Consider the following 144,179-nt stretch of genomic DNA (forward strand, 5'->3'; position numbering starts at 1 on the left):
GCACGCACGCACGCACACACACACACACACACACACACACACACACACACACACACACACACACACACACACACACACACACACACACACACACACACACACACACACAAGTGAGTAGAACGTATTTGGCTAAAGTGGAAGTTAAACTTACCAGTGTTTTTTGAATTATACTGGTACGTACATTTGGCATGATATCGTTGCAATGTCAACTTATTTCTGAGGATTGATTTCTCTCCTTGCTACTGCTGTCTGCTGCTACTTATTATTGTTCTTGGTCATTGTTAGTATTGCTGCTATTCCTCTTTATCATTATGATTTATTTGTTGTTGTTATACAATTGCTGCTACAAGGCTGTACGAGGAACCAACACATCTTATTATAGAAGTACAACAAGAACAACAAAGAAAAATAAATAATCTTGAATCTTGAATGATGATTTGTTTACTTTTCTATCTCGAGAGTGCTGTTATGGCTTGGAGGCCAATGCGATGGAAGATTGTGTTCACCACCAGACTCAGGCTGACCTCACAGAACACAGGGTAAAAGAATACAGTGGAACCGTGCATGCTGAAGATACTGCTGTGCTATGTACACATCTAGTCAGGCAATTACCGTAAAAATGGCAGATGTCTGCCCTGACCTACAGCTCCAGGGGCCTTCAGAGGCTGGCAATGGCAAAGTCTGATATTGACCTACCAGGACATGTTTAGCGCACGCACGCACGTGTGTGTTGTACAGTATATGTGTAGAAGATATATATATATATATATATATATATATATATATATACATACAGTATATATATACAGGTGATGTACCAAGTTGGTACATCACCTGGATCTCCATGTGTGGAGCTGACTATCATCACCTGAATCTCCAAATATGAAGATCACGACACTGACCTCATAGCCATACATGGTTTGACATACTAGATCTGCATAATATGGAGCCGGCCAGCAACTCTACATCTGACCTCACTGACACCAGATCCTGCTTCTCAACTGTGCCGTATTAAGAAGCTCTGTTGTTTCAGCGCGACCTCGCCCTTTTAGGCGTCTTACTGGTTTATCTGTTTCTATATATTTCCACCTCTGTCCTCTCTCTTCTCACATTACTACAAGTAAGACGCGCAAACGCGTGAAGCGAACGCAGCTCGTGTGTGTGTGTGTGTGTGTGTGTGTGTGTGTGTGTGTGTGTGTGCTACAGCTGCGCCCTGTGTGTGTGTGTGTGTGTGTGCTACAGCTGCGCCCTCTGGTGGCGGGCGGGTGGTGTAACAGCGGGACAGACACACAGACAGACACACACACACACACACAGACATTCAGCCCTTGCTGTCATAGTAAGTGGCTCACTGCGTTCGCAACAAAATAATGGAGCATGCACAACAATCTGTCTGTTCACATGACAGGCCAATTAACTGAATCCGCCACTTACATGTTTAATCTTTCATTGCAGAGGTTAGCAGCAATTTTAAGCAACCCTGTCATTTGTCTTGTAAAATGTCACTTTCTCTGCTCAAATCCGAGCAATGGAAATGGGTCATTGCTGTTGTTGGATGGCCACTGTGATGGCAAGGTCTAGTGCCCCGGGAGAAAGGAGTAAGGATTCTTAAATGTTCTTGGCAGAGGTCCGAACAGTAATGGGAGTGAAATAGTCTTGCTCCCTTGGTTGAGAGAGAGACACTAATGTGTGATGAAGTGTGATTTAAAACCTACTCCTGTTATTCCTACAAATTCTATTTTTAATCATTTGTGACAATGGATTTGCCTATACTTTATATGCATTTTAAAAAACAAAACGCACTCACGCACGCACGCACGCACGCACGCACGCACGCACGCACGCACGCACGCACACACACACACACACACACACACACACACACACACACACACACACACACACAACATAGATCAATAGTAAATGGCTTGCTATGTAAGAGCAAACCTTGCATGAGGATGCATTATATAACTTTAAATAAATCTCTTGGAAAGTCTTTGTATACCGACATGCAGCACAGAACAGGACATTTTCTGTTCAGATGCCTTTCTTTCAAATTTAAAGGCTGAATGATGAGTTAGAACCCATTTGATATTAGGCTATATATCTGTCTGTTGCTGTCGTGTGTGTGTGTGTGTGTGTGTGTGTGTGTGTGTGTGTGTGTGTGTGTGTGTGTGTGTGTGTGTGTGTGTGTGTGTGTGTGTGTGTGTGCGTGTGTGTGTGTGTGTGTGTGTGTGTGTGTGCGTGCGTGCGTGCGTGCGTGTGTGTGTGTATGTGTGTGTGTGTGTCTGCCCACGGCGGGGCACTAGAATGGGTTGTGCTGAATATAAATCAGGTGACTGAACAGGCGGGGGCTTTCTTCCCAGACAAGCCCAGAGGATTGTGTCATGCCCACCCCTACATTACAAATACATATTGTACACATACACTCTCTACTACATTTGGCACACAACAAGGACCGCTTTTACTAGTCTGCCTTCAGAGGGACAACCCGAGCTGACATCTACATCAAGGGGAAAACAGGGAATCAGTGACTGCTTGGATCTAAATGAACCTCACGATTTGGACGTGATCTAGAATTTCAGCACATCACAGGACCTTGTCATTGGATTAACAGGACTTCATCTTCCATCAAGGAAGCGTAAAATCAGACATTGCTCTGTTTCTACAGGACACTGATGTGTTGGACTCTGCTCCCAAAACACACTTGAGAGAATCATAGTTCCATTCTTCTGTGTGTTTGCCGAAACTGGTGGTGATCTTTAGAGAAGAGGAGAGGAGGAGAGGGGCGAGCCATGTGGATCCCGACGCCCAGCATGACTGTCTCCCAGCGTGTGGTCCTGTACGGGACGTGTGCAGTGGCCGTGTTGAACTCTGTGGGTCTCCTGGTGCTCCTGGTCCAGCAGAACCAGCAGTGGGCTCGGTTGGAGCGGGCAGAGGCAAAGCTGGACGAGGTGGAGCAGAGCTCTGTGGTGGAGTTTCTCCAGGAGCTGCCAAGAGCAGGAGCCGGTGCACAGGGAGGCTCAGGTGGACAGTACCAGTACCAGTATTCCGGCAGGAACAAGAGGAGCGGGGAGGCAGAGCCGGGGCAGGAGCCCACTAAGCCGACCAAGCCGACCCTAGGGGAGGCACTGGGGACGACACTGGGGACGACACTGGGGACGACACAGGGGCCGACCCTGGGCGTGGAGGAAGAGGAGATGAGGCATGAGATGAAGAAGCATAGACACAGTCACAGTCATGGTCATCACAAGACGGAGGTTCAGGATGACATGCTGATGATGATGACCTACTCAATGGTGCCGGTGAGGAAGAAGAGACAGAGGCAGAGAGACAGAGGCAGAGAGAAAGAGAGAGATTAAAATCTCTATTCTGGGGGCGAACAGCAGATCTACAGGCTCACAAGCTTATAGATTGGCTATTTTTGTCGAAGCAATTTGGTGCCCCAAGTATAGAAGCCTGGGGCACCCCAGTAAACGAAATACCCTACTGTATATACTGTATAGGGTTCAAGTGGTTGAATAATGTATAATGGATTTGTATGGGTGTTAGTGAATGTGTTGGTGCATCAACAGTTTTCTTAAAGGATCACTTCACCACTTTTCAACCTATCTTCATAATAGGTCGTCACTAATATTCATGAAAAAATTGCACGATTTTTTTCTACTCAGTCTGTGTCTCATAGGACGGCTGTGGGCAGATTAGAAACCGTCTTCCAGTGACATCATCATTAGGCAGACTTTTTTTTAAACAAGATTTTCTTTACAAAAACATTTAGATTTTCATTATCGTGAGAACGATGGCTTTGCATTGCAACTTTCCAGGACTAGAAAGCCTGCAGTTTTTATTAGCTTGTATTCCCCATCGATGATGTCACTGGAAGACGGTTTCTGAACTGCCCACAGCCCTCCTATGAGACACAGACCGAGTAGAAGTGGTCCTTTAATAGTAATTTGAATAATGTTTGTAATATCTGGCAATGTGATGGATTATGGAACATAGCATGAATCTAATTCATAATCTAATTCTGACTCTTTCTTTTCAGATCAAACTGCTAATTGACATTTGCAACAGCACTAAGGGAGTCTGCATTGCTGGTATGTCACAGTCATACATGTATCCTTTAAACCACTGTTAGCCAAACAGTGGGTCGGGACCCAACTGTGGGTCGCGAAAGCATTGTTATGGTTATGTTATTATTGTTATGGGTCCCCTAAGTTTTTGTTTCCTACATTTGGTTTTTAATTATTATTATTTCAAAACATAAAAAAAAAAAACAGAGCCCTACTGTGCTATTCTGGGTGGATATCAAGACCTGTCATTTCTATCTCATTACCAACATAAAGCTATACAATATGGCATGGTTATCGCAAAAAGGAATATTCTGACCCTATTTTAATGCATGGCTAGCAGAATTGACCAACCTGCTGCAAATGGAAAAGATAAGATATGACGTTTCTCTTAAAACGACAGTAGCTATTTGACAGAATGTGGCAACCATTTTTTTCTCACCTATCATTAACAGGCTGAAGTATGTATGCATATGCCCATGAGTATTTTATTTTCTAAAACTCTTAACTGTTCTAAGTGTATTATTCTTAGTTTTCTCCTTTTTCTTTCCTTTGAATGGGGGGCTGGGGTTTGGGGAGGGTTTGTGTGTATATGTGATGAAGAAATGAAAGAAAAATCTAAGAAATTCTATAAATTAGAACAAATATTTAACAAGTAGTGGAAATAGCCAGTCTACAAGCTCACCACGCGGCATGAAGCCACACGTTGTGAGCTTGTAGATAGGTCACAGGTTGAAAAGTTTGGGAACCACTGCTTTAAACTATAACCATGTGGAAGTCTTCATTCTTAACTAGCCTGTTTATTCTCTTTCAGGACCCCCAGGGCCCCCTGGTGAGTATAATTATAATTATAATTTTACTTTCAATCTGGCATCCAATGGCATGTCATTAAAGGTAAAGAAATGTCAAAATAGATTTAAACAAACCGACCAACATTGACTAAAATAGCAGATATACAAGTTAGCAACGGGTCACGTCGCGATGAGATGTGAGCTTGTAGATCAGCTATTTTCACTATTCATTGTACAATGAACCATATAGGCCTTACTGTAAGTTGTTATTAACGGAGTTAAATGAACACAAGAACTTGACTTGTTTCTTTAATTTGTGAGGAAGTGACCCATGTCTCCATGTTGAATGTGTTCTCCACTGCCCTTGGCTATGAGTTCTTTTTGTGTTATTAGGGTTGCCTGGTCTTGATGCTAAGCCTGGGTACAATGGCAATGATGGCAGCCCAGGACAGGATGGACAGCCTGGGGTCGACGGCAAACGAGGTAAAAAAGGTAACAAGGGCACGACGGTCGGATTCAAAAACGTCTTCCCTCACAGTGCCTGTGCCTTGGGCAAAATTGGCCTTTTTCGGTTTTCTTTCTTTCTTTCCTTTTCTTCTTCTTCTTCTTCTTCTCTTTTTTCCTTTTAAGCAAAGTGGTACAATGCAACAGTCAAAGGGTTGAGTATGACCATAGGGTCAATACACCAAATGCACGCACTCTCACACTCGCATGTGCCCATTCACGCACAGACCTTCAAAACTAACTCCAGATTATGCATGGATCATGGATCATAATGATGGCAGATTTCAGCAGTAGTGTACAGCAACAAAGTACAGTTTAATTGAGTACTGTAATTCATTTGAGTATCTGTACTTTACTTGAGTAATTGAATTGCATTAAAATGTTGCACTTTTGACTACGACGTTTCTAGGATGGGACAAAAAACATTATGAAATAATAACTAAATTAAAATGGCAGTAGTATACAGCCACAATGTGATGCACTGTGAGCTTGTTTCTGGAAAATCTTAGACTTTTTTGGGGGAAATGATAATACAGTATAGCAATTGATATAAAAAAGTAAAAAACAGAAGACAGAGTGACTTTCACATACGTATTCAAGTACTTTGGGATGTTTGTAGACTACTGGATTTCAGTGGGTGTTGCTTCCTGGAACTCGGTCATCATTAATGAACTGGAAAGAGGGGGTTGAAAGGTCTTTCTTTCCTACTCGGCTACTAGGCTAATGTTATTCATGATGACTGTGGTTTTGGGCATCAGCTGAATGAAGTGAAACTGCCTTTTCTGATCCGCTCTTCTCCCACATCCATTATGCTGCTCATGAGTGCATGGCATGTTTCACCAATCACTCAATGGAATGATTCATTGTTCTCACACCATGCTAATTTCACTGCATGTCTAAATGCACAAATACTCAAATAAAAATGGTGACCTCCTGCTCCGTCCCATCCCATCCTCCAGGTGAGAAAGGAGAACGAGGAGAGAAAGGAGATCCAGGACCTACAGGTGCTCAAGGAGAGAAAGCACAGCCATCCAATGATGTTATTCTGGAGGGCAAGTAGACCTATATGAATTAATTAATCCAAGAGTAAAAATTTACCTATAGACAAATTCAGAAACGGGTCTCATGGTCGCAGCTTACATATTTCCTGTAGGCGGACATAGCTGCGGGTTTAAACCCTCACCAGGCGCACCTCTTCTACTACAGTGAACGGTAGAGTGACTGATGTTAGTCTGCCTCAAACGTTACTCTTTTACCTGCTTTTTACTAACACTAACATTACAAAGATGCCCAGAACATCGAGATGAACCTGTGTAGTTTATGGCAGCTCCAACAGTAGTGGCAACATTCCAACAAAAATGCTGAGACCAGAGCCATTGAGTAATGGTTGAGACGAAGCAGTGAAAGGTCCTGAAAGATACATAACGTCAGTCTTACCCAATATCCAATCTTTCTGTTTTATGAACACAAGGCTGCCGTACTTTATACCTCATACTTTATGAGGTATAAAGTACGGCAGCCTGGTTTGTCCGACTACAGGAAATACGTAAGCTGCGACCATGAGACCCGTTTCTGAATTCGTCTATATACGGGTACATTTTTGACATTCTCACTCTCACGAGTTAAATTAACACTCTTCATTAAATTGTGATAACATGCCCTCTCATAGGAGAATCAGAACTGTGGCCACACAGATATGTGAAGTGTGAAATCATATTTCAGAATCCTACTGTATATAGTAGGAGTGCAGAGGGCTGCCCATTCTAACAAATGTTTTTGTCTTTTTCATACTGCTTTTGATGTTGATTTGTTGTCTGTTGTTTTTTAACCTGGCTCTGTGCAGCATTTGGGAACATTGGGAATATTTTGAAAGGTGCTATAAATCAAATTCATTATCATAAATAGAAATCTAAAACTAAAGGAGAATGTAGTTATCATTAGATCTTCTTTGCAGGTCCTCCGGGTCCTCCAGGTGCCCCTGGGTCCGCGGGCCCTCCTGGACCCCCTGGTCCACAGGGACCACCCAGGAACAGGAGCCACAAAGGTCATCTTCATGCTGCCCAGACCCTGGGTGAGACTCTATCATTAATTAGCTGTATAACACACAGGCCAGCGATTCTCAACGTGTGGGCCGCAAGTATAGTACAAGTGGCCGTGGGACCCCAAATAATTTGCTAAATCATACTCCCATACTACAATTCTAACAATGTCTGTCTGTCTGTCAGAAACACCGCATTATCTCCTCATTGCCTGCACCAATCGCTCCCACTTTTCACACAGGCATATGGAGGTCTTAACGGCGCCCTTTTTTCGATTTGACACATTAATTATTAATAATGAATTTATTAGTGAATTAAAAACGCACCGGTACCCCCTACGGCCACAAGGGGGGGGGGGGGAAATATCTCACAACGGGTAAGGCCTAGTACTAATAATGTATTGATAATACATCAATATAAAAACTTTTCATTGTGATAAATAACTTACAGACTTACAGTATATTCGCTGAAAATGCACATGGCCCACCCGTCCGTCAAACCACTTAACACGACGGAAATAGCTGCTGTATTAAGAGGCCAGATATAGTTAAGATTTTCAAGTGGGCCCGGATCCAGAAAAGGTTGTGAACCGCAGGCTACATTAGTTCAACATAGAGTATACACTTTATGGTTTTCAAATAGTGTTGGTTGGCCAGTCCATGAGTTATCACCCACACATCTCATGTTTCAGGGCCATCACACGCTATTCCAAACGATGGAACTTCATCTGGAAAGGAGCTTGGGAAGCTACGAGATAATCCAGCAAAGAAGAACGGTATGATTTTCCCCCTCACATCAAAAAAAGTTTGAGAATGTTTATGTAAAGCATTGTTTCTCAACGTGGAGTTTGGGGCCTGCCCATGCATTGCCACACTGAGTAGACCCATACAGGTTTAGACAGTTTAGAATGTAGCCTACAAATGGAAATGTTTGGTTCCATTTGTACGTTCTCAGAGTTACAGACCCACAAGGGCCCATTTGGACACCCTGGTGGTCTCTGGACCCGATGCTGACAACGAGTAATGTAAAGAACCAATGCTGGGCATGCTGTCTATCATCTGCTCCTCAGAGTGCCTCATCAAGTCCCTGATCAACCCCAGGAATGTGGCCAAGATGGAGAGCACGTTTGGCACGTGGATGAGAGACACTGCTTTGCTGAACGATGAGCATGTGTGGGTCGCGGAACACTTCTCTGGTACGTTGGTCACATCACATGATGTAGTTAAACAGTGTGCTACACCCAGTGGTGTAAAGTAACTACTTAAGAACAATCTTGATATATATATTTTTTACTTTACTGGAGTACTTTTGCTTGGTAAAAGATGCATTTATATAGGCCTAGTGATTTTATCCACAGCACTACTCTACTTTTGGTACCAATACTTTGGTACTTTTACTCAGGTGCATTTTTTATTCTGGACATGTACTTGTAACTACATTACAGTGTATTGAATTGATACTTTTACTTAAGTAAAACATGTGAGTACTTTTCCACCACTGCAATCTGTGACACTACACTACATTGTGTCAGTATATGACCGTGGGTCCAGGACCATAGTACAGTGCTGTTAATACAGTATACCTTCAGCCCTTGCTTGAACTTTGATAGTCACACACAGTCACCCCATCAGCTGAGCAGACCACTAACTGATTTCCTCTTTCGTCTGCAGGTCGTATTTTGAAAGAGTACAAAAGTCTTGCCTCCTTCCAGAACGGTAGCAGCAACCTTGTGGATGCAAGGAAGTTCTATCAGGGTTGCGGCCACACGGTTCACAATGGCTCTTTCTACTATCACATCGCTGGCACCTCCAATATTGCCAAGTAAGACATCATCACTTTAATGAAATGGGTAACAAAGACGGAATGCTGTGCTATAGTCGTAGCACCAGCAGCCTCAGCCTGTTACTCTGAACAATTCTCTGTTCTTTTCATCAGCACAAAGACAGCCTGAACATTCTGAGCATTTCTGTTTCCAGATTTGATCTGCAGTCCAGAAGGCTCAGCACCCTCTTCATAGACAATGCCTTGTACAGCAACCTCGCCTACCTGCTCCAGAACTCCAAGACCTACTTCAAACTGGCGGTGGATGAGAACGGCCTGTGGCTGATCTTTGCCTCCAACGTGGATGACAGCGTGATGGTGGCTCAGTTGGACCAGAAGACCTTCTCCGTCACGTCCTACATTAACACCACCTACCCCCGCACCAAGGCCGGCAACGCCTTCATTGCTTGCGGGGTTCTGTACATCACTGACACCAAGGACACCAGAGTAACCTTTGCTTTTGACCTCCTGAAGGACAAACCTGTCAATGTGACCTTTGACTTGAGGTCGCCTGGCGGAGTGTTGTCCATGCTTTCCTACAGCCCCAAGGACAGACTCCTGTATGTGTGGGACCACGGCTATGTCAAACTGTATGTAGTGCACTTCCACTCCGACGACTGAGCAGTCACTATTCAATGAGTGGACAGTACGCTTACTGACAGTGGCAATTTATTTTTGTTTTGCCCCGTGTCAGATTTAAGTCTCGACATCGAGCCGACATTCGTTCACAGAATTAGTATTTATGAAATTCCCTCTATATATCTTTCCTTTTTAAAGACTGAAAAGGTGGTATTTGCCTGCATATACAGTAGACCATTTTCATTGGCAGAAGACATAATCAATCAATACAGGCATATTGCAATATCATTTAATTATTAGTTCTCACCTCAAAAGGTAGCCATTAGTGCTGTATTTATTTCCTCTTCCCACTGTAGACAAGGGAATTACTACAGTAGGTTCAGAAGTTTTATCTGGCTGTTATCGTTTATAACGTATCTGAACTTACTCTTCCCGTCTCAAGGTCTCTTTATTAGCCATTGTATATTATGCTCTCATTCCCTGTAATTGCATGCCAATGTTTGATTTATTGCATGGATGTGAGATGTTTTAATCATTTAGAAAATCCCAACACCTGCTCAATACAGTATATGACGCCTGGTTTTCAGATGCAGCAGCAAGGCCATTGGTACATTGTACCCCGATGAAATAAAAATGTATTCTTTATAAATGTAAGACTCAGATTGTGGAGTCCTCTCCCACACCTCCAGACTCCGTTATATTTCCCCAATGAAGTTCGCTATTGCATTACAGACAGCAGGCACCAGTAAACTGTTCAAGTCTGTGTTACAAATGTGTAACCAAATGGAACCATAGGTTTACATTTGTACACCCTCTCAGTTACAATTGTATAAATATAACACTGAGGATGAGTACTGTGTAGGAGCACTGGTAAAACACTTGATACAGATAGTAAACATGGACAGAAATAGGGACAGAAACACAAATCTCTTTAATAAATACCATACATACACTTAACAAAAAAGGTACAACTAATCCAGCTGGTATGATACAAACCAAAAAATAAAGAAAATGCTTTTATGTTTGTACAAGCTGTTGTGGTATTTCATATATATATATTTATATACTTTATATATTAAAACTATTTCAGACTTTTTACTATGAGGCCAAATAAAGCCAGACATTCATTTGTATATAACAGTTTCTTCTTTGTCAGCCTATTCATTTGAAATAAACTTTTGTACTATAGTGTCTCCAGATTCTGAGTGCAAATATCTATTCCTTATGGATGAAAAGTCAAAACAACTAGTGAGGTAACACAAACATACAGTATAACATGTTGCACTATTCTCCCATTCAGATACAGTAAGACCCCTTACATTCCTAACGTAAAAGGCAATAAGTTAAAACATAAATATCAATCGTTTTACAAAGGAAACAACAACAAACATGTAAATAATTTAAATAATAATAAAAAAAAAAGAAAAAGGAGAACGAGAGAGAAAAAAAAAATATCTTGTGCAAAACCAGAAGTGTACCTTTGTGTTTCTGCTTGGGGGGTGGGAGGACTTTAGGGATTGGACCAGACAAATGGGAGACATTGAAACCACAGTCACAGGAGTAAACACATCATCTTCCAAACAGGAATGTTCTAGCAGTGAGTCTGCCTCACAAACAGGCATTTGAGGGCAGGTGGGCGGGCAGGCGTACAGATGGCAGAGACAGCAGAGTGAGAACACACACGCACGCACACAGAGGACCAGATCAGGCCAGCTCGAGCCGTACCAGGTTACAGGTCAGAGTGTTTGACAGGGCAGCCAGTGAAACAAGGGGTCACTACAGGAGCAATGCACCATCAACTCTTCCATAAGGGCAGAGACAAGCCAGGAGGCGTGTGTGGGACTGGGGGGACCCATTGAAACAAAATGCAGATTCCAACAACTCCATTCACACTGGAAACCACTGACTTAATAACAAACCACAGTGCTGGTTAAAAGTAGATGCTAAGAGATTTCAGCTGTGGGCACAAAATGACGACAGTTACACACTTTAAAATCTTTGCTTGAGCACTTTTACAGAGCACTATCAATAGACCTGTGATTGCACCGCGTAACGAGAACAGGACATGCATAGCTTCCCTATGGACACACTCTACGAGTAGAGATTTTAATCAATAAAATTACAATAAATCTAGCTTCCTTTTTTAAAAACCAAGTATGATACCTTTTGCTTGAGACCCATTGCTTTCAGGCTTTGGAAAATTAAAATATCTGCAACTCCCACCTGCCGCTCTGGCTACGGTTTGCGATTGAACGGTAAAAACGCGTTCGGGGCAAACCGTGCACGCTTTGAGAGGCTGTGGGAAAAAAGCACGGTTATCCCTCAACCAACCTTCCTTCCTTCCTTCCGCCCCTTCCAGTTAAAACCAATTCTTTATGTCTAGCAAATGTTACATAAATGCCTTCGTGTTCTCACTCTCCCTCATGTTATTATGACCCTTAGCATTGGAAGCACGCATTACAGGATGTCAAACAGGTGGCTGGGGAGGTTGTAGCGGTCGGGGAGGACGCGCATCTTCAGCGTGCCGTCCGCTCCGCAGGTGAAGATGCGGTTGCCAGGCCGAGTCTCCGCCTGCATGACTCCGGCACCGATGTTGCGAAATATCGACTGCTTGGCGTGTTCCGTGCTGAAGGAGTGCATGAGGCTCTGACCGGCCACCTTCCACACCTGGAGGGGAGAGATAATTGCGCATGAAAGCGGGAAAATTTTTGGTCTATCATCATACGATGGTGTCCTATGCCAGAATTAGCCGATATAAAAGTTTCCAACGTGTAATTTTGTGATGCTTTGTGATGCTTGTATATCGCCTCTTTCCAGCACGGGACACACAATGTTTGCATCTTTGGTTAATGTGTCTAGCGGTGAGCGACGAGCGGCTCGCAGGTCACCTTCATGTTGCCCTCGGCCGAGCCGGTGACGAAGAAGTCTTCGGAGGCGTCCAGGGCCATGGCCTTGATGGCGGAGTCGTGGGCCTGGAAGGTGTGGAGCAGCTGCCTCTGGCGGATGTCGAACACGCACACAAATCCCTTCCTGCCTCCAGTGATCAACAGCTGCTGTCTGGGAGCGTACTGCAGCACAGTGGCCCCGTTCTCATGGCAAGGGAAGGCTGACGGTACAACGGTACAATGTGAAACATGGTAGAATGTTGCTTAAATAATGATAGTAAAAATAAAATAGTACATGTGAAACATGGTTGAATGTTTCTTAAATGATGATAGGAAAATAAATGGTGTGCTGGGAAATTGGCCAGGGTCACTTTGATGCATTTTCTACTTTCTACTTGTGTTCACACATATTGTAAAACGCTAAATGCAGTTGTCAAAGTGCAATTCTGATTCCACTTTGACATTCAGTCAAATATTTCCATTGTTGTCTTTTGAGTAAAGTGAAGTGAGTGCCATGCGGTTTATTGGGTTGTGGGGGACAAGGAGGTGGTGGTAGCAGAGACATACAGAAAAATAAAATCAATAAATACATTTACACAATTACAACATACTGAGTATGAGGTTCGAGTTTCAGAACATGTGAACATGCGATTGAGACAAACTCATTTCTTACCGTGGACCATGCTGTTGCCGGGCGAAACAAGAGTATCCCACAGGCATACATTTCTGTGGAGGAAGCAAATCAACAAATTGTGTTAATTAATTAAACAATAATGCCAAGAGATGAAAACACAAACGCACAAGATGACCCCCTGAAACATAGCATCCCTATTGTGGGGGGAGCATTTGACAACATAGCACATTTACAAGCTCACAACAAGGCATGTTACAACTCATTGTGGTCTTGTAGATCCGGTATTTTCGGGTTAAAGAGATTTGGTATAGAGGGAAAAAGAGCCGATCAAGCAAGCACAGAGACATCATTGAAGTAATTAGTTTTACACACACACACACACACACACACACACACACACACACACACACACACACACACACACACACACACACACACACACACACACACACACACACACACACACACACACACACACACACACACACACACACACACACACACACACACACACACACAGTTCCTTTCCCCTTCATCAGGCGCCCCGGCTGGCCAGGGGGAGGTACCTGTGAGGGTACCTACCCTAGGGGACACGGGGAGAACATGCAAACTCCACACAGAAAAGCCCTTTCGCCAACCCCGCCTCGGGTATGGGCACTGTTCTGGAGGAGAGAAGAATCGAACCCAGGACCTTCTAGCTGTGAGGCGACAGCACTATCTGTGCCACTGTGCACCCCTAAATATAAAAGGTTGAAGTGGTTAATTCGCTGACCTGCTGTCATTGGACTGTCCGGCTGTGGCGATGAGGCTTGAAGACGTGATGAAGGCGAAGTCACCGCAGGTCTTAGTGTGGCACTGCCAACTCTGATGTCAGGGATGAGCGTGTAGAGGGGGAGAGCAGGTTAACGGATAAAACCACTGACAATGCCCTTTTATGGCACGCCTTCTTGTCAATGATTTTTAAATTCAAATGGATCTGGTCATTGTTAATTGAATCACTTTTATTTAAAATGTTCAGACAGACCCTTTTGAGTCCTCTTCCACTAGACAATTATCCTTGTGGGAATAGTGCCCATAGTGCCCAGTGTGGCAACATGCACAAGACCTCCTGATTTAATCATCCTCATACTGGCTAGAAGTTCAAGATCCAATAATATAATCACTTGTGTTTCCAGCCACGTGGGGTATATGTTTCAATGTCCTTGTGGTTTGACATAAATTGGCAATACTACTGGACAGCTAAAACAGCTCCATTCGTAGAGATTACTGTGACTATCCTAATTACCTTAAAGGACAACTTAAGTTTTCAACCAAGGTTCATGTTTTAGGTTCTTATTAGAGAAAGTAAAAGAAAGTAACATTTTTGACAGGCGGGCGTGGGCATTCGAACATGCGGTTAAATATGTATTTTCTTTTTACAAAATGTTATAGCGATTTTTTTCAATATAATTTACTACAGTCCTACTAGACCCCATAAAATTGCATCTGGCCACAAAAGATCACGGGATGTATTGAATGTGAAGGGGGAGGTGACAAAAAATTTCCTGGGCTCTAGTAGGACTCACTATAGTAAATAACAATAAAGAAATCGCTATAACATTTTGTAGATAAGTCAGCCAACCCAGAAGGCTCAAACAACACAAGGCATAACTGGATACTGTACACACTACAAACTCTTGATGATGAATTGCTGCTAAATGTAATGATATTTGTATTTCATTTTTTCCAAATAAACTACTTGCCTATTCATTGTTTATTTCCTTGTATTTATCTTATTTTGATTTGGCATGACATATATATATATTTATCCCTGTGTTATTGTTACCATTTTGTTATTTTCAATGATACATTAATGATCCACAGAGGCGCTGTTGTACTACACCTAAAGTCACATGACTATTGTCAGCACAGCTGTCTCCTGTTTATGATTATCACATGTCGTTTGATTGGTTGTCGACACCTTTCAAAATGTATTCAGTGATTTGTCAGACCGTCTTGAATTAAGCCTGAGGAAGGTTTCACGACTGAAACATTGCTCTCCTAAATACAAAGAATCTCTTGAACCAGCAAGTGGCTATTCCCTCCTACCTATATCACCTACACACCTGCTTGGAAACAAAATAGGTGTGGAAGTCTCTTCTTTACATTTAAAATGTTTTAAATTATACAATACTGTAGGGCGTAAGTGGCTAACTTTCGAGAGGACTTCTTACAGGAGAGTTACAGTACATGAACCCTCAGCATTATGACAGCATGTATGCTCTCACCAGATAAGGTTTTGGGTTGGAGGAGGTCTGGTTAACCTGCCATAGACTCAGGAATCCTTCTCCATCTGCAACTCCACACTGCAAGCAAGGATAAGAATAATAAAACTTTATTTGTATAACACCTTTCATGACATGAAATGCAGCTCAAAGTGCTTTACAGAGCAATGGAAAAATAAAGAAAAGCAAGGCAAAGACATTAAAAAACAAGCAGTAATGCAATACAGTGAGGACATGAATAACAAAAAATAAAAGATCAATTAAAAGCAATGTTGTAGAAGTGGGTCTTGAGCTGTGCTTTAAAAATGTCTACAGAGGCTGCCTGACGAAGGTACAGTGGGAGCTTGTTCCATGCCGTCGGCCCGTAGAAGCAAAAAGCTGCTTCCCCGTATTTTTTAGTTGCCATTTTTTTAGGCAAAGCGAGCAGGCCAGCAGTGGAAGACCTTAGGGGGCGGTTTGGGACATATTTAGGCAGGCAGTCATGTAGGTAGGAAGGTGTGAGACCATTGAGAGCTTTATACACAAGTAAAATAATTTTAAAATCAATCCTAAAAACAACCGGAAGCCAGTGCAGTGAAGCCAAAACTGGATAAGGAAGACAGAGAGAAGCATGCCGACAAGTTAGGACAGCCATGACGGATAGACAAAACATGGCTGGTGAGTGGTGCACATGCATCTTACAGTATGTACCTTATTGCCTTGGGAGTTGAAGTAGAGGCGGGTGACCCTGGCATTGCCCGCTTGTCTGAAGCAAATGAGCTGCTGCGGTCGGTTCCACTCGAACATCCTCACACTGCCGTCCTGAGCGCCAGTCATGTCTGACAGAGACACAGGCGAGACAGAGAAGCCCCGTTTAAACTCTCACATGCGTCACATCGTATCGTTTGACATGCACCTGTGCACTCACTGGGAGAAAAACTTCCGTCACTTACAATACTGATATATGGGGTGGGATGTCATTCTCTTCACATTATTGAGGTTCCTCTTCATGATCTGAAAAACAAAACAAAGAACATTAATTAATCTGAGAATTCTGATTGAAAACATATTCCAGCAGCCTAAGCCTTTTCAGAGCACTTTTCCATGCACAATCTTAAATTTCAAAGAAAGAAAAGAAAGATTATGCAGCAATTCTTAACATTGTATGTTTTATCTGTTATTTTGTAAGAGATTTGGGTGTATGTTGAACAAATTATGTCACGGCTCTCATTTTCTTATTTCCCCGTTTCTGGTGGTTGCAGCAATTTTCTAGCATGCTTATTTTCTTCTTATTATTTACAAAAAAAAAAAAAACATAATTATGCTCTATGCCAGGGGTGCCCAAAAGGTAGATCGCGATCTACCAGTAGATCACAAAGGCTGTGCAGGTAGATCACATGACATGCCCCTAAAGAATATTTAATTCGTTTTTTTTGGCATCTGCCACTTGAATTAATTAAGTTGACTTGATTGATTGACTGACATAAAAAAGTGCCTGTCAGCTCAAACCCCTTTGTTTTCAAGAGTGTTGTTGCGCACAAATGTCGGTATATTACAAATGAAATACAAAAAAACTCTACCTATTCCATTTCTCCCCTTGCTTTTGTCTTAAATATAATGCCAGCGCCGCGCTATTCCAAAGCCATTTTCAGCAATGGTATTATAATGTTTTCAGTGAGTAGATCTTGTTGAGCTGGTCATTTTGAAAGTAGCTCTCATGTCAAAAAAGAGTGGGCACCCCTGCTCTATGCTATATGCTCTGGTCTAGAAAGCACGGTGCTGACACCAGGGAGAGTGACACCATTTTTACATAATCGCCTAATTGCAATTATTAACCCATCTGCTGTCTCCTGGTGGACGCAGAGCCAACTGCAGACTGCCGAGCCGTTTGTACTGTAACACACGCTGGACTCACATCCTGTTTGGGCAGCCATCTTAGATGCTAAATAAATAGCGTCAATGCTAGAGAGCTAAAATGAAGCCATCCTTGCTCTAGAAAATGCCAATGTTCCCATCTAGACCACCGGATAATCAGCCAAGACCTCCGAACATTGTGCGTTTTATCCAAACCATGGAGAGCTCCGTAAATTTCGAGTTATTCAGCTTTTTAGTCAGCCTGTATAAAAGGGAGGTGAACGGCTGCACAATCCGGTCTAGGATCACTAAAGTCAAGGTCAAGCAAAATAAATAAATAAATAAATAAAATAAAAAAATCAGCGATCCAGTTTCATATCAATAATAAAGCTCGTCACGCCAGAAGCAGTTGCCGGTTGGATTCCAACTGGTGGAACCTTCCATCAGAAGCAGTACATTTGTTAAGGCCATAGGTTTTCATGTTGAAAAATGTTTTTTTTTTTTTTTTTTTCATTGTATATTATTAAAGTTATTTGCCATATCTGTCCTGTGCAATTCTTTATTACAACCGATTTTTTATTTATTCATACGTTCCAATGCCACACAGTTAAATCGTCATACGCAATTATTTATGTGACGGCAACTAAAATGTGTAACCGTGACAGCCCTACTAGAGACACGTTATCGCACCAATGTGTACATTATAAAACCATCCTTCTTCATTACAAACGGATGGATAATGACGTTATTGGAGATAATCCTCCAGGCTCAGATTCGTCGACAGTGGTTTGTGTGTGTAGTGCTCTGGGACAGGAAGAACTGTTTGTCTACCTTGGGGTTGCTGGCTATAGGAGACTATCAGTGTTTATGCAGCGCTATCTATTCAACACAAACACACTCCCAGTCTACACACATTCAGCTGAGAGGCTGTTTAGTCCTTGGCCCGAGGCAGATAGATGGCTATTAACCCATTTTGACGTGGGAACGATTCTATAAATGTCTTCTAAATCCTGACAGTTTTCTGAAAAAGCTATGTTTCTATGTCAGTCGTTATTCGATTTTTCAAAAATAGCAGACCTACAAGCTCGTAGCGCGCCACTCGGTGGCGCGCTATGAGCTTGTAGATCTGCTATTTTTCAATAGCTAAAGCATAACATAATGATGCAAGATGGCGGACGGGTGTGAGTAGGCTGTAGAGAGGCTCCTGCTCGGGAAATTGGGAAACCTTTGGTGTTTCTTGTGATATGCGAATTATAGTTCATGTTGCATTACTAAAAGAATCATGCTGACCTTTTACCAGATCATTGTTTGAACAAACAGACTATTCGCATGCCTTGAATGAAACGACTCCACGCAATGGCGGAGTAGGCCGTCTACCAAACAATTCTAACAATGACAACTGCACAAACCCGCAACCAAAAAGACAAAAAAGACCAAAAAGGCATGGAGCGACTACAAGAACTGATGGAGCAAGTGGCTGAATCAAATAAACATCTTGCGGAGCAGGTTGCTATACTATCGGTAAAGGTTGACAAAATAGACCTGCTTGCGGGAAAGATTGATACGATGGAGAAAAAGATTGGCTGCTTGGGCAATACAATGGAGAAGGCAGAGGCAGACCTGCACGACCAAGGCGTTGAACTCAACCATCATGACAAAAGAATTAAACACTTGGAATCTAAACTTGAAGACGCAATGAACGAGATTGATAGTTTAGAGAACCACTCGAGGCGCAACAACATTTTATTGTTTAATGTGCCAGAGAAAAGTGAAAACGCCAACATGATATCATATTTAGCAACCCTGCTCTCTGATAAACTCGAAATACATATTCAGGAGAGCGACTTCCAGGCAGCACACCGCGTTGGCGTAGAGAAGCAGACGGGCAAACCACGGAGGATCATCTTCAAAATGTTCACGTTCCAAAAGAAGTTGGATATACTGAAAGCAGCGAACTCAGCCGAAATCAAACTCGATGACCAGCTGCTGAAGCTCAAACCCGACAAGTCGGCAAGACTGAGACGCCGCGAACAAGAATACTGGCCTCTAAGACAACCGCTCCATGAGAAGGGATTCAAAACCAAAATGCGACATCCAGGAATTCTACAGGTGTCGATCGGCTCGGAAATGTTCACGTTCAGGGATCCAGACACAGCCAAGAGGGAAATGAAAAAGAAATTCCCAGACCTGAAAGTTGTATGACAGTAGTCTAAAGCCGTAACACTGCGTGCAAATTATTATATGGCACCGAGCGTTACACCGAAATCAACGCCTGACTGCTCCCAAGGTGGTAAGCCCATGTTTTCATTTTTTTTTTTTACTGTCTGATTAATAAACTATAAGCGAGTGGGCTTGCGACACAATTCATCCACCTGAGACTCTATGGATATCCCCGCGGCCCATATCCCCCCTCACACACATTATACACAAACACACACACACATCCATCTCATTCACTTCATTCGTCGCACTTGACTTGACGTTGTGTGTGCTCCATTTATGGATTAAAATGAGGATGGGAACATAATCCTAAAGAAAACACTTGACGACGGGTTATATAGACATCCACTAAACAACCTGCTATTAGCCCCTTGTTTTATTGCTTTCTTTTTTGTACTTTTCATCTAGCCGCTGTCTCTCTCTGAGACAGGCGGCGCACGTTGCGCGAATGCATGAACCCTTTACTTTAATTATAATTTATTTGTTTCGTTTTCGCCCATACGCAATTTAAAATGACCACAACAATTTAAAATTGAAGAGTTGTCTACCTATTTTCTACTCCTAATGGTGTTATTTTGTTTGTCTGTTTTTGTTTGCTGGTTTATAATTAGTTAGTTTGGTGCACTTATATCATGTCGATCAATGCAACGACGATTGCGCTAAGGATCGAGCAAATTATTTGATTTATCATGATCTATTATTTATTTGAATGATTCAAGCCTATACTTTCTAGCTAAACTGTTTGTTTTTCCCTTAGTCTTCTCTTTTCTTGCGCATAAGGCCTACGAGTTCAGCTATTCTCTCAAGCTGTGCGTTTTGGCCAGGGAGTGAGTGTAACCAAAATAATGGATCCGTTTGGATTTACATTACGCTTTCAGAGTTACATATAATTTAAATCAATACACCTGTGTGCAGAGTATATCGAAACTTATATTTGTGTCCCTCGATTTGACTTTCTTTCTTTTAAGGATAATTAAAAGTAATGTCCATCACTTTAAACCCACATGAGATGAGTAAATGCTACTTACCCTTTAGTCATTATTTCTCTCACTTGAGTGATCCTGGCTTGTTAATATTAAAAATGTTTAAAAAATAACGAGAGCTCTGGTATGTGAACAAACTAGAGCTCCAAAATGTGAACTTGGGAAAACTGAATTTAGGCCATATTTGATGGTGGCCCTGACGCCTGGTTTCATTATGTTTTGGGTTTACAGGCTACTTTTAAGTTCTACTTCTTTAATTATTTCGTATTTGCTTCTTAGTGTTGTGTCTAGCTAATATTAGAAGGAAGAAAAAAAAAAGAAAAAAGAATTGAATCAAATATAAAATTGATCTGCAACCACAGGCATATTAAGCACACCACCTGCCATAGGCACATTAGATATTAAGCTCAGGGTTTCTCTCCCCCTTCCCGGGTACTGAGGCATAGCCCCTTAGAATGATTAGTGTTATTATGGTGTTACTTGACATCATTAATTACTGTATGTCTGCGTGTCTATGTTGTGTAATTTGTTTAGTGTTTTTGTTTAGTGTTTTGTTTAGTTTTTTGTTTGCTATTACTCACTACCCCAATGTTGTCTTGTATTTAAATTCATTTAATTCAAAGTGGTATTCTGATAAAGATGAATGTAAATATCACAGTTGTGTGCATCCTCAGGTGGGCATTGACCCTTACACATCATATTTCACCAGAGGTAATCGTAATGACAGGCCCCATTTATTTAATGCAGCTGCAAGATTTAAGCTAAACCTACTCCAAGTACTATGTCTAAATTAAATATAATATCTTGGAATGTAAGAGGCTTGGGTCACCCTATTAAACGTAAAACAGTTCTAACACATCTTAAAAAACACAAAGCCTCTATAGCACTATTACAAGAAACTCATATGACTTCAATAGAGCACTTAAAACTCAAACACGGCTGGGTTGGGCAAGTTTTCTCCTCCTCTTTTAAGTCTAATAGTAGAGGAGTCGCCATCCTTATTGACAAGCAGATTCCTTTCATATTTGAAAACCAAATACTTGATTCAGAGGGAAGATATATTCTAATTACTGGTTCCGTGTGTGGTCAACATATGACACTATTAAACGTATATGCTCCTAATGAGGACTGTCCTGAGTTCATGGCTGAAATGATCACGCTGTTTAGCTATCATTGTAAAGGTGTGGGCCTAATTGCAGGAGATCTCAATCTCCTAATGGATCCGATGGTTGATAAGGCCCCACCTACACTGGTGAGATCAAGATCCTCTGCAGTCCTGAAGGGTCTGTGTGAGGAGGTTGGCCTCATTGATGTATGGAGGGAATTTAACCCCAACTCTAGAAATTATACCTTTTTTTCCAACCCACACAAATCCTATTCAAGATTAGATTACTTCTTGATCCCATGTGGCATGGCCCACTCGGTATCAAAATGTGATATAGGACAGATTGTCATCTCAGACCACGCCCCTATCTTTCTTGACATTACACTAACACAACCCAAGCCGGTGTCTAAGAGCTGGAAGTTTAATACCTCCCTCCTAACTGATAGCGAGTTTGATTCATACTTTAAAAAAGTCGTCTCCGACTTTTTTAATGAGAACAAGCATTCGGAAGTGACTGCAGCTATGTTATGGGACGCTGCAAAAGCTACTTTTCGTGGCTATATAATTTCATATGCTTCATTTAAAAAAAGGGAGTCCAAAAAGGCCAGAACCGAACTAGAGAACCAATTAAAACAGCTGGAAACAATTCATAGACATACACCTTCAGATCCAAACTGGAAGGCGCTATCAGCAGTCAAAGCTAAATTGGAGCTTGATTATGTCAATGACACCAAAAAACTATTATTATTTTCAAGACAAAAACACTATGAATTCAATAATAGAATTGGAAAATTGTTGTCATATCAACTTAAAAAAGAACATACAGAACGCCAAATTAAAGCAATTAGGACACAGAATCAGGAAATTTCATATGACCCAGAGGTGATTAATGACACATTTTTTACCTTCTTTAATAATCTATATCAAGCACATATCTCTCCAACTAGTGAAAGTATTGACTCCTTTTTACAAGCGGCTAAGCTACCTAAAGTATCTGCTGAGGATCGTACACAGTTAAATGCCCCAGTCACAACCGAAGAGACTCATGACACTATTAAGGCTATGTCTGTTGGGAAAAGTCCTGGCCTTGACGGATTTCCAGTTGAATTTTATTTACATTTCTGGTCCGAACTGCAACCACTTTTCATGCCTATGGTAAAAGATTTTGTTGACTGTAATATTATTCCTGGCTCCATGAAAGAGGCAGCTATTACCCTTATCAAAAAAAAAGATAAAGATATGCACGACTGTTCATCCTACAGGCCAATTTCACTTCTTAATACCGACTATAAAATTGTCGCCAAGCTGCTGGCTAAACGGTTGGATTCTGTTCTCCCATTATTGATAGAAAATGACCAGACAGGCTTCGTTAAAGGCCGGCATGGCGCAGACAACATACGCCGACTGGTAAATATAATTGATTATGCTGGTAAAAATGGAGACGAATCTGCAATTATATCGCTGGACGGAGAAAAGGCTTTTGATGTTGTAGATTGGAGCTTCCTCCTCTCCACCCTTGCGCATTTTGATCTTGGCTCTAAGTTCATTAGCTGTATAAAAACACTATATACCTCACCAACCGCACAAGTTTTTACAAACGGCCTGCTCTCAAAGAAAATTAATTTAGCAAGAGGAACGAGGCAAGGTTGTCCTTTATCTGGAGCTCTGTACGCGCTTGTAGCCGAATCCTTCGCCCAAACAATCCGGTTAAATCCTAATATTAAAGGCATACAAGCTGGCAACTTAGAACACAAGATCTCGCTATATGCCGATGATACTCTGCTATTTATATCTAACTTAGACCAATCAATTCCTAATTTAATGTCAGTAATTAACTTGTATGGCTCTCTTTCCGGTTATAAAATTAACCTAACCAAATCTACTCTCTGTCCACTTACTCAGATAGATGACGAAAAACTTAACACCTTATCCCCCTTTAAACAGACAAAAGAAGGATTTACTTATCTCGGTGTTTTCATCTCTCCCATACTGGACAATCTATATACCTGTAATTATACACCTCTAGTACAAAAGCTGAAAGATGACATGGACTTATGGACCAACCTACCTCTAACACTTATAGGTCGAATTAATGTAGTTAAAATGAACCTGTTGCCAAGATTAAATTATCTATTTCAGTCATTACCATGTCCAATTCCACCCTTATTCTTTGCTAATTTAAACACTAATATCTCTAGATTTCTCTGGAACCATAAAAAAGTACGAATCTCTCTGGCCACATTGTGTAAACCTTATAACGAAGGCGGTTTAGCTCTCCCAAATCTTGAATTATACTATTGGTCTGCTCAAATTAAACGAATGGCTGAATGGTTTCAGGAGTCTGATGATTCCCTGTGGAAAACAATAGAATCCCATCTCAGTCACCCAATTCCACTTAAATCTCTCCCTTTTATAAATGCGAGTCTGTCAGAGCTCAACAAATCTTTCGTTGTTAACGGCATCTTATCAATGTGGCCAAAGTGTAAGAAATACTGTAAAATTCAAAAGAGTTTATCTGTCCTTTCACCTGTTTCTCATAACCCAGATTTACCGGCGAGTCTAAGTGAGATTGGTTTGCAAAGGTGGACTAATAAAGGTGTTAACAATTTGGGCTGTCTACTCAGCAGTACAAACATTAAGTCCTTTTCGGAGCTGAAGGACGAATTCGGTCTACCTTCCACAAACTTATTCCAGTACTTACAAGTAAGACACTTTTTACAATCTTTGCTTAAGAAAAATATTTTTAGATCTCACATAGACGAGATAGAACAATGGATCATTAACACCCAATCTATGTTAAAATTCACTTCAAAGATTTATAAAACCCTTAATGGTAGAGTGACATCGTCCTTCCAGCCTCTGAAAAGGATATGGGAAACAGATTTAAATGTTGTAATTGATCAGGAAACATGGACAACAATATGTGCAAAAGTAAATCTATCTTCACTTACTCCTAGAATCCTAGAACATAATTACAAGTTTATTTTCAAAACATACTTAACCCCTGTTTGTCTAAACAAAATGTCTAGGGAGAACTCTCCCCTGTGTAATAGATGTAAACTGCATTTGGGTACCTACCCGCATATGTTCTGGTTTTGTCCAAAAATCAAACCATTTTGGCAAATACTTCATGATCAAATTGAAAAAATCCTTAAAGTAAAATTGAGAAAATCTCCCCTGTTATACCTGTTGGGGGCAGACCCAAATGTAAAGTTGAGATCTGCTCACAGGAAATTATTTGATCTATTTAGATTCTTGGCAAAGAAATGTATCTTAATTTTGTGGAAGACAGATGAAATACCCTCAGAACATATGTGGATGGCCCAAATAATGTCACTACTACCACTGGAGAGACTCAAGTATGAAACACAAAATAAGGCAGATGTATTTGTAGAGGTATGGACCCCCTTTTTGAATCATATTGAAGAGCGCATAAATCCTGTGTAGGATGGAACCCACCTTAACGTGCACACATGCAGTATACAACCCATGTACCACTTGGAAACTATTATTTATTATTTATTATTTTTTCTATTCTTTCTCTGTTTCTTCATTGTTGTTTTCATGTAAGTAACTGTCTTGTATGTAAGTCTACTGTGCTGTCCTTGTGTCCATGTAAAGAAAACCCTCAAAATAAATAATATAAAAAAAAAAGCATAACATAATGCCAACACCAAAAGGGGTTCCCGCCTAAAATGGGTTAAAATGCACACTTGCAACTGTGCAACTGGACGCATAAGAAAGTCCAAGTCTAGGGCTAACTGCTTTCTAATTGTAGATCAAAAACATGTCCTTATCGCCATACCTTTTTTATTATCCGAAATGAAATAAATGTAGACAGTATAATGCTAACCATGTTATATGCAGGATCAACCACAGAATACATAAGCATAGAACCATTTGTTATGGTTGTGTGGTCTCAAGGCTCACTACCAAAGCTCCCGTTCCCCCTGTTGGCAAATACTTGAAACTACCGGTACATGATTCTTATTGACACTGGGAACTAGCCGTCAGTATTGGAAAAAATTACTTTTTACTTCAGTAAAAGTATCAATACCGCAATATAAAAAATCTAAAAGATCTTGTAGATCGGCCATTTTTTTATGGTCTAATAGGGCTGAAGTGGGCAATGAATTGTTTTGCAATAATTAAAATCAATAAAGTAAGAAGTTTTCAAATAATTGTAGTGGAGTAAAAGTACAATATTTCCTTTTGATATGTAGTGGAGTAGAAGTATTGGAAATTGCAATTAGAAATACTCAAGTAAAGTACAAATGCCTCAAATTGTACTTACTGTAGGTACCATATTTAAGTAAATGTACTTTGTTACTTTCCACCACTGTGTATGACTGTACTACATACCACACTGGCTCCCATGCTGGTCTGCCCACTGCCCAGCCAGGGCATGGAGGAGGCGACGGGCATCTGTTGCTGGGCAAAGGCTGCAGGGTTACTAGCCTGGGCGATGTTGGTCTGAGACGAACGGTAATCTACATCATCAGAGCTGGAAAACACAACATGAAGATGGTCAACAGTCTTCTATCTACATCATCAGAGCTGTAAAACACAAGATGAAGATGGTCAACAGTCTTCCATCTACATCATCAGAGCTGTAAAACACAATATGAAGATGGTCAACAGTCTTCCCGAGTAGTTTAGGCATATAGATCGATGTCCGGCGGAAACCTTGTATCTCCATTATTCATCTTTTATGTTTTTTCATAAATTGAAAGTCCTATTTTATACTTTATGGCATCTTGGAATTTAGCTATTTCTGCAAGGTTTTAATACATTTCTTAGACTTTTCACCTGCAATGTCCAAAATAGGGATACCAAGATGAAAGTGGTTAAATATGTATGTTTTTTGTTATGTTTAACCAATGATAAGTATTAACAAAAGCTTGTGACTAATTAATAGCTATATTGGATGCTATGGAAGTAACACAGGTTCTTCCTTCTATTTCCTGAACAGCAGCGGTTTAGGACATAAAATAAGGTTCCGGCCCGACAGTGACAATAGCCCAGAATGTATGGAGGTTTTTCATGAGTCTGACCAGCGGGATTCCTTGTCAAAGTCCTCTCCTATCCAGGTGTAGGGCTGGGCGGCCACCAGCGTGGACACGTCCACCTCCTGGACGTCATGGGTGGATGCCAGCACGATCTCATTGGAGTTGGCCTAGTGAGAGAGAACCGAGGGAGACAGCGTGAAGTTAAGCATGGCGGTGACAGTTCTCATTGGAGTTGGCCTAGTGAGAAAGAACCGAGGGAGGGAGACAGCGTGAAGTTAAGCATGGACAGTTCCGCAGGCAGCAAAGGAAAAATAAAAAGTCATGCTGCGGCATCCTGGTAACAGTTTCCCAAACAGTGGATCGGGATCGATTTGTGGGTCACGGGCCATTTTTTATGGGTCACGACTAGAGTAAAATCTAATTTTATTTCCTTACATTTGAAAACAAATGTTTGTTTAATAAAAATAATAAAACAAACAAATCTAGGAAATTTCACAATTAAATAAAAATAATTTGTGACGCTTACCTTGTTAATGGCAAAGGCCATGATTATATCGGACTCCTTGTGGATGATTTTAGCCTTTCCTCCTGGGTAGCCCAGATCAGCCTCCACCTGGAAGACACATTATGACCAAATTGTTGCTCATATGCAAAATGTGACCACTGACATGATACAGTGCACAGTGAACACACAGCCCGCCAGCCTTCTACACAGCCCCAACACAGTGAAGCATGCAGGTTAGTAGGTCTATGTGCCACATGTCTGAGCGCAGATCACATTTACACGGTGGATTAGTGGATTTTGGCTCGAACATCTGGCCAGGAAAAAGTGAGTGAGAAACACAGCTGGTGCGTGAGACTGTTACTGAAGTGGAAGGGGCGAGGCCAGGTGAGCTGAAAAATCAAGTGCTTCAGTGATACACACCCCCCCCCCCTGATTAGATTTAAGAGATCTTAGTGATTGAGTTGAATTCTGCCAAACGGATGAGGCAGGTGAACAGTATGAATTGGAGCAGTCACTATCAGACCATACTGGAGAAAAAAACTTGAGACCAAACTTGTTGTACGACCATAACGCCGTTTTCTTTTTGTTATAAACAGGTCATATAAGACAAAAGTATACATTTGCCACTATACTGCCAATTTATACTAAACCAGACCTACACATCCACATACTGTATTTGACACATAATAAATATGTGCACAGAAAAAGAAAATCCATAAAGAATCTTAAATGGTCTCATTCATCCAAGATCGGCCGTGTAGTGACTCCTCCAGAGAGACAGAGAGACTGACAGACGGGCGCCCAGAGCCAGGGCCAGAACGGAGGATGAGGGATATTACCTTGTTCGGACAGAGCGCTCCTGCAAGCCTATTTGGCCTTAGATGGTCCATATGGATCTCTACAGACTACAGAACACACACAAAAGCAATGTGGACGCAGAACACAGGGACACAGCACGACACACATGCACAAAAACAAACACAAAACGGGGAACGAAAAGGAAAAAAATGACAAGGGTTGATAGGATCTTTGATGAACACACACACAAGTGGGGGTGTAAGGAAATGGCGATCTCTAGCATGGGGCTATTGTGGTGTGGGGTGCAGGGTGAATAGAACAGTAACCATTGGTTTTGCTACTGAACGTACTGTAGGTACTATAGATTTACAGATTGACAAATAGTTCTAAATTGTTGTAGACATTACATGCTAGCCATGAGATGTCTCATGGTAAATGATAATGATAAATGGCATAATTTGGGGGAGTTCAGGAAATAACAAAAATATATGGTACATGCATTTTGTTCTGATCAGATATGAATTCAGAACATGCAACAACCTCAATGTGAACTCAGGTTATTCCCCAGGGGCCTATACTTGGTCCCCAACCCCCCCCCCCCCCCCCCCCCCCCCTACACCAGATCGCTTTGCTAAAAATTAAGATTTTAACACGCAAACAAGCCATTGCATGAGCTTGTAGAGCTGCTGAAATGTTCTGTGCCTATTATTATGCCATGCCCAGGATTGGGATGCTAAGGGTTTGTGTGTTTAACATGATGTGTTGCGCTCAATGTTTAGAATGCAGGTTAGGGATTATATCTTTGAACATTGTCAATTTATGACATTATAGTGTCATGACACCGGACTGAGAAAACTCATTTCGGCCGATTGCATTCGCTACCTTATTCTTTCGGTCATAACCCACACTTCATGACAATAGGTCATAGCAAGAACGAATATTGCTTTGGAGACGGAGAGCTTTGCCTTCTGGCTCAACAGTGCGGTGCAGCGAGTGCAATACCGCCCCTGCTTCATCACGTGGCCAGACTGTTGCCTCCAACAATTTTCAAATGCTTCTGGTCATACAGCCTGGAGCATGGAAGCTCTGATCATGAACAAACAATAAAGCGGATGTGAAGCCTCCTCCCCACTTCTGTTTAGCAGAAATTGTTTTGTTTTTTTAAATTCAATGTAAAGATATTTTTAAATGAATTTTCGTCAACGGAAATGAACAGATGCCAGCTTCCGTGTTGGGATTTCAGGAGGGGTAGTTCCAAACTCTATAGCATTCTGAGATTGTGGAATAGTCTGCCTTCCCGAGACTATCATCAGGCCAAATCAATAATCAACATCATCATCCAGACAGGCCATCTGTCAGAAGAGATGCTCTCTCAGCTTGCTGACCTCACACTGCTTTCTTTTCTTGGTGAAGATGTAGCGAATCAGCGTCTCCTGAAGAATTTCCTGTTTCACCAAGAAATGCCAAAGACGTCGGGCTGGGAAGGAGAGGTGGTTCTTTGTTCTGGAATAGAACAAAAACAAATAAATACAAACCACAACAGGAACCCTAGAGCTGTTCCAAGACATTCCACAATAAAAATCCAAGTCATAGAAAAGAAGAAAACACACTTGAAAGGTGTGTTGTCGGGCTCCAGCATGGCCTTGTGTCGGAGTATGGCAGGCCCCCCTCCTGCACTCATGTCAGTGGGGTATGTGTTGATGTAGTTGGGCGGGGGTCCTTCAAACTTGTTCATCCTCTCCAGAAGCATCTGCTCCCAGTTCTCCAGAGTCTTCAGAACAGCATTGCACAGAGGAGAGGTCACTGGCAGCTCTGAAACACAGTGACCACAAGTCAATTCTAACCTAGGATTGGGCAACCGTTTCCATTTTCATATTGTCGCTGTTTCATATTGAATAGACGGGTGCTGTGGATCACATAGGAAAAGAAAGTTCAACACTACACAACTCTGGAAGCGGGTGAGCTCTGCCAAAGTACTCCTTGTGTTAAAAGTCCTTTAGGCTTTAGGAAAACATAACCTTTCAAAACATATCCAAAAGAATGTTAACTACTCATGTGGAGAGCAGAGCAACATTATGGTGAGCAAGCATATTATGAACAGAGATTCCAGGTGTCAGATCCAAAGGAGATGGTGAACTGGTCTGAAATGATCTCCGAAGGGTCAGTCAGAGATATTGAAATCATGCTGGTCACTCATGCTGTAAAACGGGACTCTGGGGCCAAACGCAGAGTAGGGTGTAAATTCTAGAGATGATATTTAGAAAAACTTAGTTCTGATAGTGAGTTAGTTAAAATCACCTTAATAATCGGTATAGAAAAATTATCAATTGGTAATCATCAATTAATATGGTGAAATACGATCTTATAACCTGTCTATTATTAGGTCTGTATAACAATAACAAATAGCAAAAGTTGTTTATGCAATATACTGTACAATGCCCAGACACGATGACAATTAAGGTAGGGCACAGAACACGGCAATGACCAATAATTACACATGTTAACTTAAGTCACCAAAAGAATGGGTGAATTCATAACAGGATTTGTGTGAATGAGTTTGACTTTGCATGCGAGTGTGTGTGAGTGTGAGTGTGAGTGTGTGTGTGTGTGTGTACCTGTGAAGTCGAGGCCGGTTGTTGGGAGAAAGTTCTTAACGTTGTGTAGAGCCATTTTGACCATGGCCAGTCGGATCAGAGACCAGCTGCATATCAACCACAGACCAAAATGTTAGCTTAGAATACACTAATGAACATGAATACACTACACAGCTCAGGGTTCAACCAGAACAACAGACCTGTAGGAGTTTGGGTCAGAGTGCTCTGTGATCTGGGTGTCAGAGAGGAAGGCGTCATCGTCGTCCTCATCATCCTCACCCCCGCTCTCATCCGAGTCATATAAAGCACCGCTGTCTGACAGAGGCAGGAAGGGCTGGGTGAGGGACACAGATGGACAGAGAGAGAGAGAGAGAAAGAAAGAGATCAGCATAGTTAAGATTCTAAAGTATGAATCACCTAGAGTCTAAGTAGTAGAATAGAATAACTTAGACCAGATACAATAACATTACATCAATACAGCAAATCTCATCTCATCAAAATTAAAACATACAGAACACAGTTTACAGCCTATATTTAATGCAGAAGAGTGCAATTAATGCACTTAATACACTTGCCACTCTGGCAAACAAAGAAGTTTCAAACTTTAATTATCGTTGCTGTTGTGAGGAAGCCACCCAACTCCATTTTTATTTTTTTATAAATCAATGCCATTAAACACCCTTTATGTCTGTGTGTAGGTTAAAAACATATTGGACCAATCAAAAGTAGTAAAAAGCGATTCAGACAAAACCTCTTAACTCCATTGGACCATCAAACTGTCTGCTAAAGCAACTAACTTCACCACCTCTCCCTCTCATGCAAGTAATTGACAATATATATAAAAGTCAAGTAATTGACAATATATAAAAGTCACACCACCAACTTTGATGAGGCATTATTGCTTTGTTTTCAAAACATACGGTTTTCTTCATTTCCTGAAAATGTTACATTTTGTCTGACATTAATACAGTAGGACCTAATTAAAAAGAGGTGAATCTGGCCCAGGCGGTGGAGTAACCGTCTGGGCACCCGACTGGTAATCCAGTCACAGTGTGCCGCAGGTTCGACTCCCGAGCCCGACACGGCCTTTACTGCATGTCTTCCCCCATCTCTCTCCCGTTTCCTGTCAGCCTACAGTCTGTCCCTTCAAAAAACCAATAAAAGGCGTAAGCCGCAAAAAAAATATCTTAAAAAAAAAAAAAAAAAAAAAAAAAAAAAAGTGGTGAATCAGTACAACGTGTCCCATACTTTGGCCACAAAGTAGTCCCACATGCTGAGCTCTGGGGGGATGAACTTCTCCCTGTAGGCGGGGCGCTCTACGGGCACCGGGGGCGGGGTGGCGGGGGTCTCCTTGACGGGACGCCCGGGAACCAGCATCCTCATGTTGAACCGCCGCCTCTGTCGGTCCACGTCCTCCGCCGGGGGTGGAGGAGGGGGCACCGCTAAGGGAGGGGGCAGAGGAAGGGATGTCTGGTAAAAATATGGTTTGAAATGTGAAACCACAACACACGCACGCACGCGACTGCTGCTGACATTTCCAAGAGTAGATGAGAGGAGCAGCTTCATCAAAAAGGCCAAAGAATGAGGAAAGAGGAGGAAGGTGAGAGACAGTGTGGTACGTACTGTACTTCATCTGTACCATTTCTGACCGCACTGTAAACTGACAGCACTGCATACGGCCTGTGTTCAAACTATACATTCCACATTCCATGTGAAGAATGAAATGTTCGTCTGAAATAGGACCAATCACATGAGTGTACGCACACAAGGAAAATAGAGTATATGGGACTGATTCAGATGCACAAAGAGACACATCGCAATACACACTGTAGGCTGCACACAAACCTGCACCACTATCCTGGGTCAATACCTCTGAGGTCCACCGCACACACAAAACAAGACAACAGATTAGACCATATTACAGTCCTGTTGTTAAGGCATCACAAACACAGACACAAAACTATACAGAGCACGGTTTCATTAGATACTGTACTGGATTTGACATGGGCTGTGACGCAAAAACACCCATACACAAAAGCATCCAAAACAATGGGAGATGGATTTCAAGTCATGATTGAAGCACTGCATTGTCAAGAGCTCAAAATATGGCCAAAATGTGTGTGTGTGTTTAGGTGTGCACATGTGCCTGCATTGCATCTGCAATGTTCAGATACGTTAACATTTGCATCCCTAGAACAAGGCTGGCATTTTACCACCTCCTTACACCTCCCTCTCGCCTTCAGAAGGCTTAGAATTAGAAGATAAACAGAATATATAAATAGCTCTCAGAGATGTGAGCTCTTAATGTCAGCCCGTTATCTACGGTACCTACTCCACAGATACCGTGCAAATACAGTGTGAACAAATGGAGCATTTCAGTCCGGAGCCTGGTGAAGATGGACGAGCATTGTTATAATATGGTATGAAACTAAAGTCTAGACTCAGCTCAGGCAATACAATTTCCTCTACACAGCAGCTCAAAACAGTCAGCACCAACATAAGCACACTAACCAGCTGAACACAGGTTGGCTTCTCCTGTTGCCAGCAGCATTATAATATTTTCTAAACAAAACAACTGTATTCATGCAAATTGTTGTGAATTGTGTGTGTACACAGTCTACATTAGCTGCTGCGCCCGCCACTGTACCTCTAAACTTGGTAACGGTTCGCTGCTCTGGCACTACCTGGTGCAGTACCTAATGGTCTATTTTCAGCTTTTGAGCGTGCTGCTTACAGTGAATTTGTGCTAATGGCTGCTTTCAGAAATTGTGTATAGCAAATAGCTTTGCCCGACTTTAGTATCAGGTTTGATTATAGATACTAAAGTGCGGTGGTACGAGTGGTGGTATTTTCTGCCTTCCTTCCTACATGAAGGAGAATTATGGCTAAACAAGTCCACACCAATCTAATCGTTAAAAGACTACGGTATACACATTTAGCAACATACCGTTGCTATTTTGAGTGCCTAAACAGAAATACGCAGGCACATCCATAACTCTGTTATTTCAGTTAGTCTAGCCACTCACAGAGTACCTGTTATAGTATCAGAGTCAGGGTCAGCGTTATTCTCAGAGAGCTGCTCAGCCTTGGTCACTGAAATCTGCTCGCTAGTCTTAGCTGCTGCTTCAGTGGCACAACAGGGATGACACACAATGAGGGTGAGAGCATTCAGGACACACACAGGCATGCAATGCAATGCACACGTACACTACACACACTCGCGCACGCCACAGCACGCACACAAAAAGGCACATGATGGCTTGTCAGAACATTGAACACAGAGCTGTTGGTTTGTAGTGCACTAGAGGTTTTCATACAGGGCATTCAGTAGTAGTAGCTGCACAAGAGAGAGGAGTTACTGTAAGTCAAGCATCTGCAACACAACACACACCTGCACAGTTAAACATGCACAGTCCTGCAAACCAGCAATCCAATCCTGCAAACTCAGAACACTGCAATCCTGCAAAACGACCACTGCAAGCGACCAGCTCCGTTACTCACAGCTGGCCTTGGTTGCCGGCGACCCTGGAATAGACCCCTCTCCCCCTCGGACGGGGGGAGGGGGTCTTTGGGGGGGCTGGGTGATGGCAGGGGCGGGGTTTAGGGTGGGGCTGCTCTGCTCAGGCCTTCCTGTCTCCTGAGCGTCCTCTGGCCCGGCCCTGGATGCTTCAAAATCAGCAGTCACTGAGACACAGAGGGTACACTCACTCACACAGGAGACTACACACAGCACAGCGTGGTCTCCTCACACAGGAGACTACACACAGCACAGCGTGGTCTCCTCACACAGGAGACTACACACAGCACAGCCTCCTCACACAGGAGACTACACACAACACAGCGTGGCCCTGTTCACACAGGAGACTACACACAGCACAGCGTGGCGACGCTCACACAAAAGAGGATGGCCCATTGAACCAGGTGAGGATCCACACGGGACCAGTGTTCAGATGAGACAGATGCCTCAGAAGATAACAAACGGTCAGGATGTTGAGAGTTGTTGGACGGAGGAGAAGAGAGGGAAAAGGGTGAAGAAGTAGAAGAATAAGAGTTGAGGAACAGGTAAGACTGGACAGGGATCCAATATCTAGAGAGAAGAGAGAGGGATCCGATATCTAGAGCGAAGTGAGAGGGCTGAATGGAGACGAGAATGGCACGATGACACCAAACAACAGAAGCAAGATAGGGTACCAGAGTACATACCTGGCGGGGCCTCGGGCCTCTTGGGCTTGATGATGACTTTGGCCCCTCCTCCGAAAATGGCCGCCCACATGCGGTTGTTGAGCGGGTGGGCGGCCAGGCGAAAGAGCTCGTTGCTGTTGTGCGTGCCCAGGCCGTGGATGAGCAGGGACAGGTAGACCGCCACCACGGCCTCACACAGCAGCACGTTGAGCCGGGGCTGGCCCTCCTCTCTGGCCGACGCCACCAAGGAGATGAGGGACGACACACCTGGGTGCAGGTAAAGAGCACTGTTGTTTTTGGCAGCAAGTTTTGATTTTAGTTTTAGTCATATACGTAGTCTCTTGAATAGTTTTCATTTAGTTTCAGTCACATTTTAGTCACCTGGAATGTTTTAGTGTTAGTCTAGTTTTAGTCGACTAAATGTATTTTGGCGGGCCTTGATGCCGTCGTAATGACTGATTTTACACTTTACACAAAATAGCCGATCTACTGCTATTTTCAGGATGCAATCAAGTGTATAATGACTTATACTGGATCTCTTGTCCACTAGTCCCTTCCTAACATTTTAGTCTAGTTTTTATTTGTTGAAGAAATTGTCAGTATATTTAGTCTTAGTTTTAGTCATCATAGCTTAGTTTTCATTTAGTTTCCATTTAGTTTTCGTCAGTGAAAAAAGGTAGTCGACGAACATTTTTTGTCTTAGTTTTAGTCGACGAAATCAACACTGGTAAAGAGGAAGATTAGTTGGGTTTTTTTGCAATAAAGCTTCCATGACATTATAGGACACTTTATTATTCTGCATTACAGAGTAGACCCCACTCACATAGAGCATTTAACATGATGGTGTGGTTAAATGCGCTTTTCTGTTTTCTTCCCAGGGGCTACGGGGCTCTTATTATAGAACACCATCTGCCCCTCTTCCACTTGCCTCTCCCTTCCCCTGCTTTCTCATTTTCTCTTATTTTTTTTTCTTTTAAAGATATTTTTTATTGTTTTTTTTGTTTTTTAAGGGACAGACAGTGGATTACCAGTCAGGTGCCCAGACGGTTACGCCACCGCCTGGGCCACTCATTTTCTCTTCTAAATTACGTTTCAAAAGTATGCCTCGTCCTTCTTGACAATGACAAATACAAGCTTTTCAGTCTTCTACTTAAAGAATATCTACTTTGTGGAATGATAGCGCCATAATGAGGGACTTCAGTAATCAAAGCTGCTGATCCCATAGACCAGTGGTTTTCAACCCTTTTCATATCAAGGTCCATTATTCATTTGCCATTTGAGCCACCGACCACCATTATGAGATTTAGCATTTCAGAATCAAGACTATTTTGAATATTTTTATTTACTGTATGAATATTTATCTAGAATATCTTGTCCACAAATGCCACAGACCACACTATTGATCCATAATGTATAAATGATAGATAAGGATTCAGGACAACGAGGCCTTTTCGTGGAGGGGTCAGAACGAAATTTGGACTGTTTTTCGTCTGTGGTTCTTCTACATTGTCTAATAGGCCCTGCGGTAAGCCCCGCCCGCTCGCTCAGCTGCCTCGATACCGTTGTTAAGCAGGACAAACATCAGCGAACCTCCATTGAGGACCGTGTTATGTCGGCGTTTTTCCGAAGAGGAATAGAAGCATTCATATCAACAACATTCATACTATAATAACGCCATGGTGAAACGTTGCTGTTGGGCGTCCTGCAACAGTGCTTAATAAGTACCCAGAACGTTTGGGGCATTTCTTTTTATTCCTTTCCCCGTGGGTGCGCACATCATGCACATGTCAATGTTTACATTCTGGAGGTGGAGGACGCGGCGGTCACTCATTCACCCTCCCTGCTACTAAATCATACTATTAACGTCAACTTTTACTAAACAATGTTTAAATCAATCGTCTAATAAACAACTAACAACTTACCTTGGAGCAAATGGTGTGCTTTGTAACTTTCTAATCTCCACGCTCAGTTGCTTGTGTTGGTCTCCAGCCTCCAGTCACGTTCCCTCCCACTGCGGTTCAGAAAAAGAACGCTGCTTACCATTTTCTGCACATTGTATCCAAAAAGTGAAGGTCCGCTAATGGTCTAAACTATTTTGAATTTAGGAACGGCAAATAAAATAGTTTAGACCATTAGCGGACCTTCACTTTTTGCATGCAGAAGGGGGTAAGCAGTTCTTTTTTTTCTGAACCGCAGTGGGAGGGGACGTGACTGGAGCCTGTGGTTGAAGACAGTTATGTGGCTGCCGTCCAACACAAGCAACTAGAAAGTTACAAAGCACACCATTTGCTCCAAGGTATGTTGTTTGTTGTTTATTAGACGATTGATTTAACCATTGTTTAGTAAAGGTTGACGTTAATACTAGTATGATAGTAGCAGGGAGGGTGAACGAGTGACGCCACCGCCGCTTCCTCCTCTAGAATGTAAACATTGTGCGCACCCACGGGAAAGGAATAAAAAGAAATGCCCCAAACGTTCTGGGTGCCTATGAAGCACTCTTGCAGGACGCCCAACAGCAACGTTTCACCATGGCGTTATTATAGTATGAATGTTGTTGATATGAATGCTTCTATTCCTCTTCGGAAAAACGCCGACATAACACGGTCCTCAATGGAGGTTCGCTGATGTTTGTCCTGCTTAACAACGGTATCGAGGCAGCTGAGCGAGCGGGCGGGGCTTACCGCAGGGCCTATTGTGTAGACTTCTTGTAAATTAAGTAATGCAGATGTTTAACAATAATCTAACCCTGAGAGCATAAATAGAAATCAAAAGGACCCGCATTTGGTTTCATTTTACACTCTCAACCAGTTAACCCATTTTGAGCGGGAACCACTTTTGGTGTTAGCATTATGTTATGCTTTAGCTATTGAAAAATAGCAGATCTACAAGCTCATAGCGCGCGCTACGAGCTTGTAGGTCTGCTATTTTTGAAAAATCGAAGAACGACTGACATAGAAACATAGCTTTTTCAGAAAACTGTCAGGATTTAGAAGACAATTTTTGAATCTGATCTCAGGTCAAAAATCTAATAAGGGTCCATTTGGTTACCTCTTTGGTTTGGTTACATTATTTAGCTGGGGAACCACCTGGAATCCCTGAACGGACCACTGGCGGTCCCCAGACCACTGGTTGAAAACCATAGACAGAAGGTGGAACAAGCAGAGGTATTATTGGTTACCTGGCCACTGTGCTGGAGCAGAAGAGGGGGTGACGTGCTCCTCTATGCTCTCTGTGCGGAGTCGTCTCCTCTCACTGAGAAGCAGGCCCTGGTACACCATCCCTGTGAACTGGTTGGCCGCCGCCTGGATGCTGCGGACCATCACAGGAATGTACATCACTTAATTATGGTGCCTGGGATTATTATTATTTTTTCAGAATAAAAAGGCGCTAGAGTGCAAAGCAGATGAAGGAGATTTTACTCTGAAAACACCCACCTTTCATTTCCCCCCAAAACTGTTGAGGTATAATGCTCCATTACTACATCGCCTGCGTGAAATTGATCTCTTTAGAAGCGTTAATATTCTCACCAAGATGCATGACGAAGTCAGAAATTAGGACAGAACGTCGCCGTTATGATCAGTCTAGGCTGAGGCAGCTTAGATTCAGAGAAAATAAGGACGTTTGTCGGCCCGTACACCATCAAGTGAATGGCTGCGTGCACAGCAAAACAGGTCTGGGACGGGCTGAGAAAGGCGTTGACTAGCAACGGCCGCTGTCAAAAAATTGATTTTAGCCATTTAGCTAAGTTTCTGTACTTTTACTTCTACTCCACTACACCTCAGAAGCAAATATTGTACTTTTATTATTGTACCCGTGAGCATGATATACAAGGCATTGCTATTTGTAGAAATACATGTGTGTGTGTATGTAAATGTGAGCGTGTGCATGCATGTGTTTACCTGTAACTGTGGCTGTCACACAAGGCTTGGTAGATGCAGGCAGACAGAGAAGCAGCCAGTGTGTGCAGCATATTCACCTAAGGGGTGGGTGTGCAGAAAGATACACACATTTCAACAATCCGGCCAATACCTGAACACACTCAAAGTGTCGCTTAACCCTGGCAACGCCGGGCAAGTCGATGTATTTATTTGACATGTTTTGCACTTGAGACGAGGTCTGACCCGGTCGTCCAGGATGATGGGGTGTGGCGGTAGCTCCATGAGGACGATGGTGTGGAGGATGTCGTGGATGTGGTTGCCAAGGTGAAGCACTGGATTGGCTATGACCGTCTTAGTGGCAGCGATGCTGGCAGACAGCAGGGGCAGGGTGGTGGGCAAGGGCAAGGGAGACTGAAGCTGCTTCACTGTGGTCTCCTACACAGAAAAATACAAATACAATACGTTAACATTTATCCACCCTAAATACAGGTTAAACAAACAAATGAATTTATCAGCTTCAATTTGATAGCGTTTCAGTTAAAATTATGTTCTGCTAATTTCTTTGTGCAATCACTTCCAATTCCCGTTCCTGATTGCTTAAAATGTGTATCTCGATCTGAAAATGTACTATGAGAATATACTGTATTTAACACTTATTTTAACAGAAATAAATAAATCACTTACTGTACCGTACGGTTAATATGTTATTAATTATTGTCATCACCTGCTGGCTCTCTTGGAGCAGGAAGATGAGCTCCATGCGTACAGAGGTGACTCCCCCTCCCTTGGCCCCGTGCAGACTGCAGTAGGACAGAAAGACCCTGAGCAGGGCCTGGTTCTTCCTCAGCCATGCCTTCCTCCTCTCCGAGTGCACTTGCTTGGCCTGCAGACGCCGGCGTTCCATCTGGTGGCGCTCGTAGGTGCCGGCCTCCATGTGCTCCAGGGCGTCATCGGGAATGTCCAGCGATGCCCCGCGCTCGCGCCAGCGCTCTGGTTCCTGGCCCTGGCCCTCCTCCTTACCCTCCACCTGCGGGGTCACAGAGGAACCGGCGGCACGTCAAGAAAACAACATGTAAGCGAACGTCTACATTTAGAGAGCGTTGAACGTCAGTCACTAACGTGCACCTTGTAGTTGCAGATCTTGTGCATGGCTCCTATTTCCTTCTCCAACCAGTTATAGAGTTGGAAGCGGAGCTTCCCTCCGTCCACCTCGTAGCCGGTGGCCAGCGTACGCAGCTCCGTCATCAAGATCTTCAGACAGGCACGGAACTTCAACTGCTCTGCTATGACGTCCACCTCCGACTCGCCCTGACAGAGGAAGTTATAATATGTATTCGTTTTCTTCTTTAGGTTAAGTAAGCCCATAATGACAGCACAATGTACAAAGGTGGTTTCCTACCTGAGAGTCATCCCTCTGCAGTGCAGGTTTGCCACTCCCCGAGGTCTGATCTGCTCCGGTTTCAGACTCTGATTTCTTCATAATCAGACCTCCATCATCATCGTCATCTTCGTCCTCCTCCTTGTCTGCTTCCCAGTCCAACTGAAGCCCCTCGTCTTCCACCTTGACCAGAGGCTGGCTCCAGTCCAGTGACTCCAGTCCGCCTGCACCATCGTCAGCTCCCCAGGCTTGGGTAGGGGCTGTCGGTGTGGCCCAATCCACTGCACTTCCCTGGGTGCCGTTCTCCAGCGGGTGGCCGGAGCTGATATTGGCCAGAGACGAGCCTTTACTGAGGGGTCTGGAGCCAGACATCTTGGTCACCTTGGGGATCTTGGAGAGCACCTCCAATGCCAAGACCGGGCAGCCGACCTACAAAAGATAAGTAGGAGTGAACCTTCAACAGTGTCTAATTACAGATGTCCTGTAGACATCTTATCAAGCTAAAAAGTTAAGCATATTAGATATATGCTTAACTTGTTTTATTTATTTTCTACTCTAAACGCTGCCCACCTTGAAATGTGCATTGGCGGTGGTGAAGAAGAGCTTGCGTTCTATCAGGTTGATTTCAACAGCGTTGCTCCTCTCTGCGGTGAGGCCGATGGTTGCCGTCACGGTGCCTTCTGGGATGGCTAAGTGGCGGCGGATGATCAGGGGGTGTGTCCTCAAATAGTTGTAGAAACTGAACACAACAGGGTTGCACGACTTCACCATCACATCTAAGGATGAGGAAGGGAACAGGGGCAGAGGAGAACAGACGTCACTACTAGGATGTCTATAGCTTTGTTCTTTTACTGTGGTTCCCCGCAACACTATGATTAATTATGTGTAGATTTATACAGTTCTCAGTAAGATAATACTGGTGGAAACAGGATTCTATATCTGACCAGGGTTCTCGTCATCCTCTTTGGGGATGCGCTCCAGCAGCGTGCCCAGGGCCTGGGTGTAGTCCTTCATGATCCAGAAGCCGATGCTGCGGAGGAAGGGATCTGGATGGATCTTAGAGCAGTGGTAGCCACTGCCGTCCCTGTTGCAGCCCAGGACCTTCTCATAGAGGAGACCCTGAGAGGTGGAGGAGGTCTCAAAGTCGGCCTCGTACAGCCTGGCCACTATCATGGCCAGCTGGAGGTCTTCCATCTTCTCCAATAACACCTAGACATCATCAAATAAACAGCAGAAATGAGAGTGGGGGGGTTGCAAACGTGTGATTCATCTGAAAGCAAAACCTAGGATGGTGAAATAGTAATGCAATATACCGGGCTGACAATAATATAAATAATATACCGGCCTGACACATTAATTCTACATCTTTATGCATCGTTTCTTGGTTCAAAGGACTTATGTAAGAGCCTTTATGCACTAGTGGAGCTCACAGGAAAATCCATATGTGCTTAATTTAAATCTCTCTCTTCACCGTGTGGTGAGGCAAACCCAGAGCAAGGTAGATTACATAAGCTATCTACATGCCTCATCTGTCAGGTTTAGACTCATGTGGTTTAAAGGATTAGAGAATATCCAGCTCACAGAACAGAACTGTAAAAGTGTAAATGATTACACCTTAATTTTTAGGACATTCAAAAACACAGATGAAATACTTGTGTTGGTTTGTGTACAGTAAAGTAAATCTGTGTGTGTGTGTGTGTGTGTGTGTGTGTGTGTGTGTGTGTGTGTGTGTGTGCACGCACCTCTATGGCATCTTTGAGCGACCCAGCCAACAGGAAGAATGCTGCAGACTGTTCAAAGCGCTGCTTTCCCAGCAGGGAGAAGGCATTTTTCAGAGCTGCCTTTCGCCAACGGTCTTCAGTGAAGTTATTCTTGAAAAATGCAGTCATCTTTTCATCATGCTGGGACCTGCAGGAGGCAAACCAAACATTAGGGCGTTTGAAATCCAAAAGATGTATTCCATTAAAGTAATAAAAATAAAATAAATCCCCAAATAATAACCAAATTCACAAATGTTGTGTGCGAGAGCTTGAATAGTTTACCCACCTAAACAGGCCCCAGAGGACAGCCTTCTTTTTCATGGCCAGGAAGAACAGAGCACCGTCTAATGGGTCGTTATTTCTCTGGAACGCAGCTTTACCCACCTAAAAACACACAGTAACAGCCATTAGACAACCTGTTAACCAATCGGTGGGTGACACTGGAAAACTCTTAACCGCTTCCACCGCCCAGTACCTTCTCCACCATCTTGCGCAGTGTGTTGATGTTGCGGATCCACCAGCCCACCCCCACAGCTCTGAGCTCAGACCACTGAGGGTTTCCTCTTTGCATGGCTGGGATCATGTTCAACATCTCCTCCTCTGCCTCAGAGTGGAAGGCCCACGCAAAGTGACATGTTGACAGGCCTGTCAGGGATGGGGGAGGGAAGGAGAGAAGAGAGGGAGGGAGTCTTGAGTCATTCTTCAGGGTCACTTCCCTGGAATATGAAATCATGACTCACAAACTATGACAAGTATTATAATGTTATTAGAGCACAGTACTGTGTTAATGTCAGAGCTTATATTTGGTGTGTGTGTGTGTGTGTGTGTGTGTGTGTGTGTGTGTGTGTGTGTGTGTGTGTGTGTGTTACCCTGGTGGATGAGCTGCATGCGGTACAGGGGTGGAAGAGAGGTGAGCAGACAGGTGTGTAGTCGCATGGCCAACAGGTACCTCAACCCACACTCATCTAGAGCCTCGCCACCTACACACACACATGCAACAGAGAACTGCATTTATTTAAAACAAACAAACAATGGAATAGCAATATTTGTCTACATGTGTGCAGTAAAAAAGGCCTTTAGAAATCTAGTGTCAGTGAAGTTCAGGCACCATCTGGCCAGACAATGTCTGCCTGTCCCTGAACCTTCCTACCCACTTCATGCTTACTTAGCACTGGAACAATCTGCCTCTCAAAAGACTAAATAAATAGAGCAGAAAAATGTTGTGGGGGGAAAAAAAGACAAAGATAAATATGTATGTTTCAACATAGTAGGATAAACAATGGTGTTGAGGACTTGAGGTTAGCACAAATTGATTGATGGCTGTGGGATTATATGACCACATACTGTACCAAAGAACACGCAATCAGCTTTTATTCTGATAACCTTTCGTTAATACACTATCATCTCTTGCTAAGGGCTCATAGACATTCAGGCGCTGCAATACGGCAATGCACAATATTGATTCATGTGTACGGAGCTATTACACACACACACACACACACACGTTAATATTATGTTTCTTCAGATATTTTGAGCATATATACACCGTACATTTCGAGAAAGAAACCGGTGCATAGGAGAACACCAAACGTACTGAATAGAAAGAAACAAAATACAGTACTCTGTCTTCAAATGCAATTAAAGACATTTTATTGGGAATAACCTGGTAGACCATCAGGTTATCTTTTAGGGGGAAAATGTACAGTAACACATGCGCACTGAAGAGCAGCTGTCGGCAGTACCTAGTCTGCTCGGCCAGCGAAGCAGGCAGACAGCCTGCCACGGTGAATGAGACAGTGTTGGAACTACAGTAAATATAGTTAACTTTTTTCGGGAGGCTAAATGTTTTCTACTGCCATGTGGATTACCAAGTGTCTGCATCAACTATGATTACAGATCAAAAAGTTGTTAAACGTACCAGTACAAAGCGATTGATCATTTCTCCCTTAAGCCGAGCTTAGTCGGGGTACAAAACTGTTCATTCGAGAGATTGGTCGTTGCCTCAGAGATCGGCAAGCATGCATCAAAACACAGATTATGATCGCTATAAAATGATTGATATCTCTCTCTCTCTAGGTTTATAGATATCGCTACTACGCTAGATAATCTATCTGTGTGTATTCGTTCGGCCCACCAACTTTCTGGACTTGATCACCATCCATATATGGAGCTGTCTTGTTCTGACATCACACCATTTGTTCTGACATGCATCACAATGATATTCTGACATCTTTCAGCATAGACTCCATATTTGGGCATGCCTGACAAAGAACTCCATACATGGCCATAAAAGGGGCACCGACATAATAACAGGCTGGGGCATCCATTTTCAACTTGCATTGTTCCAAGTAGACCACTGCCCAACGGGCACCGGTCGGACGGACGGACGGACGGACGCACAATTAGCCCATGCTCACCTGAGTACTGCTGGTCAGTTGAGCTAGTGACCTCGGCGCTGGTGGTTGCCACGGTATCAGCCAGGGCCACCAGGAACATCTGCTCCAGTCTGGTCAACCCTGGAAGGCTAGAGTGCATGAGGTGACTGGACAACACCTGAACAGAGACAAGGGAATTGTTATTAGCCTGAATGTAAGACATTGGGGGAGGGGAGTGGGGGTCATTTTATTTTATTTTTCAGGAAAATCTCTAAAAAAGGGGTTAAGTGGTTTGGTTTTGATGACAATCCCTAGCAGATATACCAAGTAAGCTAAAACAACTATAAATATTTGTTTTGAAGTGAAAAGGTTACAAAAACCACCAGTGGCTGGTCACGGAGCATAAAGGACCTGCATTATTGATATAGATGTCTTTGACAAGCTTACAAGTACATCCTGACCCCTACCCCTGGAGCGAAGAAACAATTCTGCCATCTCTCATATGGTACATATTTAACAGCTGTGTTCGTATAGTTATTGGACCATGTTTTTAATAAACTTTATTGATAGCACACAGTGAAGAGAGACAGGAAACCTATATGTGGTATGCGACTGGACCGCTAGGCCAGCGGGCACCCCTGCGTTGTGTTTGGACTTCATCATTAGATCAGCACCTGTTAGTGGGTATGGGAATCGTATTATCTTTCAATGTGGGTATGGGAATCATATTATCTTTCAATGTGGGTATGGGAATCATATTATCTTTCAATGTGGGTATGGGAATCTTATTATCTTTCAATTCCTGGTAAGTACACTTTTAAGCGGAATTACCACATTTCAATAGCCTACATAAAATGACATGGAAGGAATGCTGATCTTTTTTTTCTTTCCTCTGCACCTGTGTGTGTGTGTGAGTGTGAAAGAGAAAGAGAGATAGATGGAGAGAGAGAGAGGTTAGGAATACGTGATGGACAGACAAGCACATGTAATGTACTTTTTCTTTAGCTGTAACCTATCTAATGTATTGTATGTCAGAAGAATGTCAGTCATCTGAAGGAAAAATGCACTTTTTGAAGTCCACACACACACAAGACACCCACATGATGATTATGTAGACTCATCTTTCGTCTGTTCTTTTAGAACCACAGTTTTCTTTGTTCTAATTTATTGACATGTGACATATTTCATTTAGAACAAAATGATAGGTTAGGACAGGACATTCTTTGTGCGTACAACATTGGGATGAAGCCCTTGACTGAACTGTGTCCATACCTGTGCATGTTCTGGTCCAAAGTAAGTGGGGCCATACTGGGAGAGGTTGATGAACCGTGATTTCTTCTCTGGTTTCTCAGTAGCAAAGCTCACAAAATCATCTGTGGTCACTGCTTGCACCTATAACACAGGCATATTGAGATGTTTTGAGGACTTTATATTCAACCGTAAAACGGTATAAGTCTATTTGAGTGAGTGCTGGGTGTGCACCTCAACAATAATATTGAAATTTGGAAGGGTGCACTGGTGAATGAATGTCAGTGATACATAATGTGAAAACAGGAGGTTGTGCGGATTACTGCATTGTCATTTTTTTGGATTAAATACTGTATTATTCTAATGGCTTCCATTGTATTACATCTAGTAGGTTGTATTTTACTCTGCACTCTTCGACATAGTCAAATTCTAATCCACGTTATGCTCTAGTCTAAATCTTCGGTTCTACCTACCTGGAAGAGGTCATTATATTGGTCCTCTGCGTTCTTCTGCACCCCGTCAACCTCCGCCCCCTTGGCAGCTTCCTCCGGTCCCTTGTAGGAGGTGTCCAGATCAGCGGACAGCAGGGCGTAGAGGGGCAGGGGAGGGATGGATTTGATCTCTGTGTAGTCCCTGCCACCGTCGCGGCCTGCCACGATGGTGTCTTTGGCCGTGCTGCCAGTCACACTGATGGTCCTGGACAAGTGTCTCCTGGATCCTCCCTCGCCCGCCTCCACGTCTCTCACCACAGCAACCTCCCCGGCGATGCACTTGACCAGGTGCGACAAGATAGCCTTGGTAGATGCACGTGAGAAAAGCAAAAGATGTGATAAATCGGTTTATAATTTCTTAACTAAGAACAAACAATTAATTTGTGTTATTAATGTTCAATTGAGAGAATAGAACTTTTCTTTTTTTTTTGCTTTAAATTTGTATCCCACGATTTTGCAACCCATTTTTTCACCCAGTGTCAATTATCTATTCTAATGTAATCCTGGGCACTACATTTCCTCTGCCAACCTGGGGGGCGGGGGCAGTGGACTGACCTCTTGCTTCCTTTTATGCATGAGGAGTCCAAGCTGCTTCTTTTCACCTGACGGGGGGGGGGGGGGGGGTTCCCTGGCTGGGCGTAGCACGAGGAAGGAACACGTTATTCTAACATGTTGTCCTTTCCCCTCCATCAGGGGCCAGGGGGAGGTAGTTTAGAGACCAGGATTACAGCATGTTTTTGGACACAGGGAGAACATGCAAACTCCACACAGAAAGGCCCTTTCGCCAACCCCGCCTCGGGTATGAACATGAACCATCGCCCACCGCGTCCCAAGCAGTAATCGAACTCAGGACCTTCTAGCTGTGAGGCGACAGCACACCAGCTGTGAGGCGACTGTGCCACCGTGCCCCCTGAGAGAAACGGAACTGAAGCAGAAGTACCTTGGCGCGGCGAACCTTGCCCAGGTCCATGAGCTCCAGCAGCTGTGTGGGATGGTACTGGGGGAGAGTGGGCGATAGGGAGTGAGCCGCCTCAAAGAGCCCCCCTTCCTGCAGTCCTGCTGGGGCACGAAGAGCCTCGTCTACTGGTGCACCGGCGCTCCCTTCGTACACACTCTTAGACCGGGCTCTTCCTTCAAATGCAGGAAGAGCTACGGTCTGGCCAACGACGTCGCCAGAAGACAGACTGGCGTCATCTCCTTCGCCAGGCTTTCTGTCCTGGCGCCACTGGGCGTACACATGCATCTCGCAGTCCATGCCCACCACCAGGATGCCGTCCCGCACCCAGGACAGGGAGACGGGCAACGACGGCGTGCCGTCCACCGAGGACACCAGGTCCACGGACCTGAGCAGGATCCAGCGCGAGCGAATGCCTTGTTTGATGCTGCCCCCTAGAGGCAGGGTGATGACCGCCACGCCTTCCTTGCTGCTGGTCTGCTCGTTGACCATGCCAGAGATGCGGCCGTACATGAGGATGTTGGATCCGATGCCCACGGTCAGGATGTGAGAGCCGTCTTCCTTGGACAGCCAGTCCAAGTGGACATAGTGCTTGATGTTGGGAGAACTGTGGTCTCTGCTCATGTACAAGTCAGATCTGAGATGAAGACGGAGAGAGGATTATTTGTAAGATCATGACATCAACCCTTTGATATCCGCAACAAACAATGTTAGCGTTTTGTGTACTGACCTGCTGTAGACAAACAGGTTGGAGTCAACGCTGACTGTGGGATCCAGAGTGGAGGAGGGTCTGGTGAAGTCATCCAAGTGGAGGGTCTGCTCCAACACCCACTCAGAACCGCCGGTAGACTCACACTCATAGATGGACACGTGCATGGAGAAGTCCCCTCTAGAAACCTGGCACAGGAGGACGGAATGGAATGAATTAAGAAAAGGATATATAGAAACATACCGGCTCACTTCAACCCTTGATCCGATGAAGCAAATTGAGAGTCAACTCCAATGAAATATCGGATCAAGGGAATAACAAAGAAATCCATCTGTACTGCATAGAAATGAATCCAGAAGCCATAGCCAACCTGTCCCTGCCATGGCTGTTTGAAGGCCACCGCCAGCCGGCCGATGTAGGAGCAGGACACCGCTACGGGACGTCCCGACACACACACCGCACTGTTGTTGTCCTCCTCCTCGTTAAGCAGCGCCCAGGGCTCCCAGCGGTACGCCCGCCCGTCCTCTCTGCCCTCCTCCCCCTCGTCACCGTCCACGGCACAGCGCCAAAAGCGGACGCGGGAGTCCGAGCAGGTGGTGACAATCAGGTAAGGTGCCAGACACACTGGGTAGATGGAGGAGGAACTCAGGTGTCCTAGAATAAATGAGATAAGAGGGTGTTTGTTTACTCATTACTCTACTCATTCTGACCTTTCACTTTGTAAGTGGTTCTGGATAAGGTACAGTACATGCCTAAATTGTATGCAATTGATATTGGGGAAATAAATCCTAAGCAAATCCTGCCGCCACCTAAAGGTTACAAATCATCTGTATTAGGCTTAAATTGGTACACTGGTCAACTCTGCTGTTTTTAAATGTGTTCTATACATAAAGTTGTAGTAAGGGCATTTTATCAGGTATTTGACCAATCTGGGAACTAAATTGTTACCAAGAAATTTCTTCACCAATGTGTTTCTAAAGGTGTCTAATAACATGTACTAAAAGTTTGAAATTCAACTCCCGGGGGAAATTGAGTTATTAGCATAATATGTGACCATACCCATAACATCTTATATAAAGAAAAAAAGTCCAAATTTCATCATTCTTTCAGTAGCATGTGACATGAAAATAGGGGGTTTTCATGATTCTGAATCCATTCCAAGCATTAGTTTTGCACAAAAAACACTCCTTGGGAGGAAAACGGCCATAGCCGTAATCACAAACGTGATGAGGTCAGCACATTTGGTCAAGTGGATATGGCCTAATTTAGCCCAAGGAGTGTTTTTTGTGCAAAACTAATGCTTGGAATGGATTCAGAATCATGAAAAACCCCTAGTTTCATATGTCACATGCTACTTAAAGAATGATGAAATTTTGACTTTTTGGCCTTATATAGGATGTTATGGGTATGGTCACATATTATGCTAATAACTCACAGGAGTTGAATTTCAAACTTTTAGTACATGTTATTAGACACATTTAGAAACACATTGGTGAAGAAATTTCTTGGTAACGATTTAGTTCCCAGATTTTCATAGATTTCTCTTACTATTGGATTGGATCTCAAAGTGCTTTACAGAAAATATCAAAGAGACAGAAATAAAAGTACACGAAACACAAGTCGGAGATAAAAACACAAATAATCATAGGAGCACTATTTTGTGTAGGACAAAAATAGACACTAACGGTGGGGCTCCACCGGGCGTGTTGCGTCTCCGTCGCGTGCATCAAAAAACGAACCGGGGCAATTTTAATGCAGTCACGCTACGCAACGCGGGCAGTGGAACCACCCATTGATTAAAAAGGGAACATTCCCTGACTCCGGTGGAGCCCAGACACTATACTTATAATTGTCCATTCATTGTCAATGTGTAGAACAAAAATAGCCGATTTGCTCAGACACATATGATGTCAATGGTCATTTAATGTTTGTGTAAGACGAAAATCTACACCACTAGCTGAATATAGGAGGGACTAGTGCCCCTCAAGAAAAAAACAACAAAAACACCTAGGTTGGTTACAGATGTAAGTGTAAAGCAATACAACTAGAGCATTAATATGTTAGATATGTGTGTCAATGTGATCATGCCAAATGACAATAGTCAATAGTAATGAATACATATTGACAACCCAAAATCTAGCACACCCACTACTCAGCCCAGCCTAGTGTGAAATAGTGTTTGCCTATTGGTACCTGCAGAGGGAGTGGCCCGGGTGACCTCCACTCCGTGGGGCAGGTCGAGCCTCTTGCTGTACACCAGCTTGGAGCTGAGGATCAGCTTGCTGGCTGACTGCAGGTTGGCTGTGGAAGACGATCGGGGCATGGGGGAGGGCATGGGGGAGGTCTCTGGGGAGGAGTCAGCGTTCAGTGCCTGATTGGGTACCATGAGCTGGCTCTGGAAGCTGTAGTCTGGACTCGGCTCATCTGCAAACACGGGGACAGAGTTAGTTAGTTCAACAGAATCTCAAACTTAAAAAACAAACCGTAAAAACATCCAACCATTTGCATTAGTGCTCACAATGATCTGTTAAGAACACGTGATTTAAATAATTATATTCTCCACTCACCCATGCAGGCATGGACAGACTTGAGATGGAGGTGCCACATCTGTAGGACAGAGTTCTTGTTGAGATCCTTCTCTATCACAACCAGGAAGAACTTCTCAGAGAATGGGGGAGGGATGTAGTCTGGAGGAGAGCAAAAACATTCAGACTCACAATTGCTTGTACAATCCTGAAAGAATCCTTAAACATAAGGATGTTTCTGAAAATGCAACAAACGCCTAATTTGTTAACCTTTCGCTTACCAGTCCATTAGATAGCATGCAGATTAATAGGGACTGGTTATAGAATATAGATGGTTTCATTCACATGCTCTGATGTCGCTACTGTAGGATGTAGCTCAAGAACCATGGACACATCCGGCTGGCTATCCATCAGTAATAATAATTAGCTAACTGCATTAGCTATCACCAACCAGTTTAGCATAATAGTGTTAGCCAAAGACAGACAGATCAGGGAGAAAGAATCCCTCAACACAATTAACTATAGCTAGCTAACTTAACAGCTGACCAACAATTTTTGGCATCCAGGAAACAGAATGGAGGTTCATATGTGTTGAATATTCACTGCTATTGTCCGTTTGAAACTATCTACAGAGAGCAGAAAGTAAAACCCAGTAAAGCTGTACCCGTAAGGGTCACGGAGGAATTGACTGTGTAATAGTAAAGTGTGTGCTACCCTCGGTGGAAGGGAAGGACGCTGTGTACAGCTCTGGTTCCTCCTGAGGCTTATAACCCAGGATGAAGTCCTCCTGGAACACATGCAGCAGCTGGGTGTTGGAGCCACACTGGAACCACAAAGCAAACAAACACAATACAACAGGTTTACTTCATCATCATCATCATCATTTTTCGACCGCGGTCGACCTGGCAATGAAGGTCGAGGTCCTTCATTGCCATCCCCAGTTCCTGCTTACTGATGCATGTGTCCCTAGCGATGACATCAGGGAACGACAGTTTTCTACCTCTGGTCTGCTTTGAGGCAGGATTCCAGAGAAGGGAAGATATAACCACATTGTCAGCTCTGTAGCAGTGGCCGCTGGCAAACTGTGTTCTTCTGGATAGGACTAGTGAAGAAACACAGGGAAGGTTTGTCGTGGAAGTTTAGAGATAAACATTGTAAGAATACTCCAAGTGTTTTATGACGTCACTGCCCATGTGGTGAATGCCTTGTGGCTATGTTGGGGGTTGTCGTGTGGGAGAAGAGAAGAGCTATAAAAGCTGTCGTTGGTTGTCAATCTGTGAGTCAGACTGGGGTTTCCATACATGGGGTTGGTTCATGTAAGTCTTGTCTCCTTGCTCGAGTAAAATCTCTATACTCTATAACTCAGACTTCTTGTGTTGCCTCATTATTCATTGTTGTGATTTGGTTTTGAGCATATGTCCACAGATTCCAGTACAATTTAACCTCAAATGAGCAGTGGAATGTCTGAATTAGGACTATTTATTTTTCTTCCTCCTTAACCTGGCATGATGGCAGTCTATATGGCTCCCTGCAAGGGGAGTTGTCACAAAGTTTAGGATTGTTTTATGTAGAAAAACAAAATGTAATCTAAATTCCCCAGGCAGGCCATGCCCTGATTAATATTGTAAGTTAGTTTAAGAGAAAATACGTGACGTGTTGTATGAGTATGTTATGGGTATTCTTGTAAATCGCTCCGGATTGAGAGCGTATGTGGTAGAGCCTCAGGGGAGGTTTAAAATTGAATTGGCTTTCATTTGGGGTCCAGGATAAAATTAGAAGGTTCAAGCTAAATTTAGGAGGTAGATGAGATATATTTCTCATTGTAAATGGTCACATTTAGGACATTTCATATCCTTTGTAAAATTAGGTATAGGTTAATGTGGATTGTTAAGCCTACAGGTTTTTATCTTAGTCAAAAACAATATAGCTGCATGGGTAATTTGATTCTGTGACAAAACAGTTGCTTAAATGTAAATTAGGGAGTGATTGAGTGCATTTGACACCTGTGGAGTGTATGCAGGAAGTCAGTGACTTGACAACTTGCTAGTCTAAAAATAAAATAGAGGCATTTTTTTATGGTTGTTTGTTTTTGAGTTACAGATTGATACTGTCAATAGGTTTCTAATTTCTTTATTTTACACTTTCCTGTGTGGATGGTGTGAGAGAGACAGTATTGAATGTTTCCCTTGAAGTGAGTTATACTCATTCTGTGGGGACAGTATGCAAATGAGTATGCATGTCTGTGACTGAGAGGAGACACAGCATGAGTGTGTCACAGTGTGACTGTGTGAAAGGTTAGTGTCTAGTGTCTATATCCACTATTTAGTGGATATGATGAGACAGGAGTAAATCCCAGTGGACATTGTCCAAGAGAAATATTCAGTTTCATGCAAGGATATTTTGAAGATTCAAAAAAATATATTGGACTGTGTAAGAAATTGTGGACATGTCAGATTGAGAATAATAGTATGTTGTTGATTGAGAAAAGGAAAAGCAATAGTGACAGATAATAGTATGTTGTTAATGTCAAACTGGTTGAGGTTTAAGATAAAAGCATGTGGGCCGAATTATAAATACCTCTGCCTTGGTAAAAATAGGAGGTTAAAGAAGTGCGGATGGAAGGATAAGGTTAGGCTATAGTGCTGTATTGTTACAGCAACAGGGTGACAGATGAGACCAGTTGCATACTACTCAAAGCAGTTTTCAGCTGCTACAGCTGGTCAAAGTTTCTTCATCTTTGGTGGCATATAGACAAGAACTGTCTTGGTTCCACATGCAGTCTCGTCCAAAAGTAACTATGGTTCAAATCGACATGCACCGGTATGTGCCCCCAGGCGTCGGCCTCGGCCATATCTCCCAGCTGGTGATTGTCCCAGTGACCCCAGAGGGGGGGTAGTAGTGGTTAGTTGAAATAGTCAACAGGAAGAAACAGCTGGTGGTCTATATAGGAAGAAAATCAGTGCTCACAGCGTCTCTCTCACTGTCAACCCCACTGTCACAGAGACGGAGCAGTTGGGTGCTGCCGTGTCCGCTTATTATAAGCGTTTTTGGGCTTGTATTATAATAGCCTAGTCAGGCTTCTTTTGGGCTTGTTTCCATAGACATGGCTGCTTGTTTCTCTTCCAAAATCTGGCAACACTGCCAGTTGGGAGGGTCTTGTTGTTGTAGAACGCATGTGCCCTCTCAGAGTCACAATCACTAGTTAGTGAATGCAGAGATGAATAAACCAGATATGCCGACATGAAAAACTACATTTAATGAGCATGTAACAGTATTATGAGATTATTTGAAGGACAGGAACCCAAAAGTTAAAATACGGGAGGGGACATAACAGCTACAACTACAAATTGCAAAATTTAGTATGCAAAGGATTGCAATATTATGGAAAGATAAATGTACAACTGTCAACAAAGCTTCATCCTGTTCCGTTGAGAAGAGGATACCACGATCAAATCCAACCTACTGGTTTTGTTTTTTTTCCAGTATGAGGAGGGTTGATACAGCATAAACGTACTGAACATTGAACATTGGTCACTAAATGGACATTGATGAACTGACATTGTGAGATGGAAAACACTGGCGGACTGGGAATCGCTGAAAAACTGGGAGTACGATTCGAACCAACCTGCTTGTGACAGCTGAGTGCAAAGGAAGCTATTTTTGTGACTGATTGTGTTTCTCTGCAGTGATGGAGGGATGAGGTGAAGCCGACAGGTGTACATTGGGATCAAAATGATAGTGAGTGAGTAGAGTTGCGTTTGTGTAGTTGTAGCTGCTATGGAAAACAGTAGGTTGTGGTTGCTGTGAGTGACAGGACGTAAACTTGTCTTAACAGGGAACTAAGGTTCCAGCTGTCGGCACTTATCTGAGGTCATCTGACATGGTTAATAGTGGAGAAAAAAAACCCCTCCTCCTGAGTGTTAATGATTTTACGACATGGTCAAGCCACAATACTATAATCAGCTGCTTAGAGCTAGCCTTGCTGAGCCATGAGGCCAGAGGGGCGGGAGCCTAACTCCTTCTGTAGCGTGAGGCATCTGATGTACAAGTACACCCCCTGGACATGACGCTAGTGTGTCGTTTGGTATGACCCGGCCGGGGATTGAACCCCGACCTCTCAGTTTCAGCATGGACACTCTAACCACAAGGCCACTGAACTGAATTGGTCAGAGTTCAATAGTACAGTCCTAAATAAGAAATAGATCATATGTGTGTGCAGTACGACGCTCACTCAAATAAGAAGATGGCAGTTAAGATTCTACTGCAGTCATATAGGTCATGTTGGGAATCTGTAGAAATGGAACAGTGTAAAATCAGTCAAACCCTACATTGTATTGGATCGGTTAGAGAATTAATTAGGATAAGTACAGTATATTGAGGCATAGTTTTGTTAAATAACAAGTGATTTGAATAGTATTAGTGTAATGTGTGTCACAGAAGCGGAACTTCAATACAGTTCAGTCAGACAACTCAAGGAGGATGTAATATATATATTTATTGATGTAAGATAATCAATGCAATATATCTGTTATGGTTTGGCGATGTATTGGATCTGTTTTTTTAGGTACTCAGGTCAAGCGCATCAGTCCCGACCATAGGGACTCTGAAACCCCCGTACCTAAACAGTAGATCCAAAACGAAAGGTGGGTGAGCAGGTTGTATGACAGCAGCACGCTGATACAACAACAGTAAGCGAGCAAGAAGGAGGATGAATGCAAAACCTTCGGTTAAAAATAGCCGGTATGAGAGATTGGGTGAGCTGTGATTGGCTGAGTGAATCATGTGGATGAGAGCCTGATGCTGCAGTGGTCCAATTAACGGCCAGCGCGCTGACTGAGGTTCCCTGACTGAACTTGCTCTGTGCATGTCTATGACAGGCAAATGCTCATTAGTAAGAGCGATGCAATTTAAATAAGTAAAATAAATAAGGGAAAGACACTGACATCAGGACAAGAAAATAATAGTGATTATGACTACTATTGTGTGAGTTAAATGTAAAACATACTGTACTAGGATAACCTGTTTACATGGTCAGAATATGATCAAGCCGGAATAAGCTAGGCTTATTAAAAATAGGCTAGGCTTATATTTATGAGTTATACATTGTTCGATTATTCAAAAAGTCCGATAAGGGGCTGTATACCACAGATTAGATAGAACTAAGTTAGGGAAGGGTTTTAGCAGTACATGGACCTCTGTTGATCTGACTACATATGGCCGGTGTGAACATTTTTAAAATAATGGTTGATGCTCTGTAAGCTGTTTTGTGTCATCATAGGGAAATATCCGGGAAAATAATAAAAACAGGGAATAATAGTGGATCACGGTCGTGATGCTCTAATAGGAAGGCAGTAAAATTGAGTCCGTGATGAGGCCTGTGAGTAAGATTCTGATGTGTGGGGGACGCCCCGGAAATAAAGACAAAGTATGGAAATACATGTGTGTTTCCTGTACAAATGTTATGTTTTGATTCAGTTTATGATTAGGTCCAAGAAGGAGGAGGCGAGCAGATGCGTGTTGTGTCATGAGATTGATTTATTGATCCCTCACATGTGTGTAGCATGGTTACTAATGGAATGACTAACCTAATTGTGCTTGCGCGTCGAAAGTGTATATATCGCTGTAATTACAGGGAAAAGTATCATTGGATTGTGGAAATCAGATCTGTGAGTATTAAATGCAATATTTTGATGTTCTGAAGAGATTTCCTTGATACTGCTGTATGTTATATTGTAGTTATATTGTCATGGCTGGCTCTTGTTATGAAAAAATTAGGAGCGGAAAGGTGAACAATATGTGTGTATTAAAAAATGCTGTGTGTACTAAGGAGACGGGAGAATGTATTTTAGGAGATGGTCAGAATGTCAGATGGTAGACAGAATAAGTAAAGGTGCCACTACACCTTCTGTAAGTAAGGAATCAACAGTCTATAAAGTAACAGCTGACTGGTATATATATATGTGTCCATGTTAAAAGTATTATCATATTCCCGTCATATTACAAAGTGTTGAGTCCACCGTCAACACTCTAGATAGACTAGATAGAGTAGGCCCTTTTAAAAAATTGGTTTGTAGTATGTTTTTTTTCCAGCTCCATATGATCCTATGAAGACGACAACATGAATGATGATGATGATGAATGATGATGATGATGATGATGATGTGCGATCATGTCTGCTACTATGACACTGAGGGTCCTAAATGAGAGTGCTGTTAGCACTCTGAACTCTGAATCCGGCGATCATGTGCGGTCATGTGCCCCAGGAATGTCACCTGTGGGGTGACAATTTCTGGTCTTTTGAGAAGCCGGGACGTGTGCTGTTCTGTTGAAAATGGCCAATCTGCAAATTCGCAACATGTCTGGGCCCTGCACATTGTGAAAGAACTAAAAAGACTTGGCTTGCTCCTCAAAGTGGGCTGATGGACAATTCTGAATGGACACACTATGGTGCTGAGATGTTTTCTTGGGTCCAATGTCGGCAACGGTTATTGTATGTTTAATTTGGCGTTGCCTTATTTGTTTGTTGTTATAAAACCATTGTGTCACTGTATATTGATTTATGTTTGTGCCTGAATACCTGTGTATTCTGATGTGTTTTGTTGTATATACTATGTTGTTGATTTTATGTTTTTATCATGTCGTAAGCCATGTGGTGGTCGTTTTCTCTTATGAGATAGGCCGGTGTAGGAATTTTCCCAGAACGTTACGAGATAATGTTGTATGAAAAGGGGTTTTTCGCCTGCCCGTACGATATGAGTGAGTGTTTATTTTGTGTTCCAGGTTTTTGCCTGCATCTGCAATGTACTGATAAAATGGTGTTTATGAGTTTTTAAATGTTTAAAAGTGGGGTAATGTCGTGGAAGTTTAGAGATAAACATTGTAAGAATACTCCAAGTGTTTTATGACGTCACTGCCCATGTGGTGAATGCCTTGTGGCTATGTTGGGGGTTGTCGTGTGGGAGAAGAGAAGAGCTATAAAAGCTGTCGTTGGTTGTCAATCTGTGAGTCAGACTGGGGTTTCCATACATGGGGTTGGTTCATGTAAGTCTTGTCTCCTTGCTCGAGTAAAATCTCTATACTCTATAACTCAGACTTCTTGTGTTGCCTCATTATTCATTGTTGTGATTTGGTTTTGAGCATATGTCCACAGATTCCAGTACAGGTTGCCGTATATTAGATTAGTCGATGGGTGGCTCTTCCAAGACAGATTTTGCGCTCTCATTAGAAGGCGGTGTAAGTGCCATCCAACCGTTTCTCTAATTTCTTTGAAAGTGTCCATGTCTCGGAGCCATAGAGTAGAATCGGCTCAACGGTCGTCCTATTTTTTTTACTTTGAACATCTTACTAAGCTGGGATGACCAGATCTTATGCATCTCATTGCAAGCTGACCAGGCCATACCCTTGTGGTTATTTAATGTGGTTATTGTTGGATTTGCATATATTTACATATTCAGTTTTCGTGTCGTTGACATAAAGACCAACACAGTTGGAGGCCTGCTCAAGAGCCTGAAGGAGAGTCTGAGCGTATTCCAACGATTGACTGATAAGCGCAATGTCATCAGCGAAGTCAGTGTCGGTTAGGTATTTAGCAGGATGACGAGAGCTTCTCCTAGTGTTTAGTTGGTAGCCCTCATCATTGATAGTATCAACTGACATAATCAACAACAAAAATACATAGAAACGGGGCAAGTGTGTAGCCTTGGAGTATGCCAGCAAGGATGGGGAATGATGATGTTTCTCCGTCAGGAGTAAGGATGGTCGCTGAGGTATTTGTATAGAACTTTTATGGCATTGATCATTTTGTCGGGGATACCATATAATTTAAGAAGGTTTACTTAGTCTGTACGGCAGAGGGAAGATGTCACGCACTGACATACAGGCTGGCTAATACGACTTCAAAACAATATCAAACTTATTTTGCCTTAATTACGATTAATGATGATTTAATAAAATAAATAGTGAATATAGCCAATCTACAAGCTCATGACGTGTTGTGCACTTAGATCGGCTGTTTGCTATTTTTGTACAACACCATTCACCCCTGCCCACTTTGAAAGGCTGGGATGGCTTAGGGTCGACGACAGAGTACAGCATCTTGCAATGGGTCTGGTCCACAAGATTCGATACACGACCAAGATACCCATGTACCTGTCTAAATACTTCCTTAATGTAAACGAAGTCCACACCCACAACACCAGAGGGAGTGCAGCAAACCATGTACAACCCAGATTCGGCACAAACAAGGCACTAAATTATTTTCGCTCCTATGCCACCAAAATGTCGAACGCCCTACCAACAGTCATTAAGACATGTGAATCCCTTGACTCCTTCAAAACCGCTCTCAAAGGCACCTACGGATGGCTGCAATTCGAAACTGGCCTCTGTAAAATCTGAATCCCCCCCACCCCCCCCCCCCTTTCCCCTCACTGTATATGTATCTTTTCCCTTTTGGCTTCCTATATGATGAATTCCTGTTCTGTTCTTTAACTACATAGAAGTGTCTATTTGTATGTCTCTAAATGTTTTGATGAATTGAACAATGTGGACCCTGTTGTAAACAAGTGTAATGCTTAATTGGGTCGTCCACTCACAGTTAACAGTCTTTGTATTGAGTTTGTGCTTGAAATGTACTGTAATTCTACAAACTGTTAATAAATATTTCAATCAATCAATAAAAAACAATGAAGTATAATACAGAGCTAAGAGGTTAATCAGATAAAAAAAAACATGATAGATAGATAGATGTTGCCCATGTTATATATCGGGTTTTGATATTTCCGGTTAACTGTCCAGCCCTACCTGGTTGGTGATGACATCCAGCTCAATGATGCATCCTGGTCTGGCAGTGGACTGTTGACTCACAATGTTGAAGACCTCTCCCACCAGTTTCTACACACACACACACACACACACACCCTCACACACACACACACACACACACACACACACACACACACACACACACACACACACACACACACACACACAAATTAATGGCTTGTCGAGTAATATTATAAGAATTACCGGTAAGTGTTTTTCCACACAGTTTACAAAAGTAGGCTTGGATCTACAAAAAAATATATATACTGGTGGAGCCATCTCTACTAATGGCTACCGGACAGGTATTAGACTGGTATGGTCCTTTAAAAGGTGTAGGGAAACGGAAATGGTGAGCATTTTATTTTGAGGTTTCAGACAGTTTCAGCATGAAACGCTGCTCAGAAGTTTCTGAACCAAATCAGAGTGTTGCATCCCTTCAGGCGATGGGACGGTAGCTAGGGACGGTAGCTATGCTACACGCAGGATGCATGGAGTGTTTGTTTACAAGTCAGATATTCGGCCAGCTGATACTGATATGTGGCTTATTTCTACCCTATAATGTTTTCAGATACATATTTTAGCGTGATGATTAAGTTGAAACCGAGTAATACACTGACTGGATGTTATCTTGAATGGGAATTCAATCAGTAGCAGCTGTGTTGGACAGTGTTGGACGGACGCGCAGATATGGGGACTCAAACGGGTGAGCTTCCCTTTTATTGGCTTTTATCGATGTGGGCCTCGACACGTCATCACGCAGTATGTTTTCGTTTTCAAGTAAGTAATTAAAATTAGATTTTCATGGACTTTTGATATAAAATAGAAAATACACAAAAATGAAAATGTACCAATTTCTTTGGCATCCATTGTTAGGTATGCTCACGGATGTGGTCTAAAAGTGTGAAAAACACATTTTCATTTCACTACGCCTTTAAGTGTACTTTCAGTTTGTTTGTCTTGTGTGCACTCACAGATGTCTCAGGATCTGACAGCTCATCAAGTAGTTTCCGGGCGTCAACCACAGCTTGGTACAGGCGCAGGTTTTTGCCATCTGATGCCACAAAGCAGGCACTGGCGCTGTTACAGTAGGTTCCTAAATAACACAAAACGGGCTCCTTAAGACAGGTCTCCGCTGCATGCAATTTGCTGATTGATTTTCATCACAACATCGTACAATATTATGTTTTTTTCGGGGAGACAACAGGTAGTCTTCCAGAAGAAAAGGTCACTGCAGTGTCCTGATGTTATAAAATAAATGTTCTTGCAAAGATTAGGTAGGTAGATAACCTTGAATGCCTCAGTATGACTCAGCATTCAATATATTGACAATAGTTAACTTTTAACAAGAACCTGTTTGCACAGCAGCACCATAACTTAAACAGAAAGGGAGTTAAACATTACATTCATCAAATGTTTGTGGCACACCATGCACATTTGTGTGTGTGGGTGTACCGAGTACTGACCGAGCACGGAGCTGGGCACCAGTGTGGGCAGCCAGGCTACATTGCTGAAGGCAGAGGTGTGCAGGGAGTTGATGCGGGCCAGCTCTGAGACCCCTCCAGTGCAGGACAGGGGTCCGATGTGGTCGACCCTCCACAGGATCAGCTCACTGTAGATGGCGTTTGGGTCATGGAAGGTCCTTGTAGCTGCATTACGAAGCTGCTTCCTGGAAATATACACAGAGTACACAGAGCTCAGATCTCCTCTACTGGGCAACATGGTCATCCACTCACTGATTATTGTAAAGTCTCTTACACTTTATGTAAAGTACACAGTATAGCTTATGTGCAAAATGTGACTTCAATGGGGTGCAGACGTTTATCCGACATACCAGAAGTCCGACATGCGTTGCGGGTAAAGAATATCACCCGTGCTGCGGGTTACAAATCACCCATGGCCGGTTACAAAACACCAGTGGCTCCTGGCATGCGTGGCCTGTTACAAATCACCAGTGGCTCTCGGCATGCATTGCCTGTTACAAATCACCAGTGGCTCCTGGCATGCATTGCCTGTTACAAATCACCAGTGGCTCCTGGCATGCATTGCCTGTTACAAATCACCAGTGGCTCTCGGCATGCGTTGCCTGTTACAAATCACCAGTGGCTCTCGGCATGCATTGCCTGTTACAAATCACCAGTGGCTCTCGGCATGCGTTGCCTGTTACAAATCACCAGTGGCTCCTGGCATGCATTGCCTGTTACAAATCACCAGTGGCTCTCGGCATGCGTTGCCGGTTACAAATCACCCGTGCTGCGTGTTACAAATCACCTGTGGCGTCCGTGTGCGGTTAGGGTTAGGTTAGTGTTTGAGTAGGGTGTCGGACTAATGACTGGTATGTCGGAAAACAAATGCCTGCACCCGGATTGAATCCCCTCCTCCAATACCTGGGCAGTCCTTTGGGCGGGGTCAGGGAAAGGCTATGCTCCCCATCCAAGCTGCTGGGAGCGGAGGGCGGGGTGAGCAGGGCGTTGTGGTGGGAGCAGGTAAGCAACAGCGGCAGAACCGTGTGGCACGCCTGGTCGTTTAAGTGGAACCGGTGGCCGCAGTAGCGAAACTTGTGAGACACGGTAAGAACATTGGAGAAGGCCGAGCGCTCAGCGAAGGTCACTGCCCACTGTAGACAGACAGAGCCAAGGAAGATGTCATTATGAATGTGCATACTGTACATGTACTGTGCATGAACCTTCAGTAATATTTGATTGATTGTTAACACTTATGTAGCCAGCTATTAATTAATTAATTATTATAGTATCTGCCGTGCCTTTTGAGCCGGCTAAAATTACCCCAGGTCCGTGGACCGAAAGTTAAAGCCACCAACGTGGCCGTAAACAACGCTCGTTTTGATTAGAATCGGAATCTGGGATTGGATTCCGAGATATATATTGATTTTAGGCTCATGGCTCGTGCACATTGCGCTAGCATTACAGAGCTAGCCAGATGTAGCTTAGGGTCTGGGTCTACATTAAAATAAATGCCTTAAAACATGTACAGACATCCTAGGCCTCCTACGGTTTTATTTGATAAGACGTCTGCATCAGAAGTGTTCATATTTTTATGAGGCAAGTAAATAGTTCTTCTCACCTGGTTGAGTGATCCATCAACGTGTTTGGAGACCATCATGACGGCAGGGCCAATGCCAGGGCTGAGGGTGAGCGAGGGGCCCATGGAGGGCATTCCCAGGCCAGCCGAGGAGGCAGAGCGAGAGACGCGGTTGGCGGCCCTCCTCCCTTGCTCCCCCACCACGGCACTATCCCCTTCATTGAAAGTACAGGCGTACATTAGGATGTTTTTACTCAGTGATTTGGCATCACCCGTAGGAAACGCTACCGGAATACGAGATGAGAATGACACCTGGGAAGAAGAAGAAGAGAGACCGAGAGGATTAATTGTTATAACCACACCAAAAAAAAGCATATTGCTACACCAGCTGCAACAGCCATGATACTACTGTACCACAGCATGAAGTGTGTGTATTCATATTCCCCCAGTTTACACTTACCTGCACCTGTCTGAAGATGCCCTGGATGAACTCGTCCAGGTACTTGACATGCCAAACCAAGAAGGAGCCGTCGGAGGGGTGGATGGTGAACAGCATGTCAGGGCTCCGGTTCCACTCCAGAGTCATTGTCTCCATCTTCCTGTCCAGCAGCATAGAGGGCAGGGGCATGCTGGAGCTGGAGCCAGGGGACGAGGCCTTAGTGCTCCCTTGCTCCCCTGGTTCCCCCTCCTCACCGTGCTCAGAGGAGGCCTTGTCGGACATCTCGTCCAGGTCTAGAAAAATCAAGGGCAAAGTAAAACGGATGCGGGTGACTTAAATGTCTTAAGAGTGATATTTCGTATCAGCAAACATCATGAGACTTGTCGCTGTCGACATCACCATCATTTCTTAGAATTTCCTTTTTATTACCCAATTCAACATTGAACTTTTACTTCAAACTCGTTGATGAGACTATGTAGTCCCATAATCTCTCTTTCACCGTTGTTTATATTGTAGGTTTTAATACAGCCTGGATCATGATACAGAATTTCATGTTTTTGGGGGGTTCTTTTGTGAATGTGTACAGTAGAGGTCTTCACAGAACTGGTACTAAAACGATGGTTAGGCCTACATTATAATTAGAAAGTGACTCATTTGCTGTAGCTCCTTTTGGAACAGATCCGACTTTTTGTGAAGAACCGTGTACAGTGAAAGCCTCGTTCTGGGTCATACCAAATTCAATGGTGGAGCCCTCGGGATCCAAGGGGTCCTCAGTGGTTTGGTCCAGCTGCTGTTCGGAGTACTTGCGAAGCTGCAACATGAAGAGGTCCATGGAGGAGGTGAAGCTGAGGTCCTTGTTGTTCAGCCAGTGTACCACGAAGCCTCCGCCTCCAGAGCCATCCTCTGGGTTGAACACGGCAGAGTCAGCCAGCACTGACGGGATGTCTGTTGGAGGGACGATGAGAAGAGGGCAGGATAGCAAAAATATCCACCAGTCATCAAAACAACTCAATAACAGATCCATGGGCAATTGGGCATTAAGGTTTTGTTCTGACTGCAGGCAAATCCAATTTGTTTCTCAAATCTGATCTTTAAGACATACTGTCTACACTCATTTCACAAGTGATCAGATTGGATTTGTTTATTCAGACATCAACCTATCTGCTTTGGTTGCTGTGGTAGCGATGCACCGACATAGGCAGAAGTACTGCGTAAATAAACTGTCGTATGATGTGTTGCTCGCTGAAAACAGCAGATCTAAAAGCTCACAACGCATCTTGATGCACTGCGAGCTTGTCGATGGGCTACTTTCTGTGAGCAACACCATTGTACAGTACGTCGAAATATAAAGGCTTCAATGTCCGAATGTCTAGTGTGATACAGATGTTCAAAAACCTTTTTTGCTGTTCAGACTTGATAAAAACCAATGTGTGATTCCAATCTGGACTGGCCAAATATCGGATTTGGGCGGCAATTGCGAACAGATGATTTCCCTCTAGATGCAAAAAAAGAAAAACAGCATCCTACCTGTGTTGGGGTTGATACTGGCTGAGATGTGGAAGTGACACAGGGCATTGGCATGGTGTGTGATATGGCGGTGTGTGTGCATGTCCTGTGTGCCCATCTGGGAGGGCAGCATATCAGTGTGTGCTACAAGAGCAGAGGACCGTCGCCTGCCCCGACGCAGATGCTTCAAGTGGTGGATCGACTAGTGTGGGGAAGGAAAGACATACGTTATATCCCCGTTTGTGAGATCTATTCATCCCCATTCACGCATTACTGTGATCGGCGCATACCTCGAGGGCATGCTGGATCTTGTCCTTGTTGCCGGGCAGACTGGAGCTGAAGGAGTGCGTATTCTCAGCAATCTGTCCCCCAAGGATACTGTCCTCTGGCAGAACGGTCTCCGACCACAGCCGACACACACCATCCTCGCAGGAGGTCAGCAACACGTTGCACACCGATCCCCTGGGATGGCACGGCAGAAGATGCAAATGTGTCAGAAAGCAAATGGGCAGGTACAATAAGTTGGCCGTGAATGGACCATCACCATGCCCGTCAGTGCTGTTTGTGTGTACGCATGTGTGCCCTTACTTGGGCATGTACTTGCTCGTCCTCCTCCAGGACATGCCAGTGATAGAGCGAGGGTGGGCCAGGTAGACGAATGAGAAGTGAACAAGAGGGCCTTTCTTATCGGACGGGTCCTGGACAACCACAGCAGAGCGCCAGCCCGTGGTGGGATACCAAACTTTGAGTAGGCAGTCATCCTGTGGGCGGACGTACAATTATTACACACAGGAACACCCGCAGCTGATTACCGTAGGCACCATATAAATAGACTATGTGCACACAGGGATGTTTTGTCTTGGAATGTGTTGCATTGTGTACCTTCCCAACAGTCGCAAAATACTCCCCATCAGGAGACCACTTGGCAATGTGAATAGATGCCGCGGTCCTGTGAGAAACCAAGAAACACTGAGATCAGTTGTATTCACTTCTCCCAGGGAGCGCACACACACACACACACACACACACACACACACACACACACACACACACACACACACACACACACACACACACACACACACACACACACACACACACACACACACACACACACACACACACACACACACACACACACACACACACACACACACACACACACACACACACACACACACACACACACACACACACACACACACACACACACACACATTTTTGTTTGGGTACTTTTACACTTCCCCATTCCAGTGACTTCCCTGGCTGGTAAAGCGAAGTTACGTGTCAGCAGATAACATCTCACATTTGAGGTCTGACATACATGGCAGCACATGACAATGACTGTCTGAAATGAACATAATAGAATATAATCTGAACTGAAGCCAGAAAGACAGTAAACAAGAGCATGTAGTTGTAGGCCTAAATTTCGATTCAGCTGAGTTTGCATTATCTCATATTGAAAGGGTTGTCAGTGTATTCTTGTAATTCAATATCTCTATCAATGAATGCAATACATCTCTGTGCATCGGTGTGTCTCCTGCATATCTCAAGAACTGTCCGACTGATCGACTTCAAACTAGGCGTTTGAGCCTAACCCCAGGGAGAGCAGTGTCGAAAGTAACCGGAATCAGCTGTTGTCCAGGAATCCAGAAATATCTATAAATCTGAAAATCTCTGTATTTGTCTGTGGGACTGTGTCCCTTTTATGCCCATATGGAGATCCCTGATGTCATCAATATGAAATGATATTACTGATGACATCCAGTACTATTAACGGGTGGCACTGCACTACTCTGACAACAGGGACAACAGGTATTGAATAACGGAGAGGCGTGTGTTCCAAACAGGCTTGACAAATAAGAAGTATGATGTGAAAACAAGTCAGAAAAAGTGCATTTCAAATAGGCAGAGCACTGACATGCGTTTGTGTTAGTGTTGGTGTGTGAGAACACTAGCATGCATGTATGGCGTTAGGAGATATGGGAGATCAGATATAACACCAAGCTAGCCTGCAGGGTTTATGAACAAAATAACAATGAAAAAGCCAGCTGGCTGGGTCAGTGATCGTTAAGTTAAGACTGAAATGCACTGCAATACACTGGACTTCGGTCTGGCCTGCACATTACAAAGTGAGATGGTGAGTGTAAATTCCCCAGACACAGACAGCCAGGAAGCTTCACCTCTTAAAGGAGAATTCCATGCTAGAAGGCTTTCTTACCTTTATTTGTAGTTGTTAAGTCCCCACCAAAGAGGTCCAGGTGTAATTTCCCCTGCCATAAGCCCTCAATGAATTGAATGGGGCATTTATTTATATATATATATATATCCTCTCTTCATAATGTAAACAGTATCCCAAGCAGCACACTTTACTACTTATTTTGATGGAAATAAGCGTATTAGCACAAAAACCCAACCCCCATTGAGGGCTTATATTAGGGGAAATAGCCAATAATGCACTTTTGCACAAGATAACACCTGGACGTCTTTGGTGGGGATTTAACAACTACAAATAAAAGGTAAGAAAGCCTTCTAGCATGGAATTCTCCTTTAACCCATTTAGGCCTGACGTCACAATTAAAAATGATTCCAAATCAGTTTTCTGAAATACCTATGTTTCTATATCAGAGGTGCTCAAACTTTTTCATTTCAAGGACCCCCAGAATTATCTGTATTTGGGCGCGGACCCCCATCTGAAAATATGTTGTTCCAGGGACCACCCAGAAGCAAAGATTTGAGTTAAAAACGTTCGCTCTGAATGATATTCAAAGATTTGCGCCACATTTTCAAGATTTAAAAAATAAATTGCAGATCTACAATCTACAAGCTCCAGTGTGGAACCAGAAGTGGTACCATTATTTGTATGAAAGTGTTTGTATGTCAGTTATCAATGAGCATTTTCAAAGGAATCTGTAACAGACGCCGTGCTGGAGGAGCCATTCACGGAGAGAGTGGTGGCATCTGGTTGGAGGTGGAGGCATTTTTGATGAAGATATTAACATCACACCAGAGCCCAACAGAGCCTTATGGCTTGCTAGGCCTAAGAACTCCCTAAATGTATCTCAGGAGAGCCTTCTTTTGACCATTTTACAAAGAGGGAGGGAGAATGATGCTGTCACTATAGAATAGTGCGGTCACTAGATGACGGATCAGATACAGAACACAGTGGAGGACCATTAGTGGCAGCCTGTCTCTGGCCATAAAGCCACAGCTGTTGACCAACATGATGAGACAATCTACAATTGCCTCCACAATATACCGTACTCTACAGGTCAACGGGTCACAGACAGCGGGGGTTATTGTTTGAGAATTGACTGCCTACACCTACATCTTAATACAAAAGAATGGCTCTCCACCCCAATCCCCCCCCCCCAGCTTTCTCCACCCACTCTCCCTTCTCCTCCATCCCAACTCCACCCTCTCGCCTCCCTGATTCTTTCCCTGTCGATCGTTACTCTTTCAATTTGTGTGGGTTCATGTGCCATCAATGCATGTAATTTGGGTTCGATTTGGGTTCATGTCCAATCAATGCATCTGTATGAATTCACGAAACATTAAGGCTCGTCACTAACTCAACATTCTGCAGAGTTTCTGTGCTTCCCATTTACAGACTCTCCTGCTGCAGATCGGGGGCGTGATTGTGGATCCCCAGCTACAGATCAAAGGTTCCCATAGAACACGACTGTGGTTACAACATACTATAATTATGACTCATCACTGCACCATGTACAAAAATCTCAACTTGCCTTCTCCCATATTAAGAAGACAGCAGCAAAGGTTGCAGTTCATTTTTAAATGTATTATTTTAATTTTCCACAGTATCTGAAACCGTTTGTGGTACCTTTCACTTCTAAAGATCAACTGACATTATGCGAGACATGTGAGATTTTTTTTTATGTTCCAAAAGTAGCAAAATCTGCCGCCAAAAAAAACATTTCGGTTTAAAGTTCCCTCTGACTGGAACAATCTACCTATTCAAATTTGGTCAATAACATATTTTCAATTGTTTAAAACATCCTCTCACATTGAGATAACGTAGTTATTCCCAATAAAGAATTTCAGACACTGGGGACTACTTGAAATGAAAAGGTTTGAGAATCACTGTTCTTCTAATGTACACAAATGTGCTAAACAAATATAGTGTACTTTCATGTGGTGATGCCCATGCTTCTCATTTGCAGTACATATGCACTGCTGGTAGATATGGCTGTGTAATAAAAAATAAATATACAAAAAGATATACAAAAGAGACTTAGGGTGACTTACTTGCATTGCCAGACACACTTCCAGTCATTGAGGACGGGGTGGGGCCTGTCATCATTAATCTGTCCATCCTCTTCCTCTATCAAAGTGTCTGCCGGCGGAGGAGCCCACAGCTGGAGGCGTTCAGTTGCTGCTAGGATACGGTTCCCTGCAGACCACAGAGCACAGTGTTCAGTATTAACGTACATGGAGTTACATGCAGCTATATTATTATTTTTTTAAATGCATTTCTTTTCTGAAAAACCTCACGTTTCTATATCAGTGGTTCTCAATATTTCATGTCAAGGACCCCCAAAAATATATGAAATTGACCACTGACCCCCATCTGAAAATGTGTTGTTTCAGGGACCACCTCCCAGAAGCAAAGATTTTAGTTAAAAACGTTCGCTCTGAAAGAGTATATATTCAAAGCTTTGCACCACATGTTCATGATTTTTCAAAAATAGCAGACCTACAAGCTCGCAGCGCGCCACTCGGTGGCGCTCTATGAGCTTGTAGATCTTCTATTTTTCAATAGCTAAATTATAACATAATGTTTAAAACACCAAAATGGTTTGCCTTTCTTTGTCGTAGAAAAGTGTCGTGCAAAAGTAGCAAAAAGTTCTCAACGAATCGCAATACATTTTTTGGAAAAATTCTGAAAGGTTAAGTCTGTCTGTTCTGTTGGTTTTAAAAATATTTAACCAACGTAAAAGTCTTAAGAGCTTGTGACTAAATAATTAATCACTACGTTGGATCCATTGGAACACAGATTATCCCCCCCAACCACACACACACACAATTCCCTGCAAAATAAAATTGTACATACAAGGTTTCTGCCTGGCAGCAATACAAGGACACACGTCAAAAGCACAACAGCCCCAAAGACACAGAGGAATGGTGAGAGTGGGCATGTGTAGAGTGGGATTGTGTTAGTCACCCGGAGAGACACGGTGTGTGGGCCTACCTTGCGGGTCCCAGGCCAAGTTGTAGGTGATTGCATCGAGGAAGAACTGTCCTGTTTTTTGCCACTGGTAGTTAAGCTGGTGTTAGTGACAGGATATAAGAGCAGGTCAGCATGTACAGTACACAGACACGGCCACACCATGCAAATAAGACATCCCCTTACAAAATATACACCTTCAATAAATACACAGCCTGGTTATTAACGTGCAGTTGCAGATTCAGCTAATCTTCTGGCACATCATACAGTACAGTATGTACTATGTAGTGCACTGACATGCAGTGAGCTCAAGTCTCCAAACATGCTTATGGTGCTGCTATTTGCAAAATATATATTTTAAAATAAATAAATTCATGTAGGTATTTCAGAATACTACATAGCATTAAACAACAGCAACCATCAGTTTTTTAATAATCATACAAAATAAACACAAAAACATGTTGGTGACAAGAAAAAAAAAGATAAAGAGTAGCAACATGTGCAGTGTTTGTGCTCACCTTGTGGCGTTTGTTTGGGTTTGTAGCGATCGGCTCAAAGATGCAGACTGTGTTCCCATAGGACGCGGCGATCTAAAAATAAAGAGCTGAGTTCATCATCACATTGCTCACCCCATGAGTGGTACTGCACAGTCATCCCCGTAGGATGGGAGGAGAGCAAAGTTGCAAAGAGTAGAAAGCACTAGGCTTGAAATAATTACAAGAGCAAAGACACAGCTACATTTTTCAGGGGAATCGTGCGTGTGTGTGTGCGTGTGTGTGTGTGCGTATGTGTGTGTGTGTGTGTGCACAAGACATACCCTGCCAAGCTGGTGGGAGCACTCCACGCAGCCCACCTGTATGTTTCCATTCTGAGCTCCAGGAATAATCTGAACGCACTCGAAATCACTGGCCAGGATCACGATATCACAGCCTGAGCCATAGGCCTGGAACATACACAACACAGACATAAGAAAGACAAACTAGATCAAATTGAGCCACAGTGGGGAAAGAAATTAAGTATCTCCACTGAGCCATAATAATCTCACAATCAGCATTGATACTTTTGATAGCCCATGAAAACCCCCATGCAATTATTATTAATACGTACAATGCATTGTCAACACTCTGACTGATGAATATCTAGGCTTTGCAAAGCAACTTAAACAGTTTGCCACATTTTTTAACTGGAGAATCACAGCGAGTTACTATTTTTTGGAATATGTGGCAGCTGATTGGTTGGTAACCAATTTGATAGTCACAATCCTTCAATCACTGTAGCCAAACACAATTGAACCCGGAAAGATTGTGTGCATGTATTCTGAACAGAGTGTGATGCACTGAAACCAATGAAAGCCAGCAAAACAAGCATAGGATTAGCTGTAAGAATGTACCAAAATGGCACGGTGTAACATTTCACAGATTTTACTACTGTGTAACATCATCTCAGGGTGACAGTGAAACTTACTAGCATATATGATTATGAAGTTGGTTGTTTACAAACTATAATACTGCTATCAGGTCCCATGATATACGAGACCGCCCCATCCAAAAACAAGCTTAATTAATACTGTGCAGAATTAACGAACCAAGCTCACATCCCCATTGGATTTGGGCAACAAGATTACCAGTGAACCAATACAGCGCCATGTGCACAACAGTGCCAGCAATATAGACTGGATTGCTGGCACTTTATGCCATGGTACAGTCAGGATGACAGCTCCTGTCTTTCATTATTCAGGAGAATGGGAGGAGGCTGAAAAAACAAAAGAAAAACAACCACCACCACCACATGTCACACAACATGACAGGAATACTTGTCTGAGACAACCATGGCTAAGGGAATGATCAAGGTGTCTAGTATGCATGCACAACATGCATCGTGTCCACGCAAGAAAGAAAACATATATTATAGACAATGAAGAGAGAGAGTGTGTGTGTGTGTGTGTGTGTGTGTGTGTGTGTGTGTGTGTGTGTGCGAGAGAGAGAAAGAGATGTAGTCCTGGCTTTACTATTACTGCGGCAGTTTCTCCCTCATATTACGGCTGGACGTAAAAGCAGTCACCGTCACACACAGTCTAGGCACCTCCTCCCCCAACCGCCGCCACCATCACCACCACCACCACAGACATATACACCAAGAGAAGAGTATCACACACTATAGTTTGGATGTGATTGAGTCTCTCTACTATACTACCTCAGCGAGGTTAGCCTAATTATTAATGCTGGTACCTTGAACGCAAGCTGGTGAACATGTGTGACCTGAAGAGGTCTGTGTGACCTGAAGAGGTGATCTAACATCACTTTGCTTGCTTGTTTTCTGCATGTGTGAGGTGGGCCCAGGGTTTCTTTCAGTCAGCCAGGCAGCCTATCATTTTGACCCTGCTAGCCACACTGGCTGGTTTCATCAAAGTGCACCACTCAGGTGACAAACAACCTGTAAAGATGGGATGATGACACAGACACACGCTGAGTGATTCATTCATTGTAATGAGGTACTATGGAACAGATGGCTATTGCGATCATCTGTCTTTCTTCCTGGTAAACATTGACACAGGCGAGTGTGCATACTGTAACTGATGCATTGCACACACTTGACTGTAAGAATCAATTTACATGTGTGCATTTCTTGTCACAGCCACACACACACACATTTCATTTCTAGTTTTGCACAAAAAACACTCCTTGGGCTGAAAACGGCCATAGGACAATGCAATGACCCTCGCCTTATATAGGATGTCAATGGTATTATCACATATAACCCCTATAAAGATTGCTCAATACCGACAGCCGGTCAGCAAGTGGATTCATGAATGTATGTATATAGACAATATTTACACCAAATTTCCCAGCCCACAGCCCCGGCTGCCGGACTAATATAAAGTAAGTATACTCATAATTGTCATTGTGGGCAGCAATGCAGCATCATACTACCATCCATGTTTCTCGTATGTCAAATACATTTCAGCACTATACTGTTGATTTGATTTCAGATTTCATAAACCCTTACTGTGTTACTTGCCCCGATTCAATAGCTTATTTCCCTTCCACTCTTGGATAGATTTGTTCATTCAACAATTACAACCCTGTTTTTCCAAGTTTTTCCACATACCCTGCAAACTTCTGCTAATTTAAAGACGACAGCCTGCTCATCGAGAGAAGACTGCTGTATTATTGATAGGAACGAGTCGGCAGAATCTTAATAATTGAGAACATGCTGAGGTTGGGAAGACAAGATGTACTATACTGGACTTTATGCCAGCTCTAAAGCTGGACAATGCAAAAAATAAACTGAGTACAATGTGCCATGGGTAAGGGAAAATAACAGAGGAAGTGAGAGAGGGATCACTTCTGCTTTCATTCCGTGCCCTCAGATGTCACCAATTCCCAGGCCTAATGTAATCACATCAAGTCTTCAACATGTTCCATCGCCACAGCTGCTACAATGTTGTGGAATGCTTTCATCTTCACCCTACCCCGACAGAGACGCCTCAAACTGAAATCAAACAGTTTTCAAATGGTGTAGAGATAAAATTGCAAAGCAGCAGTCTGTGTTCACAGTTTCTATACCGGTAGTTTACCTATTGTATAGTCAAAACATTTGTCCTTTGTGCATATGGTCATACCATATCAGCTCTCGTAAGTAGTGACTCATAAATGGTCATCCAGGAGGATGAAATGTTGAGAGTAGGGTAAATCAGGTGTGTGTATGCACGCTACTGGAGAATTGGTATGGCATTGGACATATCAACCTACTGCTCTTTACCCTATTCAAACTGGGAAAGCATCCATGACCGTGTCACTTTATATTTTTCTATTCCTATTTCCCATTTACAAATAGCAGATCTAAAAGCTCACAGGGTGTCAGTTCCTGCCATGCTGCGAGCTTGTACATCTGCTATATTGTTTTGAAAAATCTTGAAAGTGTGAGAACCACTGATTTAGAAGGCAATTGTGGAATCGGCCTCAGGTGGGATAAATTCCCTGCGCGGTAGCACTGTCGCCTCACAGCTGGGGCGCCTGATGGAGGGGAAAGGAACCGGCTGGAATAATGTATTCCTTCCACGTGCTACAGTACATCCATTCATCCAACCGGGGAAACTCCCCCTGTCAGGTGAAAATAAAAGCGGTTTGGACTCCTCAGGTTGACAGAGGAAATGTAGCGTCCAGGATTGCATTAGATAATTGACACTGGAGAAAAGTGTTGCAATGTGGGATAAAGATAAAAGATTTAAAGAAACTCAGCAAATAGAATCTGTGGCAACCTTCGAGGCGTTAGCTCCACAGCTAACACTGTCTTTTTATTGAGCAGACAAGTTTATTTGTCAAATGTTTTTGTTTTGTTTTGTTTCCAGGAAGGATGACTCCACTCCACAAAGAATTGTGCTGTGCAGTAGTTATAACACAAAGCAGTAAGCACAACATCATACTCTGGACAAAGTGGACATGTGATGTGATGACGAAAGTCTACACAAAAGTCACAGACTGTCACGGTTGCAATTTTAGGCATTTGTCAAATATAATGATAATAATAATAATAATAATAATAGTAAATAAACATTGTCTCAGGCTGCCCGGAACTGGCGAAGACTGAGTACATAGAGACTAGAGGCACAACAAGGCAGCAGCCTACCTGCACTGGAAGATCTGCAGGATTTACATCATCAAGACATCCACAAAATGGTATGAACATCAACCAAAAAGTCTCTGAGAATAATGGTGTCACCATCCTCTGGGACATGCCCATCCACACTGACAGAGAGATAAAAGCCAACAGGCCTGTCACCGAAAAGAAAAGAGATGTATTGCTCATAGACTGTGCAATACCATCTGAAAGAAACACCTCAGTGAAAGGCACAGAGAAGCTCTATCGTATCCCAGGCAACATCAAGTACGGAGAGTACTGTCAATCTTCCTGAAAAATGTAGGGAAACTGTGGGGCCAATGTATTATTATTAATATTATTGCTATCAATTATGGAAAGAGTACATCTTTATCTGAAGGTCAACCTAGTGTGAAAATGATTCAGTTTAATTATTATTATTATTTTTCAATTAAAAACTGCTCGTCAATCTAATATTGTTACAACAATATAGAGGCTTACGTCACTGTAAACTATATTGCAGACATGTTGGACAGAGAGTCATTAAGACAAGAGAGTTAACCAATAGTTGTCATTATGGGCTTAAGACTATCAATCATGAAGTATACACTGCTTAGTAGCTGGCAGAAGCTTTAACCCTTTGGGATATTGAATAGTAAGTGGATAAAATTGTATCAGTACTGTACTTAAGTACAATTTTGAGGCATTTGTACTTTACTTGAGTATTTCCAGTACTTTTACTTCACTACATCTCGGATCCAAATATTGTACTTTTAATCTCACTACATCTAAAACTTGAGTTACTTTGACAATTTTGATTATTAATATAAAACATATACAGTATACCGTAACGCACTTCAGCCATATACATTTCGGCCATTAGAAAATATGAAAGTCTGTTATTTTCAAAACATTATACATTTGAACTTTTTAAATGGGGCATTCTGTATAATGAGTACTTTTACTTTTGGTACATTCAGTAGATTTTGATAATACTAGACCCCAATAAATTACATCTGGCCACAATAGATCACAGGATCTACTGAATGTGAAGGTAACCTACTGGGGGGAAGCCACACTCAGCACAGCTACACCTTAGCGCACAGCCGCGGACAGAAGAAGCTGACGCCCAACGTCATTCCAGCTTTTTAGACAGCTGGTGGATGGAAAAGAAGCTCCACCTCTGCGGCTGACTGACGCGACGGACAGATTCCCGGAAACGCTCTCCTCCGTGTCAGTCAGCCGCGGGGGTGGAGCTTATTTTCCATCCACCAGCTGTCTAAAAACTCGGAAATTACGTAAGACGCAGCTTCTGTCTGCGGCTGTGCGCTAAGGTCTGCCCAGGGGGTATGTGTGTCGTAGGCTCAATATGTCAGTTTGACACATTCAGTAGTTCCCGTGATCTTTGGTGGCGAGATGTAATTTCTTGGGGTCTAGTAGGACTATAGTAAATAATAATAAAAATATTGCTAAAAACAATTGTAACATATTTAGCCCCATGCTCGAATGCCCTGACAAAAACAGCTAAAATCCCTAAAACAAAAGAAAGCAGCAAATGGAAAAAACACTCTAATAACAGCCTAAAACATAATCCTTGGTTGAAAAAAACTAGTTGTCCTTTAAGCCTTATTAGAGCCTTATTACAGGCAGCAGATTAAGTAAAGAATTGGAGTACTTTCCCCACCACTGCACTGTACCTTTTGAATCAGCAGTGCCAGAACGGTCCCAGAATCTACCATGGGCTCTGAACTTCAGTGGTACTGGCAGCTCCTGTACCACAGAAGGTGACGTGCCTTCCCTGATATTGTTCTTTGCAGTGTTTACCACCATAAAGGTGGTTGCACACTGGACACATTTTTCGGAAAAACCAACAGAGAAACACAGCTAGAAATCCGAAAAACGCGCTCTGTGTGCAGGGACCTTAAATGTCCCACAATGTGTAATGCTACGCATCTTGGGCTGCCCGATATATGGGAAGAATTTAGTATTAAATGTAGGCTAATATTGACTGTCTGGGTCCTCTCAGTCCTGTCAAGTTCAGAAAACAACAAGACACTACAAGACAACATAGCAACTTCAATATCCATACATTGAAGATCAATAATGACCTGGTATCTGTTGCTAAAGTTGATTGATTCACACAAATGAAAACATAGTGATTGGTGAATATTATAAGAATCAACTAATAATGTGGCTCGTATACATTAATAAAACATGCATGAGAGTAGCCTATATACTATATAACATTTATCAGAAAATGACACCACATTTTAGGTAAATAAATGATGTTTTTTCACATCAAGACGCTGTCATCCAGCCAATGGAGCTCATGTATCCATGTATGGCTCTCTACGTCACACAGCCTGCACAGCTGATGCTGTGCACTGTGTGCAGACAGGAGCGCTAATGATCCATGAAGCGGAATGACGCCAAATGTTAGCTAGCTCTCCATTCTGTTAAAACAGAAATCCCCTTCCTTCCCCTGGAATTGTTGCGGACGTTTTGGCCAATGCAGAGTTATTGGGGTTCTCTGCACAAAAGATGTTGGCGTGTGTGTTTCCCCCTGATGTTATTATGTCTGTCTACGACACGCAGAGGGATTCCCCTCGCAGTAACATTCTGGGATGCTGCTAAAGGTCATTAGAGTGGCTCACTGTCTTGGAGTAAAGCAAACACGCATCCTGGCCAAAGGGAATAACCTTGAGCAATTGTTATTATGTCGTAACTCGTAATTTAAACCTCGTCGCGTGACAGTCGTGTCACTCGGCCAAAAAAAATAAAAAAAAATACGTATTTTCAATCCAAATACGTCAAAGTACAAACTGATGTCCCCAGTCCCACACAGTGTGGTCGGGTGGTATGAGAGTGAATGAATGGAAGGTGTGCTTTGCGACTGTGTGTGTGTAGAAGACCGTACGTGACTCACCATTTGGATCCCTCTCCCAACATGCACGCGCGCACACATGCACACGCGTGTACACACACACACACACACACACACACACACACACACACACACACACACAGCTAGTTTTAGCCAGAGCCATCAAGGGCTCTGGTTTTAGCCAGTGTGTGTTAGCATAGCTAGCAAAGCTGTGGGCAGATCCAGCAAAAATAATACCGTGTAGCTACAGGCTGGCTAATCAGACACAGGCTGTAGTAGTATAGCCTGCTAGTCAGTGATGGTTGCTCGGTGTCACCGTACTGTCTGTACTGTACACTACTCACCGTGAACGGGATGTCATTGACGCTGCCCACCGAGTAGCAGCAGTCCCCGGGGTTCACGGCTCCCGTCAGCACCTGATGGAGATGCATTTTCTTTCCGTTTAGCAGCAGATGGATATTTAATTATTTACAACAACGAACGAGTCCACCCTCTCGGTTTCTCCATCTAGCAACTGCTGCTGCTGGGAATCCCATCAGTAGTAGCGTTGTCTTCCAATCCTCGCCCCCCGGCGGCAGGCAGCAGCGGGGTTGCGGATAAAAATTTCCCCCCGACCCGTTCGTTTCTGGTGCGATTTCGCCCCGTGCTCCCGTCATTCAGGTGCACGTATAAAAAACAAATGTCTCGTCCGGCGTCATCCCGATCTTCGTCAACACTAGCAGCGCGGCCATGCAGGATTATTGGTGCGAGAGACAGAAGCGCAGCTCCGCAGCGGACCTGACATGCGCGCTCACGCTGATCTGAAGACAAGGCACGACTGCACGACCACATAGATAGAGCATTCAGCATAGACGTATTGGTTGGTTGCCGTCTGCCGAAATACCATTTGGGGGCGTCAGTTTGGCCACCCCCCTAGGGCCCTAGTCTTTACATTAAAAAAATATATTATTTTATATTGTCCCGGATTCGGAATAGTTTTGGCAGATTAATCTGATTTCATGCAATCGATATGCTATTGCTATTCCATATGTGACACTTATAAATTATAATAGATAACGCATTGTATTGTATGCAAGTGTTGCAACCATTGATGTATTAATCACTTTCAAGGTGGCATCCCAATTGAAAGTTTGTATATCCACTATTTTCTCTATTTTAGAATTATTTTTTGACACTCCCTCTTTCCCTCTTTCTGTTAGCCTCTGAAAAAGTATTTCTAAAGTTACCACGGTAAAATATGTTGCTTGTAGTCAGAGTCGGACTGTCGCATGATCGTTGGCCCCCGACTCCGACCCCGGGCCCCCGTGCATACCTTACCATACCATACCATACCTGATCAGCTGATCTAGGTTTCTATATCTATGCTCAGGACTTTCCAGTTTGTAGAGCGCGCTGTGACGACGGCTCGTGTTCATTGATCATGTTGGTCTATCTCTGTCTGAGAAATGGGAATACAATGCTATATTATCTCCGCCAGGCCGAAACGGCCGGGAGGCGGAGATTATATATTATCGACTCTGCTGTGTGTGTGTGTGTGTGTGTGTGTGTGTGTGTGTGTGTGTGTGTGTGTGTGTGTGTGTGTGTGTGTGAGACGTGTGTGTGTGTGTGTGTGTGTGTGTGTGTGTGTGTGTGTGTGTGTGTGTGTGTGTGTGTGTGTGTGTTGTGTGTGCGTGTGTGTCACAGTATGTGTGTGTGTGTGTGTGTGTGTGTGTGTGCGTGTGTGTGTGTGTGTGTGTGTGTGTGTGTGTGTGTGTGTGTGTGTGTGTGTGTGTGTGTGTGTGTGCGTCCATGCATGTCCAAGATGGCAGCAGGACCAAATGGACCATATAGAATAGATATTTAACTCTGGTCTTGAGCCACATTAGGTCTACTAGCCAGTAGCCATATACCCACTAGCCATCTGCTCACTGCAAATACCCTACATTTGCCTTAATCCAATATGCCACCATTGACAAGGCAATATTTTCTAAATTTCATTATGCTTTATGTATCATGTGACGTGTCAAACTAGGGGATTTTTCTGATTCTGAATCTATTCCCAAGCATTAGTTTTGCACAAAAAACACTCTTTGGGCTAAAAACGGCCATAGCCGTCAGACTCATCACAAATGTGATGAGGTCAGCACATTTTGGGGACATTTGGGTAAGTGGCTTTATGGCCAAATTTAGTCCAAGGAGTGTTTTTCATGCAAAACTAATGCTTGGAATGGATTCAGAATCATGAAATCCCTCTAGTTTCACATGCTTCTGAAAGCACAATGAAATTTAGAAAATATTGCCTAAATTATAATAGGTTATCAATAGGGCCATCTTGGATTGAAGCAGTGAGCAGATTATATTAGGGTAGATTTATTTTCCTGGCTAGTAGACCTAATGTCCTGTCAGAATCAGTTGAGAAACAAAATAATCAAATTTTGTCCAACCTGAGAGGATTTTTTTACTTTATTTACTGGACTATTTGTAGTTCAAGTTCGATCCCGGGGCATCTCAGCAAACCATCTCCCAGGGGTCTAGCGCAGGGTTTCCCAAATAGCGGTGCGTGCACCCCTTGTGGTGCGCCAACGCCCTCTAGGGGGTGCATGACATGAAAAGGGTAATGGCGGATTAATGGTGTTATTTAACACAAACGGCAAAATTCAGTAGGCCTAAACACCGTTGTAATGAGATATAGCAGCTGCATGTCTCTAGTGCAGTGACATTCCGTGATTATTTGCCATAATCAAATTATTTATCATTTTTGGCCAAATACAACAAGACTGATTGTTAGGGGGTGCGCCAGCTAGGTCAGGAGGTATAGCGGGGGGACATAGCTGACCATTTGGTTACCCTACTCGTAGGATATTTGTGCTGCTCCCCTCCCGACGAGAGCGCTGCTATTGCTCATCCAGATCGGCTATTTTCACTGTTTATGAGAACACACACGGCCGCTTGTTATTACGTGGCGGAGCCGCTGAGAAATGTGTTATTTTGAGGGTCGGCCTGGCACTTTTCGGCACATTTTGTTGCCCCCGTCGGCGTGTTGCCCTACTCGCAGTGCGTATTGCACGTATAGCTAGCGACGGCACTGAGCGGGGGTGCACGGCCAAAAAAGTTTGGGGACCGTCCGCTGGTCTAGCGCATTGTTACGGGGACAGATTCCCACGTGTTACCAGCTGATGATACCGACAATAAGCAACTCCCGACCTACTTCTACACAATTAGAGAATGTAGAAGAATTGTTATTTTGATCAATGTTTTCCTGTTATCTCTCAAGGTTCAATGTTGTACTTTATTGTTACATCTTGTGTACAGGCAAGAGTCAAACTTATTTTTGTTTGGCTTCCTTCAGACAATATGCAGCAACAGCATAGCAAGCACAGCAATCAAAGGCATAGAATAAAGAGTGCAAGAAAGAGAAAACAAAGAGTAACAAGAATGACTCACGTCATAACTGCCAGGTGCAGCAAAGAGACTATGGGTTTTATCTCCCATGGCTTAGAGGCGCTAGAGGCAGCCAATCATGACAAAGTGTCCACTATGTCCTATAGCCAGGTTGCACCTGGATAAAAAAAGAGAGTAACATTATGTAGGCCTACAAATTATGCATGTTTTCCCATACAGCTTAACAGTATAGGTTATGTTCCACAACAACAATTTAGTTTAAAATGGTGCAATTCGAGGCTTCGATGGGGGGAGGTGACGGGGATCACATCCACTGATGCGTTCGGCTGTCCGCACAACCCTCTGAATTGCTTTGCGGTTGAGGTCAGTTCAGCTAGGCGTTGTTGTGCTTTCTTCACCACCCGCTCCGTCTGTACAGCCCAGGTGAGATCCTCAGTGATGTCCTATATGGATGGTACCACATCAATAGAGCATGGATGTGTGGACAACACATCTTATTCAACAACAACAAAATATTCTAAGACACGTTTTGGGTCTGAGGGGCTAAATGCCATCAAATGGTAAAGAAAAGACGCAATTACCTACATACCTGTAGGTTCCATCTTGGAGACAAATCTTTGCTGTGATAAAATGAAATAAAAAAGTCAACCAAAGACTTTTTTTTTTTTTTTTTATTTAAGTGTTCATATGTGAGCCGGTGGAAATTTAGATGTGTTGTGTTTTGCTTTATTATGTGATTTTGTGTTTGCTGTATTTTCTATATTTTGCATGCTTTAGAATAAGATTATTGTCGAGTGGTTTTACTTTATTGTTTGCTTAATATTTCCTTTGTGTTGAGTTTCACTGTTGCATGATTTGGTATAACCATATATTCTTTCCACTGACTGGCTAAATATCCCACTGAGCAATGAGGACCTGCAGTGGATGACTTGCACCTGCGTGTGGGTGTGTCTACTAATGAGGAGCCCTATATAACAGACTTGGAGTGTTTGGAGAGAGAGAGAAGCAGGGAAGAGGGCTGCAGAACCAGAAGGAAGGTTGAAGGAGGGTGTGGAGAGGGCAGTGACCATGGCTGGGGGCCAAGATGCAGCCGGGGGCCAGTGGTAGCCAGGATGTTGACTTTGATTGAAATATTTATTAACAGTTTGCAGAATTACAGTACATTTCAAGCACAAACTCAATACAAAGACTGTTAACTGTGAGTGGACGACCCAATAAAGATTCAAACTCAAACTCAACTCAATTAAGCATTACACTTGTTTACAACAGGGTCCACCATGTTCAATTCATCAAAACATTTAGAGATGTACAAATGGACACTTCTATATAGTTAAAGAACAGAACACGAGAAGGGCTGTAAGTGCCACGACCACGACCCCCGTGGGGGACCAGTGGGGAGCCATGTCCCTCGACTCTACAAGCGCCACGACCTCCAGAGTCTGCGCCCCTTGCCGGGGGGGGGGGGGAGCTGACCAGATGCGAGGGGAGTTGACCAGATGCGAGGGGAGAAGACAAGACGACTCCTCAGAGTTCAGGTTCAGCTGGGTGAACTTAGCCATGGACGGAGGAGAGAGTAGAGGCCGCAACACTACACGCCATCATCAGAAGGGCCCAGGGTAAAACCTGGGCTGTACCTGTTCTGTAGTGTTGCCAACGTAGGACCTATCTGTGGAACCATCACTAGAGTAAATTATTGTGGAACAGATGAACTGGTTGCTGCCCTTGTGTGTTACAGTGTCGACGGAAGGAAGTAGAAGCCTGATGGTCTCGGCACACCGAATAATTCCCCCTTCTACTTTGCACATGTGACAGTGAAATGATGTTTTAACAGTTATTGATTGCTTTGTTTTATTTTGGTTAATGGTTTTGTTTTAGGGTTTAGTTTAGTCATTTTAGGATTTTATTAGGGCTTTAGAGTTTGGGTAAAAATGTATTTTATGATGGCTTATAGATGCCCCTTTGTATTTTAGTTTAATAAAGTATTTTGTGAACCCGTTCTATTTGTTCAAATCTGCCTCTGTTTTAAGTTTGCCTTTTTAATATTTTAAGTTGTCCCATGAACCTGAGTGTCTTGAAGTTTTAAGAGTGTTTAGACTAGACAAGTAGCCTATATTTTAGTGCATTGGTGTTTTTAGCTGGTGCCACACATACACGTTTTTTTTTTTTTTTTACTAGGGATAACAATCTGAGGAGCATTTTAAATTCCAGATTGAAGTGGGTAAAACTTGTTAAAGTTTTATTTTTTTATTTTTTATTTTTTTTGTCCTTGAATTGAAATGTATGTAAATGTCTTTAAATGTTGATGGATTGAAAATTAGCTAAACAAATCTTTAGTGCTTTTTCTAGTTTTATCACTTTAGCATTTTTGTACTGATTTTCATAAAACTAAAAACAAACTCAACTTTTTTTGAAAGCCGTCGACGCGAGGTAAGCAAATTAGGGAGTCCTCTTTAAGATAGCCCCCCCCCCCCCCCCACACACACACACACACACACACGCACACACACACACACACACACACACACACAGCCACACAGCTGCTGCTGCAAAGAAACCGACACGACAGAATCAGACACGAGTTCGTATGTCTAGTTTCAAAGAAAAAAAAGTTAAATAAAAAACGTATGCTGCTGGGTTGTTAGGAAGTAAATACTGCTCAGTCACAAGTATGTGACGGTTTGAAGGAGAAGTTAATCTTCATAACAAAGTGCTTGGTCGTTTTGTTTTCATTCAGCAGGTGAGTCTTGTTTACAAATCATGTTTTTGATTGTGTCATACGTAGGTAGAGGCATAGTAGCCTGCTATAAGCCTTTTGGGCTTCTTATATAGCGTATGCGCATGCTTAAAGTTAATGGCACATCGAGTGGCAAAGAAACATGCAAAGTGAGTTTAACATTGTTTATGTTGTTTAATGCAATCAGATAGGACTTCTCTGTTTGGATGCAACATTGCATGGGCTGTCAAGGCCAGAAACTAGTGTTTTGCCGCTCAGTAGGCATTCCTGCATAACTTCCGGGTTTGATGATTATGTCACGCGCATACCCTCTATTGCCTCCTCAATTTCCCTTTTATATCATTTATTTTCTTTTGTATTTTTTATACTGTGCTAAATAAAAATCAATCGAGGTGTGTGTGTGTGTGTGTTTTTGATGAATTGAACAATGTGGACCCTGTTGTAAACAAGTGTAATGCTTAATTGGGTCGTCCACTCACAGTTGACAGTCTTTGTATTGAGTTTGTGCTTAAAATGTACTGTAAATTCTACAAACTGTTAATAAATATTTCAATCAATCAATCAATGTGTGTGTGTGTGTGTGTGTGTTAGAGAGAGGGAGCTACGGAGAAGTGAAATGAACAAACGTGGTGCTTGAAGTGTTGTGTGCATATATATAGGCCTATACATTTACAATGTTTTGCTTGGGGTGTCACAGCACCAAAACCTATAAAATTTCATTCTTAAATGTTTACCAATGAGGGTTTAATTGAAAGTGATATTGAACAATCTAGATTTCTATCTCTCAATTTCAAGGCATACCCTAGTAGTCCATTCATGTTAAGTCCCACAGGTTCCTGACTTTGGACATGCGTAATGTTTTTATATTGGATAAATAATACAACTTCCTTGTATCATTTTATCCAATATAAAACTAACATTAGGCCTACGTACACTAAGCTGTGTTGTGAGTGTGACAGGATATAGGCTATACATGTACTACAGTACTGTACCGTATACGACTAGGCAATTTGCAACTCTAGATATGTTTATAATGGGGATGAATCTAGAGTTGCATACCCCAGAGCCATCTAATCAGGCACGGACTGGCACAGGAAATCGGCCCTGGCATTTGTGGTCTTCATTGGCTCAAAGATGGCCCCAATGCTACTATGTCTTTTTTATAACTTTTTCTTATTGTTTTGGCTCAGCCCTGGCCCCCATGACTGGCCAGCCCTTCTGGCATTTGCCAGACTGTCCAATCCGGGCCTGCATCTAATAGAAGAGTTGCGATATTGAGGGGGCAGAAAACAGCCCGGTCACATGGTTCATGTACTCGTGCGAGCCCATAGACTCCAATGCATTCCGTAAACTTCCGGTCATCCCCATGCTCAATAGAAGTCTATATGTAGAAGAGCTGCCATTGGACTGGCCCCATGAAGTGAACTGAGTTTGCGTAACTCTGTCTTACTCTATGGCTCTGCAATACCCTCCATTTACTCCCCATTCATCCAATTTTCTTTTGCGATCTGCTTGTATTAAATGACGTTAAACTCACAAACACTGCAGCTCTAGGCCAAGCTTGAATTATCCTCTTTCAATCTGCCAAGCTTTTGTTTCATAAAAATCAACCGTACATGTTATGAGTTACTTTCTGTCAAGAAATTCTCTGCAGGTGATTATTTTTCTAAGTCTTGGAGTTCGTCGAAGTCACTGAACGGCCCTGCATCGAAAACTATCGCATTTGCACATAATGCAGGAGAATTAGCAGCGCGACCCATTAATAAAGACGAGTGCTTCCAACACTTAGAAAAAGAATCACCTGCGGAGAATTTCTTTACAGAAAGTAGCTCAGACATAACATGTCTACGGTGGATTTTTATGAAATAAAAGCTTGGCAGATTGAAAGAGGATAATTCAAGCTTGGCTTAGAGCTGCAATGTTGGTGAGTTTAACGTTGTTTAATACAAGCAGATCAGAAAAGCAAATTGGATGAATGGGGAGTCAATGGAGGGTATTGCAACTCTAGATTCATCCCATTTATTAAAAAAAATCTAGAGTTGCAAATTGCGGCTACGTATACTACTAACTAGGCTGTATATGTTGTAAAAGGAAGGATGCATTACGTAGGCCTATAGAGCAGTCTATATGTCAATATCGGTAGAAGGCGCTAAGTCCACTGGTTCATGTACTTTCCTACTAGGCTGAGGAATATATCCCACCCTTTTCACATTGGCCTATTATAGCGCCACCAGGAGGCCACAACCTGACCTGCCCTGGTGGAGACCTGTGCCCCGAGGGGCACTTTATCTAGTTTGCATTGTAATCCCCATAGGGGGATTTTAGGACATCAGGACTTCGGTGCTCTATATACAGACTGTGCATGTTTGGCTGCTGTTGTTAGTGAGTTGTGATAGGGTACAGTGTGCAGTATGTGGCTCTTGGTCATCACTTTCTTTCTTTCTACCTTACTTTAATACATACTTATACTCAAAATATATCTTGTCTCTCTGACTCTCAACCTGCTCCACAGGTACACAAGCCCTCAGCTTCTTCTCAGCCCTCTGTCCGTTCTCGACCTGTGAATGCTGGACCCTAGAGCCTGCCCTAAATCCCTGACCACTGCACTACACCAGGATGCTATTTGCAGTACTAAACATTAAGGTTGAGTGAAAGAAGGCAGCAAGGGAGAATGAGGCTGGTCGGTGCCATTGATACTGGGAGGAAAGTACTGGCCAGCTAGCCGGCAATCTGGGTACCCATTGGAAAAACAAAGGAAAAACACTGCCCTCTTTTCAGTCTGTCACGATAGACTAGATATATGGTGACCAACGAACTGGCCAGATGTATGGAAAACCGGGATGACTGGAAACGACGATGGAGGGCTCGTCTGAGGATCACCTAGAGAGAGAGAGAGAGAGAGAGAGAGCTGCCACTGGAGGGCTCATCACGAACTAGAGAGCGAGCCGGAGGACCCTGGCTGACATCACTCGGCTCAAGGTAGGAACATTTTTTGCTTCTTTGCTGCTGCTGCTGCTTGTGTTGTATGCTGTGTGTATACTAGTGCGATTCAAGCTGTTGTACTATTATTACTGTCATTTTGGGACCCATTGACTGAGTGGCTATGAAACATGTTCTGGCTCTGGAATTGAATGCTGATGTGAATCTACAGTTTGTATGTTGTGTTGTATCTGCCGTTGAAGGTGTGAGTTGTAACAGGGAACAGTATGCGTATCTGACTCTGATCACTCAATAATCCTATGAGTGAATTTGCTATTTCCTTTTGGTTTGAGCTAGAGGTTTTGAGCTTTATAACAGCCATCAATTAAAACAAATTAGTTTTCAATTGAAGACTGATAAACAGTAGGTTATGTGTGTTGTGTTGTGGTTGCTGAGGTGTCTTGTGCATTGTTGTGACATGGTTCATGACTGGCATAGTGGCAAAAAAATCTCTCTCTCTCTCTCTCTCTCTCTCTCTCTCTCTCTCTCTCTCTCTCTCTCTCTCTCTCTCTCTCTAATCAGCTATTTTCGTCCTACACAAATTTCCATCAAGAATGAATGGAAAATGTATGTCATATGTGTCTGAGCAAATTGGTATTTTTGTCCTACACAAAGGGAAACTTTGACAGGAAAAGACTCGCTCACCGTATAGAAAATAGAAGTAAAACTCCTTAGACTGATACTTAAGAAAATATTTTTTCCTTTTATTGCTCATAAAGTGCTCTGTGCTCAAAGTGCAATTAAAAAGCAAACGTTTCGGTCCTAAGACCTTCGTCAGTGCTATATGTCCTACACAAAGGACATTGAGAATGAATGGAGAATTTACGTCAGTGGCATGCACAGACATTTAGAGGGGCAGGTGCAAGTGAAAAAACGGCACCTTGTGCAGCGCGTGGAACCATCCGGTTGCCTTAATAGTGTGAGATTTATAGATTTTGGGGCCTAAATAATCATAAATGTTACAAATGTCACTTCAGTCAGACAAGTTGAGACAACACTTGGATTGAATACAGCATACATATTTATGCATATTTGGCGTCTTGGCTCTCACATTTAATTTATTCCCTGTAAGCATGAATTATTATAAACTTATCCTTACCCGTTCGAAGATAGATCATAGCGTATTATTGATATATGCATTTGAGGCAGGTGGTCCGCGGACCCCCAAGTAGTCCATGAAGCAAGCAAAGCACTGTCGCACGCACGCACGCACACACGCACCCGCACAGTTGTCTGCCTGAACTAACTCTGCAGGCTTCGCATCATTTTGTTGCAGAGATGTGATTTATCCCACCAAATTAGGCACAAATGATGTGAGTGATGTTACAAAGACAGTCACCATTTGCCTGTAATCGCCTTCACATATTCTTTGGTGGCGGGGCACATTTCTTACAACAAAAACAAGATATATCATGCAGACATGTACACAAGCAGCAAATCAGAACTGCATATATGAGAGGCCTCTAGTGAACCTCCAAAACCCCTGCGGCAGCAGTGAATTGGCAGTGACGGTGGCGCAACAATCTCGAACAGATGCACCGTCTGTTGTAAAAACTGTATGTCCTGACGGCTGCACCACATGACTGACACAGCGGGTAGGCAACCCAGCCTGGCGGAGATATTCTTGGAGAGAACCGCACTTTTCTAGTTTATCCATGTTTACAGTTTATGATTAAACTGAGTGGATTGTCGACAATGAATTGCTAAAAAAGGGAGAGTCTAAATAGTGACAGATACTTTATTCATTACTTTTTAGTCAAATGAAGTGTGGAGTGTACCACTTCTTAATACTGCTTACTACTAAACAATGGGCATACTATACTGATTAGGAAAGTACAAGCCACTCAGGTGAAAATAAAATATATTAATTTGTCCAATGATGTCTACTACGAATCAAATTAATTAAATAGCTAGTGGTGGCCTTTTTTGTGGTGCCACAGATAGAAACCCCATATTCTTTCCCCATCGATTATTTCCTACAATTATTTGTAGCCTGGAACCAACTAACCAAGCCACCCAGACCCCTGGTGAATCATGACCATAAAACATTTGATGCTGTGTCAAAAAATATTTGAAAACCACAAATATACGTATATAGTAGGCTAGGCTATATAATATAATTTAAATATTCAAATATGTTTTGACACAGAATGAAATGCTGTGTGCATGATTCAACAGGAGCCTGGATGGCTTGTTTCCAGGCTTAAAATAATTTATATAAACATTTTCAGAAATCTCTATGGCTTTCTTAATGGCTTTCTTATAAATATGTGGCATGACAAAATGTCTGCCACTGCTACCGGTATGTCCTATAGTTAGTATATACTATAGGCCAGCCATTACAAATCAACGATATGGGGATGGCACCACCATCCCCAGAAATAGCAGCATAACGTCATAGCATTTATTATCTTGCAGAGATCACTATCTATGAATAGAAAACCGTGCCAAAAGACCTGTTCTTTATCTTTAAGTTTGAAGGACGAATTCTGTTCTGATAGGCTGTGCCAACTGCCAAGCCTCAGCTTGTGCAGGTGGCATCTCTCATATCTAATTGTTTGAGCCAGGGCAGGGGCCGGTATTATTTTTTTATTTTATAAATAGTTTGGCAACGTTTAAAGTACTTTTCTTTCTTCACCCCTTCATCAAACCAGTCGTAGATGTAAACAAGGTTGCACAAATAATTTACTTTGTTAACGATTACTTTAAATAAATAGAGGACTTTAACATGTACAGTAGCTGATGCTCCCTTTAGGATTCATCTCAGAGGTAGCCTATTGCACACAGAGACCCAGATGGAAGGAAGTCCATAAAAGGAAATTGTACATTACATATTCCTTGAAGAAAAGATGTTGCATTTAAGTGTGAAATGGGCCGTTATGACTATCTATACTCATTTAGAGACCACATAGTGTGTGTGTGTGTGTGTGTGTGTGTGTGTGTGTGTGTGTGTGTGTGTGTGTGTGTGTGTGTGTGTGTGTGTGTGTGTGTGTGTGTGTGTGTGTGTGTGTACACATGTGTGTACACATGTGTGTACACATGTGTGTACACATGTGTGTGCGTGCGTGCGTGCATGCGCGCGCGTCAAGCTAGAAATGCAGAGCATCCAGGCATGGTTGCTTTCAGTAGCTGTAGGGTTAGAGGGAGGTTGATGCAGTACTGTGTACTGTGTAGTCTCTGCTGTACCACTGGGAGACAGAGCCCTGATCTACAGAGAACAGAATTAAATGCATTATAGATTTTCTCATTTCATGGATGGCTGCTACCTGGAGCCAGTTCCGGCCTGGCCCTGAAGTGCAAGATATTCTCGCCCCAGGCCGGAAATGTAATGGACCCTCCTCACACCCCTTGATAAATAAAACAATGTCAATTTCATGAAGTAAACCACAACTGCAACACAGCTCACACTAACCGCTCACACTAGTCTGTGTTCTGGCAAAAGGTGTTTCTAGGAAATAACGGTCGAATTTTGATGTGTTTTTGAAGCTAATCGGTCTTCCCAGGGTAACCAGAGAACTGGGCACTTGAGAGAACTGGTCCCGTTTTCATTCATTCATTCATTCATTCATTCATTCATTCATTCATTCATTCATTCTCTCTAGTATAGCCTGGACAGCTGAATGCTGGACATTATGCTTTCGCCCCTGTCTGTCCGTTTGTGTGTCCATCTGTGAACAGCCTCTCTATGACTCTATAGCACCTCCTAGTAGGCCAAGGAAGAACTCGTCCTCTTCCGCCCCAAATTGATCAAGTCTGGTTTGATCAATTGACTGAAATGGACATGGCCTATATTATAGGCCATGTCCATTTCAGCCCTACAAGATTTTCCTCATTTTGCGTTTTCTTAAAACAGATTTTGTCCAAAACTCACGTAAATCGGTGCACATTACCCATGTAGTCATATGATAAAGATTTTTCATATTCCCTTTGGATTGTCAACAATTTGTGGAGAGGGCCTGTTTTGCACAAAATGACACAAATCATGAACGCAGAAATCACAAATTGATACATACCTGTATACAGTAGTTCTGGAGTCAGTCTGGATTTTTTTTATATTACATTACATATTACATATTGTTGTCACTGTCAACAATGTAGCAACAGCTATTGTATTGTGGATACTTTTATGATTTGGTGGTCCAACCAAATAAGAACAGTGGAAAACGTAGCCTATAGAGCACAGAAGATCTGACGTCACTCGCTTATCCCCTGGTTCACGGAAGTACTTTCTCTATGTAGAATAACATGGGTCATCTTAAAATCGTTCTTATATGAGGCGATCTAAAATCCCCCTATGGGGATTACAATGCAAATAAAAAGTAAATGAACATGAACTCATAAACACAGAAACACAATGTGTTATATAAAAGTAGGAAGTAGGAATTGTTTTTGTTGCAATATCCATACAGAAACAGAGAGCTAACTTGTCTTGGACCTCATGGCTCTGACAGGAGAAATGCGGCTAAGAGCTTATACTTTCTCTTCGGTTTACTCCGCGTTACGGCTGGTTTGCGGCCTTTCGGTTTGCGGCCTTTCCCTGGAGGTGTCAGTGTCAGCCCACCTTCTATAAATGTAACACTGTAGGGTGTAGGGCAGGCTCTGTACAACGTTTACCATCCTGTGTTTTAACCGTGATATTTTATGATACGATGCCTTTATAACACCTATAGTATAGCCTTATAGCCTTGCAGCCGCCGGGGCTAAAAATGACACAAATCTGTGATTTTCCCAAAGATGGTTTATATCCAAAGATGGTTTATAACAGTCAATCGATGAGACTTTCTCACTGCGGTGACTGAGTGTGATTATATCGGAGGAACAAATTCAAACCATCTTCAATGATTTCTCTCTCCACTTTCTTTGAACCACCACCTGCTCCCACACTCTATTACTATTCTCATTATGTTCTTTTGCTCTTCCTCTATCTCGGTATCTCTCTCTCTCTCTCTCTCTCTCTCTCTCTCTCTCTCTCTCACACCCACACCCACACACACAGCCATTCCGCTCAGATGTGTGTTCACAGAGATACTGAAGATTGATGACAGCTATTCCAGCGTGTCATCTCTGTCTGTCTCAGACACTGTCCCGTGTTCTCTGTCTTAAGGGTGATTTATACTTATTGCTCAGCGGTGTCGCAGCCGGTCTACAAGCTCATAACACGTCACGTAACAATGCATTGTGAGCTTGTAGATCAGTTATGTTCGGTGCGCGGCACCAGCACGCAACAAGATATAACTGTGACGTTATAGTCTATCTCTCCTGCGCGCTCTCTCTCTCTCTCTGTCTCTCTCTCTCCAGTCATACCACCTTTCCATGCCTTCCCCTCCCTGAAGGTGGTCAGCCTCTCTTACTGTGGTTAAACTAGTCCATCCATCTCTCCTTTCCTCCTACCCCCTTCTGGCATCCAGCCAGCCTTGGAGTGACTAATGAATCTCTCTCACCTGCGTTTGTTTCAGAGATGATTCACTGCCACTGCAGGTGTGTGCCTATTTCTACCCTATACTTGGGTCCCCCCTGAATCCTATTTCAGTCCACCATATATTCCTCTGCGCAAACCGTGTGCAGAGGTTTTGGTCGTAATATTAGTCGACTAGTTTGTCTTATACGGTAAGAAAGTCACAGCAGGGTAGCGCTGACATTTTTATTTTATAAAGCTTGTTCACGCATTCTACTGTCTGGCCTGTGAGACTATATGCAGGATCACAGTTTATAAACATAAAAAGAAAGAAAGTTATTCCAAACAAAATAAAAACTATACCAGACTCCCCATGCCTCGATCCCTTACACTTTGTGCACAATGAAAACATTCACAACATTGTCTGCAACGCCAAATAATTCACCATCAAAGTGGGTGACAATGTTATCAAGTAAAGATGAAATTACCTACCTGGGTTGTATTTAAATTTAGAGGACAACGTTTCAAGTAAAAGAAATGGCAACAAAAGTAATCAGAAAAGTCAACCAAAGAACAAGATGTCTATTCAGGATCTCCTCGGTGGTCAGTGGGAACACGCTAGCTACAGCATCCAATGTAATTTCGACTATGCATGCACCCATTGTACTTTACCACCAGAAAGGCATTAAAAACTAAGCCTCAGACCTCTCAAAACAAACTGGCCAGGTTACTACTTGACCTCAGACTCTCACCCATAACTCATCTATCATTATTCTAGGGTGGGATGGCTCAGGGTAGAGGATATACCCTAATAGAGTAAAACAATATGCAATGGGCCTCATGGTCTTCAAGCTACACAAGGAAACGGGGATACCCATGTACCGGCTACAGACACAGACAGACAGAAGTTGTTATACTGTCGTTCGTGTACAATCAATGTATTCAGAGCCGTGCATACCTTGCTATTGCTCTGTACTCTGTGCTGCCTACTAATCTCCTCATGGTGCCAGATTCAGAGGTGTGTGTGTGTGTGTATAAGGCTATTATGCATTCCACAATAATACATATTTACTAGGGCCGGGACTAATTGCGATTAATTTAGATTAATTAACTACAGAAAAATTAATCGCACCTTTTTTTTCACCACGGAACGTTTCTCACTGGGCGCTTTTCTATAGTACTGAAAACTGGAAATAATAAAAAGTCACCCCATTTTGTGTTGCCTAGAACTGGAGGTCTGACAAAAAACAGTAACAATATGAAGTAAGTACAGCTTTGTGATGTCACTGAGATGTACTTGTTACTGTTACTAAATTGTTTTCAGACCTCCAGTTCCAGGCAACACAGAATGGGGTGACTTTTTATTATTATTTCCACAACAGGTATATTAATGACAGTAAAATGTTGAAAATGAGTGGTATCCTGTAGTCACTATTCGTTGATTCACTGGGATACCAAAAAACATTAAAAAAAAAGGTTTCTCGCTGTTCTCGGGTTGAATATTGATATGCGATTCATCTAGATTAATTAATCGCAAAGCCTCTGATTAATTAGATTATTTTTTTTAATCGAGTCCCAGCTCTAATATTTACACATATAATATCTATCTGGTGTGGTGATTCCCGACCGTGTTACTGTATGTTTGTGTCCATGTGCCATTTGTCAGAGTGAGGTTGAGAGTTTCTTGCAAAGAGCATAGACTTTAGAGTAATACAAGGATAGAGACTGAACCGGAGCGATAGCCCCGCTCCCCCCCGCTATTCATTTCAGTGGAAGTTGCTCAGTGGCGTTTTGAAGCACCTGGAAGAACGGTCTACCTCCGCATTTGCCAACCAAATTTTGGTTGGCAAATGCGGAAGTGCAACCGAGCGCTCAATGTTAAAGCCCAGCTGCACAGGATTTCCTCGTCATAAATCCACAGGTCCGCCTGAAGTTCACGCTCCAACCACTAGGGCCGAGTGCTTCAGCGCTGGAGAGCCTCGCTGGGGGCTTGGCATAGACAGAACACCAGATGGGTTCCTGAGTTGGCTCCTCCTCTGAGCAGATCAAGGGCTTGGCCTGTTGCCACATGGTGCCCCCCTTCTCACACACACACACACACACCCTCATACACACACACACACACACACACACACACACACACACACACACACACACACACACACACACACACACACACACACACACACACACACACACACACTCACGTACGCAGCTAATCATGAACTAATCACCTAATCACGGATGAGTTGCAAGTTGCAACAGGTCAGTGTGTGAGCTGAGCACTGTGGTGGAAGGTGAAGACAGAGTGTAGGATGACAGGTTTACTTACCACTTGCCTGCTGTCTGAGATGGACTACTAGTCTACTACCAATCAAAATACAAACAAGGAATGATTACATAGTAATAATCTGTCAGGTGAAACAGGCACTGTCTTCGTTGTCCCCCTTGGAATAAAATACAAATAATAATAATAATAATAAAATATTATTATTAACAAACGTACATTTTTAACCCTATGATTTTTAACCCTGACAAAGGTACAGCAATGTGTTTGTGTGTGTACCTGGCAATGCCATACCAACAGAAACGCAGGGGGAAAAAGATTACCTTATGGACACAGTACGTGTCCATATGGTAGGCTAGGGCTAGGCTACTGTATTTTTTAAAGACTTACACCGTATTTTGCACTACCTTTCTGCAGTAGGCTACCTGAAAGCCTGGGTACAACTCTTGGCACAAGTTCCTTACACACCGGGAGCATTTATTTTGTGCGATAAATGTTATAAAATTAATTTTGTGTAAAAAGTTTGTGTCATGAGCAGGACTACATCCACAAAATGCTAATATGATGTGGTGAATTGGCGATAAAGCGATGTAATGATTTTTCTCTGAGGATAATATATAAGCATCAAGCTGAATAAATGAGGCATCAACCAATTAATCGTTTGATGTAAAATATTCCTTATGGTCTTAAGGACTCCAATCTGCTCTTGATGCACCATTTGGAGCTGTGCCATAAAGAATGATCTGTAAATTATACTAGTAAGGAGACAGCCCCATGCAGTCTGTCCAACACAAAGGCCAGTAACATGATCCTTGTGTCTGCAACTGTGGTATTTGTAAAATATATGTAAGTGTTGGTGTTACCATTCGAATCAGAATAAGAATCGTCTTTAATGTCACATCATTGTCTCCACCAGGCCGAAGGCATGGGGGGAGAGTATGTTTAGCACTCCGTCCGTCCGTCCGTCCGTGTGTGTGTCCGTGAGCAGCTAATCTCCGGCACCGTTAACCCGGTCGATGCCAAATGTTGCACACACACTCCCTGGATGCCAACGATGAACCTCTGCCCCAACATTTCCAGAACGGCCTGTTATAGCGCCACCAGGAGGCCGCTTTGTGCAAAACAAGTTTTTGCACAGTACACCTACAGATTTTGTCCAAACATCGCGCAAATTGGTACACAGTCTCTCTAGAGCCATTCAACGAAAAGGGTCTTTCAGATTTCTCAGACTCCATCCTGATTGGTTAAGATTGGCTTCCAAAGTTCATAGTCCTGCAACAAACAGTCAAAAAGTGCTTTAGTTTTCGAGATACCCCTACCGGAGTTAGGACCAAACACAACATAGTTTTTCCTCATCTCTAAGGCCTCCCATACATGAAATGGATTCTTGTATAAAAATATTTTACTGCAAAAGTGGTGAAATTGTTATTTAAAGTTATACACCTCAAACTAAAAATAAAGCCTGTCCGTCTGGTGGTTGAGGCACTTAAAGGCATGTAGATTCACAATGGAAGCTCTGAGAGGTTCAAAACTTGGCATACTTGAAGCCAGAACATACCTCTACATTCTAGAAAAGACTGAATGTCAATATCTGAATGTCAATATGAGATATAGTCATTTGAACACATACTTACAGTAGGCGGAATTGTACATCTATGTAGATGTCTTCTCTACTTTGTAGTGACTCTGGAATGGATTGTCATAGCAACACATATGATGGCTTGTAGGAAAGGTGAGGTTCTACTGAATCCAGCAATACCAATTGTGTAAATGTAGCTTGCATAATCGTGGAGTTATGCCACAAAACGTATATGGTGTCCCAAACGGGGGGAAATAAAACTAATGAAATCTACAGTATCACATTAGTTTTATTTTTACTTCACTTATCAAGGGTGGGAAAACATAAACAAATCACTTGAGTAGAAGTCCCTAAAATGTATGAAATGTCTCAAACTTGAGAAATGAGAAATTGTGAACAAATAGATGCCGCTTCAATAGAGAAATATGCAAGCCTACAGTGGAACTACTAACTATTATTGTTGCAGCACATGACCTGGATGTTAAATAATAATAATATAATATCTCAAACTTATATAGCGCTTTTCTGAGTACCCAAAGACGCTTTACATGGGGGGGGGGGGGGGGGTTACAGAGGTAACAACAAATTAAAAACAACTTTAATAGAAAAAGGACATTAAAAGACCGTGAAAAGGGAAGGCAATTTTGAAGAGGTGGGTTTTGAGGGTGGATTAGAAGGTTTGAAGGGTAGGGGCATCTCTGAGTGCCTTAGGGAGGGCATTCCACAGGGTTGGGGCAGCAAAGGCGAAAGCCTGTTCCCTCATCAAGCTCAAATCTCAATATTATCCTCATAAATATAAATAATCAAGTTATTAATTTCTGTTATTTGAGTTATTTGGTTACAGTCAATTTATACTACAGTATTTGGCTCCACCTATGTGCATCTTATGTGATCTTATAATGTGAAGTGTATCGGAAATCGGGGCCGATCATGACATTTTTAAATGATCAGATCAGGAGCACAAAAATGTGATTGGGACATTCCTAGTATCAATATGATATCCATATCATGATATTAGGCTGTATATTGTCCGTGATTTGGGATATTGTACTATTGTGATATTGGAGGAGTTGCATAAAAATATAATTTTCAGATGGGGAAAAATCGGTATCGGCAGATACTCAAAATTAAAATGATCTTACTAAATGTTGCTCAACAGAGAGATGATGATGTTCATAAAACCGTGGCTCTATATACAGACAATATGCTGCAGTAATGAGCAAGTTGCAAATGTTGAGTGAGAGCATGCCTGCACCAGTCTCATCAAGAAGACTGAATAGGGTTGATACAAGATTGTTTAACATACAAAGATATTTTTGATTTGTGTGAAGACCAGTACAAGACCAGAACATCTGACAGCCATTATGGCTGGTACTGGTATGTGTACCAGAGACTTAAGGTCCTTCATGCAGCATCAGAAAGGTTGATGAAGTTGTACATCATCTGCTCCTCTCGTACCCAGATCTGTTTGTGTATGATGACAAATATACAATATACAGTATAATACCGGTAATATGCCGAGGCGGCAGTGCCTCAGGGATAGAGTGGCCAATAGAGCGGCTGGATGGAGAACCGTGAGGTTCGCAAGACAAAATTCAGTGTGAACTAACAATACACCGGTAGTACTATATCATACCATATTCTCAGTTCGATCCAGGGCTCCCCCAGAGTTAGACTCTGAACCCCTAATTGATCCCGATGTGCAGGTCGGTGTCTTGTATGGTTTCCTCTGCCATCGGTGTGTGACTGAATGTGTGAATGTAATGCACAATCTATGTAAAGTGCTTTGGATAAAAGCTCTATATACTGTAAATGCACCAATTTCCATTTACGGTATATAAACTCCTTGACTGTTATGATGACATACAGAAGACACTGACTCTGAGGAAGAAGATGATATTGTCTAAATACAAACCCTGGAAACATACAGCATTATAATTTGTAGAACATGGAAAGTCTGATGTTGCATGCTCTAAAAGTGTGCCCATGGGAAATGGGCACAATGAGAGAAGATGCAAATCTCCAAGAAAATCCAGAACTACTACATAGACCTGCAGATATATCGATGAAGAAAACCATGGACCAGTGTCTTCAGTATGTCATAACTCTTATTTATTGAAAGTGATGACTTGTCATCACTTTCATTTATTTAAAGAAAGATGTTAACTACTTCAGTGAGATTAATAAAACCTTTGACATAGATACTGGTCTGCTGTTCTAATTCTTTGTTTTATAGCTGCTATATTTCGTTTAGATATTTAGTGTTTTAGGTAGCATTTATGATATTTGTCATCATATGCAAAGAGATCTGGGTACGAGAGCAGCCGATGTACAACTTCATCAATCTTTCTGATGCTGCATGTGAAGGCCCTGTCTCTGGTACTCTGACCAGTGACCATGTGAAGGCCCTGTCTCTGGTACTCTGACCAGTGACCATGTGAAGGCCCTGTCTCTGGTACTCTGACCAGTGACCATGTGACGGCCCTGTCTCTGGTACTCTGACCAGTGACCATGTGAAGGCCCTGTCTCTGGTACTCTGACCAGTGACCATGTGAAGGCCCTGTCTCTGGTACTCTGACCAGTGACCATGTGAAGGCCCTGTCTCTGGTACTCTGACCAGTGACCCTGTCTCTGGTACTCTGACCAGTAGTCCTGGTTTTGTCTATGAACTGATTGCACAAGACCGCAATGACTTTTTTGTGCTATCCCTTTTGGACTGATTGTATGACTGTACTCTGTTGCTGTTTTTACATTTATGTCTAATAAACTATTAAATCCATCAATCAATCAATTGTGCTGGCCTTCCCACAAATGAAACAATATATTTGTATGTTAAACAGTGTTGTATCCTATTCAACAATGTTGTACCCTATTCAGTCTTCTTGACGAGACGGCATGCTCTCACTCTGGTCTTACTGGAGTAGTTTTCTCAACATGATACAGTATATGATGAGGAGAGGAGAGTATTGAATTTGGGTTTGCCAGGGTTTTATGAACATCATCTCTCTGTTGAACAACAGTTAGTATGTGTTGAAGGTCTTCTGCCGTGGGCTTTATACATTATGGGTCTTGTTTCGTGCTTTTTTCCAACTGTTTAGCAAAGATGATACAAAGATTTGGATCCAATATTCCATTTTGGTAAAATTTTAAAGACACACTTCAGAATTTGTACAGTATCTATGTTGTGCATTACGCGCACTATTTTTAGGCTATAGTATATGTGCAGTAACCATATTACAAGTGATACTAATTAAGTCTATTTTCCATTCTGGTGAAACAGTGTCAGGGCAGGGTTCTGCTATTGTCAGTGTAGACTGGACAGGCAGTAGGATCTGTTACACTAAAGAGAACTAAATGCTAGGTCACTCTCCACTCCAGTCAGCTAAATAGCTACTTGATTTGACAAGGTTCATCTCATCTTTTCACATTCCAAAATATGTGAAATGATTTTACCGGTCATTTTATGAAGAAAGCCACATACTGTAGGCAATAAGATGCAGGTGGAGCCACATACTGTAGTATAACTTGACTGTAACCAAATAACTCAAATAACAGAAATGAATAACTTGATAATCTATATTTAGGAGGATAATATTGAGATTTGAGCTTGATCCAGGTCATGTGCTGCAACATAATAATAGTTAGTAGTTCCAATCTAGGCTTGCATATTTCTCTATTGAAGCGGCATCTATTTGTTCACAATTTCTCATTTCTCAAGTTTGAGACATTTCATACATTTTAGGGACTTCTACTCAAGTGATTTGTTTATGTTTTCCCACCCTTGATAAGTGAAGTAAAAATAAAACTAATGTGATACTGTAGATTTCATTAGTTTTATTTCCCCCCGTTTGGGACACCATATACGTTTTGTGGCATAACTCCACGATTATGCAAGCTACATTTACACAATTGGTATTGCTGGATTCAGTAGAACCTCACCTTTCCTACAAGCCATCATATGTGTTGCTATGACAATCCATTCCAGAGTCACTACAAAGTAGAGAAGACATCTACATAGATGTACAATTCCGCCTACTGTAAGTATGTGTTCAAATGACTATATCTCATATTGACATTCAGATATTGACATTCAGTCTTTTCTAGAATGTAGAGGTATGTTCTGGCTTCAAGTATGCCAAGTTTTGAACCTCTCAGAGCTTCCATTGTGAATCTACATGCCTTTAAGTGCCTCAACCACCAGACGGACAGGCTTTATTTTTAGTTTGAAGTGTATAACTTTAAATAACAATTTCACCACTTTTGCAGTAAAATATTTTTATACAAGAATCCATTTCATGTATGGGAGGCCTTAGAGATGAGGAAAAACTATGTTGTGTTTGGTCCTAACTCCGGTAGGGGTATGCCGACTTCTGGGGGCCATTGTCGCAGTACTATCAGTTTCAAACAAAATGCTGCAAATCATGAACACATCGCGTGATTTCCGTGAAATTGTGCACGCACATTCCCACTAGGCCGAGGAAGAAATGCCACATGAACAATTTCAACTCAGCCTCAAGGTGGCGCTATAACTGGCCGAAAAGTGTTTTACCTCTAATCGCGATTAATTTTTCTGTAGTTAATTAATCTAAATTAATCGCAATTAGTCCCGGCCCTAATACATATACATACATCTTTGTACATACATATGCATGCAACATACTATGTTGTAGCCGGTTTATCATACTGTAATATAAAAGCTTGGCCACCAGAGTGTGCTGTGGTTCTAGTGATTGCATGGTCACTGTTCTGTATGGGGATTACTTCAGCATTCCCTTCCTTTCCCATCTGCAACTGAATGTGATGCTGATGAAGGACAAGGCCCTGTCCTGACTCCTTACTATCACTGGAAGATGAAAGTGTTAGAGAAAGGATTGGATATCCTCACACTGTTTAGATCCTCCCAAAGTGGATTCTATTGACTGTACATCATTTCAAACTGAAAGGTCTTCGCCCGGTACATCATGTATCCGACGAAGATCATTTTGTTTGAAACGTACACACAATAAAATTTGGGAGCATCTAAAATAGGTGTGGATATCCTATCTTTCAGCAGTACATTATAGTGTGGTACGAGGTGTATTTCCGTAGGATCTTTTTGCTAAAAGTGATTTACTTTGCTTTGGACCAAACTGTCAGAAAATGATGGGGTTCAAATTTTCCCGACCCCCACCCCTTATTTGGGGGGTCATATATTTTGGAACCCCCCCATAATAGTACGACAGACAATTAATGTCCAATTTTCATGATATTAGGGTTGTTTTATAGGTTTTTAAATATTCTGAGTTGATTTCTTACACTTTGAAAGTAGCCAGAATAATCTTTTCAGACTTTTGGTTGGGGTCTTTCTTCACCTGGGGCCCCCCGGACTCATCTCAGTACTCATTACATTCCTCGCTCTGCTCCTGTTCCAGAACAATGTCAAATTAGATAATAATTTAAGCATTAAAAGTTTACAAAAATGAGTAGTAGTTAATACCAGGGGTCTTCCACAGGGGGCCGGGACTAGTTTTGCCCCTATTCTTGCACCCATATATGTGATTTGCAAGTATTTTGAATATTATTAGAATATCTTGCGTTTATGTACCTTTGAAAGTACTTTGATAGTTTATTAGTATTCTACCATTATTGTTGACAGATGTTACTGCAGGGAATAAAGGTATTGCAACTTCTCACTTTGGGCATGCAGAACGTGTCCATTTATTTCACACACTGCACTCACACTAACAACACAACACACACACACACACACACACACACACACACACACACACACACACCTATCCTCTTAAAGAGCCCATGGTCAATTATGCCTACAATACATTATTTGCAGGATCTATTCATCTTCGTCATCATCATCTTGAATGTCCTCCCTGATAGTGTGTTGACACAGTCTCCACCATAGCATTTGCAGAGAGGAGTGCAAGGCAGGTTATTGTTTGAGCAGCTGCACCGTCCCTTGCAACCTGCTTTGCAACCACATGTGATGAGCTCAAGTACTGCCTTTGGAGCAGGGAGGGCAAGACACCTGACTGGAACATACCCTCCACTATCTGAATTCCATCCATTTTGTTCGATTGGTGGAAGCTCAGGGCAATTTGTCAGGTATGAATGACTTATCCCGCATTGTGACGTAGTTGGCACAAAGGATATGTGGTAGCAGTGCAGCACGAGTTGGAGGTAGCATCTCACCCTCCAAGTTCTTTGACCAAAATAGTTCCCATCTAGTAATGGCAAGTTTGTTGGACCTTTTGGACTGTACACACGACATGAAAAATGCTCCAATGGTGAGGAAAGCTTGCCGTTAACAAGCTCAGGAGGAATGGAACCCATTCCAAGGTCCTTGAAGCAGTTAATGGCAGGATCATCATCATCAAGCCTCAAGTAGGCATTGACCCATGTCTTCTTTGAGATTCCAACAAATCTTCCTACCCAGTCAGCACCAGATACATTGTGTAGGCCCAGGAAAATTGTGTAGGCCCAGGAAGAATGTCATTTTTTGCACCATCTGACACAAGCACTGATGAAACCAGACTCTTCAATGGTGTGTTCTCTTTGAACAGATTGCCTCCACAGTGCAACTCAATCAATTTACATTGCTTGAGAGCATTTTCTCTTGACCTCAATGCAATCTCTCCTGAGAGCTGATAATGTTCTTTCCTTGAAGACCTGTAAGCTTTTGGGAAGCTGTTGAGGTACTGATTCACTAGACCAGAAAGATGAGGTGTGGTAGTGACTAGTCGGTCCAGAGCTGCTTCATCTCTACTGAGTCCAACCATCCCACCATGTCCCTTTAGCTTCTTGATTTCCTGCTCAAGGGCTTGATCTGTGAAGAGATGAGTGAACGGTATCTCTGACTTTGCCACCACAAATTCACCTGACTTCAGTGCGTTCCATGTTTCTGGGTCATCCTGTTCAAGAGCGTTCATTTGGGCAAGATAGACTGGCATCAGTCGAGCATATTTAAGGAGATCACAAGCAAAGAAATACTTGATGAGTTCCTCTAAGGATGACAAGTAGCCCTCCCAGTCACCTGACCGACGGCGACAACAGAAAGACAAAGAGAAAAGAGAAAGACAGCAGCAGCCTGGCTGATCTTGGCTGATCTTTATTTAGCAGCAATATTTGCTACACTTGGGTCTGAGGCACCTTACTTTGAAAATAGCTGATCTACAAGCTCAAACTACAACCTTGTAGATCAGCTATTGTTGGCTAAAGTTCTCCTTGGAAAAGGGATGCTATGGTTCAAGTGGTTTAATGTAAAAAAAAGAAAAAAGTTCCTATCCCACAATGATTTGGTGGGCCCCTGTATAGTAACTCTGAGGACCCCCTAGGGGTCATGGGCCCCCTGTGGAAGACCCCTGGTATTGCCTACTACTATTTTTTTATATCAGAGCCCAGCTACAAATACTTTTATGCTTCATTTATGATCTAATTTGACAATATTCTGGAGCAGGAGCAGAGCAAGGAATGTTATGGGATAGTCCGGGAGGTCCCAGGTGAGGAAACACCCCTACCCCTACCAATGGTCAAAAAAGATTATTTTGACCACTTTAAAAGTTTAAGAAATCAACTCAGAATGTTTTAAAACATACTAAACTATTCTAATATTATGAAAATCGGACATTAACTGGCTGGCATACTGTTCTGGGAGGTCCCAAATAGATGACCCCCCCAGAAACGGGGTGGGGGTCGGGAAAATTTGAACCCCATCATTTTCTCATAGTTTGGACCCTATAGAACCAAGATCTGCAAAAAATCAATTTTAGCACAAAAATCCTACGGGAGCTGTTTTTTTGACGCCTCGTACCACACTATTATCATTCTTTTGATGATCCTGCACTGCATCTGACTGCAGATGAAAGAAGAGAATGTGTGTGTGCGTGCGTGCGCTTTTTGGCCAATTCCGGCACGGTGTGTGTGTGTTTGTACGTGTGTGTGGGTGCGCGTGTGCGTGCGTGCGTGCGCATGTCTGGCAAGGGCAGACGGGTGAGCCACAGGGCTGTGGAGGCCTACAGTGAGAGGGGAAATGATTCAACCATACGGTGTCAGCGATGATGCTGGGCAGGTCTGCCTGGCCCATCGGCTCTGCCTGCACCCCTGTTGGCTAAACACAATGTACACGGAGATCATTCACAGTATTAGAATGACACAAATGTCCAATTAGGATAATTGAAACTAAGAAAAATACGGTACAATGACAAGGGTAGCACAAAAGGGCAGCATAGAATTATACCAACATAACGGCTTGTTTGAAAGAAACCAGACAGTGTTAAAGTAGAGCATGTCTTTCCAGTGAATTGGGCTATTTGAGTTGCTGAAATGATGTTAGTGCCTGACCTCTCGGGCACTAACTAACTAAGAAAACATCTTTTGAATTATAATAAGAGAGGGAACCTGTATCAGGTTCATGATCTACAAGTTATACAATAGGCCCTTTTGATCGGACTACACTGTGAGCCAGACAGCTTTTAATGGAAGGTACCTGTGGTCTTGAAAGGGTGATTCTTCAATGGAGATTAGATGTTAGAAAGGGTTTCGAGGTGTAGTAAATGAAGAGTGTTTTTGAATAGAGCCAGACCGTTGTAAATGGTCCTGTCTGTATGTGTCTTTGTGCTCTGGGCTGATCATTAATCAGGCCTATCAGAGCTGATAAGACACTTCTAAAGAGACTGGCATGTGGGAAGATTACTCTCTGAAGACCCACTGACTGGGTGTGTGTCTGTGTGTGTGTGTGTGTGTGTGCGCGCTCTAGCATTACGTTTTTGAGATTGATTGATTATTACGTCATAGAATTGTCACTGTACATTCTATTCCCTCTTTTCTTCTCAGTTGAAGCTAACGAAGTCAATAGAGTCCAAACAAAAGACACAAAATCATCTTTTCAAAATGGGTCTTAGCTCTGCATTATGTTTCTGATGGCCACTTTCCTGCTTTTTGAAGTCAATCAAAGGTATATCCTCTGATTCTGTGTCAAAGATCACAGTTCTGTCCTTGTCCTCTGCTGTCATTCAACTAACTTGGGTCAAATGTATGCTATACGCCATTGTAGGAGTTTAAATGGTGCACAAAAATAAATAAATAAACTGAACTTTATTTTTTTTATTTTTTTAATACTGTTTTTATTAGGCATTTTTTGTATATGACAACTTATATGACAATCTTTGACAATAATAATGAGTTATTCAGTTATAAAATGAAAGATAAAGACAGGTAATGTAAATTCCACATACAATACATAATAAACTAGAAAAAGTGCCCTTCTGGGCACAGGTCTCCACCAGGTTATCCACAGATCCGTGCAGTTAGAGGTAAAAACACTTTTCGGCCAGTTATAGCGCCACCTTGAGGCTGAGTTGAAATTGTTCATGTGGCATTTCGTCCTCGGCCTAGTGGGAATGTGGGTGCACAATTTCACGGAAATCACGCGATGTGTTCATGATTTGCAGCATTTTGTTTGAAACTGAGCACTCCTGTGAACTTTGGAAGCCAATCTTAACCAATCAGGATGGAGTCTGATAAATATGAAAGACCCGTTTCGTTGAATGGCTCTAGAGAGACTGTGTACCAATTTGCGTGATGTTTGGACAAAATCTGTAGGTGTACTGTGCAAAAACTTGTTTTGCACAAAGCGGCCTCCTGGTGGCGCTATAACAGGCCGTTCTGGAAAGTTTGGGGCAGAGGTTCATCGTTGGCATCCAGGGAGTGTGTGTGCAAAATATGGCATCGACCGGGTTAACGGTGGCCGAGATTAGCTGTTCACGGACACACGGACACACGGACACACGGACGGACACACGGACGGACGGAGTGCAAAACATACTCTCCCCACATGCCTTCGGCCTGGTGGAGACAAAAAGATATATAAATGTGATAAAAACGAAAAAACAAAAAAACAGTTAAACAACGACAAATGTGAACAGACAAACAAAACAAAGACCACAGGACAGACACTCTTGCTCTCAAAACTTTCCCAACAAGTTGTTGTAAATTAACAGAATTACAGACATTTCTTTTTAAATGAGAATAAATAAAATAAAATAAAATCCTCAGTTCCTTTTTTTTCTTTACTTTTCTTTCCAATTTTCTAATATGTTATCTATTGTGTAGGAGGGGTTAGCGTGCACCTATTGAAATGGTCAATGAAGGGTTGCCATGTCTGGTAAAATCTATCTTCACTCCCTCTCAATTCAAACTTTATCTTTTCCAATTGCAAGTAGTGCATAACATCTTTCATAAGTGTAGTGTGAGTGGGAACCTGTGCTTGTTTCCAATTCAACAGTATCAGTCTGCGAGCCAGTAGAGTCACATATTTTACCATGTTATATTGGAAAGTAGACAGTTTGACCCCGGGCCCCCCGACCCCCAGAACTGCTGTCAGTGGATCCGGGTCAAAATGAACTTTATTTCCTAAGAAAATGTTTATATACCTTCAATTACACACAAATGTAACTGTCCCAGAAGGATAGACAGTGGTTTCAGTTATAAATGATTTTAAATATGTTTTTGCTTATGAAAGTTCATGCGTATTTTGGATTATCAAGGTTAATTTAATTATGGATAGATAAATAGTATAAAAAACAGCAATACATATGTTAAAAGGTTATTTCTTAAGGTAAAAATGAACGCTTTGCAAAGGAGTGAGTCACATGATCAGAGTCAGACCTGTCAGTATAAGGGTCAGAGGTTGCAGAAGTTGCATTTCATGGGAACGTCGGAGAGAGACGATATTAATTAATCTGCACATGGTTCAAAGGCGCACGCAGTGACGGTACATATTCTATATTGTGTTCTTTGGATCGTGATGCGTTTGTTGTGGATTGCTTAATGTTGCTGTAATGTAGAACTGCAGACATGTGTGGACTCTCACTAATTTGAGGACATTCCATATGTGTACGGAACAAAATGTCTGTTTCTTTATTGTAGTTTTCACAGTGTCTAGGTGACTGTTTGGAGAAGTTGAAAGTCACATGGCTACAGGATCCTCTCATTCTGTGTCAAAGATCACAGTTCTATGTCCTTGTCATTCAACTAACTTGAGTTTTAAAAGGTACATTACATGATGCATAATGTATTTATTTGCTAAGAAATGTTTTTCAAATATGATGCCTTCAATTACACACAACTGTGATTTGAGTATTTTACTGTTGTGCCAGGCTGCAGCCACAAACCTGCATAGCCTACTCATAACCAGCAGGGGGCAACAGAGACCAAGAAAAATGCCCAGCAGCATTTACAGGTCTTGTTATTATTTCATTTCCAATTTCCTGAAGCAAATTCAGTTAACAACAACAACAACAACAACACAAATGATAACATATCAACGGAGTTGTAATTGTCTCTTAAGTTGACAGTGTTGTTTCCTCTCTCTTATCCACAGGCTGCATGGTTTATTGAACCACTAAAGACAACAGACTGACTTAATCAGGAGTCCAATATATCAAGGAAAAATAACCTGCCAGAAGGACACAAACGGAGAACTCACAAGGGAATGTGAGGAACTGATTGTGAATGAATGGCAGGGCATAAAGCTGTGGTCTAACAGTGGTTCCCAAAGAGAGCCCAGGAACCCCAGGGGTCCTTCCAGGGGATCTATAGGGCGTACCCAAAAAGATTAATATGAATATAGCATCAAAATCTGTTTAACTTTAAAATGCAAAATTTGAAGCATGCACGCACGCACGCACGCACGCACGCACGCACGCACGCACGTCTCACGCACACACGCACGCACGCACGCACGCACGCACGCACGCACGCACGCACGCACGCACGCACGCACGCACGCACGCACAGACTCTGATTAGATTGTACTGGTTATTTGATGCCTTCCACGCACTCTTGCTGTCTTTTTTTATATTGTCTTTCTTTTTGTTTTATCCCGGCATCCCTCTGTTCTTCTTCAGAATGCTAATTTAGCATCCCCCGGCCCCCGTTCCTCCCAGATGAAATTCACTAGCACCTGGCCTATAAGAGAGAGCAATGAGTGAGAGGAAACAGCAAAGTGTGCAGCGGTGGCTCGTGGGCGTGCGCTAGCCATTACGTGGCTAAAGCACTGCCGGTGTGCTTGATGAGGGAGAACAACGGAGCCTCGCCCCGGGACACACCATTAAACTCCACCTCTTTGTCTTTCTGTCTCCACACACACACACACACACACACACACCCACCCACCCACACCCACACCCACACCCACCCACCCACACCCACACCCACACACAGACACAGACACACTCACAATAATGTCTCTCTGTGTCAGGGCTGATGTCACGCCTACCTAGTTGTGACGTCATCCCCTCCTTATATAAGGCATCTTGCCAGCATCGTTCTCTGTCGGATTATCATCTTCAATCTAGTCTGTTTGAGAATCTAAACTAAGCCTTTCAGTTTAAGTTTTATTAACTTGTCCGTAAAGGTAAAGATATAGCCAAGACCTAACTTCGGATTATACCAGCTGGTATAATCCGAAGTTAGGTCTTGGCTATATCTTTACCTGGAGAAGGCTCTTGTGACCAAGAACCTTCTCCACCCTTACACTCTGCCTCTACTTGTCTCTCTCTCCCTCTTTCTTTCACACATCACACAAGTGCATGTGCGAATGTGTGTGCAACATAAACATGCATGTATCTTATGCATCCACGCACGCACGCACGCACGCACGCGCGCGCGCGCGCACACACACACACATGCACATACACGCACACACACACACACACACACACACACACACACACACACACACACACACACACACACACACACACACACACACACACACACACACACACACGCCCTTTGCACACAGTGTCCTGCTTAACTACAGTACATGACCAAGGGCCATGTCTTCACCTCATCTAATATAAAACATCACATCACCTTGATGACCGTCGTTGCAAGTGGTCATCTCACTCCTCTCGCTCTCTTCTCACCCTTCCTTCTCCTTCTCATAAGCACCTCTCGGAGAACATCACATTTGAAAGATTTTTCTAATCCGCACGGCAGAGCCAGCAACAGCCTGTAGCGGTGTGAGGTCATAATGGGTCAAATTGAACAAAACTGCCAGAGATGTGTTTCAGAGACTGAGCTAAACAGGGAAAAGAGAGGGCTTTGTGCATAGCGGCTGCTGCTCAGCTGTACAAGACACTGCCAACTAAATAAAAATCAATTGAACTTCTGAGAGAGACTTTTCATAGTTGCTGGAAATTTCACTCAATTTGTCTAAATGAGAAATGGGCCTTTGAAAATGATACCTAATCTATTCTAAACATGTCCCTCCCACAACAACAAAAATTACCTAGCAGGGTTGAAGTCTTAATGTCTCTCACGGTTGTACTTTGTCTTAGGAGATGAAATATAACAACACTTTTAATGAAAATCTTATTGCTTTTTAGTGGAGTTATCTCTCACTGAAATTGAAAAACATCTTGAGTAAAATAAGGACTATTCTTAGATGAATTGTGTTTTTAATTTACAGTTTGAGCTACACAATATTGAATGAGTTTAAGATAATTCTCAGTGGTAACTTAACAGTTCTACTGCGTAAACGCTATTTAATCTTCTACGCTGCCTAGATTGTCTTATTACCTTTGGACTTTGGAGCATACGCCAAAGTATTTGCAGCTTTGAACCACGAAAATCTAGCAAAAAATAGTCTGATGGTTTGTTGTTGATGAGAAAAACAGGCCGCCATTACAATGTGAAATGGCAACAGCCTCCACAGCATGTTGTAGTCCAAACAAACGGCCCGTCCACTTGCATTGGGCTCATTTTCCCAAGATGGCTTCGTCATCATAACGCGACGGCCTCGTCATCAGGTCCGGGACAAATCCGTTCTTTCTTTTTACAGTTTTTCACGATTGTTAACACACGGTATTCTCAGAACTGCACACACAAAACTGAAAACCTCACACACAAAATGCTAAACCCTGATTCTCCTTTTCCATGATGACTCTTTGCCATCAAATCTCTTAACTGTTCCCAAAATGGAACTGGTGTTTTCATTTGGTACACACAGCCATATTTTCAAATGACACACACATACCATTCATTCAGTACACACAACTAAGCATTTGCTGCACACTACCACAGCATTCACAGCACAATGAAGTGAAAAATCTAAAACACAATCATAGAAATAGAACACACATGAACTCTGGAAAATGAGCCATTTCTCCTTTTGTAAAATGACTCCATGTAGGCCTACTTTTTCATAGTCAAACTACTCAAAGCCGGCTCTGTGGGTTCCGTTCATATACCTTCTACCTCCAAGCTGACAATAACTCCTCAATAGGATTCAGGAAAGGAGAATAAGGTGGAAGAAATATGTAGAAGGAAAATGTTCTAATGATGCCAGCAACTGTGTAGTGGCTGAGATTGGGTTGGACCCTCTGACACATAGTCAAACCATGATTGAGCAAATGGTCAACCACAGTTGCCTGAATCTCATTAGATATGACAGTTCTCCTTCTTCTTTCTCCTCTTCCTCCTCTTCCTCTTCGTCTCCCTCCTCCTCCTCCTTGTCCTCCTCTCCCTCCTCCTCATTCTCTCTGACCTCCTACTCCTCTACCTCCTCTCACTCTTACCCCTCTCCTTCTCTGGTTGTCGATCTCTTCAAGGTTCTCCATTGTTCACCCAACAAAACAGAGGCTCTCAAGCCTGCAGTCCTGGTTGCAAATTTCTCACCAGATCTGAATGTTTAGAGATTTGACTATTTGTGTGTTGTAGGTTGATGCTTTGAAATTTCATGTGAGAAGTGTGTGCAACAACTGAACATTGTGTGTATAGTGTTTGGACAACAAGGTGATGTGTAATTGACATCAGAGTGTAAAGAATGAAAGTCAGAGTCTAATGCAGAAAAGGGAGTGTGATGTAGTGGAAATTGTGTCGAGCGATTAGGTACATGAAGTGAAGGTTGTGCAAATTGTGCGAAATTTTCGTGTGTTAACAATTGTGAAAAACGAATTATTTTAAAACAGCGAATAAAACACATTAAACAAATAGCGGGTATAGCGTATTAAGCAGGGGGGAACAATTTAAAGCCCTCAAGGTGTTAAAGAGCATGATGCCATGGTCTTGGCAACATCCCACAAAGGTATTCAGTAATACTACAAACACATCACATCATATACTAATAATACTTTTTGTACATCAATATAAAATTATCATAATATTACTGTATACTGTATTGAATATGATGTATGAATATTGAATATATTATATAATATATTTATTATATCACATACCCAGCCTTTATTTGCTGTGGGTTAGGGTGGTGATGAAAGGACAGAAAGGTTGACCACTGATATTAGCCCTATAGGGCTTCTATGACATTAGCTGGAGAGATGGCCGCTGTGTCAGTCAAATGCTATTTTCTCGTCTTTCTTGTTTGATAACTTCAGGCGGCAGCAACACATGAGTCTAAACTAGTATAGTATATTAAATATCATATTATAACCAATATACAGTGTATGAATATTATATTGTGCTGACTTCAGGCTGTTTTTTTGTGGCTTTGCCTTTCGCCTTTATTTTATATGTTTTATAGAGGGATAGACAGTAGGCTGACAGGAAATGGGGGGGGTGCACATGCAGTAATATTATACAATGTGTCTCTCTGCAAACAATAAAACAGATGAAGCTTGAAAGCTGAAAAAAAAGATCTCACTAAAATCTCACTATGTTGGACAGCACTCATTTCTCGTGAGGCAAATCCCTTCATGTGATGCTTATACGTTTGTGATCCTAACAGCATTTGGCATACAGAAATGAGTTCTCCAGGAAAATCAATAAGGGCTGTGCCGAGTAGAAAGTAACATATCCTGCCTAGCCAGAAATAGCCAGGCAGGCAGAAAGATGTTTTCTCTGTGTTGTTAATCATCAGATGGGAGTATTGATTTGATGTATAAACTGTGTGGTGTACTGGTGTTTCTGTGCATGCATGTGCACGGTGCAAGACATCACATGATATCCCTACCATGCAGCACTTCTCATTACAAGTAACACCGACCATCACAAGGAAAGACCTTTGGATGCTCAGCTACAGTCAATACGGAGTATAAGAAAACACAATGCAAGACTTTAACTCAGATGTACATTATATTTATGCTGCAGCCTGATGTAGAAGAATTCCTCTTTTGTCCAGGTCAATGCTTTTGGAATTTGAGAAAATGATTTGATCCGAGATATACAGTACACCACTCAAAATAATAATAGCTACAAGGCCAAAAGCTAAATGTTGATTTGGCTCTTGCTATACTGAACACAGAGAAACTGTGATGTGACTCAACATAGTGGAGTCTGTCTCTCTCTTTTCTCTTCATATACAAAATATTCCATAATTCTAAATAATTCTGTGTGAGGATGGTTTGCTTTGGGTAGGGCCCAGCTTGAGTTGACTCTACATATGAAATATTAATTTCAGGTTAAGAACAGCTGAACCATTGATAGTGATGAGCAACTTTGAGGGTGCAGCACTACACGTGACCAGACTGAATATAGGGTAACAAGACAACTCACCCCATTTCTGTTTTCCTCCCAGAATTTTCCCCAGTGAGGGGTGGGAGAGGCTGGACAGCAGACGGCTGGACTTTGAATTTCTCTAACTATAAACTTTCATGACAGCAGCCTAAGTACAAATATAATTTATGAAAAGCTACTACAGTGAAGTCTGTTCACATAAGTTGTTGTAGGATATGTGGGGATTATCTATTCTAATGAGGTACCATTTGAGTGTGCAAAACCTTAAGTAGCCTTGCAGAGCCATGAGGCCCATAGGGCAGGAGCCTATCTCCTGTTTCTGTAGCGTGAGGCAGCTTGATGTACAAGTACACCCCCTGGACATGACGCTAGTATGTCACATATACTAAATAATACTAAATTGTTTATAGGGTCAATATAAGTAAAATAATATAGCCTTTCCACAGGAGTATCTTTTTATATTTTTCCAAAAATACCTCACCGGGGTGAGTTATCCAGTATTCGTTGGCTCCACCAGACCGAAGGCATGGGGAGAGAATCTTTTTCACTCTAGCTGTACACAGACGGAGTGCAGACAGACAATCTCCGGCAACGTTTTCCCAGCCGATGCCAAACTGTTGTCTCCACCAGACCGAAGGCATGGGGAGAATCTTTTGCACTCTAGCTGTACACAGACGGAGTGCACACAGACAATCTCCGGCACCGTTGGCCCAGCCGATGCCAAACTGTGCACACACACTCCCTGGATGCCAACAACGAACCTCTGCCCAAATTCTTCCACAATGGCCTGTTTGCAGGATTGGTCCGTTTTAAACAAAATGCCTCAAATCATGAACACAGTATGCGATTTCCTGGAAATTATGCACACACATTCCACTAGCAGATGAAAAAGGGCACTTAAACATTTCAAATCACCCTCATCATGGTGCTATAGTGCTATACTGTAATAGGCCAAAACATTGTACAGTATATGTGCACTACTAAACATTCTGAATACACTGTTACGTCTTCTCCACCAGACGGAAGGCATTGTGTGTGTGTGTGTGTGTGTGTGTGCCCGCCCCAAACATGTTGCATGTAAAGCTTGTAGATCTATTATTTGAGAAAAATCATGAAAATGTATCGCAAATCTTCTTTCAGAGCGAACGATTTTAACTCAAATAGTAGCTTTTGTGGGGTCCCTGGAACAACATTGTCAAGGACCCCACTCCCCAGGAATAGTTTGAGAATCACTGAAATAGAAACATGCGCTTTTTCAGAAAACTGTCACGATTTAGAAGGCATTTGTAGAATTAGTGTCATGCATTGCTTTTTCTTAGTTTCCCAGGCTAGTTACCAAAAAGCTTCCCAAATTAGCTGACCTCACCCAACATAATATGCTTAAAGGAGGTGTAAATGATGTATGTTTGCAAAAAAGAAAAAAGAATACATCCGGTACTCGAACATTTCATGTTTACTGAAATAAGTATATAAAAATATCACACCTCACCTTAACAATATGTTATGTACCATAGCTTCCTCTTCTGGGCATGTCATAACAGGCGAACATTCAGAGAAAATATGTGAACATTCAAAGGCTATTTAAAAAAAACACTTTCTTGTTGTGGTTAAATTGTTAAGTGGTTAAAATGTGATTGTGACCATGGGAGTGCTGATGGTGAGCTAAGTTGACCATATACCAGGTAATGTAATACAGTCTAGAGTGAATGCACTAACCGTGTTTTTTGTGCTGTAATGTATTATTTTCTTTTGTGATATCTGTAATGTTTTCATTTCTATTTTCTTATATTATTCTGTGAGGAAGAATAGCTGTTGCCAGGTGTAACAGCTAATGGGGATGCTAAATAAAATAAAATAAACTACTGTATCACACGCCCCGCCCCCATATTCTTCCATCTCTTTGTTGGTTTCTGTTCAGAAACCCACGCACGCACGCATGCACACACGCAGCGGCAAACAGGCACACACATGGAGACACACATGTTACAGACACAGAAAGGCACGCAGACAGAGGCAAACAGGCACAGAGGCAAACAGACACACACACACACACACACACACACACACACACACACACACACACACACACACACACACACACACACACACACACACACACACACACACACACACACACACACACACACAGACCTCTCCATAGGGGGCCATCAGCCAAAAAGTGTTTTATTGTGGTTTTTCTTCCTAATTCAAACCATCTGGTAAGCGTAAGCCACTATTGCTGGCAGCAGAGTGGAGAGGCTATGGGGAGAATTGACAACTTTTCGAATTAGGCATGGTTAAGTAAACCAGGCCGCATATGAGCTGTTGTGCTGTCTGATGAGCAAATGGTAGATGGGTTTGCAAACAGGCGGTGCTGCTGTGGAAGGGATATCTCAGCAGTAATAGCAGTAGAAGTCAAGGTCATCATGGGGGCTGTCTGTAAAAGACCTCTGTTTCACCCTGCAGCCAGCAGCCACACACCATGTTCAGAATGCCAGCGTGGAGCTGGAGGTGGAATCGTATTGAGGGCTTGAATAGAATCAGCCGATATAGCCTGGGTGTTTTTAATGCAGCAGTTTTCTATTATGCTTATAATTTGCTCTATGTCTACTCTATTCATTTACCGCAGTCATTGCTATTACAATTTTGAACCTTATCTTATGGCTGCATTTAATAGTGTGGGAAATGACTTCCCACGTGCAATTCCATTAAATGCACAGTGCCGCAATCAGGCTAGAGCAGTATCTGCTATTTAAATGGATAATATTGTGACTGACATTGTAGGAAATGTCCCTTCCCTCCCTCCCTCCCTCCCTAGTTTTGGAGAATAAGAGGCAGATGAGTTGAATGAAGAAAGGAATGATTGAGTGATGAAAAAAAGAGGAGTTAATAATAATCAATAATATATCAGTACGCGACACACTCTCCAGCATTGAGCCAGATATTAAAAATGGTCTTCATAAAAAACACTGTCACTGTAGCTTGTCATTCAGTTGAAGAGATGCAGTGGAAAAAACAGAAAAAAATCCCAGTCAATTACTACACTATGGCAATGCCTATACAGAAACAATGTCACTCCAAACCCAGCTTCATTTAGAGTGGGATTTAATAGCATTTTAAGAAGATCGTACTTCCTTTTGTAATTTGTTGTGACAGGGAAACATTTCAGTGATATCACATTCCACACAATTTAAAAAATAACTATATTAATATACATTTTCTTCAAAGTTGAATATAGTCAACAATTGGTCCAATTCTTGTCCAATTATTTTAGCATAATCTTTTGTCCAAGTTTTGTGTGTGTGTGTGTGTGTGTGTGTGTGTGTGTGTGTGTGTGCACGTACGCCATAATATATGCATGTTAATTCTTGCAGCATCAGTATATTTTGACAATGCCTTTAATACAGAAATAATGAAATGCAGTAGGAAAAACATCTAATACATGTGAGACTGCTTTGAAGTTAATTTTCCACATATGCATCTACGGTTATAATGTGCATGTGTTCCACAAGTGCGTGCAGCATCCAGACATACATTGTAGTGTTTGTGTGTATGTGTGTGTGTGTGTGTGTGTGTGTGTATCACACATAAAGTCACATAGTCACTTTTATTTTCCACAGAAGATAATAGCATTTTATTTTGCTACTAGACAATCACAACTTGATCCTGCATGTTTATAATTATAGTGAGTAGGCTGGCCTCCCTGTCTCAGACTGTGGTGGAGTACTACAGTTACTCCTCATTTCGCACACCGGAAAAAAGCCCATCTTAAAACTTGAAGCCAGTGGCATCGCGATGAGTTGTGAAACTCTCAGTGCACAACGGAGTATCGGGCTTTACCTGAAAGCTCTGTGTGCAGCTCACATCTTCCTTGCATTCTGCTGATAGTCGCTCCCAACTGTGCTGACTGGCCAAAGGCAGTGTCAGATAGCTCCGGTATTCTCCCTCTCCCTCCAGTATCACCGTATGGAGAGGTGTGGAGGAGAGGAGATTAAACCACTCTTTCATTTTCCGCCTCCGTCTCTACACGGCCGCCGGAGTGGAAAATGGGAGTCATCCTTCTGAAATATTCATATGAAGTTCTTTAACCCATTCTGACCTGAGATCAGATTCATACGAGTTTTCCACTGGACACACACTGGTCTGATTAACCCATTCTGACCTGAGATCAGATTCTAAAAATGTCAGTCGTTCTTCGATGTTTAAAAAAATAGCAGACCTACAAGCTTGTATCGCGCCACTCGGTGGTACGATATGAGCTTGTAGATCTGCTATTTTTCAATAGCTAAAGCATATAAGCCTGAGGAAGGTCGCAAGACCGAAACGTTGCTCAATTAATAAAATTGCTCTGAACTAGCAAGTGGCAGTGTGCGGATGTCCCTTCTTCCACAATAGCTAAAGCATAACATGATGCCAACACCAAAATGGGTGCCCGGTCAGAATGGGTTAAATACGCACTGCTGTGGTCAGCCCCTTTTTGAGAACACAAGTAGAGAAAGAAAGGAGATAGCAGGGGTTTTCCGTCACTCTTATTGTACGCACAAACAGTAAAATCCGTATTCATTTAAAGGTAGGGTGAGTGATTTTCTTTGGTTAAAAGAAGTGTTGCTTTATATTCCGATACAGAGGTCTCCCTGTCTCTCCAGCTCTTTATTGAACAGGTCGGGATACTGTGATTCAAACTTTCAAAGTTGTATTGCTCTTTTCAGAGCACAAACGGAATGCCTGAGAATGTAAATAAAAGAATCATACAAACAATTAAGACAACAAATGAAACAAAACTAGACGGGTCTCGCAACATCATAGCCCTCACTCAGGTGACTCAGCCGGGGTGATCAAGTCCCGACTTACGTCGGGATGACACAAAGAAACTGGAATTGGAAAGATGTAGCTGATACATTTGGAAGCTGACCTTCCCTGATTGATTAGGAGACCCCTTTACTAAACAGACCTTCTAGCAATGATTACTTATTATCATAATAGAGCTTTATGAATCCCAGGACCCTCAAACTTGAAAACACATTTTGATGTATTTATTTTTTGTGATAAATATGTGTATTCAACATGCATGTGCATTCCATCCAGCAGTCACGTGAGTCTGACTATACCTTCAATGTCAAACCAAGGGTTGCGCTATACCCACTACCAAGGGACCCCAAGGTGGTCTTCCTGACCAAGCATACGTACAGGATGTACTGTATGTGAGTTGAGACTGAGGAAAGATTATGGATGTCATTTGGACCAAACCTGCATTTCAAAGTTGGATACAATTATTAACTCTTTGTCTGACACCTAGTGGCGGCAGAAGGTAGTTAAACCCTGCCAGGGCATTTTCCGTATATTTAGGTATAGTTTCATTTCCGGCATGGAAACCGCCATTGTAAAGATCGGCTAAGCAGCTAAACAGTGTGAGCATTAGCTCACACTGTTTAACTTTCGCTGTTTACCAGCGTGAGCATTTCGCTGTTTACCTTTCGCCAGAAACGTTAACGGGAGCGATGCGATAGAAAATCACAAATCACATCCGAACCTCGGATGGATGGTCATAACCATGGACATCGCTTGGCAGCCAAGGCGGCATCAGCCTCTTTAGCTCGATACCTAGCCTCCTTGAAGGTTTTTACCTCACCATGATAACCATAAAAAAACAGTGAGTTTATGGATAACATTTAATCTTAAAGTATAGGGAACTCAATAACATTTCCACGACCCACATACATACAGTAGTGGCATACACGTACGCATAGCTCTGCAAGTGTCCGCTAAATCGTCTGCTGCCAGCCGCTCCCAGCTCAAGTCCGCGGAAACATCTGCTTGATCCCAGATTTTGTCACTGCTCGGGCTTTATGTATTTTTCATGTACTGCAACTGCACGTGTTTCGCATTTGCCATTTTGCCCATTTATCCCACAATAGCGCCCTTCAGATTTTAATTAATTACTCAATGTAATTACACTCTTGCTGTGTCGTATTGGTCTCTTTGGTTTCTGCCGTTGGCCCGTTGTGTACATTATGTCAGCATATCCATGCCGAGGGCGAGGGGCGAGTGATGTTGACACCATTATGCTGGTATAGGTGTTGCGGGGTCACTGGCCCTGCATGTATATGCATGTGACCATGCCAATATGGAATCCTATTAAGACCATCATTTTGCATCATAAATAACAGATGTCATAGCTTGAGTGGAGCACTCAATTATTTATCACACAGAGTCCCTTTTAAAATGGGGCTGACGAGGCAGGGGTTTAATTTTAGCCTTGCTATATTTTGCAATGAGAATAGATGTCTTCCAGGCCCATCTCATTAGGGATCATAAGCATGACTCATATCTGAAGTAGGGAGACAAGAAATAGACTGAGATAAATGCAAGAGGGAGAGAAGGGGGAAGCTATAGAGACGAAAGTACCAACATCCCATCTTTTGGATTGTTGTGTATAGAGACAATCAATGTTTCCTTCCGGTGTGAATTTAACTTTAATTCCAGCATCTTTTTCTTAACAAAATGCTTTTGCAGGGGAAGTCATCAAACTTTGATGGTCATCAGGATGCATCCTGAGGCGCTTGCATGTAACATTTGCATTTAATAGCATGTTGGCCTGTATAGCAGCACTAACGTACAGCACTGTAATTCAGCACAGGGACTGTAACCATAGAGTTATATATCTATAGAGAAGACACCCGAGTTCTCCTTCCATCCACTTGCATTGAGTTGCTCAAAAGCGCATGAGGCGGATTCACTCCTCCTTCCTGGTAGGAACAGAGTGCATTCTGGGATTGATTGGTTACAAACACATGAACGCGCTGCCGTTGACTACCATTGTGCCGTTTGTGCGCGTTCACGTATGAAACATTCGTTCACGTGTCATGGCCCCAATCACATGAACGTGCGCAATGATAGTCAACGGAGCAGCGCTGGCTCGAGCTGCAATACCAAATCCGGCCACTATGTCCATTTCGCCTCAGGGTTTCCTCTGGGTGCCTTCTCTAGAAATATATACTCTAAGACTGTAACATCATTGTCTCCAACAGCCGAAGGCATGGTGGAGACTGATGTTTTGCACTCCATCTGTGTGTGTGTCTGTCCGTTTGTCCGTCCGTCCATCCGTGTACAGATCATCTCCGGCACTGTTGGCCCAGTCAATGCCAAACTGTGCACACACACTCCCTGGATGCCAACGACGAACCTCTGGCCCAATCTTCCCACAACAGCCTGTTATAGCGCCACCACAAGGCAGATTTTTGCAAAACATATTTCTTTACATTACTCGTACACATTTGATCCATACATCACGCAAATCGGTATACACCATCTGTATGTGCAATTTGAGGGAAATCTTTCATGCACATTCCCACTATGCTGAGGAAGAAATGCCACTTGAAAATTTACACAAACGTTTGTCCCTGTTCAAATATGAAATAAACAATTTGAACTGAAGTCTTGTGTGTGCGACCCACTACCGTTATTTTGATATGTTTTGAACGGGTAGCGCACCTACAGTACAGTCAGAGCGCGGTGGTCACATGAAGATTAATTTGGTGCTATAACTGCCCCGTTCGTGTTTTACCTATCACTGCACCGATCTGTGTAAAACTTTGTATGCACACTCCTTAGACTAAGGACAAAACTTTGACCTGTATTTTTCACATAATACTCTTTATAGCGCCACCAGGAGGCCGACTTATGTAAAACATAAGCCTACTCAAAATTACAAAATATTACTTGAGATTTCATCCAAATATCACGCAAATCAGTACACATGATCTCTATAGTCAAGGGATCAAGACGGGTCTGTTTTATTTCTCATATTCCATCCTGATTGCCTACAATTGGCTTCCAAAGTTTTCAGGAGTGGCCCATTTTGTACAAAATGCCGTAAATCATGAACACAGCGTCCGATTGCGCTGAAACTGTGCACGCATATTCCCACTAGGCTGAGGAAGAAATGTCACTTGACATTTTTCCAAAAACGCTCCACAGTATGAAAGTATTGGTATAAAAATAATAAAATATACTTATTTTTATTATATTTTTGAATAAACATGATAAAATAATATACTATATTGTCTTTCTTCATAGTTCTGTGAAAAATGTTAAATTGCATCTGTCTATGTTTGGTGGAAACCAGAACCCTCTGAGCTCTCTCTAAAATTATCTCCCAATCCACATCATCATAGGTGCATCCCAAGTCTGTCTCCCATTTATGTTTAATGTTCAATGTATTGTAAATTGGTAAATTATTGTTTAGAATACCATATATGGAGGAAGTTAATCCTTTAGTTGAGGTGATAAGAGTACAAAACATGTGATCCTCCAGGGGGGATTTTTCCGGAATATTCGGGAAATCTATAGATTTTGCTTGAATCCAATGTCTAATTTGAAGATATTTAATCATAGGTCATGGTTACTTAAATTAAACTTGGCTGATAATTGTTGAAAGTTTGATAGTACATTGTTGCTGTATAAATCACCCACAGTCCTGATTCCATTATTAACCCATCTCTGCAATACACCATCAGCTATGGGATAAGGAATATTAGGGTTTTCCCATAATGGGGTCTTTCTCATTAGAGATGTATCTATCCCCAATAATTTATGAGATTCCTGCCATGCTTCAAAAGCGCTCAAGATAATAGGATTTTTAGTAAGCAAAGAGAGGTTCTTCTTCGTACCCAAAAAAGGTACGATTTTCAGGGGAGTTAGGCCCAGGTCTAGTTGTTCTATACGTAGCCACCTAACCTCACCAATCTCAGGGTGCAGAGAATGCCATTTCTCTTGGCGAAACATTTTGACATGCAGCCGAAGCGAGGATACATTTCCCTGCTTTGATGGGAAGCAGGTCACGAGGGTAATGGCAACAAGATGCATCTATATGCAGGGGGTGTCAACAAACGGGTTACAGAGGTGTGTGTGTGTGTGTGTGTGTGTGTGTGTGTGTGTGCGCGCACACGCATGGCCTTACACATGCACATGAGCTCGTACACATGCATGAAGCTCATATACACAACCTCACATGTGTGTTTGTGTGTATTCATATTCATGAGGAGTGTGCAGGAGAATCCAATAAGGATTGTGTCAGTTGAGATTAAAGAGATTGACCTTTGGCGACTCAAGGTGGACGGGGGTGGGCAGGCAAGTGGGGCGGTGGTGGGTTGAGGGGAAATCAACGAGGGGAATGTCACCGGGGTAGAACCTCAGTGATAAACGTATATCTCCTACAACTCACAGCAGCACAAAAGGATGAAAAAAGCACTGGTTTTATTTTCACTGTATAGAGATTACATTTATTAGGGAAATGTTTATGCACTTTTTCACATGGCACTAACTCATTCATGTTTGAATTTAATCTGACACCCGGCATCAAGTTGTGTAAACAGAATTAGGATTGTCCTTACCGCCGTACTCACTAATGTTTGCAATCACAGACGTCTCCAACCCAGCCAGAAGTAAACTCCGCCCCTCGTACTAATCTCCCACCCGTCAATCAAGAAGATGACAACAACACTGACCCTTATTTTCAACCAAGCAATGACAACTCCGCCCTCGCACCTATCAGCACGACTTTTAAGCCTAGCCTTATACATGTCAGCTAGTGTACATTGTCTCTCACACAGCCCCACCTTTTTTGTTTTCTCTCTTGTGCCTTTCTCTCAAGTTCCCTATACGATTCCACTGCTCAGGCTCACACCATGGACCCTAAAGTCAAAAGAACCAGGGTCCTCGACCCTCCCCTGGAATCTCATCCAACCTGAAAGCTTGCTTTCAGGTTGCCTGACCGGGCAAGTACTCGTTTGAGAAGGGACGCAACCCTTTACAAACAACACGAGATATCTGTCTAAAGAGCTGAACGTGGCCTCAGAGAGCGCTCTCTCTGTCTTCTGGTCTGTGGAATGTAAAATAACAACACTGTTTACACTGTTGCTACACTTAAACATGTAAAATACCAGTAATAACTGTGTGAACCCATAGTCATAATGAGGTCTGTTGAAATAATAGTAAGAGGCATAGATGTGGAGACTGTTACGAGTGACATATTGTGAGAAATACAGATCTGCTACTTTTGCATCACTGTGTCTTAACACTTTCTTTTCCCTCATACTTTCGTAGCTTAGAAAACACGTGCAAATTGGTACCAGTGATTAATGGCTAGACTTGTACTATATAATACTGGTAAAAACTAACCTTCTTTTATACAGACATGAGATTACACTACGCCTCCTATGGTCTTAGGTGGAGTCAGTATAGTGTGCATTCAGACCTCCCCGCCCCTTATCCATAATGGGATGTCACAATCAGTCTTGCATGCAACAGTTTGATTGCGAAACATGTCCACATCAAAGAGGAAGTATCATATTCACACACAGACACGTAGGCATGCATACAAGCTGCTTGCCTTGCAACCAAACTGGCCAGACACAGTCTGTCAGTTTTGAAGAAGTCGCATAGAGGAAGAGAAAGTTGAAGGATTAAACACACAGATTAAATCTATCAGTTCGACTGGTGGTTACAGACATAGGTATTTATTTGGCATACAAATTGATGCATGACATTTTTTATTGCACAGCCCCAGAAAGTAAATAAATAAAATAACTGTTCATAACTTTTGCGTTGACAGAATATTATATAAGTGAAGTAAAGTCGGGGGCAGGTAGCCTACTACAGAACAGAGCTTATTTAGGCAGTCAGTGTCAGTGTCACCTTGACAGAAGTTTAGAAACAAATGTGTTTTACATCTGTAACAACTTTAGAACATGTGTACGCCTTCCCCTGTTAAATGTGTTCTTATATAGCCACAGTACAACTCCCTGTTTTAGTTTCTACAACACAGTGTGTGTGTGTGTGTGTGTGGGGGGGGGAAGGTGAGTATTCTGTAAAGAGTGAAGACTAATGGATTTGGGATCACATGCAGATGATGCATTGCAGTCAATGAGAGAAAGCAGACTGTGCCCGCCGCCCCACATCTACTTCATTAAGACGGCTCTCATAATCTGTGCTCCCTTGCGTTTGTCTGTTATGGTTATCATGCCAAACTGTGTCAAATCAGTCAATCAGTAGTACGTCAGACAGTCAGTCAGTCAGACAGTCGGAGAAAAAACAGAAATTGAAATTAGGCAGTTAAATTAGCAGGTGTATGATGAAAAACACAATAGCAAATACAATAGCAACGGAAGTAGAAACAATCCCTTGTGCATATACTAATGCCATTGTTTAAGTGAGACATTATTTAGCAGCAGATATTATAGACATGTCAGTGAAAATGACTTTTAGTGCCAGAGCAGCAGCAGCAGTAGATGCAGTTTTATTCACACAAAAAAGGAAATCCTGAAAAATATATAGATGTTAAAGTAAGTAAAAAGTTAATAACGTAGTAAATAGATTAGCCTAATAATGTAGGTAATAAGTACTGTAGGTGTGACAGACAGAGAGAAGATCGAGGCAGAGTCAATTTTTACACCCATCCGAGATCTTACTGTGTGGAAGAGAGTCGAGTAAAGTTTATTTTTGCTGTATAGCACATTTCAAACATACAGGCAATTCAAAGTGTTTTAAAGGCATGAAAATACATAAAAAGTAAATAAAAAATAGGACAGGCTTATCAAAATAATGTAACTGTGGTCATTTGTCAGCATGGTGTTGTGTGTGTATAATTACGTGAAGACTGTCAACTTGGTATTTGCTTTCACATATGCTTTCACATATCCACCAAAGTATTAAAAACACATTAAAATTCACCATAAGGCATAAAAAAAGACAAAGGGTGATTTAGTTACACTTACTTTTTAATACTTTTTATTACACTCATTCATTCACTACTTGGAAGTATTCGCCTTATTTTGAGAATGTCCATGATAAAGACGAACATTATTGTCTGTTGCAAGTTGTGCATATAGGGAAGAAGGTGTGGTGTACACTATACAGTACACTTTTCAGAGTTAAATAAACACTGCATAATTTTATAGGGGTTGGGGGGACTGCTAATGTTGAAAATGCAAAGTAAGACTTTTGGGGAGTAACTAGTAACTAGTTACTTTTGGCAGGGAGTAATAAGTAGTGTTACTTTTTTAAAGTAATAAGTAATACATTACTGTTTAAGAGTAACTTTGACAACACTGCCCGCGCACACACACACACACACACACACACACACACACACACACACACACACACACACACACACACACACACACACACACAATCTGTGCTATCAATGGCCTGTCTTTTCTCTGCCCTTTACCTGCCCCGAGACTGATTGAAATCAATGGTGTCCTCTCATTCTCTCTCTCTCTGTCACACACACACACACACACACACACACACACACACACACACACCACCATCACCACGATAACGTTGAGGGGGACATGAAGTCGGTGTTTGTCCCCTGACGTCCCTTCAGCAGTCGGCGTGCCCTGGATGACATTCAGCTCTGCCACAGCACTCACTCATCGATTGGCACAGAGATGCAGAGAGAGAGACGGGGGGAGATGGATGGGTGGATGGAGAGGGAGGGAGGAAGATGAAGGAAGAGGAGGAAATGCTGTGGGGCCGATTGGAGGAATAGATAGATCAGATTAAGTACTCATCTTAAGTAAAAGTATATTGCAACATTTTTGTCAAAAATTCAGCGTTGTGAGCTTATAGATTGTCTATTGTCGAATAGCTTAAGTATAAAATTGGTGTTAAAGGAGAATTCCATGCTACAAGGCTTTCTTACCTTTATTTGTAGTCCCCACCAAAGACGTCCAGGTGTTATTTTGTGCAAAAATGCATTATTGGCTATTTCCCCTATAATATAAGCCCTCAATGTGGGTTGGGTTTTTGTGCTAATTTGCTTATTTCCATCGAAATAAGTAGTAAAGTGTGCCGCTTGGGATACTATTTACATGAAGAGAGAATATATGTCCCCATATATTGATTTTTGAGCCATGGAAATAAGCGAATTAGCACAACACCCCAATGCCCCATTCAATTCAATTCAATTCATTGAGGGCTTATGGTAGGGGAAATAGCCAATAATGTGCTTTTGCACAAAATAACATAAAGGTAATAAAGCCTTCTAGCATGGAATTCTCCTTTAAGTTAAATGTATGTTTCATACTAATAATAATAAATGAAGTTGTCAAATTCTAGTGGCGTAAAAAGTAGCCTACAATACTTCCCTCTGAGATGTAGTGGAGTAGAAGTATACAGTATCGAAACATTTAAATACTCAAGCAAGGCAAAAGTACCTCAAAACTGTACTTTAGTACAGTACTTGAGTAAATGTACTTAACTTTTCACTATTGAGTGGACTGTTGACAAAAAAGAGATAGATGGCTGGCTCGATAGATGGAGAAGGGACTAGAGTTAGGGAGGGATATGGAGGAAGTGCTAGGGGGGCTGACTGGAGGAACAGATAACATCAGAGAGTTGATAGAGAGCTGTGGGGGAGTGAGTGTGATGAAGGACTGGTAAACTGCCTGAGTGATGGACTGGTGAACAGTGGGATGGACTGCCACTGTGCTGACACGACATGTTGTTGACAGGCCTGAGAGAAAGAAAGCCTCAGTGTCTGACAAAAAGCCGAGCCACGCGAGATGAGTACAGTTGGGGACTTTAAGCGATAGTCTTAGACTCCTTGTTTATTTCCTCTCCACTTCACTCACTACACTAGTACACTAGGACATAGTACACTATGTCCCGTGGCAGCGTATGACGTAATTATCAATTAAATACTTGATATGGCAGTGGTGTCAGATAACATACATGTATACATAGGGGCATTACCTTTAATCCACCTGACACATCAAGTATGATCAGGCCTGTGACCTTTAGCACAGCAAGGTAACTCACAGCTTAGTGATTTTTCTCACAAGATTCAGACAGAGAGAGAGATGGAGAGAGGGAGATGGACAGACAGACGGAGGGTGCAGTAGAAGAAAGAAAGAAGAATAAGGGGGTGTAGTCCGGCAGCCGGGGTTGGGGTGGGAAATTTGGTATATTGTTTTTTCTTTCTTTGCCTAAAATATTGTCTATATATACTACTTTCATGAATCCACTTGCTGTCGGCATTTTATAGGGGTTTATATGTGACCATACCATTAAAATCCTATATAAGGCAAACATTTCATTATGCTTTAAGTAGCATGTGACATGTCAAACTGTCCAAGCATTAGTTTTGCGCAAAAAACACTCATTGGGGTAAAAACGGCCATTGCAATCATCACAAATGTGATGAGGTCAGCATATTTGGGGAATTTGGCCACATATGGGCAAGTGGCCATGGCCGTTTTTAGCCCAAGGAGTGTTTTTTGTGCAAAACTAATGCTTGAAATGGATTCAGAATCATGAAAAACCCCTAGTTTGACATGTCACATGCTACATAAAGCAAAATGAAAATATTGCCTTATATAGGATGTTAATGGTATGGTCACATATAAACCCATATTCAAAAAATTGCTCAATGCGGACAGCCGGTCAGCAAGTGGATTCATGAACCTATGTATATAGACAATATTTTAGGCCAATAAAACAGACTATACCAATTTTCCCACTATAAACAAAAGAAGCCTGTCGGCTGCCAGACTTAGTGGGTGAGTGGATGAGAAGAAGTAGAGGCGGTTGTGTCTGAAACGATGAGACGGTGTGTTGCTGACCCTGAAGACACTGACATTATCTAAGAATGACAGACATCAGAGAAAGGAAAGTCTATGAAAGGAGGAGGAGGATCAGGTTCAGTGAAGTGTAGCCTTTGACGTTCAGAAACTTCACAAACACGTACAGTACCTGACAGTCTGGGCGTCACCATGTCTGAAAGGCCACTGATTTTTGCGTCACAGCAGGAATGTCTGATGTCTGCTGGGTTCACTCCTCATATTTCATGCCAAGGTAGAATACAGAACTGAAAACTACGGTACAGTACGTTGAGTGGAAAATAAACCTTTGTGATCGTATGAGTATTATCAGCTTTGTTGGTACACAATAAAATCCAGAGTGTTAATTTGAACTCTGAAAGTGCAAAGTTAACTCACGCCCCGAAACAGTAATTTGAATGGTTCTGTACCGAACCAGTTTTACACTTTTCGTTCAAATTACCAGAACTAGACATAGGCCTGCTTATAGGGCCATGCAAGTTGGGAATGATGCATGTACATGCCCCATCCCTTGTGCAATACTGCACCTGTTAGCTAAACATGCATCATGTTTTGCTTCGCGCCACTACTTTCATTATTTTCCTTCACCTATGCTATGACCATAGCTCAGTACTTTCTGTTCCATTTCACATGGTGCCACTTAACGTGACGATACTGTACATTGCGCGATGTCGCTAGGCAACAAGCCGCCAGGAGAGGCCCAGTGGGGAAGAGGGCAGGCAGAGTGCAGCCGAGAAGACCACACCCACCGCTCGGCATTGTTATAGACGGACGCCACGTCCCCTCCTACCTGCTCATTCAAGTTCAATCATACGCACCTGTGTCACTAGGGGAGAGTATAAGATGTCGGCGTGGCTGCCTCTGCCCCCATTCCTCACTGACTCCAACCGGACAGATCGGGCATGCTCTGGCAGTACGCGAAATCCACACTTATTCCTCTCAAATAATGACGATAATATGTGACGAACACGCTAATATGCGTGTCTCTTTTATAGGTTACCCGTCCCCGGTTGAATCTGTGAAATGCCTCCACATTCCTGGCTGTTATTGATGGGGAATGAACGACCTGTCAAAAGCTGGGGGAAAATATGTGATTATTAGAAAAGTATTGAAACCGTATTGAACCTGCTATAGGGAAAGAAGTCTATACCCGGTTCTGGTCCGGGGTCCGCCGACGAGCAGCTACCAAAGCCTACGGGTCTGTAACAATAAACAGCCTTTTAGTGGCCAGACCTTGAAACTATCTGTGAGTCTTGGTGTTACTCTGTGTCCAGTCGGATGCAGTGCCGACTGCAGGAAGCAGTCGGGTGACGTGTGTCTCCCAGTAGCCTGGCTTTGGCCAGACTCATGGTGTGGATTCACTGACGCTTCCGGGGAGGACGCTTCAGTGATCCATATTATGAGTCTGGCCAAAGCCAGGCTAGTCTCCCAGGCCCAGCTGGATGAAGTGGGATGGCATGGAGAGGAGGAAAATCACATGGAGCATGGAGTCTACTACTAGGCTACGTTTCATCATTAGAGCCACATATGATGTTCTGCACTCTCCAACCAACCTACATCTCTGGTATGGAGAAGACCCAGCCTGTCTCCAGTGTACAGACAGGCAGGCAGGCAGTCAGGCAGTTGACTGTGTAAACAATAAACATATGCTGCCTATGTGCATATGTTAAAGGATTACCTTTTGACCTCGTCTATATTGGCAGAAACTTCTCAAGCCATGTGGCTCATGTGGAAATCACTTATCACATCGCTATCATATTTGCTGTCTATTATTATCATCAAAATATTAAGATGTATGTGAGGCAAGTTACTATCATTAACTGTACAGCATTGCTTAGAGATTGAAAAACCTAATGACCTCATTATGGAGAGTGAAACTACACATGGAATTACCACTTCTTATATAAACTCCCATAGTTCACCCTCCAATTAATCGCACGGCACCTGAATCTGCCAAGTCAGCACAATGTGTGGTGCTGGGTGCAGGACTAGAGCCACTTTACCTCCACTAGCACAGGTTGAACATCATTTCATCATAATTAAAACTCAACAGTTTGAGACCCTGTTCGATGCCACACAATTAGCCCCTGTGGCAAACTGCCAAAATAACTTGCAATGCTTGTTTTGTGTGTGTGTGTGTGTGTGTGTGTGTGTGTGTGTGTGTGTGTGTGTGTGTGTGCGTGCGTGTGCGTGTGCGTGTGCGTGCATCCGTCTGTCCTTTAAGGAAAGCCCTGCATGCTGCAGATAAACAGTGATTATCAATCTCTGCCTGTCATTAGTGGGAAAGTGTCGATGACATTTAAAGTACCCCTACCCTGATCACACTGTAAATCTGCATACAAACAGTATGGCTGTGTCTGGGTGGCTCAGCAATCCATCTCCCAGCGGTATTCTGTAGCGCATTGAAATGCGATAGATAGACTCCTGCTGCAACCGACAATAAGCCTCTCCGACATGTTACTTACAATATAGCTTACCGGCATATCTTCATTATAATTCAAATATAGAGTGTAGACTACTTTGCACTGAAGTTCAAAGCAATCAGTTCAATTAGCCCTTCGTGAAATCCCACCCCAAAAAGCGATTGTCAAATGTAAGGGTTTGAGGTCAGATGTAGAGTTGCTGGCCGGCTCCATATATGCAGATCTAGGTAATGATCCAGTATTCTCCATGTATGGCTATCCAGGGTTTGATGAGGTCAGTGTCGAGATCTTCATACCTTATGGAGACGGCCATAATGGAGCGTCAACCATACTGTATGTTGGCATGAGACATGAAACGACGGAACGACTGCCGGACATGTTTTTCAGGTTTTCATAGTAATCTGTGACCTACCGTCGCAACAAACTGCTCCATCTACGCCTTCTCTCTCAACTTTCCACTAGCTTACTCAACTAAAATGATGTACAAATAAAAAAAACACAGCACTCCAGCACGTCTACTCTACTGAACTAGTAATACATTTAGTATTTATGGTAATATTATTGACCACTCATTTTGTATTTCCGTGGGAAAACGTTAGTTAGGAAAATGTCCATCACAAGCCGGCATATTGATGACCCCTGCTTACAGGCAAGGGTGCTGAAGTGCATAAAACCAGCTGTTGCCTGGCGAGTGTCATCATTAATTATCCAGGAAAAGTAAAAGGGTGTACCTAACGTTGTACCCATGATGACATCTTGATAAAAGGACAGAGGGGCAGAATAAGGGCTTGCCACAGGGGGGGGGGGGAAGTTGCAGCACACATTATTTGCATTTTGCAAGGGAAAGTGAAAAATGGATTTCAGTGTGGAAGGAGATGCATGCTAATAGATCTCGGCCACTGGGGACATGTAGACGCGGAGAGTGACCTGGATCATGTTTATATGTTCTGACTGCAAGTTATAGTGTTAAATTCTAGAAGACAGGGCCGTGATTCTGGCCAAAAATTGGAACAAAAATTGTTATAATTAGGTCCATCTGCTATTCAGCCAGCTAATAGTACTTGAGGATTGCAGGTAAGCCATTCCACATAACTGCTGCAGAGCACTGTATAAAAAAAAACGCTTTTCATCTGTGGACTCTCTGGTGGAGTAGCCGTGCACTGCCACTAACCATAGAGAAGTAATTTTACAAGCCATATCTTTCCTTCACTTTGACACTTGAGGCTATAATATAATGAGGCGAGTGGATCAGTTCTAGGATTGATTAAACTTTTCTACCATGAATCGATAACAGTATGAGTCTTAATCGATTGATACTATCAGTTCAATGATTAATAAAACATATGCATATATTAACTCATCGATTGCGCAAAACGCTCTAAAGCGTTTTATTAATCTCGAGCGCCGTCTGCGCATCACGCTCTAAAGCGTTTTATTGGTGTTTTTACTGTATACTGTACATCAACTTCTCTGACGCCCGGACAACACATAATGTAACACTGATCATCTCCAGAAAGATCCGCTGTGAGATCCGGGAGTTTAAAGCCCCCCACCTCCTGAAAAGAGGCCTGGTCTAACCACATTCCAGGCATGCCGTATCCATTACGACGTACTGGGGAGGCGGCATCGCCGTCCTGCACACGGCATAGACCAACGCAGATCAGGGGATCTAAAATGGAGCTACCCATTTTCTAGTGTGTGTGAAATTTGTGAATACACTCGATTACCCTTCCCCTCCTGTTTCTACATGGTTTCTCCCGAGGCATCTCTCCATCGCATTACAGTTTCTTCCCCCCCCCCCCACTCATTCACACAGATCCACTCGACACAGCCCTCTCTAATTCTTTCCAACGACAACTCACCGGTCTGCCGCCTCATTCTCGGAAATATAAACCCGTATATAAACCAAGAATAATCTCCAACGGTCGATCGCCATTTCACGCACAGGTATACGCGAAACGAATGACGTATTCTCGAAGGACCGCCATAGGAGAAGCAGTATACATCTGACCAACTGTCTTTTTTTCGCCGTCGCGTCAGCCATGTTTGGACAAAGAAGCAGTATACTAGGCTAGCAGATATCACACCGTGGAACCCCCCCCACACTGCGAGTTGCGATCGATCGTTTTGCAGTTTGCAATGCTACTCTCATTCTCGGAAAAAAGATTCTCGGCAGTTGATCACCATAATCGCCATAGCGCCTTCGCCAGCCAATTGCAGTGATAAGGCGTCTGGGACGTAATCGACCCGTTTGTAATGGATAACTAATACAATCCTAAGCTGCGGAAGCCATCGTGTTGTCTGTCATTTTGTCGAAATCACAGCCAGCCGGGCTACGCTTATCGCTCCTGTGGTTCATGTCCAGACATGTCGTGGAACCCCCCCCCCCACTGCGAGTTGAGTCGCTCCTGTGGTTCATGTCCAGACATGTCAACCTCTCAAGTCACTGTTATGCTATCAAACGATCTGTTGATTTTGTTTACTGAGACAATGATCACATATGTGCATAGAATCATCATCATCATGACGTTATCATGACAGGCAGATATAAACATAAATAAATTATCATATACATACTACACACTGAATGAAAGCCCTAAATGTCTAATTTTAGGAGGAAAACAAATAAAATACACATATCCCATATACTGTTTGTCAATACTAGACTATTGAATCCATTTCATTTATAAAATTCTCTTTTTCAGAGAGAACTTTAGCCCATTCTGACCTGAGATCAGATTCATACGAGGTTTCCACTGGACACACACTGGTCTGATTAGAGAAAGCATGGACCTATAGAACTATTATTCACAAAATAAGGCATATAGCGACATGTACATACTATATACCGTATGAAACAGAAGACTCTCTGCTTTCATAAGAAAAAAACTAATACTGTAATAATAATAAAAATCACACCCATGTGAAGTGAGCAGTGCAATGTTGTGAAGTGAGCAGTGCAACATTGCACTGCTCACTTCACAGGGGTGTGATTTTCATTATTATTACAGTAGAAGTATTTTTCTTATGAAAGCAGAGAGTCTTCTGTTTCATACGGTATATAGTATGTATAGGCCTTATTTTGTGAATATTTAGTTGTCAGTTCCTTGTCTTGTCTAAAATACTCTGAGGATTTCAGAAAATGCATGGACCTGAAGAACCATTATTCACAAAATAAGGCCTATAGCGACATGTACATACTATATACCGTATGAAACAGAAGACTCTCTGCTTTCATAAGAAAAATACTTCTACTGTAATAATAATAAAAATCACACCCATGTGAAGTGAGCAGTGCAATGTTGCACTGCTCACTTCACAGGGGTGTGATTTGTATTATTATTACAGTAGAAGTATTTTTCTTATGAAAGCAGAGAGTCTTCTGTTTCATACGGTATATAGTATGTACATGTCGCTATAGGCCTTATTTTGTGAATAATGGTTCTTCAGGTCCATGCATTTTCTGAAATCCTCTCTGGTGGGCGCAAGCTGCATTCAACAGCCAATTACTGACAAACTATACATTGGACCATGTGTATTTGTTTTCCTCCTAAAAGTAGACATTCAGGGCTTTCATTCAGTGTGTAGTATGTATATGATATTATTTGTGTTCATTTTTATATCTGTCTGTCAATGTCTGTCAACTTCAACCTTCCATATCTCTGCTGTTTTTTCAAAAGAGCAGCGTGCAGTGAAAAGCAGGTTTTAGAAAAAGGTCAATATCTCCAGAATGGAAAATGGTAGAATCATATTTTTTTTTTTAAATTGAAGTGGACTAGTTTGGCTTCCTTTTGATTTATGCAATGTGCGATGTGCTATAAGAGGCCCCTCGCTGTGGGCCCCTAAAAAGTTAAAAAGTCCAATGTTAATCGCTTAGCAGAAGCAATCCTGAGTAGAATTTCAAAAGTTAGCAATCAATGTGTTAAGAAAATCAGGCTACTATTTGCTAACATTGATTTTAATTTGTATAGTTTTCATTGAAGGCCTATTTTGTATTTTATTTATTCAGCATATATATGTATACATTTTCACAGTTATGAAACAGTTATGAAAATGTTAAATAACTAGAATTTCGCGGCCGCTCATCCCAGAGTTACGTTGCCGCGCACTATGGGAAGAAGGAAATTGCGGGAGTTGACTCCACATGTAGTAACGGATGGGTTATTAGTTATTATTATGTGTCCTTATTAGTGTAGTGTAGTGTAGTCAACACGTTATGGCTCATACACAGTACACACTGCCCGGTATTTGCTCCGATTATGCTGTCGGGGAGCATTTTTGGCGCTGGCCGACAAAATCCCAGATCTGACGTTAAGCGGTGCCCAAAAGTTATAGATCACAAAGGCTTGATCGAGCTTCGAGTGAGCGGCGCCATGTAAAGACGCAGGTTGCAGAGCTCCCGAAAGAAACAAACTAAATATCGTTATTTGCTCTTTTACAAACATTTCATTCATTTCTTGTAATCTCGTAATTAGTTAGTCCACTATTCTTGAAACTGTTGGCGGTCATAATGTCTAAAAACCGCTCCAAGAAGACAGGAGGATCGCCTCCGTCGGCTAAGATCGTCAGTGTAGCCTCCGCCGGCTACACTGAGGCTACTACGGTAGCCGATGCCATGGTCCCAGTCCCAGACGTGGAGCAGAATGCTGTGTTGCGGGCTATAGAGGCCTTGAAACGAGAGCTGTTGGAGAAAATAGAGGCGAAAGTGACAGCCCAAACCGTATAATTTAAGAACCAGACTTCGCAGATGTGCTCAGAATTCCGCACAGCGGTGAAACAGATTGAAGAGAAAGTGACGGCAGCAGACGGCCGCGTTACCGAGCTAGAGGTGGGGGTGAGTGCTAACTCCGACCTGATCGACACCATGCAGTCAGAAATAAGCAGCATGAAAAAAGAACTGGCTACCCTGCGGGACCGCTGTGAAGATGCTGAATTAAGATCGCGTCGATTTAATGTGCGTGTCTGGGGAATCCGGGAAGGACGGGAATCTGGCCAACAACCCTCACAGTTTGTGGCTAACATGCTAAAGCTAGCTTTGGGTCTCGATAAAGCACCGACGCTAGATATTGCCCACAGAACGCTGCGCAGCAAGCCGACGCAGGAGGACGTCCCACCGCGGGCGTTCGTGGTGAGATGCCACTATCTCCACGAGAAGGAACTGATGCTAAAGAAAGCCGCGGAGAAGAGGGACCTGACGACAGCCGACGGGGATAAAATCCGCCTTCAGCAGGACTTCACACAGGCCGTGGCCAGGCGGCGCGCGGCCTTTTCCGAAGTCCGCAGCCTACTTCGAGGCTATGAAGGAATACGGTACGGGATAAAATTCCCTGCTACGTTCAGAATAACGACGGAAGATGGCCGGGAATCAACCTTCAACGACCCGAGAGCAGCCAAGGAGTTCGTCATGAAGAACGTGGTGCGTAAAAATACATAGTGGTTTAGTTTGACAAGAGTTTCAGCGGGCTAGCGGTTGGCAGCTATCTTAGCTGTTAGCAGCTATCTTGCTAAGTTTAGCCACAACAGTGTATAAGGACTACAGTTAACATGGCCACCACCGTTGAACTCTGAACTACTGTGTATAAACTACATTACAAGATGGCGGCTGTTGACGGCGCGAAAGACTAGTTTGACTACAAGTGAAATGGCGGTAGTCGTGCCGTTCGGTTTCGGGAACTACAGCTTAAAAAACTACATTATGTTGGCTGACGGCAGTGCGGTTGACTACAACTAGTAAATACTACAATGACCATCATGATGTTACTGCCTGCGGCCGGGAGGACAACAAAATGGAGGTAGTCGAGAGTTTTTGCTTAGTAGGCTGTGGTCCTTAATTATGATTTACATATCTTTGTTTAAATGTATAAGAGATGTGTTTAGGATTGTTTTGGGTTATTGAATAAGGTTTGATTACATTAGTAATAGGCTAGGTTGAGGAAGTGTATTGTGTCATGGCTCAGACAGTATTATATCTTAGATTCAATTGTATCTTGATTTCACTACATGGCTATACCCCCCCAGATGCCACCAGGCTCCAGCCACTCTCTGTCATATGTTCTGGTCGTGCCCATCACTATCACAATTCTGGCTTTCTGTTTTTGAGACCTTCTCTTACATCTGTGACAGAGAGATCAGTCCTAACCCGTTCATTGCTGTGTTTGGGGTGGTCCCTGGTGAAATGACTGCATCAGTTGTCCAATCCGACGCCATAGCCTTCTCCTCCCTATTGGCCCGACGCCTTATTCTGTTCAATTGGAAATCAGCTACTCCCCCATCGCATCGACGCTGGGTCGGAGATGTGATGGCACACCTAAAACTTGAAAAGCTCAAATATTCTACCAGGGGCTCCGCCCAGAAATTCTATAAGGTCTGGCAGCCATTTTTGGACTACTTTAAACAAAAATTCCCAGCTGAGGATGTTCAGGTGTAGGACTGCTGTCTAAAGGTCTAATTATTCTTGTTTGGCAAGTGACGATCTGATTGAGAACATTGTAGTGTAATGCAATATGACATGACCTTGTTACCTTTACATTTATTTTACTGTCTGTTTTGGTCCTGTATTTCAGTCTTTTTTATTTTTATTTTTTATTTTTATCTAGTTAATGTTCTGTATGCTTCTGTGTAGTCTAGTTGTGTATGTATGTATATATGTTGGTGTGTGTTGAAAAATCAATAAAAACAATTTAATAATAGATCACAAAGGCTTTGCAGGTAGAGCACATGACATGGCCCTAAAAATATATATAATTTTAATATAAAAAACTATTTTTGCATCTGCCGCTTGAGATGACCTGAGATGACTTGATTGATTGACATAAAAAAGGGCCTGTCAGCTCAAACACACAATGCAATAGTTGTTGCGTACAATCATCAGTAGCAAAGTCAAATACCAAAAATAAAAACCCTACCATTTCCATTTCCCCCCCTCTATTTCCCATTCCATGTGCGTTTGTCTTATAGTTTCTCTGGCCTCTGTACTACTGCCACCTACCGTCCATTCATTGTATTACACAGTGGGTGAAAAAAACACACCCCTTAAGACTAAACCCGACCAATCAGAGGTGTGTGAAAATGAGCACCTGTGCTCAGCTACTTCGCTGGGTAAATAAAAAAAAAAGAAAAAAGAAAGGTACCTTTCAAAACCTATAGAAGTCAGCCTGGTACAGACGAAGGGGACGCCACTGTATGTAGCCTCAATTACATTTTGTAACTATTTTCTGCAATGGGATGATAGTTTTATTTGGTGGGTATATGAGCTGGTTGTTTATTGGTAGCCTATATTAGCCCAATATTGCCGTTACGTATTTAACTTGAATAATGTTGTGTGCGCACGTGTGCGTGCGGAGAAAGACAGTTATTTAATGAAACTCAAGATTATAACGTCCTGTCTCGCTGCCGCGGCGCCCCCGTGGGTGTATAGCCTGTGTGTGTGTGTGTGGGGCGTGGCGAGAGAGAGGCGTGGCGAGAGAGAGAGAGATCGTGGCTTCCAGGCGTGCGTGTGTGTGTGTGCAAGCCAGGCGTGCGTGTGCGTGTGTGTGCAGGCGTGTGTACTCGGCAGTTGGCTGGCAGGCGAAAATAGCCAAAGCGTTCCGTGTAATCGTAATATGTAGGCACAAACAAACTACAGACAAAGTACAATGTTGATGGAACTAAGAGATTAGCTGAGAGAGCGATATTTTAAATACAGAGATTTAGAAGGAATAAGCAAAATCGTGAGGCTACAATTCCTCTCCCCTTCCTCGTTTCTCTTCTCCTGCGGGAGATCAGAATCACTTTTGAATCACTTTTGAACCTATCTTCATATAATAGGTCCTCACTAATAGTCATGATAAAATGGCACGTTTCTTTCTACTCGGTCTGTGTCACATAGGAGGCCTAATCTAATTGAATACCCCTGCCATAAAGCATTACACTTGTTTACAAGAGGGTCCACCATTTTCAATTCATCATATCATTTTGTACACTATGCACTTCTATAAAGCCAAAAACAGGAAATCATCATAAAGGAGGTAAAAAGGGGGAAAACGTATACAGTGAGGGGGGGAAAGGGGTGGGTGGAGTCAAGGGATTTACATCTTAATGACAGTTGGTAGGGCGTTCCACATTTTTGTGGCATAGGAGTGAAATGAATTTAGGTGGACCCTCTTATAAACAAGTGTCCACTCACAGTTAACAGTCTTTGTATTGAGTTGTGCTTGAAATGTAGTGTAATTCTGCAAACTGTTAATACATATTTTAATCAATCAATCAATCAATCAATCAATCCTTGTTTGTGCCGAATCTGGGTTGCACATGGTTTTTTGAACTCCCTCTGGTGTTGTTGTGTTGCTGGCATGATTAGACTGACTGAGCGTCACTGTTTATTATGATACACTTTTCATTTCATAAAAAAAAAAAAATCATTTAACCGCTGTAATGAACCCGATACCGCGGTATGCGTGGCGAATTTAGCGTGGTGAAAGGGCAACAGTGTTCCGGGGGTGTGGGTGCTTCGGGCGATAATGTTTGTAGTAAACAAATGCATTGCCGAGTGTGGACGGGAGGCATCTTTGGTGGCACTGCAATGACCATTTTTTGGCGGGTGGTGTCGAGTGTTGGCGTTGGGCGCGATAGGAGGAGTGTGACGTCACTGCCGTGTGAGTGTGTGTGGGTGTAGTGTGTAAGATGGTGTTGTGGGTGTTGCAATAGCGACGTAGCTGTTGTGGCTTTGGGTTTCTTGCCATGTGTTGGGTACAAGTTCTCTAATATCTATTATATATTAAAAAAAAGATGCCTCCCGTCCACACTCACGGCGGCAAGTGAGCACAAATTATTAATGTGAGAAAATTCATTCACAAGCCCACAAATGCCATTCAAATGCCATTCAACACACACTACGACTCGCTTACAATTCGCAAACCTGGCAACACTGCCCTGTCTTCTAATAGGCCCACACTAGCTCTCAGAATCTCATTCTGATCTCCCGCAGGAGAAGAGAAACGAGGAAGGGGAGAGGAATTGTAGCCTCACGATTTTGCTTATTCCTTCTAAATCTCTGTATTTAAAATATCGCTCTCTCAGCTAATCTCTTAGTTCCATCAACATTGTACTTTGTCTGTAGTTTGTTTGTGCCTACATATTACGATTACACGGAACGCTTTGGCTATTTTCGCCTGCCAGCCAACTGCCGAGTACACACGCCTGCACACACACGCACACGCACGCCTGGCTTGCACACACACACACACGCACGCCTGGAAGCCACGATCTCTCTCTCTCCCTCTCGCCACGCCTCTCTCTCTCTCTCGCCACGCCCCACACACACACACAGGCTATACACGCACGGCGGCGCAGCGGCAGCGAGACAGGACGTTATAATCTTGAGTTTCATTAAATAAATGTCTTTCTCCGCACGTGCGCACACAACATTATTCAAGTGAAATGCATAACGGCAATATTGGGCTAATATAGGCTACCAATACATGACGTTATAATCTTCACTTTCATTAAATAACTGTCTTTCTCCACATGCGCACGTGCGCACACAACATTATTCAAGTGAAATGCATAACGCCAATATTGGGCTAATATAGGCTACCAATAAACAACCAGCTCATATACCCACCAAATAAAACTATCATCCCATTGCAGAAAATAGTTACAAAATGTAATTGAGGCTACATACAGTGGTGTCCCCTTCGTCTGTACCAGGCTGACTTCTATAGGTTTTGAAAGGTACCTTTATTTTTTATTTTTACCCAGGGAAGTAGCTGAGCACAGGTGCTCATTTTCAGCAACGCCATTGCACATCGAAACACACACACACACACACACACACACACACACACACACACACACACACACACACACACACACACACACACACACACACACACACACACACACACACACACACACACACACAAAATGTCATGTCAAAGGTACCTCTGGAAGCCACACCTCTGATTGGTCGGGTTTAGTCTTAAGGGGTGTGTTTTTTCCACCCACTGTGTAATACAATGAATGGACGGTAGGTGGCAGTAGTACAGAGGCCAGACGCCAGACAAACTATAAGACAAACGCACATGGAATGGGAAATAGAGGGGGGAAAATGGAAATGGTAGGGTTTTTATTTTTGGTATTTGACTTTGCTACTGATGATTGTACGCAACAACAACTATTGCATTGTGTGTTTGAGCTGACAGGCCCTTTTTTATGTCAATCAATCAAGTCATCTCAGGTCATCTCAAGCGGCAGATGCAAAAATAGTTTTTTATATTAAAATTATATATATTTTTAGGGCCATGTCATGTGCTCTACCTGCAAAGCCTTTGTGATCTATAACTTTTGGGCACCGCTTAACGTCAGATCAGGGGTTTTGTCGGCCAGCACCAAAAATGCTCCCCGACAGCATAATCGGAGCAAATACCGGGCAGTGTGTATGAGCCATAACGTGTTGACTACACTACACTACACTAATAAGGACACATAATAATAACTAATAACCCATCCGTTACTACATGTGGAGTCAACTCCCGCAATTTCCTTCTTCCCATAGTGCGCGGCAACGTAACTCTGGGATGGCCGCGAAATTCTAGTTATAATAGATGAGAATCCCCAATTAGCTCCAGACGGACAGATAGCACGCATGCACGTGCACACGCACACGCACGCTTGCATGGTCGCACGCACGCACGCATGGTCGCACGAATGTACGCACGCACACACACACACACACACACACACACACACACACACACACACACACACACACACACACACACACACATTTGAAACAATTATATACCATAGATATGCATGTGACCTGGGTCAAAATCCAATTGAATAATAACTGGTGATTTAAGGAAGTTTCCATACTCAGTAATGATAGCTATTAGATATACAATAGTTGCTATAAAACAAACTTCTGGTGTAATGGATATGGTGACATTTAAAGCTTGGCAATAGCTTTGTTCCCTCGGGTCAGGTTTAATATGTCATTATGTGTGCGCACAGTGCACACATCTGTATGTGGGCGACACAGAGAATGTGTGTGTGTGCAAGTCCACATGGCTGTGTGTGTGTGTGTGTGTGTGTGTACACACACGCGTGCATTTTAATGTGACCCCAAAAGCAAGTTCATGGTGCTGTGGTGAGCCATGTTCTGGAGCTGCAGCCAGAAGGGAGCGGAGTCAAATATCTGTGTTGACCTGCGAGTGTGGGAGCTCTCCTCTCTGTGGGCTCTGAGCGTCGTTGGCCCTGTGCCAGGTGTTGCCAGCCCACATGCTGAAACTCTATGATCGCTGGCAATCCCCCCGTGGATATCACCGTTTCAATAACGCATGAATTATACAGTCCAAATCAATCCCTATTGATGTGGAAGGTGCAGCAATGTGAATGAAACTGGGGCAGCCTGCAAGAACACTTTGTAATTTAGCTCTGCTCTGATAACCAAGTTTTTTGGACCGACGACGGCGCTCATTTCAGTTTGCGTGATTATGCTCTAAATAAGGAGTCCAGCTCCATTCTCAGGCCTTATCTTCTCCGCCTTCAGGAGAATGGTGGGTAATTAGGTCAAATCTGATTTACGACCAATGACCGGAAAAAATAAGCATGAGATTATAACCCCACGACTGCCTGTCTGATGCTAGAGGTACAGTGGTTTAGTCACATGCCACGGACATGTCATTTTGTAACTTTTACATAAACGTAAATATAGATGTTTATAACTTTAGGAGTTGGAACCTTGCACACGTTTCAAGTACCTCTATTTATTGCCTCTTATTATTACTCATGGCGTCTTACTGGTTATTATAGGAATCACAACAGCACAATTTTACTCTTGAAGATGAAATCTTGAATCAAATCAAAGATTACAACTGTTGACTGGAACTGGAGCATAGTCTAGTTAGTGAATACGAGTCATAGTCTAGTTAGTGAATACGAGTCATAGTCTAGTTAGTGAATATGAGTCATATGTCTAGTTAGTGAATACGAGTCATAGTGAGGCTGAGGCGTGAGCCTGAAAGCCTCCACATTCTAATGCAGGCTTGGCTCTGACATCCTGGAGTGAGACAGGAAGACGAAGAGAAAAGAGGGTAGCCCTGTGGAGCATTTAGCTAAAAATGGCTTAAATGGCTTCTCTGTATGTGTAATGAGAGATGGAGATGGAGAGAGAGAGAGAGAGAGAGAGAGAGAGAGAGAGAAGATTAGGAGAGGAGGGATCTTAATGTGTGTGAAGACCCTATATGGCTTCTCCTCGGATCATATGGCATAGGAGCTGTTAACCTCTGGCATATGATTGGTTAAAGATGGCCAGTAGACTCGGGCTGATAGCTTGTCTCTTCCAACATACTCCTCCAGTAAGTAGCCATTAGCCTCTTATGCTCCAACAAGCTAGTTGTCACAGAGAGACAAGCCCCAAATCTACCTACCTCATTACTGATAATTCCTGCTATTAGTTAGGAGCACCACCACCTGGGTGCTGTAATCATCTTCTTAGGTTTCCTGTCCTTTTTCTGGGACATTCTGCCCTTTTTCCTGAACTCTTTTTCTATCAAATGATTTGAAAAATGATGGATAATAGGTCAGACTCAGGTTTGCCTCCATCGAATGGCCAGTCTGTCATTAGCCATTCACATTATGGAGAGCTATTCATCTGGCCTTTTCCTGCTGCAGATTACCTATTCCTACCCATGGGGGCGTCATTTGGGGTTCCTGCCACCAGCACGTTTTTGCATTTAACATCAATATCTGGTCTTTTATTCATATTTTCCACCACTGATTAGCTAGATTAATTTGATACATTAATTACTTTAAAACTGGCCTCCATACCTATTTTGGGCTTGTCATTAGAGGTGACATGATGTCATTGTTGCTGCTTCTTTGTTCTTTCTTGCTTTCTTTAGATCATCATGGATTCTTTACCGATTTTTGGTATTAATAACAAAATAATCACACTTTGTGAAGTGAGGGCGCATTCCATGCTCAGTCAATCAAATAATCACAAATGTCATTCGGGTCAATCACTTTTGGCGTCTTCGCTTTTCTGCACCCTGTTGTCAGTGTTGTTGTAAGACCCAATAAACTGTTATTTTGTGCACTCAAAAACTGTCTTGATCCGCACATGCAAATGTGGTGTCTTAGTGTGTAAAAATCCTCCAATGTTTCAAATAAAATATAATCCTATACAATTGAAAATATTCTCTGATATGCACTCCAGATCAAAATGTGTCTTAACCAACAGGGAGTCATGCATGTTTCTTAGGTAGTTTGCAAATAGAGACGGATATTTGATTTCCATAACTGGCAGACCAGGAATTGAAATGGGTTAGGAGCTGCGGTTATTGTGTTGAGGGAACTTTCGTTCCAATCACGTGCATGGCTTTTGTTTACAAATTCTGGGCTACTTGATTTGGCCAATGTGAAAGCTAATCTGGCCAAATGGAAACAATTCCTTGGTTTGGCTTGGACTTTAATAAGCAGCCTTTAATAACTCTTAAAACAAGACTAGATTAAAAATTGGATATGCTATACGGTATGAAAGCTGACCAGCATGCGTTTTGAAATATGAACGGTTTCTTTGGACAGTGAGATGCTGTGCGGTGAAGCACACAAAGACAGAGGAGTAGCCTAGCCTACTAATGGGTAGTACGGGAGAGAGAAATGGATCAAAATAATTATGAAACATTTAATGACATTCAAATGGAAAGATGAATGTACGGTAATCTCTTATCCAGGCCCTTGTCTCTCCATGAATCCTGTTGATTGCTTAAAGTCCCCTTCCCCATGCATGTCCCCTGGAGCGGTTTAAATACTATACCATTCTAAAAACGCCTTCTAAATCCTGACCTAAGTTTTGTGAAAAACTTAAGACTTCAGAACAGTTTTTCTTTTTGATGAGTGATTGGTAATAGTATATTTTCACATTTTATTTATTTACCTTCACGACAACCCTGTCACCCTGTCAGGGTGACTCCCTAAGACATGACGGTTGTCATGAAGGTAAATAAATAAAATGTGAAAATATACTATTACCGTCCCTCAGTGTGATATGCTTTCCTTAAGATAAATAGTTTTGAACTACAATAATGTTCAAACTGAACTTGGTATTTTCATAGGCCTGTAAATTAGTAGGCCCATACTCGGGGTCGGGGTGCAGGGGTAAAGTGTCTGTTGTATCATTGCTGAAAAGACCATTCATCTGCCTAGCGGTCCGGGCACCTAGGCTGGTGGTCCAGCCTGGCAGCGTGTCGTGGGTTCGAGTCCCGGTCCCGACGACCTTTGCTGCACGTCTCCCCCCCCCCCCCCCCCCATCTCTCTCCCCGTTTCCTGCCAAGCTACTGTGATCTATATCTATCTATATAGAGGCAAAAGATCTTTGAAAAAAAAAGACCATCAGAAGTTAATAATGAAACAAATACAGTATAAGATGTAATAATTAAAACTGACTGAGGAGGAGCAGGATAATGACCGAGGTGTCAATCTGTCAGCCTAGAATAATTACTGTAACATGATTTATTAGATTTCAATGGCTTTCACTCTCAGTACACTTGTTGCCAGTGGCATGGGGGAAATTTCCTCTCTTTGTCCCGATTTGCAAAAACTGGCGGGACCAAAAGCAGAACACAACCAAGTCTAAGGGTGTTTATTGGTTGATTTCGCCATGGTGCATCCAGCTCAGCTGAGTGCTCTAACAAACATGATTTGCGTTTGTAGCTGGGAAGCCCGGGCGGCGGGGGGGGGGGTTTGTTCCCTGTCGCTGCGCTAATGATTCCTGCAGGCTGGTCGGGGGGCCTGTTAAGCGAGGAGTGGAATAGCATGTTCCTCCACAAGCGTCATGCCTTCTGTCGGTGAAGAGGCGTTCAACTTATTTTTTAACCCAGCCTCATGGCAGCACGTTATGCACACACCTGCATGCTAATGTTCCTAAAATAACATGTGTGCGTGACAAAAGTGGGTAGGAAATGGATGAGGATAAGTACATTGCACTGTATATATTAGCCTATTGTTTTGTTTTTGGCTGTGATTTTTGTTGTCCAAAGTTTCCTACAAAATATAGCCTGTTAAATACTCGCCGCCATTGTCGTGCACGCACGTGCACACATATGTTTGTTGAAATGGCCTGGAGATGATTGACTGAATTAGCATCGATGAGCAGGCCATTCATCAGAAGTTAATAATGAAACAAATAAGAAGTAATAATTAAAACTGACTGAGGACGATGAGCAGAAGGATAATGGCAGAAGTGTCAATCTGCCAGCCTAGAATAATTACAGTAACATGATTCATTAGATTTCAATGGCTTTCAGGCTCTGACTATATAGTACACATGTTGCCAGTGGCAAAGTGGAAATGTCCTGTCTCTGGATTCTTTCTCTCATCTTGAGAGTAAGTCATTTCCAGTAATTTGTATATCTCTGCTGTCAGGAAGAAACAACCAAGTTCAAAATGTTCATTTTTCAGGAAATGAAAAATATAATTGCTCCTATCTTTTGACCAAACTCTAATCATATGTTAATATCAGTTTGACAGCATATGCCTGACTGTGTTTGCTTGTGGATTGAAACTATCATCTGTCTTCTCTCTCTCTTCTCTCTCTCTCTCTCTCTCTCTCTCTCTCTCTCTCTCTCTCTCTCTCTCTGCCCATCTCATGGATATAATTACAGCTCTCTTTCCTGGGGTACTTTTGCCTTAAAATAGCCTAATAGTAGCC

The 144,179-nt window shown here is 42.6% G+C and overlaps 2 protein-coding genes across 4 annotated transcripts; one reads left to right on the forward strand and one right to left on the reverse strand.

Annotated features, from left to right (window-relative positions):
- The first annotated feature begins 2,430 nt into the window (after window positions 1–2,430).
- gldn (gliomedin) lies at window positions 2,431–10,997 on the forward strand. Of its 2 annotated transcripts, none has more exons than XM_083759801.1 (10): window positions 2,431–3,305; window positions 4,046–4,097; window positions 4,885–4,902; window positions 5,255–5,353; window positions 6,325–6,417; window positions 7,320–7,436; window positions 8,096–8,179; window positions 8,474–8,599; window positions 9,075–9,225; window positions 9,381–10,997. In XM_083759801.1, exons 1-10 carry the CDS (start codon window positions 2,796–2,798, stop codon window positions 9,844–9,846), a joined length of 1,716 nt encoding a protein of 571 aa, XP_083615927.1. In that variant the 5' UTR covers window positions 2,431–2,795; the 3' UTR covers window positions 9,847–10,997. The 2 variants fall into 2 exon arrangements, with proteins under 2 accessions (XP_083615927.1, XP_083615928.1); XM_083759802.1 differs by having other exon boundaries at window positions 5,255–5,344.
- Window positions 10,713–77,355, reverse strand: dmxl2 (Dmx-like 2). Of its 2 annotated transcripts, XM_083759799.1 has the most exons (55): window positions 76,952–77,355; window positions 69,942–70,067; window positions 69,643–69,714; window positions 69,149–69,224; window positions 68,206–68,350; window positions 64,822–64,888; window positions 64,528–64,700; window positions 64,230–64,401; window positions 63,961–64,141; window positions 63,166–63,378; window positions 62,455–62,726; window positions 62,037–62,306; window positions 61,340–61,569; window positions 60,419–60,621; window positions 59,927–60,048; window positions 58,935–59,024; window positions 50,850–50,958; window positions 50,178–50,297; window positions 49,804–50,034; window positions 47,981–48,264; window positions 47,632–47,798; window positions 46,887–47,538; window positions 45,929–46,249; window positions 45,480–45,599; window positions 44,250–44,385; window positions 42,702–42,812; window positions 42,308–42,477; window positions 42,119–42,216; window positions 41,815–41,980; window positions 41,017–41,281; window positions 40,643–40,848; window positions 40,094–40,501; window positions 39,820–40,002; window positions 39,419–39,721; window positions 38,938–39,129; window positions 38,716–38,792; window positions 37,995–38,125; window positions 34,838–35,083; window positions 34,136–34,318; window positions 31,883–32,076; window positions 30,835–30,968; window positions 30,656–30,741; window positions 29,651–29,852; window positions 29,426–29,543; window positions 28,082–28,147; window positions 27,264–27,350; window positions 26,783–26,904; window positions 26,091–26,232; window positions 16,520–16,580; window positions 16,278–16,405; window positions 15,591–15,668; window positions 14,096–14,187; window positions 13,363–13,415; window positions 12,693–12,910; window positions 10,713–12,471 (listed from the first exon to the last, which is right to left on the reverse strand). In XM_083759799.1, exons 1-55 carry the CDS (start codon window positions 77,036–77,038, stop codon window positions 12,262–12,264), a joined length of 9,369 nt encoding a protein of 3,122 aa, XP_083615925.1. In that variant the 5' UTR covers window positions 77,039–77,355; the 3' UTR covers window positions 10,713–12,261. The 2 variants fall into 2 exon arrangements, with proteins under 2 accessions (XP_083615925.1, XP_083615926.1); XM_083759800.1 differs by lacking the exons at window positions 28,082–28,147; window positions 34,136–34,318.
- Window positions 77,356–144,179: the final 66,824 nt, after the last annotated feature.

The sequence above is a fragment of the Protomyctophum parallelum genome (assembly GCF_964188405.1).
Source record: "Protomyctophum parallelum genome assembly, chromosome: 2".
Taxonomy (NCBI): domain Eukaryota; kingdom Metazoa; phylum Chordata; class Actinopteri; order Myctophiformes; family Myctophidae; genus Protomyctophum; species Protomyctophum parallelum.

Coding starts and splice junctions, on each gene's coding strand:
- gldn (XM_083759801.1), top strand. CDS start 2,796: ATGTGGATCCCGACGCCCAGCATGACTGTCTCCCAGCGTGTGGTCCTG. Junction 5,354..6,324: donor CGGCAAACGAGGTAAAAAAG/GTAACAAGGGCA, acceptor CCCATCCTCCAG/GTGAGAAAGGAGAACGAGGA. Junction 8,600..9,074: donor GGTCGCGGAACACTTCTCTG/GTACGTTGGTCA, acceptor TTTCGTCTGCAG/GTCGTATTTTGAAAGAGTAC.
- dmxl2 (XM_083759799.1), bottom strand. CDS start 77,038: ATGCATCTCCATCAGGTGCTGACGGGAGCCGTGAACCCCGGGGACTGC. Junction 70,068..76,951: donor TCAATGACATCCCGTTCACG/GTGAGTAGTGTA, acceptor TGTATGTTCCAG/GCCTATGGCTCAGGCTGTGA. Junction 48,265..49,803: donor CCGGGCCACTCCCTCTGCAG/GTACCAATAGGC, acceptor CATTTATTCTAG/GACACCTGAGTTCCTCCTCC.